We start from the raw sequence: 144,179 nt of genomic DNA, 5'->3' as shown, positions 1-144,179 counted from the left end.
CATTGCATGATTGTGATAATCATTTTCTTTCAATTCTTCCCGCTCAATGATTGCATGATCATTTAGTTTTTTTTTATTACTTGATTGGTGTTCATTTGTTACATAATCATTTAATTCTTCTTGACTTCTTCTTGCAATTCATCAACTGAACCTTCAATTTAAGAGATAACTTTAAAAAGCTTATGAAGAACACCATTGTAAGTTTTAATAATTTGTTCCACTTTTTTTTTCTTTTGTTTATTTTCTGACTCCTAGAATGATATTTCTTTGGAAATATATTTGTACTATAAACTTCAATTGTAAAAATAAAACACCATAACTAGCAACAAAGCTAGCAGTGAAACAAACACAACTAGTGAAAATAATAGTGAAAGAGCAATAATGTCTAATTTATGCTTGAAGCAATCGATATAATCTATTTTATGATGATTAAAATTGGGATGATTTATTTAAACTCTTTCAAATCTACAAGAAAAATCATAAAATATTAGACTCTAATACAATATTAAAAATCAATATTGAATATTAACAATAAGAAAAAATATAGATAAATATGTAACTTACATTGTAAGTTTATATATTGATGAAATTAAAATTTCAATTTAAGAATAGACTTTTCTAATTTAATTAGAAGATATTCAAAGAAGAAGAAGGGAGAAAATTAACGCCCAAGATTTAGACTTTATTCTTTAGAGTCTTCTAACTTCTGTAAATAAATTAATAAAAAAAATTGTACAAATAAAATCTTTGAAAGAGAAAATAATAATTTACATTTTTTTTCTTTCTTTTCTTTTTAGATTTTTTTTCTTAAATTTTAAAAGAAAATATATATTTTTTGAACCTTTATTAAAATAATCCATTAAAATATTTTTTGGATTTTTATTAAAAATAATCTAATTATATAAAATATATATTATATATGCATGTCAAATTTGGGGACTCTTAAAAATCGGGGGCCCTAGACCGTCGCTCTCGGTGACATACCTCAAAACCGGTATTATTTATACTATAAACCCTTCGTTATAAACCTCACCCCTGCCTCCCATTTTTATGGGTGGAGTTTATAATTTTTTTATAAATCAATCCCAAAATATTGGGACAGGATTTATAAAAAAAAAAATATAAAGAGAGTTTATTTTCTTGTTCCGGATCAGACTGCATGCCTTTTACATGTCCATTGTATGTTAGCCATGGAGAGATTGTAGAAAGGTTTATGATAATAGATTTAAGTTTTTTAAAAAAGTAAACTTGTTAATATTTTTTTACCAATGATGTGACAGAATATAAATCACTATTGCGACTACGGATCAATCCATGTGGTCTGTTTAAAGCAAATACAACCCAATTTGTTTCCTAGTCGAGCCCATTTGTTTTGCTCCAGACCGATTAAGCCAGGCCATGCCCAATATGATATAAATTTATTGTTGGTTGATGCAAGCCAGGCTGTATAGATGCACCCATTTGATATAAAAATGGAAAGCTGCGTGAAAATGGCACGCGGGCCATAGAACCACACTAGCTTTTGAACTATCAAAGCAACTTAATGAATTCTTTTTCATTCTATTTGGAATCTCATCACGTTGCCAAATCTCTTTTATGTTATGCTTATTCCTTCGTTGACCTTAATCTAGACATATTTATAAGTGTAACCTTTACCGGGCTTAATTTATGAGATAACAAGTTATTAAAACAATTATAGCTCATTAAAAGATGTTATATTTAGTTTCCTAGAGCCTCTAGGTATATTTTGATTTTTTAACTTCAAATATATCTTTTTTCGTAAACAAATGCTTAATATATATTTTAATTCTATTTAAAATATCCACATTATTTATTTATCGTGGTTACCACGTCAAAAGATCAATTGATTAACGCTATTATCAAGTATTTGTTAAGTTTAATATTATCTGAAAATAATTTCGAGGCTTCGGAATTCACTTCCTATTTATTTTGCAGGAGGCACGCGAGAGAGAGAAAGAGGCGAAGAAGACAGACATTAGAGCGAGAAAGAGGGCGAGAGAGGGGATGTCGTGGCAATCGTATGTCGACGAGCATCTGCTGTGCGAGGTGGCAAGCGGCGCGCGTCTTTCTGCTGCCGGCATTTTCGGTCATGGCGGCGACACATGGGCGGTCAGCGAATCCTTCCCCAAGGTTTCCTCTTCTTCCGTCGATCCCTTTTGCATTGCCCCTTGATTTAAGTGTTTGATAGCTTGTAGTAGGTGCGATTTTTGCTCCTCTGGATCCTGGCCGCGTTAGTCTATTGATCGTATAGTAGTCGAGATGGGATTAAATTTTCAATTGATTAGTTCATGTACCAGATCTTTGGTGTTAGATCTGGTGGATCGCCGCTAAAAACTGGTTTTTTGTCCAGTTTATGGCGGGGTTTCGATTTTATTTTCCCTTCTGTTTTGGTCAGATTGGGACCTTCGAGCCTGCTCGCGACTTGCGGGGCCCATAAATATTTGCGAAAATAAAGTAAATAAACGGAATCATTTTGCTGCCTGTCTTTATTTCTACTTGTCCCCATTTTTTTTTGTTAAGGGGAACGCGAAGCTTGAAAATATTTGTTCTGGAAGACAACCAAGACTAGAGCATGTAAACAACAACAAGAAGAAGCAAAGGACATGTATACTTGATTAAATATTTAATCCCAAAAATTCCGAATTTATTGTTTTCATGATGGTTTATTATATATTCAACCAGCATATTAGCAGCGCCCATCGACTATGACGCCCTAATTATCAATTTCCCAATTGATGAACCAAAATTATTCTTCATCCTTTTTAGTTGTCATCCAAGGGCAAACTACGTACTGATTTTTTGCATCAGTTTTCTCCATCTTTTTGAGTTCAGTATTTTACTATACACCAAGAATTCTTTTGATAGTATTTTAGCAAATTTATCTTGTACTTGTTATTGCAATGAATTGTTTTCTTCTTGTCAATCAGGAATACATTGGTTTAATATTTCGTGTTGGTAATTATCACATTACATGATTCTTTCTACTTGTATATTCTTAATAAACAATATGGGTGTCATGCCTCGGTGTATGTTTAAAGTAATAAGAAATGCAATATTTTTTAGTATTTGATCCTGTCCGAATCGCCGAACCAAAGGACGCTGGGCACGTGTCGCTCTCTTAGTCGATGGCGTAGGCCTCCAAAGCTCCGGCGAACCTGCACAGAAGTCGGGACGGGAAGGGGTTCCCGGCGGCGACCCTCCGACGCTCAAGTCAGGCGAAGCTCAATAGAGAGAAAGGGGCTCCTAAACTAGTAGCGTGCGTACCTCCGGCGAAGTAAGAGGGTCTTTATATAGGGCAGCGAAGAAGTGGGTGTACGCCTACCGAGGTGTACACGTGTCCATGGCCCATACCCCCGTAAGGGCTTGTCAGTGAGCTTCCCTGACCCATACTGCTACAGTCCAAGCATGTCCTCGATGGGACAGCGAAATCTCCTGTCATAAGATTTGGAGCATGGCTTGCGTGTGAAACATACCTGCTGTCAGAAAAAGACGTCCCTTGACCTTTTCCCCTTTGCTCCAGATCTGTCGTCCGGTCGGCCAGCTCCTTCAACATCCGGCCGGACGTATGCGGTGATTTACTTGGGGAGATTCTCCATCACGTGCTTTGTGGAGACCATTAGCAGTATGTTACCTTATGGCATTGGCCGAGCGTGCAGTCCGCTCGTCCCTGCGATCTTTCCCCCTGAGCGCCAGAACCCTGACTTCCTACAGGGCGCCTTTAACCATCAGCCCGACACCGGCCGGACGGCCGTCCGGTCGGACGTTCGGACCTCCCATCTCCGGACGGGCATCCTTCCACTTTGACTCCCACGTGGCGTTGACCTCACCGAACGGGGTCCCCTGTTCTTACCACCGGATCACTTGCCTCTCCTTCAAGTCTAGTCGAAGGAGGCGAATTGTCCGACTGACTAGACTGCGAATCTAGCCGGGCAGCTCCTCCGTGCTAGTATCCTCCGATCGGCCTACCGCAGAGATGGCCTTGAACAAATCAACAATGGCATTCACCGGATCTCCTCGGGTTTTGCGCCAATCTTCGACATTAAGGTTGAGCATGCTTTCATTAAATGCTCCGAATGGTAGAATGCCACGTGGCGCAATGCCATCAGCCTACGGCGGCGGCGGCATGGTGTTTTGATGCGATCGAAGCGATTCGAAATGGACGGCAAGATGCACGCTTTGATTCCCGTGACCTGGATCCAACGGTGGAGGTCGGCCGGCCTCCGCCCTATAAAGCCTTCGTTTCCTTCTCTCCCTCATTTGCTTCCGCGATCTCGACCACTGGCTCCAGTGCTTTGGAGCTCCGGCGATCCTGTTTCTGCTCTCCGACGCTCTCCGGTGCCTTTTTCGCGATCCCTTTCCTCGCAGTAAGATTTTATATCTTTCCTTCCTCCTTTCCGGTGTTTCCTCCGCATTTTTTCCTCAGTTTCGATCCTTGAAACCTCCTTTCGTTTGCTGTCGTTTTTCTCCTGCCTTTTTGCCTTTTGATTCCTTCCGATCGGCCAATGGCTAGTTCTTCAAATCCCGAAGACCAGTCGCTCGGCCCATGGTACACCACCATGCAGTCCCGATTCGAACAGCGGGACTTTGATATTTTGACAGACAATTTCGAAATCCCAGAGGATTTCGAAATTCGTTTAGCTGGTCCTTTCGCTCGGCCCCATAGGCCGTCGCGTGGAGCTTTCTGTGTCTTCCGAGACCAGTTTACCGTCGGTCTTCGCTTCCCTGTACATCCTTTCATCATAGATGTCTGCAATTTTTTCGGTGTGCCGCTCGGCAGTCTAGTACCCAATACCTTCCGTCTCCTTTGCGGTGTTGTCGTTTTGTTTAAGATTCACAACATCCCCCTCCGACCGGAGGTCTTCTTTTATTTCTATTACCCCAAGCAAGCCGAGCCGGGCACCTTCATGTTCCAAGCTCGACCCGGCTTGGTCTTTTTCAACAAACTCCCTTCTTCCAATAAACATTGGAAGGATTATTTTTTCTACATCCGCATGCCCGATCAGGCCACCTCGACAAAGTGGCAAGTCGACTTGCCCCTACTCCCGAGTGAAGAAGTTCAAGACCCGACCGGACTACCTCCACGCTGCAAACATACTAGCCGGTCTGCGACTCGACATCAATAAGCTCCTTCATGAAGGAGTGATGTATATCTTCGGTCTGAGTCCTATACGGACTCCTCTTCCGGCCAGCTTCGGTAAGAACTTTACTTGGACATTTGCTTTTATCGCTAACTGATTTCCTTTCTTTCTTTTGCAGCGGACATCGTCATGGATTCAGTGATGGCCGACGTTTTGAAGAGAAAGGCGGCCGCTCTGGAAGCCGCGGCGGCCAGAGAAATGGAAGCTTTGGGTATCCATCCGGTCAGATCCCACGAAGGTGAGAGCGGGACTCAGGCTGAGTCGGCCGCTCAGGCCTCTCAACAAAATGTGGCCAGCGGAGCCACCCCTCCCCAAGAACGAACTGCACCCGAGGAAGGTTCCGCTCGGGAGGAGGAGCAGCCTCTACAAAAGAGGCGCCGAGTGGAGACTCCTCTGCGCTCAGCCACGTCAACGGTCCAACCGTCCGAGCGAGCAACCGCCGCCGCTCGAGGCAAGGCGCCAGAGGTCGAAGCCATTTCGTCCGACCGGACTCCTTCTGAATGGGACGAGCCGGAAGCCCCCATTGAGGCTATTCCGGTCAGCACCCGCCCACCTGCTCGGCACTCGGTCAAGAGCTCAACTATCCATTCGCAGTTTTCTGCGCCGGCTTTTGATCCCGATCGGACGATCCCTAGTCACGGCCACACAGTACGGGTCACCCTTCATCTCCCTACTGAGGAATTGCTGCCAGAAGGCGACCGGCCAACCGCGCCCGAGCATACCATCACCTTGAAAGGGCCCCTGGCCGAGATGTGGGCCGACGCTCGGGCGCGCATTGCAATGATCCCCCTCCGGAACTTGGCCAATAGCCATATGCAGGAGTCCACGGGGGTAAGTTTTCTTTTATTAAGCTTCACTTGCATTTTTCCGCTCGGCCTTTGACAATTTCGCCTTTTTGCATCAGCGATGGGTGGAAGAGATAGCCGTCTCCAACCGCCTGGCTATGGTGGACGAGGAGCTGAGGCAACTGAAGGCGGCAGGCGGTCCGTCCGGCTCTCAGGGCCCGTCTTACTCCGAGCTGCAAAAGGAGCTGAAGAAAGCTCAAGATCTGTTGGCGGCCGAGCAGAAGAAAACGGCCGATCAGGCCCACGCCCTGGCCGAGTCCGAGCGACAAGTCAAGTCGCTCGACACAAAATTAACCCTGGCCACCACCCGAAAAAATACGGCCATCTCCGATTTGGAGAAAAAGAACGTGGAGGCTCGGGGCCTGGAGCTTAAGGTAAAAGAGCTGATGGAGCAGCTCGACAGAGAGAAGGTGGGCCGCTCGGCCGACGCGGCAAAGCTTCAGAGTCTGAATGAGGCCCTCACTGGCTCCCAGGCGGCCTTCAAAGAATATCAAGATGCCGAGCCGAGTCGAGTTGCTGCCTTAAGACAGGGCTACATCCGCTCGCCTGAATTCTCGGAGAAAATCTGCGAGCGGATGTACACAGCCTTCGACTTGGCTATGACCGCGACCACCAACTATCTGAAGTCCAAGGGTCTTCTTCCAGAGTCCACTACCATTCCGGCCGGCGATCAAGTGGCGCTCCTGGAAAGCATTCCCAAGACCCTTTACGATTACATAGAGTAACTTTTGTAATTCGGCCACTCGGCTAGATATGATCCCTTTTGTACTTAGGCTGCTCGGCCTAAAGTTTTAATTTGAATGCAGTGTTTTCCTTTTGCACGCTGTCCTTTTAAGTTAGCATGTGTGTCGTCCACTCGCCTATTATCACTCTTCTGGCATTCGAAAGGGAGTGTAGCGAAGTACTTGGAGTTACCTTTCCGCTCGGCTATTTATTTCGAGTGCGTAACCTTCCGCTTAGGTAGCAGAGATCGCTCACTAGAAGCCGACAAGTACCTTTGTGCTCTGAGCCGAGCAGGACGTGGAGTCGGTTTTATCGATATTGAAGGCGAGTTTCCGGAGGAATTGCATCCTTCTTATTGGCCTCACCCACACGACGATCTTCCAATCGGGCGTTTATAGACGTCGGCTCGTCTCTCGATATTTAACGTCGGAGCTCGACGGCCTTCCGCTCGGAGGGTTTATAGACGCCGGCTCGTCTCTCGATATTTAACGTCGGAGCTCGACGGTCTTCCGCTCGGAGGTTTATAGACGTCGGCTCGTCTCTCGATATTTAACGTCGGAGCTCGACGGTCTTCCGCTCGGAGGGTTTATAGACGCCGGCTCATCTCTCGATATTTAACGTCGGAGCTCGACGGTCTTCCGCTCGGACGTTTATAGACGCCGGCTCGTCTCTCGATATTTAACGTCGGAGCTCGACGGCCTTCCGCTCGGAGGGTTTATAGACGCCGGCTCGTCTCTCGATATTTAACGTCGGAGCTCGACGGTCTTCCGCTCGGACGGTTATAGACGCCGGATCGTCTCTCGATTTAACGTGACTACGGTCCGCTCGGACGTTTATAAACGCCGCTCGTCTCTTGATATTTAACGTCGGAGCTCGGCGGTCTTCCTTCGGAGGGTTTATAGACGCGGCTCGTCTCGATATTGCGTCGGAGCTCGGCGGTCTTTTCGCCGGACGTTTATAAGCCGGCTCGTCTCGATATTTAACGTCGAGCTCGGCGGTCTTCCTTCGGACGTTTATAAACGCGCTCGTCTCGATATTTCGTCGGAGCTCGGCGGTCTTCCGCTCGGACGTTATAGACACGGCTCGTCTCTCGATATTTAACGCGTCGAGCTCGGCGGTCTTCCGCCGGGCGTTTATGACGCGGCTCGTCTCTAGATATTTAACGCGAGCTCGACGGTCTTCCGCTCGGACGTTTATAGACGCCGGCTCGTCTCTCGATATTTAACGTCGGAGCTCGACGGTCTCCCGCTCGGACGTTTATAGACGCCGGCTCGTCTCTCGATATTTAACGTCGGAGCTCGACGGTCTTCCGCTCGGACGGCGCCAAATTGATCCTGTCCGAATCGCCGAACCAAAGGACGCTGGGCACGTGTCGCTCTCCTAGTCGATGGCGTAGGCCTCCAAAGCTCCGGCGAACCTGCACAGAAGTCGGGACGGGAAGGGGTTCCCGGCGGCGACCCTCCGACGCTCAAGTCAGGCGAAGCTCAATAGAGAGAAAGGGGCTCCTAAACTAGTAGCGTGCGTACCTCCGGCGAAGTAAGAGGGTCTTTATATAAACGAGGTGTACACGTGTCCATGGCCCATACCCCCGTAAGGGCTTGTCAGTGAGCTTCCCTGACCCATACTGCTACAGTCCAAGCATGTCCTCGATGGGACAGCGAAATCTCCTGTCATAAGATTTGGAGCATGGCTTGCGTGTGAAACATACCTGCTGTCAGAAAAAGACGTCCCTTGACCTTTTCCCCTTTGCTCCAGATCTGTCGTCCGGTCGGCCAGCTCCTTCAACATCCGGCCGGACGTATGCGGTGATTTACTTGGGGAGATTCTCCATCACGTGCTTTGTGGAGACCATTAGCAGTATGTTACCTTATGGCATTGGCCGAGCGTGCAGTCCGCTCGTCCCTGCGATCTTTCCCCCTGAGCGCCAGAACCCTGACTTCCTACAGGGCGCCTTTAACCATCAGCCCGACACCGGCCGGACGGCCGTCCGGTCGGACGTTCGGACCTCCCATCTCCGGACGGGCATCCTTCCACTTTGACTCCCACGTGGCGTTGACCTCACCGAACGGGGTCCCCTGTTCTTACCACCGGATCAGTATTCGTGTGTCATTTTTTATTCATAACAAAATATCATGTATGGTATCCTTTTTAAGATTATTTTTGTTTCTTTTAAATATTCAAATGGAGTTTATGAATTAATCTCCTAGCATAGATATTCAACGTATATTTTTGAATTTTATAGTTTTCAATTACATGTATTCATCATATGCTTTACCTAAATTTTCTTCTCAATCGAGAATGGTATACAAGTCTAATAATTTGATTCATAAAAGATGAAATTCGTCACCCCAGTGACCCCCCACTCTCACCATTGTGAGGGAGTAAATCATGAAACTGTAGATGGTCCCCACGGGGAGAGTATGGTCACACGGCTTTGTCAGAATTCGACCCTTGCATGATTCGACAATTCTATCTTATGGTTACCATCTCAGCTATGCCCTAGGGGCACAAGTCTAATAATTTGAGATCGTATTGCGTGTTGAGATCAAATCTGATGGAATTTCTTTTTCTTAATGTGTAAACTTCATGCAATTGTATTATTTCTATTTGTTTATTGATGTATGATCAACTATACTTTATAAGTTTTTATAGGTCAGAGCATAGAGCTATTAGAAAACAATACATGCGAAAAGTTAAACGTACCAGACATGAGAATACTGAGATTGATGTGTTTATGTGTTAGATTATACTACTACCTGATAACAACCAACCATGTTCGTCTTCAATAGATGAAGAAAATGAGTCTACCGGCATGTTGAAAGATGATGATTAAATTATATACTACAACTGTAATAACTGTAATAGAACTAATTATGCTAAAACAGTAATATTTAATTGCACTAATAAACGACGAGCATGCAATAAACTTTAATAACAGCAAAGGGTTAAGAAATTGTGTATCTCCGGTCGAAGCGTCGGACGTGCCGACTGTCTTTAGAGAATTGATTGCCGCCCACGGTGCAAAGGCTCTCCGGCAAAATCCTCCCAAGATCCGACAACCGCTCGCGTCGCTCGTAGGTGCACTCCAAAACGAGCACCGCACTCGGACTCAACCTCAAATCGCAACCCAAGCCTCAGAACTTCGGAACAAAGGGAGAGAAGAAGAAGCAGAAGGCAGAAGAAATGCTTTGCTTCGGTGTGGTTTTAGAAGGAACGGAGGAAGTGTATTTATACACTTCGAAATAGCGCACGCACCAAAGTGTACGTCGCTTTGCTCCTTCACAGAATCGCGTCTCTTCGTTCACGCGGACAGAAACAGTGCGTCGCGCTGTTTTGATTCCTCACGCGGAGCGGAAAAGAACTGAACCGGAATCAGGCAACAAAACCCAATGGAGTGAACCAAACCGGACTGGCAAAAATAGACCCCCCCCCCTGCGCGCGATAATCGCGTACGTGACGCCCGGTTTATGGATTTCCGGCTCGAACCCCCCAAATCCATTCGATTTGGGCTTGGCCCGCGCATGCGTGTAGGCCCCCTTATCATTGCTAAGCAAGGATGGAAGGGTTCCATATATAAGGCCTTCCAAAGTTCTTAGCTTGGCAATGTGGGGCTAAATACTCAAGGGCAGGGAATAGTTTGAATTACAATTCAACAATCCCCCACTAATTCAAATTATTTTAGAAGAAAAGAAAGATATGTTCTGAGGCTTGGTTGCAATGAGCTTTCAGTGAAAATACCTTCCGGTTTGAATTTTCACCTAAGTATACCAATCTTATTCACATAGGTTTGAAGAGAACAGAGTCTTGATCTTAAACCTTTTATATGTGAAGATCAATTGGTAACAACTCATCACTGGCGACGGTTGAATCCTTCTGGGTTGGTGCATTACGGCCATGCCACCGAATCTTGTTTCATAAGTGCTAAGGAGAGTTGCCTAGACCCCCCACACTGCGGCCTCACAGTTACACTTACATAGGTGAGTTCTCCAAGGATGTACTGCAAGCATCCTGTCATTAAGACCTTGAACTCATTAAGAGCTTTTAAGCTTATCCTTACTAGCAGTCAAGCATCTATCCAGGGAAGAGACTATGAGATTATATCTCAATTAATTTGATGCTTACGTTTCACCCTTATAGCTTGTTTGTACCACATTGAACCTACTTTTTGGGATCTCCAATCAGATAGGTTGGGTTGCCACTATAGATGAAACCATGACAGGCCTCAGTCCCATTCCCTTACTGGATCTCTTGATTTTCTCAGAATCAAGTCCTTTAGTGAGTGGGTCAGCAATATTGTCTTTTGAACTTACGAAGTCCAATGACACCACTCCAAGAGACACTAGCTCACGAATAGACTTCAATCTTATTCGTACATGTCTCTTCTGTTTCTGGTTATACTTGGAGCTTCTAATCTGAGCTATTGTTGTTTGATTATCACAGTGTACTGAAATAGAAGGTATTGACTTTACCATCAAGGGAATTTCTGAAAGAAGACCCTTAAGCCAATCAACTTCAGTTACTGTGGTATCTAAAGCACACAATTCTACCTCAGATGTAGAACGAGATATAATCGTCTGTTTAACAGACCTCCAAGCAACTGCACCGCCTCCAAGTGTAAAGACATAACCAGTAACGCCTTTACACTCAGTAGTGTCTGCTATCCAACTAGCATCACTATATCCCTCCAGGACTGCAGGGAATCTCCCATACCACAAGCCCAAGGATATAGTGCCTTTCAGATATCTGAGTACTCTATCTAATGCATCCCAATGCGTTCTGTCCGGACAGCTGGTAAACCTGCTCAATTTCGATATAGCAAAAGAAATATCAGGTCTAGAACAATTAGCTAAATACATTAAACTACCTATTATTTGTGAGTATCTTAATTGAGACACTGCCACACCACTATTATTCTTGTGGAGAGTTTTTGAAGGGTCATATGGTGTGACAACAGATTTAACTTGGCTATAGCCATATTTCTCTAATACTCTCTCAACATAGAGTGATTGAGAAATTGCTATTCCATCAGTTGATCGAGTCAACTTCAGCCATAAAATCATATCAGCACAACCCATATCCTTCATATCAAACTTACCACTTAAGAGGGCCTTAGTCTCATTAATAATTGAAAGATTAGTTCCAAATAGTAGAATATCATCTACATATAAACATAGGATAATACAATTATCACCTTTCATTTTAGCATACACACATTTATCAGAGTCATTTACTTCAAAGTCAAACGATAGCATAGCTCTATCAAATTTTTCGTACCACTACTTTGGGGCTTGCTTCAAACCATAAAGAGATTTGACTAACCTACAGACTTTATTCTCATTTCCAGAGACTACATATCCCTCAGGCTGATCCATATATATCTCTTCTTCTAGATCTCCATTTAGGAATGCCGTTTTGACATCCATTTGATGGACCTCAAGATGATATATGGATGCTAATGCAATTAACACTCGGATTGTAGTAATTCTGGTAACAGGAGAATAAGTATCAAAATAGTCAATCCCTTCTTTTTGTTTGAATCCCTTAGCAACTAGGCGGGCTTTGAATTTATCTACTGACCCATCAGGCTTTAGTTTTCTCTTAAACACCCATTTACATCCTATAGTGGTACACCCAGGAGGTAAATCTACCAACTCCCAAGTGGCATTAGAGATAATAGAGTCCATTTCACTTTTAATGGCCTCTTTCCAGTGCTTAGCTTCAGGAGAAGCCATAGCATCTCTATATGTCACAGGGTCACCTTCTATATTATAGGTGATAAAGTCCTGGCCTAAATCCGTAGACACACGTTGCCTCTTGCTCCTTCTCGGTTCTGTACACTCACTAGATTCATCTAGTCTAGAGTGACTTGAGGAAGGTGTACCCACTACGGATAATGGGACCTCTACAGAAGAAGGCTCATTTCTAGTAGGAATACTAGATTGAGGTGTTCTCGTCTTCATAGGAAATATATCCTCAAAAAATGTAGCATCGCGAAGTTCTACAATAGTATTTGCATCTATTCCAGGAATTTCTGATTTAATAATCAAGAACCTATATGCAATACTATTTTGAGCATAACCCAAGAAGATACCATCTACGGTCTTTGGACCAAGTTTTTTCCTTCTGTGTTCAGGTACTAGTACCTTTGCGAGGCACCCCACACTTTAAGGTATTTCAAACTTGTCCTTCACCTTTCCAAAGCTCGTATGGGGTTTTATCCCTTGACTTCATTGGGACTCTATTTAGCACATGACATGCAGTGTAAGAGCCTCCCCCACATAAAGTTGGGTAACCCAGAACTACCTAACATGGAATTAATCATATCTTCAAGGGTTCGATTTTTTCGTTCTGCTATACCGTTGGATTGAGGACTATATGGAGCAGTTACCTCATGGATTATACTGTATCTTGACAAAATTTTTGAAACAGGTTCGAGGTAAATTCTCGCCCCTATCGGACCTTAACCTCTTAATAGTTTTATCGGTTTGATTCTCACTTGATTTAAAAATCACAAATTTATCTAAAGCTTCATCCTTGGTTTTAGCAAATAAACATAACAATAACGAGAGTGATCATCAATGAAGGTAATGAAATACCTTTTATGATCTCTCATTATTACACCGTTAAACTCACAACAGTCAGTATGAATCAATTCTAAAATATCAGAATTTCTATCAACTGATTTGAAGGGTTTACGGGTTTGTTTATATTGCACACAAATTTCACTTTTTTTCTTATCATTTATAGCATGCTTAGGGATCATGTCAAGATTCATCATCCTTTTTACGGTATTAAAATTGACATGTCCTAATCTGTCATGCCACAGATCATAAGACTCAATGTTATATGAACAATCAATATCAGTAGATTTATTTAAGGTAGCATTTTCTATATTGAGTTTAAATAAACCTTCATTAAGGTAACCTTTTCCAATAAATGTTCCTAAATGTAATATTACAACTTTATTACATTTAAAGTTTAACTCATAACTAGCGCGGACTAACTTTGACCCGCTAATCAAATTCCGGCGGACCGCTGGAACATGATGCACCTCATACAGTGACAGGACTTTTCCAGAGGTGAACCTCAGGTCAACTTGTCCTATCCCAAACACCCTGGCTGCAGAATGGTTCCCCATGGTCACGGAAGTGCCTTCAATTACCTGATAAGTAAGGAAGGCAGAGCGATCAGCACAACAATGCACATTAGCACCTGTATCAACTATCATTGGGTTGATAGATCAAGTTTAGTTCGGGTTTGAAGGTAACAAACCTATTGCTGGTGTCGTCACTAGCAGTCACAACATTTGCTTGTGCCTTGGTGTTGGGCGTATTGCTTTGGTTTTTCTTCTTGTCCTTTTGCTTAGGGCAGAATTTGACATAATGTCCAACTTGTCCACATACCCAGCACGACTTGGTTCCATTTTTCTTTTGAACCTTTGGTTTGGGTTTCATCTTGTTTTTCATTTTTTGATTTTTGAATTTATTCTTGTCAGATGAGACTACTACGTTTGCCTTTGGAATAAAATCCATAGGCATTCTTTTATCATCATCTTTATGTTGCTTCGATGTTCTTCTTCGATATTTAAGGCAATCATCAAATCTTCAGAGAGATTTTACCTCTCCGATGTTTAAGAGTCATGCCAAAATTTTCCCAACTCGGAGGCAATTTTTCGATGATAGACAAGACCTGAAATTTTTCGAGTAATGACATATCTCCTTCAGCAAGACCATGAATTTGAACTTGGAATTCATGTGTCTGCTCAACCACAATTTATCTTCAACCATTTTGAAGTTCAGGAATTTTGCCACAGTATACTTTTCTAAACCGGAATCTTGAGTTGTATTTTTATCCAAAGATTTCCACAGCTCTTTAGCTGAAGAGGTTGAGCAGTACACATCAAATAGTGCGTCCGAGAGAGCGGACAGATTCTCCCATGGCAGAGATAATCCCTTTGCTTAAACCTCTCTAAGGTAGCAGGCAGGTTCCTCTTCATTAGGTGAAGGAGGGTCTGTTTCTATAACGGAGAATAGCCCTAGCGTAGTAAGCCAAAATTTCATTCGTTGTTGCCAACGTCTGAAGTTTTGCCCGTAAAATTTTTCGGGTCGGGCACTAGCCTCATCAGACCCCGTTACCCTATCGTTCATCATGTTTATTGATGCTACAATCAATTCTCTAAAATTGTAATAACTGTAATAGAACTAATTATGCTAAAACAGTAATATTTAATTGCACTAATAAACGACGAGCATGCAATAAACTTTAATAACAGCAAAGGGTTAAGAAATTGTGTATCTCCGGTCGAAGCGTCGGACGTGCCGACTGTCTTTAGAGAATTGATTGCCGCCCACGGTGCAAAGGCTCTCCGGCAAAATCCTCCCAAGATCCGACAACCGCTCGCGTGCACTCCAAAACGAGCACCGCACTCGGACTCAACCTCAAATCGCAACCCAAGCCTCAGAACTTCGGAACAAAGGGAGAGAAGAAGAAGCAGAAGGCAGAAGAAATGCTTTGCTTCGGTGTGGTTTTAGAAGGAACGGAGGAAGTGTATTTATACACTTCGAAATAGCGCACGCACCAAAGTGTACGTCGCTTTGCTCCTTCACAGAATCGCGTCTCTTCGTTCACGCGGACAGAAACAGTGCGTCGCGCTGTTTTGATTCCTCACGCGGAGCGGAAAAGAACTGAACCGGAATCAGGCAACAAAACCCAATGGAGTGAACCAAACCGGACTGGCAAAAACAGACCGGGCCGCCCGTAAGCGAGAGGCCCACGAGCTGGGGATTTGCACCCCCCCCTGCGCGCGATAATCGCGTACGTGACGCCCGGTTTATGGATTTCCGGCTCGAACCCCCCAAATCCATTCGATTTGGGCTTGGCCCGCGCATGCGTGTAGGCCCCCTTATCATTGCTAAGCAAGGATGGAAGGGTTCCATATATAAGGCCTTCCAAAGTTCTTAGCTTGGCAATGTGGGACTAAAAAACTCAAGGGAAGGGAATAGTTTGAATTACAATTCAACAACAACAACAACCAAGTCTTATCCCACTAGGTGAGGTTGACTATATAGATCCTTCTACGCCATTAGGTTCTATCTCCTATTATATTATCATATATATTTAAATAAATTTTATCTAGCTTTATTGTTACTAACCAAGTCTTTATTTATCTTCCTCTTCCTCGTTTGATTTTATTTGACTAAATTCTATAGTTAGGCAAATTGAATTGATGAGTTGTAACAAATAATTGAGACTCACATGTTATTGTTATTGTCTATCTACTTGATCAACTTGGGAAGGCCTTAATTGTACCATTTAAAGGGAGTTATTGCAAAGAAAGGTTAGGTTATGATAGTCAACCTAAGATTATGTTGTAGAATATAGTTGTCAAGATAGAAGGTCCAATTTCAAATACTAGATTGATTTGCATTGAATTCTGTTTTTAGTAAACTAAATGGTTTATACCTTTTTTCTTTTGGGATGGCATGCGGCTGAGTTTTGAAGAAATCAAATTTGAAGATTGGATCTAGCATGTACAAAATGAAAACTTAATTCTTGATTCTATGAAATTTTTGACGGAAGTGCTTCATTTGCCTCTTTTCCATGGAAGTTTCATTTTCTCAATGTATCCAAATTTTTGGTCTATTTTTTACTTTTGATGATCCATTCAACACCAAAAAGATAGACCTTAGTTTTATTTCATCTCTTCAACAAGTTTAGCAATAATCATAATCGGAAGATATGTGTCCCCTCGGGGCGGTGCGATGGTTAAGGCATGTGGTGTTGCCACATGAGGTCTTGGGGTCGAAACTCGGCGTGACCGAGCATAACCTCCCCCATGTCTTGGCCATTTGCACTAATGGCTAGTAGTCACCCGTGATTTACCTCCTCCGTGTTGACCTAGGGACGGGTTGGCGGGGGCGCTGGGGGCGAGCGAATCGCCTTTTGCCACATAATGACCCAATTGTTATGTTGGAGAAATTAACCTATAATTAGCTTTTTAGGAAATTTCCTTTATTAATTATTTATTTCTGCTTAGGCCCTTATAATTATATAAAAATTATAATTATTAGCTCCCTTTGACTTGCCAAAATGTGAAAATATGAAAGTCCATATGGAAAATGTTTTTGATTCTGTTTCTGTTTTCTCTGTACCTATCATATGTTAATGTGCATATCTTTCCAATACTACAGATCAAACCTGAAGAGTTTACTGCAATAATGAGTGACTTTGATGCGCCTGGATCTCTTGCGACAAATGGATTATACCTTGGTGGAACAAAGTTTATGGTTATCCAAGGCGAACCAGGTGCAGTAATTCGAGGGAAGAAGGTTAGTTTTTTGTTTGCATCTACGATTTGTTATGTTCAATTTTTAATTCCTTCGTACTAGATTTCTGTTTGTATGCTTGATCTTCAATTTACATTGAACTTCTGTTTTGTGCACTGAGACACACACCCTCTGGAACTTGTCTAGTTGTATATAATTGTTAGCAATGCCGGATGATAATTTGTTATTTGGTTGGTTCATGATTATTAATTTACAGAGACAGAAAAAAAACAAACTAATTACAATATATTTTAGGACGATTGCTACTTACTGAACCGGCCATGTCTGTGCTAGTATTAATGATCTAGAATGCTTCTCTCTTCTTATATAAAAAAATTGATTTTCAGGGTAGCAGCGGTGTCACTATAAAAAAGACTAACATGGCTTTGATCTTCGGCATATATGATGAGTCGATGACCGGTGGAGAATGCAACATGGTCGTGGAGAGACTTGGCGATTACCTCTGTGATCAAGGCTTCTGAATACAAGCATTGCAGCTTGATAAACTTCTTATTCTGTACTCGCATATTGAATGAACCTGCAATGAATAATCAGCTAAAAGTCATGTTAGAGTATTCAAGTCCTGTTGGTTGCCTGTTAGCATGCTCTCTAGAGCTGTATCATGCGAGGGTTAACCCTTCTCCTGTTTGTGTTTCTGTCTGTATCTTGAAAATGTTGTTGGAAGTTTGGTTTAAAGTTGGGATTAATTTGTGCATGATTTATGCTCTAAAAGTCAAATGCATGTATATCGTTTTAAACTTATTTCAAAATCCAATATTGTGTATACGTATCTCTAAATTTGTAAATCTCTCATTCATTCCATTCACATGAATCAAATTAGGGCTCCTTGATGTTTGGTTAAAGTTATATCTCTAAAATGTTATGTCAATTTTTTTGGAATTCCGTTTTTATTAAATTTTTCATTACTTTTCATTTATGGACTTGATTTTTTGTCACCAAATTTTTATCATTTAAAACTGCCAAGTTTTTCGGGAATCAATTATGGATTTCATTGATGCCCTGGGGTTATGGTAAGCTGAGGGATGGGCTCACTTGGCAACTAGTTATTACATTTGAGGAGTTTAAATTTCATCTTGGGACTACTACGTCTGAGGAAAATTTTCGTGGGCTAGACTGGCCAAATGAATTTCATTGATCGATTCTAGAAACAAAGCCTTTATAAAAAAAAATAATTTTTTTTGTGCCTTATTTCTTTGCTGACAGAACTTGAAATTGAAAAAAAGGATTTTTTTTCTTATAAAATAATTTTTAAATATTCTCTATTTTTTAATATTTTTTTTAAAATAAATATAAAAATTACCAACTAAACAATATTTTTCCTTTTCTTATAAAATGAAAATAAAAAACTAACTAAACCTAATGCTGCCTAAATTATTTCGCTTCTTTCAGTATTTAACTTCTTAATTTTTATCTACTAAATTTTAAATAGTCTAAAATAATTAAAAATATATAATCTTCAAATAATGTCATTTGGAATGCAAATGAAGCTTCTATTAAAGACTATAAATAACTTGCCGATGAAAATTTTTCATGGGCTGAGTTGTCCACCTCAAAATTAATCGTGATACATGTCAATTAGCCCCACGGGGTTATTTGAAATGGTTAGTGCATAGAAGCTTGCCACTTGAGAGTGTGGGTTCGAATCATGAGATAATCAGGGCGTAATTCTCTGGTCCCTGTGCACCTCTTCCCATTGCGCACTAACTTCTCCAACTATCGTGATTTACCTCTCTCGTGAAGACTTTGGGTGTGGTGCGACGGGGATGCTGGGGGCGAGCGATATCGCCTTTTTGCCAGTGATACATGTCAATTAAAAAATTATAAATATAATAACAATAAATTAGGAAGCATCCAACAGTAGTTGCTTATATTAGTGGGACAGGGACATTAAGAGGACTATTAATATAACATATCTATATTTTTTTTATATTAAAATATTAGTCATTGTGTGCACGTTTTACGTATATAATATAATACATGAATACGAAAAATAAATATTTACTGTCAAATAATTAAATAATATTATTCAATGCTAGTATGATTATTTTATAAAAAATCTTAATCCAAAAATAAAGTAGAAATTAAGCTATTAATTATACCTCAAGTTATACTGAGAATATCTTATATCATCTGAAGAATCAATGAGATAATCGATGAGATACAAAGATGGATACATGTGGTTGTGATTTTTTCTAAAAAATTGATAAGATATAGATGGATTGATATGACTATATTGATATGTAGATATGCAGAAGAATCGAAATAGATAGTGCGTTGTGATATAAAAAGGATAAGGAGAAAACTGTAGCAAAAATTGGAGAGGGGAGGAGAGAATGATAAAGAACCAATGAGGATTAAGACGGTGAGAAGAAGTAATGCAGATAGTAAAAATTAGGTTATGCTTGTGTAACTTGAGAAAGATAAGAAGTTGAAATTACTAATAATCTTTGAAATTATTTACGGTGTGAAAAAATGACATTAATGTAACTTAATTTTGGACTTCACTAAATCAACTGAGAGTTGGTATTAAATGGTTCAGATTCTTAATTAAATAATAATATATTTTTACTTTTTAATGTGACTTTCATATTCTCCATGTGGGTATTCCACATATAAGTCCATATATATTTTCTATTGATTGACGCATATGATTTATATCAGTTTGAATCTCTTGGACCCTAAACCATGGTCCCCTCCAAAACGACACATTTCAGATGTCGTTTCGTTTACGCTAACCTAAATTTTAGTAAAGAATGCCACATTGAACATAAGCTTGCACATTTCGACGAAAAAAGCTAAAAACAACCCCCAACTTTTATAAATGTCTATATTTTATCAAAGAACATCACACTGAACCTAAGCTTAAAATAATATCAATTTATCAATATTTTTGTACTATGAGCGTAAATAAAATGACATGAAATTTATCATTTTGGAGGGGATCATGAGATTTAGGATCCAGAAGATCCGAACTAGATTTATACTAGGATGATACCATCAAGATAAATTCCCAATGAATTTCTTAAATCCCTCATCATTTATCCCATTTCACTTTAGAAAGTATGAGGTCACCCCCAAGGGTCGTGAAGGTGAGTATTTCAACTTTTGCCACGTATATAACGAATGTAGATGTCAATTATAAAGCATAGGGTAAAAGGTGATTCGTTCGGACCAACACCCCTGTCAATCGTCTCTAGGCTAACACGGAGAAAGAGGTAAATTACTATTGACTATAGCTAAAAAAAATGATAATCCCAATTAGTCTCGTTGACCATCCCTGGGGGTGACCGCTCAAGCCCCACGGAAGTTTCTCACCGACCACTAGGATAAATCGGGAAGCGCATGCAGTGACTTGCTCAGAAGCCTGTTGGTGTAATCTTGCTCCAGGCATTATTTACTTTTGATGTTTGGTCAAACAAGTTTAAGTTAAGCAAGGTTGGTGATCTAACATAAATATTGAGTAAGCAGGTACAAAGGAAAGTATAAGAAGATAGTCTTGACGGGTGAAGTCCCAAAGGTACGACCTCTTGGAGAAAAGAGACTTAGCATGATGAAGCTGAAGGAAGCACTTGAAGGCAAGCGCAAGGATGAGGAGTCATGGGCTTGGAAGCATCCTAAAGGCGCAGGATGATGGAAGATGCTTGTATTGGTACCCCAAGGTAGTTTTGATGTGATTAAATAAGTTAAATTAGGTCATGTTGTGTTTAACCTTGTGTCTAAGTGTACAGGAACTTAGGGGCACAGGGCGTCGAGCGAAAGACGCAGCTACTGAGAAGGACTACACGGGAGAGAGCCGACGGGCTCGGTGCGTCTGAGGGACGAGGTGTTGCAGAATAATACACCGGCAGATGAGAAGGGAGCGTGCGGTGTTTTCGAGGGATCAAAAGTTGGAGTAGAAGATTGCTTAAGGAGCAAAAGACGTAACTGTCCGAGGGATGAAAAGATGTGGAAGAGTACGCTGGCGGACGAGAAGGAAGCAAGCAGTGATTCCGAGGGACGAGAAGCCGGAGCAGAAGTTTGCTCGTGAAGGCTGAAAGTTAGGTTCGGGTGAACCCTATTCCGGATGGTTGAAATCACTCAAACGAGTGGAGCCGGAGCGGAAGACCCGAACCGAAGCAAGCGGAACCGAAGAAGGAGGCCCAGACCCAAAGTTAGCAAAAAGCTGACTTCTGATGCCCGGGGCACCCGGACCAAGTTGGGGCGCTCGGATTAGTCCGGGGCGCCCGGATCAGTTCGGGGCACTTGGAGCAGGTCGGGGAGCCCGGACTAGTCCGGGGCACCCGAAACCATTCCGAGCGCCTGGAACCCGACTTTTATCTAGATCGATGTGGCTTTTGACCATTGCGTCTGGGATAGATTTCTATCCTATTCCAGGCGTCTGGAATGCTTCCAGGCATCTGGAATGCTTCTAGGCGCCCCGAACAGGGCTATATAAACAGCCCTGGTCCCAGAAGCTAACAACAACAAGAAACTATGAAACAACACTTGTACGCTTTTAGTTTTCTATTTAGCTCTCTGATTATGTGCTGTCAGTGCTGTAAAGAGGCTTCTTCGCCTAAAGGAGAAATTAATGCGCTTTACTTCCTTGGATTAACAACCTCCCCGGTTGTAACCAAGTAAATTCTTGGTGCCTCTGTCTTTTAGTTTCTTTATTATACTTATGCAAGTGTTAGATTTATAAAGTTCTAAATCTGAGAAAGTTTTTTTTGTTTTATTTTTGTGCAGGGGCTATTCATCCCCTCTAGTCGGCCGCCAAGGGTTCTAACAAGTAGTATCAGAGCAAGGACGCTTTAGGAGCTAGCACTAACCGCCGAATGAAGCACACGAGATGGCCGGACCGAGCATCTACCCACCAGTATTTGAGGGGGAGTTCACTTTTTGGAAACGTCGGATGGAGGTATATTTTAAAACTGATTTTAATATTTCGCTAACATTTAAGTATGATTTTGATATGCCCAAGAACAAAGAAGGAAAAGAAATTGAGAAGCATCGATGGATTGAAAAGTAACGCAACAACTTCATGGCTAAAGGTAAGGCTGAGTTCCACCTTCTTAGCGTTTTGCCTGCCCAAGATGTCGACAGAATCGGCAATTACGAGAATGCAAAAGAACTTTGGGAAAAGTTCTTAAAGCTTTATGAAGAACCAAAAGTAGCCGAATCCAACTCCTCGATGAACTCCGAGTCGTTATCAGAAGCAGAAAATGAGGAAATTGCCGAAACTGCTCTCATAACCGAGTACCTACCTAAATATATAGAAATTTCTTCAGAAATGAGCATTGAGAGCGTCAATGAAGGGGGAACAATGTCGGAGGAAAGCAGCTCTATAGGGGTAGCATCAGAAGTCGACAAGGTAAGCCAGGTACGGTCTCTATCCTTAACCAATTGTTTAATTTGATAAAAATATTGTCAAAAGATTCTTGTAAATCAGAAATAGAAAATAAAAAATTATTAACAGAGAATAATAAGTTAAAAGGAACTCTAGCAATAGCTAGTCAATTAGAGAATTTCGATAAACTAAAAATAGAAAATGAAATGTTAAAGGAACATACACAAACTTTAAAAATTTCTACATGTTCAAAATTCTCTATGTAAAATACCAAAAATGGGTGAATAACCATAAGGAAATTTTTCAAAATTTTTAGAAATTTTCTGAAAATTTTTCAGAGCTCGTATGGCAAGTTTAAGGGGATCAAATATTTGGTCTCGGGAAAACTTGTTTAGGCTACCCCATTTAAACGAGGAAAAGTTGATTTTCCTTTTTCTTTTTATTTTCTTTTTTTTTTTTCTTTCAACCCCGTCGCGACGCCGTTTCCTCCCTTTCCTAACCGGCGCCGCACGCGACGGTTACTTCCTTGCGATTAAAGCCGCGACAGAGGGTTTTCTTGCATCTCCTTCTTCTTCTTCTTCTTCTTCTTCTTCTTCAATTCTTCCCCGCCAGCCGCTTTTCCCCAAATCACCGCGATCCCGACCTCTCTTCCCCGATCTCCCCTCTGTTCTTCGTCCCTTCTTCTTCTCTGTTCCCTCTCTCTCTTGCGGACGAGTCAACGCCGACGGGAGTGGGACTTCTAGCTCCAGCGATCTTCTTCTGCCGGCGTCAACATCATAAGCTCAGATCCGGCCGACGCTATTTCTCTTCGGGTTGCAGACACGACGTCACGTCTTCTTTAACTGACTCCCGACGCCACTGGATCGATCCAGATCCACTCGATCGCCGACGTAGGTATGCTAATTTTAAACGAATCTTCCTCTTCTCTTGATTTCCACCGAATCGTACCCTAGCACAGTTAGTGATTCTTTTTCTTCTCTTGATTCTCTTTAAATCGTGCCCTAGGTTTGTCGCCGGTGCCTTGCATTCGGATCACTGCTTCGTGTGAGCAGATCTTCGATCTAGAAGGGGGTCCTAGCCCTAGCCTCGACCTTTCCTCTTCATCGCCTGCTTGGATCTACTGTCTTGTGTTCTAGCTTCCATTTCACACACGGTAAGCATCCCTGGTTGTTTCCATCAATGAGCTATTAGGGTATGATTGCTACGTGTTGTTTTGGATTAGTGATCTCTATTTCTTGGTTCCACCTTGAATCGAACAGAAGGGAGGAATCCCAGGAGGTGAGGTTCTGTGTACTAGGGTATCTGGTTGGTGGACAGCAAGTGATCAGGGCAAAGAGATAGATTCCAGTAGTGTTTCCTTGCCGGCAGCACTCCAACCAGCAACCTTATCGGCTATGAATTGAGGTAAGGTGTAGGGGAATTTGATACAAATTGGTTAAGTGTGAATTAGGTATTTGTTTATGTGTTGATTAGGATTTTACTCTAATTTAGGGTTAGAGATTTTATTTAGCTATTTATATGAATTTAGCTAAATAATATATATATATATATATATATATTTTGTTTGTCACATGACTTTGACTCGAGACGGTGTCTCGACGAGGGAGCTATTTTGGATAAGATTCTCTTATTGGAGATGGGTACCTTGACTTATCTATTTTGATATGCATAGTAGTTTTTAATAAGTAGTAATGATTATGTTTCATATCTGTATCGGTTTATCACTACCGGATACCTGTTACATGTTTGTTTTTGCTTACATGGCCTGTTTTGCATATCATGTTAGTACCCACCTGATTATATATGCTTATAGGAGTAGTGACATAACCATGCCTTATTATGTTCAGGACCTAGGTTTTTATACCATATCTGCCCCGTGTACCTAGACCATCGATTGGATCTATTTATCCTATGGTACACATTATGTAGAGATGGACATGATCAGGATATTTCCATGCTTCGTGTCATGCACCATCTCGCATGATTGCATGTTGTGCGATAGTCGACTCCATTATTGTTGAGCACATCGGCAGTTACATAGATCTGCACACACCACCACTCATGGGTTAGTGGTATGTCAGGCAGGGTGTGTAGCAGTTCTGCTGTTAGTCTCCGCTGGTCCGGTGACTCATGATAACCGGCAGACAGTTCTGTTTTGTTAGGCTCTGCTGGTCTTGTGACGCAGTGTGGTAGCCGACAGATAGTTTTGCTCTATTTAGCTCCGTTAGTCCACTTATGGGTAGTGTGACGCAGCGTGATAGCCGACAGGGATCCCTCTTTGGACTTGCTCAAGGAGATGAGAGCATTGAGCTCCCCCACTTATGATTTGGGATAAGGAGGATAGGTGTACTCCGATAACATTCCGTCTACTCGGTCACTCAGAAGCAGTGATGACAGAGTGCACGGTTGTCACATCCCTACCCACTCGGTCTCACCATCCTGTGTGAGATGACTGACTGGCAGTAGGGGTGACCAGGACATGTCATTGGCCTCATACGCACGGATGCATTGATTGCTTGTGTTTGCTGCATATTTGGTGGATGCATATGCTTGACATGCATACAGGATTTCTATACCTCTCGGTCTATTATCCATACACCAGGTCCTGGTTAGTATAATTTTTCTCCTATATATTTCAGTTTGCATTTATCATTCCTATATCAGGAGACTGTATGCATAACTATTGCTATTGATTATTTCTTACTATGCATGTTAGTAGTTACCCGCTGAGAAGTTGACTCACCCCGTTGATATTACCATTTTAGGTTGAGGCTGTCCGGAGATCTCCAGTCGTTAGTCCCCTCTACAGATCACGAGGATATTTATTTGGTCATTTGGTTTTTCTTATGATGCTATATAGACTACGTTTTAGACTTGTACTAGTTTTGTTTTATGGATTACTGTATGGTCTTTTATTTGTCGATGGATTTTCTTTATATATTTATTTGGATATGTTCTGCTATAAGCTTGCTTGGACGGTAGAAGAGGTGAGTTAATTTTATTTGCGTCGTTGTGATTTGTGTTTTATGGATGTAGTTGAGGAGGATATAAGTTTTGAGCTTTATGAGTGTAGTTGAGTAGGATTTTTGAGATGATTTTCCTTATCGTTGCATTAGTTTAGTTTTACTATTAAACTGCATGGTATGTTATCATATATACTGTTCTGGCCGTGTTGGCCGAGTATGAATATGTTGTAGGAAGTTTCATATTGTCACCCGTACAGGGGAGATGCTGCCGAAATTTCTTTTGGCAGGGACTCCCCCGGGCGTGACAATTTATTTGGTATCAGAGTCAGGTTTTGGATGCTTGGTTTTCGTATTTTGGTTTTACGTGTTAATCTGATACTAATTTATTTGGTATCAGAGCCAAGTTTGCTAGTCAAATTTGTATTTTCGGATTTGTACGGATTTCCGTTATGATTATATTTCAAAATTCCGTTTTGGATTCGTATGGATTTTCATCGATTTTTCTCGTACGAGATTTCGAGGTTATATATGGGGATTGGACAGTGACGGAACATCTCTAGATGACAAATAGGTATAAAGGTAATTTTATAATTTTTATACTTGTAGTAATATCTGAGTTATAACTTAAGAGATATGAGGAGATCTACACATACAACTGCGTCGAGACGTGGTGCTGGACGACCACGTAAGAGGACTTTAGAATCTCTGGACTTGTCAGAGATGCTTACTAGGGTTGAGCCTACCGGTCAGGGACAGACTCAAGATATTGCCAGTGCGTCAGACTCTCAGACTCCGGTGGCTTCGTTGGAGGTACCCACCCATACCGTACACATTGTACCACCCGTGGTAAACTCGATACCTCCACCAGCAGAGCCTGTGACGTACCCAGCACCACCGCCGCCTGGACCTACCGTGTACCCGACACCAGCATCACCTGTGCCCCCAGTGCCTACAGTGTACCCAGCACCCGCACCAGCGGTACCAGTTACTCCATTTCCGGTACCACCACCTACCGTATCTCCAGTCGTGGCACTTATATCGACCCTATAGTACCACCAGTGGTATATGCCCCAATTTATGCAGCAACATCGAGAGTACCTCCCCTGCTCTATCCAGCGGTACTACCTGTAGCACCAACTCCAGGAATTCCATCAGTTCCCGCATCGACCCCTACCCACCTCATAGATATTGTAGCAGCACGAGCTCGAATCCCAGCATTGCCAGAGTCGATGAAGAGTCGATTCACACTCTTCCGAGGAGAGATTGATCCGAGTGTGGCCCAGTCCTGGATAGAGACCATGGAGCGGACCTTCTTCTACATGGCTTGCTCCGAGTGGGAGAAAGCAGAGCTGACTGCTTTCCATTTACGGAATGAGGCCGACACCTGGTGGGTTTCGCAGCGTTCCATCATAGGCACGCAGAACATCACCTGGGTCATATTCAGAGAGGCTTTTGAGAGCCGCTACTTCCCACGGGCATATCAGATGACTTGCCGTTAGGATTTTCTGAGTCTGCGACAGAACAATCGCTCGGTGACAAAGTACAATGCGGAGTTTAATTGGTTGGCCAGATTTTATCCAGAACTAGTTGCTGAGGACGGTTCCCGTATGCAACAGTTTATTCAGGGACTGGATGGACATCTACAAGTAAAGCTTGTCGATTTTGAGAACTCATCTTACATAGAGACACTGGACAGAGCCCTGATGATAGAGTCAACTCACCAGAGAGCGTACCCAGACAAGAAAAAGAAACAGACTGATCGAACATCAGGACAGATTCAGTCGCCACAGGCTACCGAACAATAGCCGAGTGGTCGCAGTCGGCCAGGTTAGGGTACTTCTGGGGCATCCGGTCAGCCTCAGAAGTCAGGGCGATCTACATCAGGGTGTTTCCGGCCTTCTCAACAAAACCAGAAATAACCCGCCAGTGACATTCGCTGCTCCTGATGTGGGTCCAGAGACCACATCACCTCAGCCTACTCCCTGGGACATTCAGTTTGCTATTATTGCAAATTTCCTAGGCACCTGAGCCGAGATTGTTTGCTGAAGGTTCAACATATTGCTTCCGGAGTTTCTGGTCATGGAGTTCAGCTCAGTCAGTCAAGGACTCATAGAGGAGGGTGGAGAGCCCAATCTTCGCATCGCCAGCAGAGGATAGCTCCCCCTGCAGCTGTTGCTTATGGCATGTATGGGCAGGAGCACCTCAATACCCTCATAGTACCACAGAATTTTATCGTGGGATCTCCATATCAGTTGCAGCCTGAACCCCTAGTCCAGTATCTGTAGCCCTAGCCACGGGTTCAGTACTAGACGCAGAACCAGCTACCAGTACAGTATCAGTCGTAGTCCTCTATTTCACCTCTGCCCTCGTATCCAACACCGCCTTAGTGGTCGACTCCTACTCAGATGCAACCACCGCTGGCAGCGTTACCACCTCCACCAGAGACTGGAGGGATACACGCGATTACCAGAGAGGATGCGCAGCGGGCCGACGGATCCATTTTCCGCGGTACGATTTCCATTTATACCTTATCTGCTGATATGCTAATAGATACTGGTGGCTCGCATTCTTTTATATCCCGTACCTTTATGAGGAAGATTGGTAGATTACCCACCTTCAGACCGCAACGACTGATCGTCTCTCTACTGTCCGGTGATGCTTTGGACGTCACCCAGGAGGTCAAAGGTTGCCCGTTAGACTTTGGCAACCAGATACTTACGGTAGATCTTTTGGTACTGGAAATGGTTGAATTCGATATTATTCTTGGCAAGGATTGGCTGTCAGCATATCATGCCACTGTTGATTGCCAAACGAGGGTGGTCACATTCCGGCCTCCGAACCAACCCTCGCGGGATTTCACTAGCATCAGAGACGACGACATATCGACTATTTCGGTGATTCAGGCTCAGAAGCTGCTGTCACATGGTTGTCAGGGTTTTCTGTTATCTTTGATTCATACTGAAGACGATAGTAGTTCTCAACTCTCCGACGTTCCAGTAGTCCGAGAGTATCCGGATGTATTTCCAGAGGAGCTACTAGGTTTGCCTCCCAGAAGGCAAGTGGAGTTTGTTATTGAGTTGATTCCGGGAACCGCGCTGACATCGAAAGCTCCTTATCGTATAACACCAAAAGAGTTGAACAAACTGAAGGTTCAACTCTAGGAGCTTTTAGACAGGGGATTTATATGCCCTAATGCTTCTCCATGGGGTTCTCCGATATTATTTGTCAAGAAAAAGGATGGTACTCTGAGGTTGTGCATAGATTATAGACAGTTGAATGCATGTGACCGTCAGAAATAAGTACCTCTTACCTCGGATCAAGGATTTATTTGATCAGCTCAGAGGTACCTCAGTGTATTCTAAAATTGATCTGCGGTCCGGATATCATCAGATGAGAATCAAAGAATCTAATATTCAGAAGACAACATTCCGTACCAGATACCACTATTATGAGTTTTTGGTAATGTCATTTAGGTTTACCAATGCTCCAGCGGTATTTATGGATTTGATGAATCGCGTCTTCCTGGAGTATCTTGATCAGTTTGTTATCATTTTCATCAACAATATATTGGTCTACTCGCGTTCCGAGGAGGAACATGCACAACATCTTCGCACAGTCTTGGAAACTCTTCGACGACATCAACTATATGCGAAGTTCAGCAAGTGTGCCTTCTAGCTATCTTCAGTCAGTTTTCTGGGTCACGTGGTTTCTAGCCGAGGTATTTCAGTAGATCTTCAGAAGATCGAGGCTATCACCAGTTGGGAGCAGCCGAAATCAGTACAGGAGATCCGCATTTTTCTTGGACTAGCTGGATATTACAGACGGTTCGTCGAGTGTTTCTCCTAGATTGCTATGCCCTTGACACGCCTGACCAGGAATGGCGTGAAGTTCACTTGGACAGAAGATTGCGAGACCAGCTTCCAGGAGCTAAAGCGGAGATTAGTGTCGGCTCCGGTTTTGGTTTTACCCTCCAGAGAGGACGGATTCGTGCTCTACACCGACACATCTCTTCAGGGTTTGGGCGTTGTTCTGATGCAGCACGACAGGGTAGTCTCCTATGCTTCTCGTTAGTTTAAGGAGCATGAGAAGAACTACCCAGTACATGATCTGGAGCTAGCCGCTATCATCTTTGCTTTAAAGATTTGGCGGCATCATCTGTACGACATAACCTTTGAGATTCTTATAGATCATAAGAGTCTCAAATATATTTTTACCCAGAAGGAACTTAATCTCTGACAGAGGAGATGGATGGAGTTCCTGAAGGATTATGACCGTACCATTAGTTACCACCCGGGGAAAGCTAATGTGGTTGCCGATGCACTCAGCAGAAAGTCCAGAGGGACTTTGGCTTGCCACCGAGCTTCAGTCACGGACTTGATTCAAGGTTTCTCTGAGTTGGGCCTAGAGGAGCAGGGACAGACAGAGTGAGGTGTTTTGGTTACTATGGTTGCTCAGTCGTCGATCAGGATGAGGATCTGAGAGGCCCAGGCCGGTGATCAACATTTTCAGTTCATTAGCAGCCAGATAGCTTCCGGGCATCAGACAGAGTTCACCCGAGATGATGCGGGTATTATATATTTTCGAGGCCAATTATGTATACCTCCATCTCACCCAGTCAGGGAGGAGTTACTTCAGGAGGCTCATTGCTCCCGATTTGCTATCCACCTAGGAGGAACCCACATGTATCGAGATTTGAGGTGTTCCTTCTGGTGGAATAGCATAAAGAAAGACATCACGGAATTTTTAGCTAGATGTCTTGTCTATCAACAAGTAAAGACGGAGCACCAGAGACCTGTTGGATTACTTCAGCGGATTCCTATTCCTGAGTGAAAATGGGAACACATTACCATGGATTTTGTGGTGGGTTTGCCTAGGACACGATGAGGCCATGACGTGATTTGGGTAATCGTTGATCGATTAACCAAATCCATGCACTTCTTAGCGATCCGGAAGACTAATTCCCTCGATCGATTGGCAAATCTGTATTGCCGAGAGATCATCAGATTACATGGAGTTCCTTTGAGTATTATTTCTGACAGTGACCCACGGTTCACGTCCGATTCTGACAGAGTCTGCAGCAAGCCTTGGGCACTCAGCTCCGTTTCAGTACAGTTTACCATCCGTAGACAAATGGACAGTCAGAGCAGACCATTCAGACTCTAGAGGACTTGTTGAGATCTTGTGTATTGGATTTCAGAGGTAGTTGGGAGAACCATTTGCCATTGGTAGAGTTCGCCTACAACAACAGCTTTCATTCGGCTATCCAGATGACACCGTTTGAGGTATTGTATGGTAGGCCTTGTCAGACACCCACCCTCTGGGAGCAGGTTGGGGAGGCCCAGTTGCTAGGGTCTCATAGAGTTCAGCAGGAGGCAGAGTTGGTCCGTACTATCAGACAGAGGATGTCAGAGGCGCAGGACCGCCAGAAGAGTTATGCTGATCGGAGACGGAGACCCCTGGAGTTCTCTACAGGCGACCATGTATTTCTACGAGTCTCACCCACGAAAGGGGTGAAGAGATTTGACCTCAGAGGTAAGCTAGCTCCGCGCTACATTGGACCTTTCCAGATCTTGGAGAGGATTAGAGCGGTAGCTTATCGTCTGACACTACCACCATCCCTGACAGGCGTTTACGACGTATTCCATGTGTCTATGTTGAGGAGATATATATCTAACTCAGCACATGTGCTGACAGATATCTCAGTTCCCATTCAGTCTGACGTTACTTATGAGAGGTTTCGGTATGGATCCTGGACTGGAAAGAGCGTCAATTGCAGAACAAGACTATCCGACTGGTTAAAGTTGGATGGCGGCATCATTCGGACGAGAAGGCTACCTAGGAGCTCGAGGATATGATCCAAGCTCGACACCCCCTACCTTTTCACTTGAGGTATGTGGGTTATTTATCGTTTAACATTTATATTCTTTATCTGTTGTTAGTACTTGCTGGTGGTAGATGATGAAAATTTGGGGATCAAATTTTTATTAGTGGGGAGAATGTAAAATATCAAAAAATGGTGAATAACCATAAGGGAATTTTCCAAAATTTTTAAAAAATTTCTGAAAATTTTTCGGAGCTCGTATGACGAGTTTAAGGAGATCAAATATTTGGTCCCGGGAAAGCCTGTTTAGGCTACCCCATTTAAACGAGGAAAAGTTGATTTTTTTTTCTTTTTTTTTTCTTTTTTTTTTTCTTTCTCCCCAGCCACGATGCCGTTTCCTCCCTTTCCTAACCGACGCCGCACACGACGGTTACTTCCTCGCGATTAAAGCTGCGACAGAGGGTTTTCTTGCATCTCCTTCTTCTTCTTCTATTCTTCCCCGACAGTCGCTTTTCCCCAAATCACCACGATCCCGACCTCTCTTCCCCGATCTCCCCTCTGTTCTTCGTCCCTTCTTCTTCTCTGTTCCCTCTCTCTCTTGCGGACGAGTCGACACCGACGGGAGTGGGACTACTAGCTCCGGCGATCTTCTTCTGCCGGTGTCGACATCATAAGCTCAAATTCGACCAGCGCTATTCCTCTTCGAGTTGCAGACACGACGTCACGTCTTCTTTAACTGACTCCTGACACCACTGGATCGATCCAGATCCACTTGATCGCCGACGTAGGTATGCTAATTTTAAACGAATCTTCCTCTTCTCTGGATTTCCACCGAATCGTACCCTAGCACAGTTGGTGATTCTTTTTCTTCTCTTGATTCTCTCCAAATCGTGCCCTAGGTCTGTCGCCGGTTCCTTACATTCATATCACTGCTTTGTGTGAGCAGATCTTCGATCTAGAAGGGGGTCCTAGCCCTAGCCTCGACCTTTCCTCTTCATCGCCTGCTTGGATCTACTGTCTTGTGTTCTAGCTTCCATTTCACACACGGTAAGCATCCTTGGTTGTTTCCATCAATGAGCTATTAGGGTATGATTGCTACGTGTTGTTTTGGATTAGTGATCTCTATAAACCTTGAATCGAACAGAAGGGAGGAATCCCAAGAGGTGAGGTTCTATGTACTAGGGTATCTAGTTGGTGGACACCAAGTGATCAGAGCAGAGAGATAGATTCCAGTAGTGTTTCCTTGCCGGCAGCACTCCAACCAGCAACCTTATCGGCTATGAATTGAGGTAAGGTGTAGGAGAATTTGATACAAATTGGTTAAGTGTGAATTAGGTATATGTTTATGTGTTGATTAGGGTTTTACCCTAATTTAGGGTTAGAGATTTTATTTAGCTATTTATACGAATTTAGTTAAATAATATATATATATATATATATAACCTTCCTCCACATTCTTCTTCTCAGGCTACCCTTGATAAAGGTAAAGGTTTACAACTTACACCAGCAGATGTAATAGATCGAGATCTAGTCTTTATAAAAGCCTCTAGTATATGTAATACAGGAAAAACTCTAGACATTAGAGTCAAATGTCTGGTAAATTTCCATGGCCATGAATTCACACTACATGCCTTTTTAGATAGTGGAGCTACCAACTCCACCATAGATGAAAATACACTTCTTTCTGTCTTACAAAAAAACTTTTATAAAAACAGCATCACAACCATTACTAAGTACACAATTTGATGGCTAACAGTTAGCTTGCACGCAATTTGTTACTAACACCCATCTAAGGTTTTATGACAACTGTGGTAAATACGGCACACCACTCCCACTTCCTAAGCTATGGATTAAACCACTATTACATCCTAATATTCATTTAATCCTAGGTTTAAATTTTCTGGTAGCATCAGATAGAGCTTGTCTTCTAACTAAGGATTATGCTCTTTTCTTTTCCTCACCCATAACATCCCCAATAGTATCAGACTATCCCTCTATTGTCCATCCCTTAACTACAAAATCCCACATAGAACTCCTACCTTCAGACAACACAACTTGTCAATGTTCTCCTAAAAATGCCTGTAAACAACTCAGTAAGAAGACACAACCGGATAACCAGACCTGTGCCCTAGCTTTTTCTGACTACCAAGACTCGGAAAACTAGCCTCACTTGGCTGGTCAAGCCCTATAACAGATGACACTTGGATCCCACATGATCTTATACTCCCACAACAATTACTTCAATTAATAAACACACATAAACCTGATTTAGACTCTCTCATTTCTAGATTAGAAAAATTAGAAATAATTGGAGAAAATCTTACTAAATATTGGGACAGAGATAAAGTATACTGCAAACTATCAATCATCAATCCAGACCTTACAATTAAGGCCCAAGGCTTAAAATATACAAATTGGGAAACTGAAGAATGCAAAATGCATATTAACCAACTCTTAACTTTAGGAGCCATTCAAAGGTCTACATCTAGGCATCGAAGTCCAGCTTTTATAGTTGATAAAGGATCAGAACAAAAACGTGGCCAATCTAGAATGGTATTTAATTACAAGAGACTAAATGATAATTGTCAAGAAGACGGTTATAAAATCCCCGACAAAGACCAACTCTTAAATAAAATCCAAAACTCAAAATGGTACTCAAAATTTGACATGAAATCAGGATTTTGGCAAGTTAAAATGCATCCCGAGTCCATTGAATGGACAACCTTTTCCTGTCCCGAGGGACATTTTGAGTGGCTTGTTATGCCTTTTGGCCTCAAGGTCGCTCCTCAAATATTCCAAAGGAAAATGGATGACATTTTTCGAGATTTTTCTCTCTTCACTTGTGTGTATATAGATGATATTTTAGTTTTCTCTAAGACTAAACAAGAACATTATGCTCATCTTCATATTATATTTAACTTATTTGAGAAACATGGTCTGATTATTTCTCGAAAGAAAATGACAATAGCTACTACTCATATTGATTTCTTAGAAGCAGAGATAGGACAGGGACAAATAGTCATTCAACCTCATATCTCTGCTAAAATCCTTGCTTTTCCAGATAAGATGGAAGACACTAAAACTCTAAGAGCCTTTTTAAGACTCCTAAATTATGCTAGACCTTATTTAAAAAATATAGGAAAAATCAGCGGCCCCTTATACAACAAAACCTCCTTAACAGGACAAAAACACTTTAATCAACAAGATATAGCACTTGTAAAACAGATTAAAGAATTAGTAAAAACAATTCCCATGTTAACACTCCCACTTGATGCTGACTACTTAGTCATCGAAACAGATGGATGTGAAACAGGATGGGGAGGAATTTTATTTAGAAAAACATCCAAGTATGACCCTAAAACTACAGAAACCTTATGCAGATATGCCTCTGGAAAATTTCAAGAAAAAGGACATCTTATCTCGTTAGATTTTGAAATATTAGCAGTTATTTATTGTCTAGAAGCCTTCCGATTATTCATTTGTAATAAGCAAGAAATCACCATTCGAATCGACTGAGAAGCTATAGTCAAGTATAGTCAACAAACTAAAGGATTAAGAAAAGGATTAAGTACTAAGAGATAGCTAAAATTCACAGATACTATTATTAATAAAGGTTTACGTATTCACTGGGAACATATAAAAGGAATTAACAATTCTTTGGCTGATACTTTATCTCGTTTACTCCACTAACAAATTTTGTTTAGGTAATGAATTGGCCAAGGAAAGTACACACCTCGTTTGCTACTAAAACATTAAGATTTGGAACACAAGAACTACAACAGTTTACACAGCAAGAAGATCAGTTCACTCTTTATTCAGAGATAAACTAGATCACATTCAACACTGTTTGATAGATAACATTTGGCACATTCCTACCATCCCTGGTAGCTCAGGACACAAGATAGCAGTCATAAATACTTTAACAAACTACTTTCTAACAACCATACAAAAGCCAGCAGGCAAGAAATTCTCTTGTTATATAGTTTTTTCTGGGCCACAAGCTGGGGTATATGCTACTTGGGAGGAAACAAATATGACCATACAAGGCTTAGAACATCCTTTCTTCAAAGGGTATTATTCACTTGAAGAAGCTTTTAATGCTGCCAGAACTCAACCTGGTGCTAATTTCTTTATTAGCACTTTATTAAAAACAACAACTATGGTGCCAACTAGCTCACAATCAGAAGAGCCTTCTACATATGCACAAATTACTGAAGGAACTCATGGGTCTCCTTCCTCTTCCACAACATTAGAAGAAAAGAAACCACAACATGCCAACTATCTAACACTGACCCAGTTAAAAGAACAAGCTGCTACAACTTTTGCTCAAAGAACATCTGCAGCCCATATATTGGGCCTGCCCAACACCATACCCGAGGATATCAACTCCTACGTTCGGAACCTAGTAGAACAATCTACACTACAGACATTTTTTGAATTATGTGAAGCACTAAAGGTCTTCCACAAAAATCCCCCTCCTGGGATAACTATTACCTATGAAGCAGAATTTGGCCCAAAACTTAAATGTCAGAAAATTGGGCCAACCTGTGAAGACTCTGCTAAATACGGATGTCTATTCCAGTTGCTATATTCCTTACGAAGAGCCAACTTAGACTATGAAAGGTATAAAACAATTTCATACAAAGGAAGGCTTATCACTCCTTTTCTTCTGATGGACTATGGACTACTATACAAAGTTTGGGTACATGATCCAGATTCTGTTAAAGATTTTCCTAAAAAGCTTGGTACTATTATTTCTCTGGCCCTTGAAGAAGAGGAAACGTTTGTTGTATGTACTTTTGACATCTCTCCACCGGAATGGCTTAACCTTAATATTGAACCAGCCAAACATCTGGTTAAGCTGGATATCAATGAAGTCGGGGGTATCCAAACAGAACTTGAAGATTACCCATCTGACCCTGATCTCCATTGGGAAGCTCTCCCTACTATTGAAGATCAATTAAAGCATTGGAGAGCATCAGTACAAGGAACTAATTGGGCTTGGGATCGCTTGATAGATCCAGACAATTACTTCCTAATAGGAGAAACTTACACTGAGAAGATCTATTGGCCAAAAGATATGGGAACTAGATTCCTCCCTTTCTCCTTCAAAACACAGCATACGACATTGCTTCAACATTATAAAAGAAAAATTGAAAGATACTGTCAGAAGAGACTAGCCAGCTCTGTCCTCTCTGCTAGAGCATATAGAGCAGCACTCCACAAAAGTATGCAGCGAGACTTAGCCGGAAGTTCACAAACTCTCTCTCTGGATCTTACCAGTGACAATAACCTCGACAACTTAATGGAGACTTAATAACGTCATCCGTGACGTCCTCTCCCATAAACACAACACTACAGTAACATCTACCAAAAACGTCATTCATGACGTTTTTCTGCCACCTAGCCACTATGTCCACCCACCTAAAATGAAGCCATCTGTCCCCCCAACTAATTTGCCAGGCCCCCTTTCCATTTCTCAGAGCTTTCCACTTGTCCTTCACCAAGCCTTCTCTTTTCAGGCCCCCTCTCTTTCTCTGCTTTCCTTCTCCTCCAAGAAAAGCTCTCTCCTCCTCCTATAAAAGGACCCCAAAACTCTCTTGCTGAAGCATTCACTTCCCCCACTGCACTCACTACTGTCCATACTCTTCCGCTGTTCTTCAAGTGTGCTCAAGTGTGTTTGTAAGTTTTCTCTGTCAAGTTATGTAAAATTCGGTACCTTTATGTAATATATGTTGTTTTCTATGTAAGCTATCATTATGTAAAAATTTTATGTAACTCTCTGTAAAAATTCTCTACTAAATAAGATCTATGCTTGTTGCTTGTTTTATAATGACAATCTAAGTTTAGACTCAAAAACATTCTGTCTCTCTTGTCTTGGTTCTTTTCCTCAGTCCTTGTCTGTAACCGACAGGTGAACAGTAACTGTATCAGGAATAACCAAAATCATATAAGACATGTGCGGACTAAGTAAGAAGGGTAGCAACCCAAAATCTTACGCATAAGCCGGGGCACTGATTGAAAGGTGAGATCCTGAACAAGTGAGGCTCCCTGGAAAACAAACAAGAAAAGAAAGCAGTTTAGTAAAAAAATAAAAAAAAAGAGTAAAAATTTAAAAAGTCAATATATTTAACCATACCATCACGGTATTGTGACTATCTACTTTATTTCTGCAATTCACTATTACTGTATTTTTCATTTACTATTTACTGTTAACTATTAATGTTTTACTATTACTGTTTACTGTCAAGTTATTTTGTTTACTGTTAATCTACTTCTGTTATTATTTAGTATTAATCTACTTCTGTTACTGTTAAATAAAAAAAAAAATTGGTATCATATATATATATACACTCCAACCAGCAACCTTATCGGCTATGAATTGAGGAATTTGATACAAATTGGTTAAGTGTGAATTAGGTATATGTTTATGTGTTGATTAGAGTTTTACCCTAATTTAGGGTTAGAGATTTTATTTAGCTATTTATATGAATTTAGTTAAATTATATATATATATATATATATATATATATATATATATATATATATATATATATATATATATATATATATATATATATATTGTTTGACACGGGACTTTGACTCGAGACGGTGTCTCGACAAGGGATCTATTTCGGATACGATCCTCTTATTGGAGGCGAGTACCTTGACTTATCTATTTTGATATGTCATTTAATATGCATAGTAGTTTTTAACAAGTAGTAATGATTATGTTTCATATCTGTATCGGTTTGTCACTACCGGATACATGTTACATGGTTGTTTTTGCTTACCTGGCCTGTTTTGCATTTCATGTTAGTACCCACCTGATTATATATGCTTATAGGGGTAGTGACATAACCATGTCTTATTATGTTCAGGACCTATGTTTTTATACCATATCTGCCCTGTGTATCTAGACCATTGATTGGATCTATTTATCCTATGGTACACATTATGTAGAGATGGACATGATTAGGATATTTCTATGCTTAGTGTCATGCACCATCTCGCATGATTGCATGCTATGCGATAGTCACTTCATTATTGTTGAGCACATCGGCATTTACATAGATCTGCACATACCACCACTCATGGGTTAGTGGTATGTCAGGTAGGGTGTGTGGCAGTTCTGCTGTTAGGCTCCGCTAGTCCGGTGACTCAGCGTGATAGCTGACAGACAGTTCTGCTCTGTTAAGCTCCGCTGGTCTGGTGACGCAGCGTGGTAGTCGGCAAATAATTTTGCATTGTTTGACTCCGTTGGTCCGCTCATGGGTAGTGTGACGCAACGTGATAGCCGACAGGAATCCCTCTCTGGACTTGCTCAGGAAGATGAGAGCATTGAGCTCCCCCACTTATGATTTGGGGTAAGGGGGATAGTGTACTCCGACAGCATCCCGTCCACTCGGTCACTTAGGAGCAGTGATGACAGAGTGCACGGTTGTCTCAATCCTACCCACTCGGTCTCACCATCGTGTGTGAGATGGCTGACTGGCAGTAGGGGTGACCAAGACATGTCATTGGCCTCATACGCATTGATGCATTGATTGCTTGTGTTTGATGCATATGCTTGACATGCATACAGGATTTCTATACCTCTCGGTCTATTATCCATACACCAGGTCCTGGTTAGTACAGTTTTTCTCCTATATATTTCAGTTTGCATTTATCATTCTATATCAGGAGATTGTATGCATAATTATTGCTATTGGTTATTTCTTACTATGCATGTCAGTAGTTATCCGCTGAGGAGTTGACTCACCCCGTTGATATTACCATTTCAGGTTGAGGCTGTCTAGATATCTCCAGTCGCTAGTCCCCCTGCAGATCGCAAGGATATTTATTTGGTCATTTGGTTTTTCTTATGATGCTATATAGACTACATTTTAGACTTGTTCTAGTTTTGTTCTATGAATTACTGTATGGTCTTTTATTTGTCGATGAGTTTTCTTTTTATATTTATTTGGATATGTTCTGCTACAAGTCTTCTTGGACGGTAGAAGAGGTGAGTTGATTTTATATGCGTCGTTGTGATTTGTGTTTTATGGGTGTAGTTGAGTAGGGTATAAGTTTTGAGCTTTATGGGTGTAGTTGAGTGAGATTTTTGAGATGATTTTCCTTATCGTTGCATTTGTTTAGTTTTACTATTAAACTGCATGGTATTTTATCATATATATTGTTCCGACCGTGTTGGCCGAGTATGAGTTTGTTGTAGGAAGTTTCAAATTGTCACCCATACAGGGGAGATGCTGCCGAAATTTCTACTGGCAGGGGCTCCCCCGGAGCGTGACATTTTACTTCGAATTTTATAAATTATTATAAACTAAGATAGAAATTGAAATATCACTATAGGCAAATTAGAAAATTGTCAAAAACCTAAAACTTTTCTTGTTAATCCGGTAGAAAAGAATCTATTTGGATTCAAAGATCATGCTTGTATTTTTTTTACAATTGATTTTTTTAAAATTACAAAATTCCTTTTGAGTTTAATTGTTATTCAAAATTAATTTGATCCTAATTTTCTTGAGAAAGAGGAATTCAATATTTATCTATAGAAAATCTCAATATTTGAATTTTGTTATTCAAAATTTTTAAAAGTTATCCCTGCTAACTACGAAATTTTTTTTGAAAAGTTTTTAAGTTATTTATCTAAATACAATTTTTTTAAAGAATTTTTAAATTATAAATCTTAAAAATATATTTTCTTTTGTCAAAATGCATGCTTTATACATTTTTATGAAAATATTTCAAGATTTCCAAAATTATTTTAAGGCTTTCAATTTTGATTTTTTTCTCTTAGACTTGTGTTTAAGATTCACCAAATTTTTTAAATCATTTTAACCTTATAAATTCATAATTTTGTTTGTTAAACGACTTAAAATTCTTGACAAGTTGCCCTTACACTTTAGAAGTACCCCACTTTTTTATGTGATCAAAAGGAGAGAAGGGAAGATTTAGTCTAGGGGAAAGTAGTTTAAACCTTTTCAATTTTTGCACTTTATTGTAAAATTTATTACTTTTACTTTATATTGGTTTACCCTAACTTAACTTGGGTTGCTCACATCAAAAAGGGGGAGATTGTTGATACCCCAAGGTAGTTTTGATGTGATCAAACAAGGTAAGTTAAGTCCTGTTGTGTTTAGCCTTGTGTATAAGCGTACAGGAACTTAGGAGCAGGGCGTCAAGCGAAAGACATAGCTAACGAGAAAGATGGCACGGAGAGAGCCGATGAGCTCGGTGCGTCTGAGGGACGAGGTGCTACGGAAGAGTACACCGACGGACGAGAAGAGAGCGTGCGGTGTTTCCGAGGGACGAGAAGTCGGAGCAGAAGATTGCTCGAGGAGCAAAAGATGCAGCTGTCCGAGGGACGAAAAGCTATGGAAGAGTACACTAGTGAACGAGAAAGAAGCAAGCAGCGATTCCGAGAGACGAGAAGCCGGAGTGGAAGTTTGCTCGAGAAGACTGGAAGTTGGGTTCGGGTGAGCCCTATTCCAGATGATTGAAATCACCCAAGCGAGCGAAGCCGGAGCAGAAGACTCAGACCGAGGCGAGCGGAACTGAAGAAGGAGGTCTGGACCAAAAGTTAGCAAAAGGCTGACTTTTGATGCTCGGGGCGCCCGGAGCAGTCCGAGGCACTCGAAGCAGTCTGGGGTGCTCGAAGCAGTCCGGGGTGCCCGAAGCAGTTCGGGGCGCCCGGAGCAGGTCGAGGCGCCCGGAACCTGACTTTTATCCAAATCGACGTGGCTTTTGACTGTTGCGCCGGGAATAGATTTCTATCCCATTCCAGGCGCATGGAACGCTTCCAGGCGCCCCGACCAGGTCAGGGCGCCCGGAACCCGACTTTTATCCATATCAACGTGACTTTTAACTGCTGCATCGGGAATAGATTTCTATCTCATTACAGGCACCTCGAGCAGGGTTATATAAATAGCTCTACTCCCAAAAGCTAACAATAACAAGAAATTATGAAACAACACTTGTACATTTTTAGTTTTTTGTTTAGCTCTCTAATTCTGTGCTGTCATTGCTGTAAAGAGACTTCTTCGCCTGAAGGAGAAATTAGTGCGCTTTACTTCCTTAGATTAACAACTTCCCTGATTGTAACCAAGTAAATTCTTGATGCCTCTGTCTTCTAGTTTCTTTATTATACTTATGCAAGTGTTAGATTTGTAAAGCTATAAATTCGAGAAAGTTCTTTTTGTTTTGTTTTTGTGTAGGGGCTATTCAGCCCCCCTAGTCGGCCGCCAAGGGTCCTAACAGCTTGAAGGTATAAGTCTAGGCTAAGGAATTGGTTCAAGTATGAAAGATCATGTTTGAAGTCCTGTATTCTCATATTAAGAGCTACTAGTCGACTGATACTTCCATCGGTTGACTGATATCCAATATAAAAAAAATAGAATATTGTTGTCGGCTACCAGTCGACTGACACAAGTATCGGTCTACTGGTATACAACTGTTGGGCTTATGACGCATAGAATCCCCATAGTTGTGAGTAGACATTACTTGCTACCAGTCGACTGATGCTTTTATTAGTCGACTGTGGGGTTTTCAACTTGGAATATAAAAGGCTTGAGACTTGGAGAGAAATGATTAACTGATGCAAAAATACTGATAAGCTCTCCAAGTGATCTACAAGCTTCCAAACTCTCAATCTCTTCTTCCTAAGCTTATCTTTCACATTGTAAGAAGAAGAGATCATCGTGTAAAGGTTTCTCCACCTTCGTTCTTGATTCAAGAAGGAGAAGATCATAGTGAAGCTTGATCATGTGCGTGTGTGTCTTGGATTAGTCATCTCAAGGAGGTGGAGACTAAGTAAATTGAGGAGTTAACATTGCCTTCTCATATTTCATTTCTATTTTTCTTGCTTCCGCTAACAATTTATAAGTAAAGATCTAGAAAAGCTATTCACTTCCCTCTAACGAACATAAATGTCCCAACAAGTGGTATCAAAACCTTGTTGGCCTCGGAAGAACTTATCGTCAACCGAAGCATCAAGGTGACACTTTAAAGGGTTATAGCATTGCTAGACCACCATTATTCGACAGAAACAATTTCACATATTGGAAAGGTAGAATGGAATATTACCTAATGAATGACATTGAGAATTGGTTTAGTATTGTAGATGGATTCGAAAAACCAAAGGATAAATTTGGAGCACTTCTACCAATCAAGGATTGAACAAAGGAAATAATGAAGAAGGCTCAAGCCAATGCAAAAGCCACAACAACCCTACAATGTGGATTATCTAAGGAGTAACTAAACAAAGTAGGACCATTCAACTCCGTTAAAGAGATTTGGGAGAAGCTCATTGAGTTGAATGAAGGATCCAGTGAATCAAGAAGATCCAAGAGGGATCTTTTGGCGAGTCAACTTCAAACGTTCACCATGAAGACAAATGATACCATGAGTCAAATGAATGGTAGATTCAAGGAGATAGTAAATGTGCTTCATGTAATATGTGAGAAAATTGACAACCGTGATCTAGTAAGATACGTTCTTCAATCCTTTCCTAGAACAACCTTATGGGCATTAATGATTGATGCATATAAAGTTTCTAGAGATCTATCCTTAGTTAAGCTTGATGAACTATTTTGCGAATTTGAACTTCATGAGCAAGTTAATGTGTCTTCAAAAGAGAAAAGCATAGCACTCATTTTAGAAAAGAAGGAGAAGAAGAAGAAGAAAGAAAAGAAGGAGAAATCCTTATCATCCGAATCTGAGCAAGAGTCATCGGATAGCAATGAAGAAATGTTAGTTAGTGAAGTGGCTTATTATGTTAAGAAGATGATAGGAAGACCAAGGAGATTCACAAGGAAGGATGTGAAGAAGATATTTCAACCTTCAAAAGTTAAAAGTAGTCAAAGTTCAAGTTTTAATACTAATGTTATTTGTTATGGATGCAACAAGAAAGGGCACATCAAGCCAAATTGTCTAAAATTGAAAAATAAAGAAGAAGGAGAAAAAGAAGGAGGCCATGGTGGCTCAAGCTACATGGGACACTCCAAGTATTTATTTGTCGGATGAGGATGAGTTATATCATGTCACCCGACACATAACATTTATGACCCTTGAAGATGACAAAGAAGCATCAAGTCAAGAGAAAACCTTAAGTGAAGAGGGGTCATCAAATGAAGAGGAATCGAGTGATGAATCGTCATCAATTGATGATGAGGTAAAAGAATATTCCAAAGTAGAACTTCTTTATAAAACTATTGCTTATCTCAAGAATGCCTTGGTTAAATCATAATCTAGGGTTAAAACTTTGAAGGGAGAACTTAAGCCTATTACAAATGATACATGTATATCTAGTGAGTCAAATATGTTCAAGGAAGAAAATGAAAAATTGAAGTGATTGAACTAAGAGCATGTTTAGAGAAATTCACAAACGGATCAAAATATCTAGATATGATCATTAAAGACCAAAGAGACGTTTATAACAAAGTCGAAATATGATGTAGGCCTAAAAAAAAAGAAGTTGCCTATATGTGTCTAATAAATGGTACTAGAAATAATACATTAGAAATAAAGTCAAGAAGAATCTTATGGGCAAGGTAAAACAAGCTTGAGTGCCTAAGAAATATTTGCATGACACTTCCAAATCAAGTGCATGGATACTAAAAAGTTGTGTGTTTTATGTTGTTTAGGTAGAAGAGAAGAAGGATGCAAGTATGTGGATTGTGGATAGCGGTTGCTCAAGACATATGACTAGTGATGTGAGCAGGTTCTCCACAATAAATTATATAAAGAAAGGAATGATATCATTTGAGAATAGTGGGAAGCTCAAGATTATAGGTAAAAGTATAATTGAGGTATCACCTACAATCATTATTCATAAAGTCCTATTAGTTAAGAACATGGAGTTTAATTTACTTAGTGTTAGTCAATTTTATGATGTAGATATAATGTATAGTTTCACTCCAATAAGTGCTTAGTTAAGCACAAGAGTCTTAAAAATATTGTGCTAGAAGGATATAGAAAAATAAATCTTTACTATGTTAATCTTTCATATGCTTCTAACCTCTCTATTAAGTGTTTAATATCAAAAGAAGAGGAGGGATGACTATGACATAGAAGATTTGGACATATTAACATGAAGAACATAACCAAAGTAGCTAAGATAGAGCTAGTAAAGGGGCTGCTAAAAATCAAGTACATTAAGGATAAGATGTATGACACATGTCAAGAGGGTAAACAACCTAGATCATCACATAAAGGTAAAACTCTAACTAGTATTTCACTACCTTTAGAATTATTGCATTTGGATATCTTTGATTGTCATAGAACTTCTTTGGTAGGTAACAAATATTGTTTAGTGATAGTTGATGATTTTTTCTAGATATGCTTGGATTTATTTCATGAAGCATAAGGATGAAACTCTAGGAATAATCATAGGATTTAGCAAAAGGGTAGAATATGAAAAGAATCTCAAAATCAATAGAATTCGAAGTAATCATGGTTGGAGAGTTTGAGAATTTAAATTTCTCTAAGTTTTGTATAGAAAATGATTATAAGTATGAATTTTCTTGTCCAAGAACACCTCAACAATACGATGTAGTAAAAAGGAAAAATCGTGCTTTACAAGAGGCAGCTAGGACCATGCTTAATGCATACTCCTTACCTAGCTACTTGTGAGTTGAAGCAGTTAATACCGCTTGTTATATTCAAAATCATGTTTTGATTCATAAGTTTTTAGGAAAAATACCTTTTGAATTATAGAATGACACAATTCCAATAATTCACTATTTCAAAGTCTTTAGTTGTAAGGTCTATATTTTAAATACCAAAGATGATTTAGGAAAATTTGAGTCCAAGTCGGATGAGGGAATCCTAATTGGATACTCATTTACTAGTAGTGGTTATAGAGTATACAACAAAAGGATTCAAACGATTGAGAAATCGTCTAATGTTGAATTTGATGAGTCTACTAGTACTTACCCTATGAAATCCTTTATTCATAAGGATATATTTGAAAGAAATCAAAACATTACCCAAGAAATTCAAAACCTATATTTAGGGGGTATTGTCAAGGGGGGAGGAAGAAGCGCTTCGGATGATGAAAGAAACAATGATCATCATGTATGTGATGATCCCATAACTTCTAGGACCTTAAGGCATCATCAAGATCATCCTATTGATCAAGTAGTTGGAGATGTTACACAAGGAGTAAGGACTAGATCCTACTTTAGAGAAGATCATGCTAGTCAAATTGCTCTAATATCCCAATTTGAACCAAAATTAGTTGATGAAGCCTTAATTGATATAGATTGGATCCTAGAAATGCAAGAAGAGTTGAACCAATTTGAGAGAAGTAAAGTATGAAAGTTAGTTCCAAGACCTAATGATAGTACAATTGTTACAACAAAATGAGCTTTTAGAAACAAATTGGATGATTAAGGAAGAGTCATTAGAAATAAGGCTAGGATTGGTGACTAGGGGGCTCAATCAAGTAAAGGGGCTTGATTATGATGAAACCTATGCTCCGGTAACTCAGTTAGGGTCATTTTGAATCTTATTAAGATACGCCACTCACATGGGTTGTAACTTCATCAAATGTATGTGAAATCAGCTTTCCTTAATGAGTTTAATAAGGAAGAAGTTTATGTAGAGCAACCACCCAAATTTGAAAATATAGATTACCCAAATCATGTTTATAAACTTAAAAAACCCTTATATGTGTTAAAACAAGCTCTCTGAGTTTGATATGAGAGACTTTCATCCTTCTTAATCTTTAAGGGCTTTAGAAGATGAACAACTGACCCAACCTTATTTCTAAAATCTAAGATGGAGATATTTTTATTGTCCAAGTTTATGTTGATGACATCAATTTTGATTCAATAAATAATGAGTTTCTTCATGATTTTATCAAACACATAAAAAGTGAGTTTGAAATGAGTGTAGTTGGAGAATTGAGCTTCTTTTTAAGATTGCAAGCCAAATAAACTAGTGAGGAAACCCATGTCTACCAAACAAAATTTGCTAAGAAAATTATCAAGAAATTTGGTTTGGAAAATACTAAAGTAATATCTACTCCTATAGGAATTAATATCAAGATTGATAGTGATCAAGAAGGAAAATTAGTAGATCTCAAGCAATATAGAAGTATAATTAGTAGTTTGCTATACCTAACCGCTAGTAGACCGGACATATTATTTACGATAGGAATATGTGTAAGATACTAATCATATGCCAAAGAGTTTTACTTAGTCACAGTAAAGAGAATCTTCAGATATGTCAAGAGCACTCTTAATGTCGGTCTTTGGAACCCTAGAACTCAAATTTTTGACTTGATTGAATACACAGATTTCGATTATGCGGGTTGCAAATTAGATAGGAAGAGTACCAGTGGTAGTTGTCAAGCTCTTGGATCTTCTGTAGTGAGTTGGAGTAGTAGAAAGCAACTTTGTGTGACCTTATCCACAACCGAGGCTGAGTATGTGACCATGGGTGGTTGTGTATCCCAATTGCATTGGATGATGTATACCTTAGAGAATTATGAGCTACATTATTCCAAAATCAAAGTATTATGTGACAATGTGAGCACCATCAATTTGACCAAAAATCCAGTGCATCACTCTGGACCAAGCACATTGAGGTGAAACATCATTTCATTAAAGATCATGTGACAAAATAAGACATTGAACTAAAGTATGTTGAATCTAAATCTAACCTTGCCGATATGTTTACCAAGCCTCTACCCAAAGCGGAGTTCACATCCCTTAGGAGAGAACTTGGTATGTGCTTTATAGAATAGTGAGCTTAGCCTTGCATTATTCCAGAGACTAAAATTAAAACAATCCCTAAATATATCTCACAAAGTGTTGGGGTTACAAGGTTGCAAATATAATCCCACATTGAAAACACATGGGAAAGATCATGGGTTTATAAAAGAAAAGATATCTCCATTGGCATGAACCCTTTTGGATAGATCCCATAAGCAAAACCATGAGGGCTTATGTAATGCCCGAAAGTTCTCAAAGTAATTTTAGAAATATTCTATGATTTTTCTAGAATTTTAGAATATTTTTATGGAATTTTTAAAATAGCCGAAGTAGCAAAAATAAATGAAAACATAAAATAGTTTAAGCGGAAATCGAACCCGAGACCTATGGACTCTATGACATATAGGGTGATTCTAGTAACCAAGGGGCCCCAGCAGGGGTGTGCTGAAAGAAGAGGAGAACAATTATATTTAAGATTTAGTTGGGTGATATTAATCACTTAATATAAATAGGGGAATTAAGAGAGGAGTTATTATTCGTGAACGACACCTCTCCCTCACCCTCACCCGGCGCCTCTCTTCTTCCAAAACCCTCTCGGCACGCCAACCTGAAGGAGACCTAGGGTTCAATCCCTAGGGTCGTAGGAACACTTTCCGGCAACAACTCCGGCACGAGAATGTTCCCCTCCGCGAGAAGGAAGCATAGACGCAAGAGGATCGCCGAAACGGTCATCTTCTCCGGAAACCTAGCGATCGGATTGTAAGAAAAATTAGCGCAGGATGTAAGTAACCCCTCACCTGCAGTATAAGTAGCTATTCGCACACTTTTATGGTTCTAGTTCACTTTTATGGTCTTAGTTTAGCTAGATGCAGAATTAGAGCACACCAAGTGCTCGATAAAATGCTTAGTATAGTTAAATGTTGCAATAGACATTTTAATAGTTCAGTTAAATTCCCTAGATGCATTTTACATAGCGTACATAGCCTTGCTTCAGTGATATGTGACTACGGTCCAATGGGTGGGCTCCCACAGTCGCCTCTAGGTTCAGATAACCTAGCTCTGGGTTCAGATAACCTAGTAAAAAGCAAGATATGAGAAATCAATTATAAACAGTATTTTACTTTATTAGTGGCACTGTACTAGACTTCAGATGTCCTTGGGTTGGGCTCCCATAGTCGTCCCTAAGTTTAGATAACCTAGTACCCTACTAGATTCGGGACTTGCTACCTCGGGTCTAGTTAGGGATGCGCGCACAGCAAGTATAGTTGCAGAGCCCATCAGCAGCATGTTTAGTATTTTTATCTATTTACGAAAATAGTTTTCAACTTCACAAAACAGATAAGTGGATTCAACTTAGCTTCAGTTCAGTTTTCTATTTACATAGCAGATAGCTTTATGTTTAGTTCTTGATTGCCATGATGTACATGCTCATGTGCCATGTTTTAGCATTTCTAGTATGATTCTCAGCTTGCATATCAGCATAGCATCTTTTAAAAAGCATGATTTCTGTAAATGCATGTTTTTGTGAGGTAGATGGTTTCTTACTAAGCTCCCAAGCTTATAGTTGCATTTTTCCTTATACTGCAGATAAGGGTAAAGGAAAGATGGAATAGCGGAGGCTGGAGGCAATGCGATGAAGATGTGTGTGAGCAGGAACTTGGAATGAAGATCTTTGGGGGAGAACTAGCAAATTAAGAACTTAGTACTCTTATAGTATTACTTTTCTGCACTTTTAGATGTGTAAGTGTCTTGATTCATGAAAGTATGTACCAAGTTATGCTTAGATTGTTATTTGTCATGTTAGTAGATAGCTAGCTATGAGTAATGACATACCCAGTAGTAGTGTTATGATTGTAGTTGAATTCCTGAAGATTCTGTATGAGGTCGGGTCTGATTTCTACGGAAATCAGAAACCCAATCGATCAGCCGATCGATTGAGCAGTCCTCAATCGATCAGCCGATCGATTGAGCAGTCCTCAATCAATCAGCCGATCGATTGGAAGAAGTTCCCGCGTACAGAACGCTAGGGAGTCGATTAGCTGATCGATTGGGGAGCCCTCGATCGATCAGCCAATCGATCGAAACGCGATCTGTCGCATACAGAGAGCTGATGAGTCGATCAGCTGATCGATCGACCATGGATCGATCAGCCGATTAATCAGGAATTTAATTCCTGAAAACAGAGAGCCTCTGAATCGATCATCGGATCGATTGGCCAGGCTGGATCGATCAGCCGATCGATCCAGACTTGTCTCCGTGCACAGTAGCGAGTTGAGTCGATCAGTCGATCGATCAGTCGATCGATTGAAATGTCTGATTTCAGCCAGAAGTGTCTAACTCCAGTTTTGATCAAATAGAAAGTTAAGCTCCCTTATTTAGCATATGTACAACGTCAGAAGTGTATTCTGACAATAATTTCCAGACTTTATAGTAAATAGTAGTGTGTTTTAATTAGTTCAGTTCTTTTCCGCACAAGAATAGTTAGCATAATGTAACCCCCGGCCTTACAGCTTAGTCAGTAGAAGGCGGGGCGTTACAGCTTAGACTAAAAGTGGGCAATATCATATCATTGTGGAGATATCTAAATTCTTTTCGATCCTACAATTGGTATCAAAGCTCAGATTGCCAAAAGGTTTTACTGCCGACTATGCACAAGAGCTATGGTCTGATTGAGCCATGTGAGTACAATATTGATCCCGAACAAAGAAAGTGGGGGCTCCTATGTTCGAATCAAGAGGACCAAACACCAAGCATAAAGTCCTAGTAGGTCGGGTGGATCGAGGGGCAGGAAGACCTGATGGGTCGAGGATCGGACGTGGGAAGCCTGTGGTCTTTTGTTTGAGGGGGGGGATTGTTGTGGTTGCAAGGTTGCAAACATAGTCCCACATTGAAAATATATGGGAAAGATCATGGATTTATAAAAGAAAAGATATTTCCATTGGTATGAGGACTTTTGGGTAGAGCCCAAAAGCAAAATCATGAACGCTTCCCAAAGTGGATAATATCATACAATTGTGGAGATATCTAAATTCTTTTTGATCCTACATAAAAGACCTAGGATGCCTTTCTTATGTATTTTTTTCACTTATACATCATGTGAGATGTTAAGAAGATGTGTTTGACTCATCATGTTGGTTATAATGCATTACCTTAAGCCAAAATAACATCAAGAGACATTAATTCTTTATTGGACCAATCATTGAGAAGAGTTGTATACAATTCATGTGGTCATAGCTCCTAGAACATGATTGGACGTTTATTTTTAAAAATACTATACTCATGCATGAAATTATGCATTACGATCATAAAGATATAAAATTATGAGTTAGGTGCATAATTATCACATAAATGGATACTAGGAATGCATTACGATTTAGCATGAGAAAATATATTATGAAGAAACCACAACAGGACTTTAGGTCTATTATGGGATTTGAGATATATGCATTTTCCACTCATTTTTCCCAAGTAGATATCAACAAAATAGACCTCCCTACAAAATTTAAATATTTTTGGAGGTCTAGAGAATATTTGGTGCATTTTTAAAACTCTGTTCAGATATAATTCTAGACATATTGTGTATTAGTCGACTGATATTACCAGTCGACTGATAACACTATTTTGTGATACAGAGAGCTTCTGTATATTTTTGTTATTAAGGCCAGTCGACTAATACTTCCATTAGTCGACTGGTGTTCGCAAATCTTTATAAGGCGCACGCGATTGAGCGGAGACAGAAACCCTAGTTTTTTGTCGCCGCTTGCCATTTTTCGCTGACCACAACCCTTCACCACCTCTTTCATCCTCCTAAACCCTTCTAAAATCCTCCAAGCCCTTAGATCTACTCTCCCTCTCTTCTTCTACCGAGTGTTTTTTCTCCTATTCAAGTCTAGGGTTTGGGGATCATGTCAATCTTTCATCAACCTTTCAATCAGTGATAAATGGAGCGTAGGTAATGAGTTCTCAACTCTACTCTAAGATTTTTGTCTGATTAATGGCTAAACCTAACTTGTATGCATGTTTTCCATGGTTTCTATTTTGATTGGATTAAAATGAGTACATCATTTTTGCATTTGCATGGTTTAGAGTTAGAAAAAAAATGTAGGGCAGGAGAGGGTACCTCTCGGCAGCCCCCTCTAGTGCCTTTAGGAGATCGTTCCCTTCTGAGGCCGCTTGCCAATGATTTATGAATATTGACTTTCAAATGATGAGTTATTGATATCTCAATCAACCCTATTTTGGTGAAATTGCTCCCAACATCATTGAGACAATTATGCATTATGGTTTAGATAGGTTGGTAAATTGCACGTATACGGTTAATTTAGATCTATGTAAGGAGTTCTACAATAACCTCCATCCCATAAGTAGCAGTGGTGGTCAAGCATTTGACGCTATTTTTAGAGGAGTGTGTCTTGAGTTCACTCCTGATGTGTTGAGATCCTTCTTAGGGTGTAGGGCGTCTACTCGCACGTTCACATGCTTTCCTCAGGTTGTTGAGCCCCTCACCTAGTCACTTTCCCATGAGTCATCAACATTACTTTTATGCTCCTAGGACTCCTCTTAGGTGCATTTTTTATGCTACACGCATGCCCACCCATAGTTATATCTTTTACAAAGTTATTATTGCATGCATCTTGCCCATTGTCACTAAAGCAAGCAAAGATTAGACTACCTTATTTAGTTATGATGCATGCATTAGAGCAACGACTAGACATTGACGTCACTCTCTAAGTCTATGAGTCCATCATACTCTTCTCTGGTCCTGTGCAAGGGAAGTTGTACATGCCATTTTGTCATGTCTTTGTAGGATCGAAAAAGAATTTAGATATCTCCATAATTGCATGATATTGTCCACTTTGTGTTTAAGCCCTCATGGTTTTACTCTTGAGCTCTACCCAAAAGGCCTCATGCTAATGGAAATATCTTTCTCTTATAAACCCATGATCTTTCTAATGTGTTTTCAATGTGGGACTATGTTTGCAACCTTGCAACCCCAACAATCCCCCCTCAAATAAAGGATCACAAACTTCCAATGTCCGATCCTCGATCAACCAGGTCTTCCTACCCATCGATCCACCCGACCTATTAGGACTTCCTTGCCTAGCCGCAACTAGGACTTCCTGCCTGGTGTTTGGTCCTCTTGATTCGAACATAGGAGCCTCCACTTTCTTTGTTCGAGGTCAATATTGTACCCACATGACTCAATCAGATCATAGCTCTTGTGCACAGTCAGCGGTTAAACCTTCTGGCAGTTTGGGCTCTGATACCAATTGTAGGATTGAAAAAGAATTTATATATCTCCATAATTCCATGATATTGTCCACTTTGGGCCTAAGTCCTCATGGTTTTGCTCTGGGCTCTACCCAAAAGACCTCATGCCAATGGAGATATCTTTTTCTTATAAACTCATGATCTTTCCAATGTGTTTTCAATGTGGGACTATGTTTGCAACATTGCAACCCCAACAGTCTTAACATGGTTCTTCACATCTAGAAGGATTGATGTCACTAAGGGTGCACAACATCAGTTGTCGAAGAACTTTGATCAACTAGGGCCTCGACAAATATCTCTGGCACAGATTGAGCGACGTCAGGGCATTATTGTCTGGCGTCGCAGACATGGATAGGATGCTTTAGATTTGAACTATGATGCGGAGGAGGTTCCTGCTCCTGGATCAACACACATGTCCCTGAGAGAGCGGGTCACTCACTTGGAGGAGTTTGTCCATCAAGAGTTTCGGGAGGTCTATCAGCAGACAGAGATGCTCGAGATTATGCGACATTGGGATCTTGTATACCAGGGTCCTCCTCCTCCTCCTCCTCCTCCTCCTCCTCCAGCTGATGATGTTTAGGCATGATGCATGACTTTTAGTTAGTGTCGAGAGATTTTTGGCTTAGACATGTTTTTCTATTATTCGTCTCGAACACTATAGATGCTCTTGTAGTATGTTGTATTTCATGACTATGTCCCTTTATGGCTTTGTATAGGCTTATCCTATGTATGACTATTATGTTTATTTGTATGACTTCCATGCCTATTATTATGACTTTTAGGCATATTTATTTTTTGCTTGTGTATGATTGTTATGTTTATGTCTAATTTATGTGCTTATCGTCTGTTTATGGATAACTAATGTGCCTTTTGGTGATTATGTCTATTTCAATGTGAGAATTACCAAGTTGTCATATGATATATACATTGCACATTATTGTTGAAAATCCAGCACTAGTCGACTGGCACGTTGTGTTTTCAACTCTCATTTCTAATGCTTCACCTCGATTTCTCTTTCCTTTGGATATACTTTTTTATGACTTGTTTCTTTGACACTCGTATTTAGAAGGTATTTTAGATTAAGGGGGAGCTTGGATTAGTTTTGGTTTACGCTCCCTCTTTCTTTTTGTTGTCCGACAAATGGGAAGAAATAGATAGGTTAAGTTAGAACTTTCATTATGCCTGTGCTTTATGGTTATTGCATATTTAAAGACCTAGCTTAAACAAATTTCCTAGACATTAAAAAGGGAGAGATTGTTGGTGTAATCTTACTCCAGACATTATTTACTTTTGATGTTTGGTCAAAAAAGTTTAAGTACTTAAACAAGGTTGGTGATCTAACATAAATATTGAGTAAGCAGGTACAAAGGAAAGTCCAAGAAGATAGTCTTGGCAGGTGAAGTCCCAGAGGTGTGGCCTCTTGGCGAAAAGAGACTTGGCATGACGAAGCCAAAGGAGGCACTTGAAGGCAAGCGCAAGGATGAGGAGTCGTGGACTTGGAAGCATCCTAAGGGCTCAAGACTGATGAAAGATGCTTGAAGGTCTAAGTCTAGGCTAAGGAATTGGTTCAAGTATGAAAAATCATGTTTGAAGTCCTATATTCTCATATTAAGAGGTACCAACCGACTGATACTTCTATTAGTCAACTGATACCCGATATCAAAACAAATAGAATGTTGTGGTCGGCTACCAGTCGATTGACACAAGTATCAGTCAACTGGTATGCAACCATTGGGTTGATGACAGATAGAATCCTCACAAATTGTGCATAGCACAGTAGCCGTTACTTGCTACCAGTCGATTGATGCTTTCATTAGTCGACTGGTAATCAGGATTTTCAACTTGGAATATAAAAGGCTTGAGACTTGGAGAGAAATGATTAATTAATATAAAGACAGTGTTAAGCTCTCTAAGTGATCTATAAGTTTCCAAACTCTCAATCTCTTCTTCATAAGCTCATCTTTCATCTTGTAAGAAGAAGAGATCATCGTGTAAAAATTTCTCCACCTTCATTCTTGATTTGAGAAGGAAAAGATCATAGTGAAACTTGATCGTTAAATAATTGAGGGGTTAGCATTGTCTTCTCATATTTCATTATTTTATTTTTATTTTTATTTTTCTTACTTCAATTAACAATTTGTAAGTAAAAATTAAGAAAAATTATTCATCCTCTCTAGTTAGATATAAAGACTCTAATAAAATTTAACATCTTTGCTATAGCTGGTATCAAATTATAGATATCTGGATCACCACGGTATCATATCCCGGGTCACTGCTGGCTATAGCTAGGCAGGTGGGATGAGCCAATGAATATTTCGACCCAAGAAGCCAAGGAATTTCGACCCCAAGAAGCCAATTATAAAACATGAAGGGGGACAAGGTAGATTTATTTCCGTGCCGTTAGGTTTGGATCTCCGGCGACCAGAGAGCGGGCGAGCGAAAGGCGATATGGAGGCGATGAGGTCCGCGCCGGCGATAGCAAGGAGTGGCCACCCTTTCCCATGGCTGAATCTTATGGTGACCGAACCATTCTATCTCCTTCACGTTCTCCTCTTTTGCTCTTACTTCGCTGCTCGCAGTTCCTCTGTTCAAAGCCTCCCCTCGGATCTTTCCAATCATCTTATCCATCGGGTAGCTTTACTCATGCTTTATTATGTTAATTTTCCTTGTTTCTTGTTTCTTTTTTCTTTGTCATTGAGACATCACGAAGGTGACTATTTACTGCATTTTACTTCTGTTTTGTTTGTTTAATGGGTTTTTTTTTTGGATCCACAGGAGATTCAGGCGTTTCTTGCGTTTTTGGTTCTGCTGGTGGTGAAGGTATACCATCGGACTCATCATTGCTTCGCCTTTCCCCCCGCGTTTTAATCTGAATAAATAAAACTGCATAAGCCTTCGTGGCATATCATGGTTCACGCCCTCCTGCTTTGTATAATGAAATAAACCCTGCAAAGGTGAACTTCAAATGCAATTCGTTAAAATATCTTCCGTAAATTTTAACTCATCATATTGCACCTATTTTTCTTTATTTATCTTGCGGCTGATCTCAATGGATTGAAGTTGTGCAGCTCAATGATGATGTTTTTTTTGGCTTAGGGATTTCGTAAGCAGTGTTAGAAGTCTCAAAGATTACTAACTTAGAATCCTTTCTTGCGACTTTCTTATGACCACCCATTCTTAGATTTTTGAGAATCCTTGTCAATTCTCCTCCACAAAGCAATTGGGCATTGGAACACCAAGGCCTCACAATGCAGTTATGTTGTTCTCATATTTGGACAATTGAAAACGTTCCTGTCTCTAGGCAATCAGTTCTTCATGTTAAAATCTATGAAAACTAAAGTAGTAACTGCTGATGCAAAATTTTGTTCTAGATATAGATGGGAAGTTTAGCGCTGAGTTATTTTCCAATTGAGAGCAATTTGGACTATTTGTTGACATACTTGGCTACTGATTTAGATGAACATATTTCAAACAGGTGGTGAGGGAGGAAACCTGGGAAGCATTTGTTGCTGATAGTTTACTATATGCCAAGGTAGGTGAATCTACTTTTACCAATTTGAATAGTGAAGTATATTTAATTCTGGTTGCAGCATTGAATCCCTAGTGTTATGACACTTATTTGAAAAATTACAAGCCAATGATTTCCCATAGTTTAGTATCTGCTAAACAGTCTCTAGTCTGTTTCCCATTTTCAGCACATATTCTGTCATCCTGCTTACATAAAAAAATTCTAACATTCTTGATTGCCTTTTGCTTCAGGCATTCCTATTTGCAATTGCCTTAGTAATCAACTACAGCTTGGCCCTATGCTACTTGGTGGCTTTTCTAGGTAACTGTACTTCATTTTATTTATTTACCTTTTAACTACAAATTGTTGACCGTATTAAGGAATATTCTGATTTGATTTGATAACATTAAAGAATATTTTGGTCTGATTTGATTTGATATGATTAAGGAAATGACATAGAAGGAAAGGAATTAAATCTGTGATTGAGAGAGATTTTTATTTTGTAATATTCCTTTCTAATGTCTCTTGCATCCTCCTATTTTAGTCGGACTCCTTGTAAATTATACAATAATGAAAAAGAGTTATGTTTTTTTTCTCTTCATACAATTCCACATGGTATCATAGCAATAGGATGTAAGGATGAATTTTAAGGCAGCCATGGTTGGCTCTAGTCTAGCATCTTCAGATGTTGAGAGTGAGATGATGCCTTTGGAGGCAAAAGCCCAAGCAAATGCTTAACCGATGGCGGGTTTTCTTCCTGACAACTCTACTGGATCTCTCCAGATTACTCTTCATAAACTGAATGGAAAAAATTATCTTGAGTGATCTCAGACAGTACAATTGGCAATAGACGACAAAGGAAAACTTGGGTATCTCAATGGTGAAATCAAACCTCCAACCACAAAGGATCCAAGATTCGAGCAGTGGCGGTCTCAAAATTCTATGGTCACTGCTTGGTTAATAAACTCTATGGATCCTGTGATTGGAAAACCATTTATATTTCTACCCATAGCTCGAGATGTGTGGGAAGCTGTTAGAGAAACATATTCAGATTTGGACAATCATTCTCAATTGTTCGAATTAAACACTCGATAGTGGAAAATGGAGCAAGGAGATCGTGAGGTAACAACTTATTATAATGAGATGATGATTGTTTGGCAGGAGTTGGATTTGTTTGAAGAAGAAGATTGGGAAAATCCAAATGATAGTGCTCGCTATAAAAAGAAGATAGAAAGAGGCTGGGTATTTGTGTTCCTGGCTGGTTTGAACAAGGAACTCGATGAGGTTCGAGGGCGTATCTTGGGACGAAAGCCTTTGCCTCCTCTAAGAGAAGTTTTCTCAGAAGTACGTAGGGAAGAAGCAAGACGATATGTGATGCTAAAAAATATTCCTGAATAAAAACCAGAAATGGAAGGGTCCGCTCTTGCAGTTCGTGGTGCAAAATTTGAAGGAAATAGACAAGGAAAGCAAAGGCCTTGGTGTGACTATTGCAGAAAACCGTGGCACACTCGTGAAATTGCTGGAAGTTGCATGGAAAACCAGCATATGGGAAGAGGAAACAGGGAAGTGATAACAAGTTAGGGGGAGCACATGAAAGTCGTGCCCTTCATGTGAACAAATGGAGCACTTACAAAAACTATTTCAGTCCCAATCCTTAGGAAATTATAATTCTTCATGTGCCCTTGCTGATTCAGGTATTGTTCTCATCGGTACCCTTGCATGTACCAAATCTAATGGCTTCTGGATCTTAGATTCAGGTGCTACTGATCATATGACTGGTATTTTGCAATATTTCTCTTCTTATACACCAAGTGCAGGGAATCAAAAGATCAAAATTGCAGATGGTTCCTTTGCTACTGTTGCAGGAAAAGGACCAGTACCTATTTCTCAATCTATAACATTGAAAGATGTTCTACATGTTCCCACCCTTTCCTACAATCTTCTATCCATCAGTAAATTCACCCATTATCATAATTGTAGAGCTAATTTTTGTTCCTCGCATTGTGAATTTCAGGATTTGACCTCGGGGAAGATGATTGGGGATGCTAAACAGGATGGTGGGTTTTACCTCTTTAATGAAGGGTCAGACCATAAAACTTATTTCAGCTCTATTTCTATTCCAAATAATAGTGAAATTTTGTTATGGCATTATAGATTGGGTCATCCTAGTTTTCAATATTTAAAGTTGTTGGTTCCCAAACTGTTTATTAATAAAGAGCAGTCAGTTTTTCAATGTGAATCATGTGAATTAACAAAATATCATTGATATATTTTTCAACCTAAATCATTCAAAAAATCAGCACCTTTTACTATGATTCATAGTGATATTTGGGGTCCTTCTAGGGTGACCACTCTTTCTGGGAAATGATGGTACATTACTTTCATTGACGATCATACTAGGGTCACATGGGTTTTTTTGCTAAAAGAAAAATCTGAGGCTGCAATGATGTTCAAAATTTTTTAAAACATGGTTCAAACTCAATTTCATACTCAGATTAAAATTTTTCGAAGTGATAAGGGAATGGAATTCTTTAACAATATGTTGGGAAATTTTTTTTTATGAGAAATGAATTGTGCACCAAAGTTCATGTAATTATACACCCCAACAAAATGAGATTGCTGAAAGGAAAAACAAACATCTCCTTGAAGTTGCTAGAGCCTTGAGTTTTACAACTAAGGTTCCTAAGTATCTTTAGGGAGAAGCAGTTCTGACAGCAACCTATTTGATTAATCGAATGCTAACCCGAAATTTATCGTTTAGAACTCCAATCCAGGTTTTCACAAAATGCTTTTCTGATTCTCGGTTAGTGATAAACATCCCTTTAAAAATTTTTGGAAGTGTTGTATTTGTTCATAATTTTGATCCTAGAAAATCAAAACTTGATCCAAAAGCACATAAATGCATATTTGTAGGATACACCAACAATCAAAAGGGTTACAAATGCTTTGATCCAATTTCGAAAAAAATATTTGTCTCTATGGATGCCACTTTTCTTGAGGGAACTTCATACCAGAACGCTCATCTTCAGGGGGAGAACAAACCTAATGAAGATGAATGTGTCGATAAATCTGACTTAACCTTTGCGCTTGTTCCTAATGATGCCCTATCACTAAAAGTAAAAGAGGTAGAAAATGGGGAAAATATTGAGTCTACCGACAAACAAGAACAAAATGAAATAACAGAAATGGATGGGAAACGATATGAAGGTCTGGTCTATTCAAAGAAAAAGGAAGGCCCTAGTTCCTAGCATCCTCAAGTATCCGATCAGAGGTTTAATCATGAAATTCATGATTCACAAGGACCCAATCTTCCAGGTAATCCTGAGTTTTCTAGTGATCTTCCCATTGCTCTTAGGAAAGGTGTTAGATCTTGTACAAAATATTCTCGGTCAAACTTTGTGTCTTATGAAAATATTTCACCTTCCTATTGTACATTTATTTCACAATTGTCTAGTGTATCCATTCCTAACAGCATCCAGGAAGCCCTGAATGTTCCTGAGTGGAGAGAAGCTATTCTTGAGAAGATGAAAGCTTTGGAGAAGAACTCTACTTGGGAGAAAGTGGATTTTCCTAATGGGAAGACAATTGTTGGTTGTAAGTGGGTATTTACTGTGAAATACAACTCAGATGGATCCTTGGAGAGGTACAAGGCCCGCCTGGTAGCTAAAGGATTCACTCAGACTTATGGAGTAGACTACTCCGAGACTTTTTCTCCGGTTGCTAAATTAAACACAGTACGAATACTTCTATCTATAGTTGCTAACCTTGATTGGCCATTGAATCAGCTAGATGTGAAGAATGCATTCTTAAATGGGAACCTAGAAGAGGAGGTTTATATGGAACCTTCACCTGGATTCACTGATAAATTTGGGGATAAATTGTGCAAGCTGAGAAAGTCTATATATGGACTCAAACAGTCCCCCAGAGCTTGGTTTGACAGGTTTACAAGGTTTGTTAAAGGTCAAGGATATACTCAGGGTCAATTTGATCATACTCTATTTACTAAAAGATCCACCAAAAACAAGATTTCAGTGGTGATTATTTACGTGGGCGACATAATATTGACTGGTGATGATGCTGAAGAAATGAACAAATTGAAGCAAAGCTTAGCAAAAGAATTTGAGATTAAAGACTTGGGCCAGCTAAAATATTTTCTAGGAATGGAAGTTGTAAGATCCAAGAAGGGCATAGTGGTTACCCAACGGAAGTATATTCTGGATCTTTTAAAAGAAACAGGATTGAATGACCGCAGACCATCAGAAACGCCAATAGATGTTAGTGTTAAGCTTGGAGAAGTCAAACAGGGAACTCCTGCAGATGTAGGAAGGTACCAAAGACTGGTTGGAAGGTTGATTTACTTGTCACACACACGCCCTGATATTACCTTTGCTGTGAGTATGGTAAGTCAATTTATGCATTCTTCATTTAAAGAGCACCTTGAAGCTGCATATCGGACTCTCCGATATTTGAAAGGGACTCCAGGAAAAGGACTCTTTTTTAGGAAAATTGATAAGAGAGGGATTGAGGTGTATACTGACGCTGATTGGGCTGGATCAATCACTGATAGGAGGTCAACTTCAGGGTACTGCACATTTCTTTGGGGAAACTTAGTTTCTTGGAGAAGCAAAAAACAAAGTGTAGTTGCAAGAAGCAGTGCCGAGGCAGAATTTAGATCTATGGCTCAAGGGATATGTGAGGTTCTTTAGATTAAGAAGGTCCTAGAAGATCTTACTAAGGAAATTAATCTTCCTATGAAGCTGTACTGTGATAACAAGGCAGCGATCAGCATTGCTCAAAATTCAGTTCAACATGACAGAACAAAGCATGTTGAGATTGACCCTTTATAAAGGAAAAACTCGATGAAGGGATAATTTGCACGCCATTTGTGCCAACTTCATAGCAAGTGGCAGATGTGTTGACTAAGGGCTTGTTGAAACAAGCATTTGAATTTCAAGTCAACAAGTTGGGCATGATAGATATCTTTGCACCAACTTGAGGGAGAGTGTTGACAATATTAAGGAATATTCTGATTTGATTTGACAACATTAAAAAATATTCTGATATGATTTGATTTGATATGATTAAGGAAATAACATAGAAGGAAAGGAATTAATTTGATATGATTAAGGAAATGACATAGAAGGAAAGGAATTAAATCTGTGATTGAGAGAGATTTTTATTTTGTAATCTTCCTTTCTAATGTCTCTTGCATCCTCCTTTTTAGTCGGACTCCTTGTAAATTATACAATAATGAAAAAGAGTATGTTCTTTTTCTCTTCATACAATTCCACACAAATTAATATATTTTGATATATAAGCTAGTAGACATGAAAAAGAACGGGCAATAAAGCCATATGATTAGTCGTGAGCTATGTTTTTGCTCAGTTTTTATCTTTAGTTGATTTCAGTGAGTTAATTTGGTTAAAAATTATTAGGGTTAAATTTTATTGTAGGACCTTACTTGTAGCTTTAACAGATGTGGAACGTCACTTTTCTTTATGCAAAATTTTACTTGTTTCCCTGATATTTGGATTTATCTTTGCAGTAATATTCATTATTGCTCAGCAACCACCATACGATGGCCTAGGTATTACTTTCTCTCTTACATTATATTCTCCCAATCACTATACTGAATTAGATTCATGTCCTAGTCTATTATTATCTTTTACCCTTTTTTTGAAATGGAGGATGTATGCTATGAAAACCTTTGATAATTCATGAAATACTTGTCTCATTGAATGTTTACTTATGTTGCTTCGTTATTGAACTTATCAATATATTAGCTTAGCACTTCAAACTTTTTGTCATTCTCACTCATGGCATTTGCTAGCATAATTGAGGGATAAAATTCACCACAATTGTATGTTGAACATGCTTTGAAGCTGCTGCGCCATGATAACAAGAGCATAGCGGCATAAATTTGTTAGACACAGAATCAAAGGGCATGCATGCTACTATCATTTTCCTTTGAAGAGTAATTGATATTATACTTATCCCAAATGCTTAATCCTTTAAGAGAACACACAATTCATATAGATGGACTATTTTCAATGCCCACTACCTTTTCCAAACATAAAATGGAACCAAGCATAAAAGAAACTGTTATTAGTTTCTGTAGAATAAACTTTGTCTTGGTTTATAAATAAATTGCAAAAAGGATTTTATTGACTTGGTATCGAATTCCCTTCCTCTCACTGTCATGATAGACTAAGTTTAAAATTTGGACTAACTTGTAAAAAATTGCAGGCTGAAGTCTGGGTTCTTGTACACTGGGTTCATTATGGCAATTTAACACAGCTGAAATAAATATTTGGGTTGAGACTGGATTCAAGCTCATAACTCTGCATGTTACCATGTTAGCATAATTAATGACCACTTCAAAAGTCAAGTTGTTTGGAATTGGCCCGAATTATCTGTTTATGTTTTTCACAATCTACACATTTAACAATCTAAGGTAGCGAACTGCTAGATATTCACAGCGTGGTTATGACACAAAATGTATTGAGTCTGATGTGTGAGCCTGTAGGGTGCCCAGAAGAGGGAGAAGTACATTCACAAAAGAACTAAGTGTTGATAAAAATATGAGCACATCATGTTCAGGATAAAGTGCAGAAGTTCAAAGGATTTGAATAGCAAGATGAGCAATTGGAGAGGGCGACATTAAAATTTCATAAATTTAGATGGAAACTCTTGATTTAGAAATTGTTTTTCACTACCTCACTAAACTAATGGCGAATGGCAGCTTTCATATTCAGACCTTTATATGGTTCCTAATCTAAGCTGTGTAGCACATTTGTTCGTTTTAACTAGTTACACTAATGGTTAGGTATGTGAAATTAGTCAAGAAAATGTTTGATAAAATATCCTCAGAGCTATTTGGGTTTATAAAAGTGTTACTAGTTGTATCCTTGAGCTGATACAAATACATAAGTAGCTGAGGATCTTTGAGTTCCACTCTATGTTCTTTTATTTATGCATTAATTATTTTCAATAGAAGCTGAAGTTTTCTTTTTGTGAGTTTCAGGTGATTGTAGTCAATTAACCCCCTTTGCAATTAGAAAGCTTGTTGACTGAAGGAAACACTTCAAAATTTTGGCTGGTTAGTTGAGCATAATTATTTTGGCAGCTTTTGTTTTACATTTGCCAGCTTAAGTACATGAACAATTTTGAGTTCTTCAACCGGAAATAATTCATTGATTTGATCTGCTTTAGCACTTGAAAATTCATTAAACTCTTCTTTAATTTGATTTTCTTGTGGTTACAAAATTTGCATTGATGATTGAACAGGTTGAGTTTCGGGCTTTGTGTTCTTCAACGTATGTGTGTAACAGTCGTATTTTCCCTGATCTCTCAGTAATGTGAGTTCTTTATGCTGTAATGTCAGGAAAGCTTTTGTGTATCATTGTGCAACAATTTCACTTATTACAATGGCAAAGTTGGTTAGGTGTGTTTTTGTTTGTTAGTCAGATAATCAGACTTCATTATGGCATAGTGCTTTTAAGGGTGGTTCTCTATGGCAATTTCACCCAAAGTTGTTCAACAATATTTTAATGTCTTTGGTAGATAGTTAATCTGCAGTCAAAGATTCACCTAGCTATGGAAATATATAACTTCTGAAGTTTATTGCTATATGTTTTCCTTTCTTGATGTATTTCTTTTGTACATATCTGGCAGATACTCAAATAAAAATATTTCTTTTGGAATAGTGGATATCGGGCACTTTCCAAACGCTGCAGAGAAATTTGGAATATCTTTGCCTGGTAAATGATTTTTGGATGCTTTATTGGATATTGTTTTATGATCAATTGGTTTCTTTGACACCTACAAGGACGCTATCTTCTTATGCCTTTTTAGAACAATGATTTTTTTTGCTTAATTGACATTTTTATTAGTTCTTTCTTGTTTGGTCATGACAGGTCATATCCCAACTTATATTTTGTTTGAAAATGCCGTTGAAATTGCTAGACTGCCAGAAATTGGTTATGCAGAAATTTCTCTTCCAAAAATTTCAAAGGTATTCTTCTCTTATTGCTACTAGTCATTTGTTATTTCAGAATTATCTCAAATACAAAATTAGTAAAAAAATATAATTTCTAGTTCTAAAAGAGAAATACCTTTTTAAAATAAAACTTACCAATCCTTCAGTCAGTATCAGATTGATTGTTCAGGGTTGGCATACGTCATTTGTTGAAATACGACAACTAAAGAATTCTTGGTGTATTATCATGTACAATTGTCGAGCTATGAGAATTTAGGCTCCATGAGAAATTAGAATTTACAACTAAAAATTTAGAATTTAATTTTTAACTTTAGAATTATTTTTGACTAACATGTGAATTACCAATGCAACTTCTTGACTTTCTGACCATCCAACATGGGGAATTTCTAATCACCTGACTTTTTAATTAATTCAATTGTGAGTACATGGCAACAAGAGTAACCTCTTAAATAGTGCTTAAGCTACTTCACAATAGTTAAACATTGGGAAGAGTTATTATTGGGAATATGTTAGATACAATTATCCAAACATGTTTGTGTTTAGTAATAAGAAATTTTTAGTATAGTTCGAGAAATATCTCAAGGAGCTTAGTTGGTAAGAATCTTTGCAATAGAGTTTGTGTCTATCTCATGCTGAATTTGCTTACAATAATTCTTCAAGCAAACAATCAGTAAAACCTTTACAATGTTGTATGGTGACAATCCACCTATTCCTCTTGATTAGTCTCTTTTTTTGCCAAAAATTTGTGATGTCAACAAACAATCAAATACATGTGCAACAAACACTACAAGCATATTTCTTTCAAACTAGATTTAATTGGGGTTCATCTTTGCAAAGAACACTTTCCTTGAGATTGTCTTAACCAACTCAGCTTTGAGTCGATCTGCTATTCAAAGAATCAGTGAAAATACTTGTAAGATCGAACTTTTGGGAGAATATTATGCCTTTCTATATAAAAGATAAAAGGGTGATTGTCAAACTGCTCGAGATTTGGTTAATGTAAATATGTCCTAATGTCTTCAGTTTGTTGTCAAAATTGCCCCCTCTCTCTATTAACAAACGAATGATTTTGGTGATAAAGGGTAAATGGGTATTGTGGTCTTAGATAGAGGCATTTTGATATTAATCAAACCTTGGGGGGCATTTTGAAAGGCTAGTAAACATTACGGGGCATTTTGGAAATTACCCAGGATGAAATACAATTTTTGAATGACTTATTTTCAAGCTAAGAAGTATGATGCAGAAACTCTAAATGTGACTTTTGACTATCCAACACAGATCCTTCTAATTGCTCCACTCTGCAAGTTATTTTAGCATATAGTTCAATATGACAATTAGAGAAACCCCTAGGATAGCACTGTCATCGTACTTCATGATAATTAAACAATGGCAAGTCACCATGGAGAATATGTTATATAACATGCAAGCATTCCTTTTGTGGCACTTGGACATTTTTAGTTTACTCGTGGGTATTTGGTTTGATTGCGCATTAATTTTAAGAGGTCATTACTTTTCTTCTTCTTACTTTAAAGTTTGTTTGAGTTTATAAAAGTTTCATTGTAGATCCTTTAGGTCATCATTGTTTTAGTAACTTAATTAACTTATGTTTTTTTTTTCATGTTTGTTTAGGAGGATGAAAGATGGATATTCATTCTCATTCTTTTGAATTTATAGTTACCCCTTTCTCTTTTCTTTGTGGAATTCGTGTAAGAAAGATTTTTCTTAGTGTGGTTAGACTATTTAGTGTAGCCTTGACTGCTACCTAATTACCAACTCGTCCTTCATCTTAAATGATGTAGCTAAACTCTTGTTCTAACTATCACCAATGTTACCTATGCAACCCCTAAACAACTGGAAGGATGATCAAATCTGAATGTGTCAAGCTAATTAACTTGCTTTTGGCATCTATTTTATACTGTCCCTCCAAATGAATTAGGTTATACATGTGCACATGATACAACAATCAAGCCTTATCCCACTAGGCGAAGTCGGCTATATGAATTTTTCTACGTCATTGGGTTGAACCCCCTACTATATCATTATCTATACTTAAATAAAGTTTATCTTGTTTTACTGTTGCTAACTAAGTTTTTTTTTGTCTTCCTTATTTGATGTGTGTATTTGTCATAGTTTCACATTACCTGATTGGAGCATTTATTGGTCGTCTAAGTACATGTTCTTACCATCTTAAACGTGTCTCTCATAGTTTTCCCTCAATAGATGCAATTTCGACTTTCTCTCTAATGCTTTTATTTTTTTATTTTGTCCATCCTTGTATATCCACACATCTATCTTAACATCTTCATCTTTGTAACTCTTATTTTCTGCTAATGTGTTCGAGTCATAGCCCAACATTCAACGTCATATAACATAGCAGGTCTTGTTGGTGCAGCGGAGACCGGCAAGAGGGGGGTGAATTGCTGAAAACAAAAAGTAACTATACCCTCCTCGTACTTTCAACTCAGTTAGTGCAATAGTTAACAAAATAATAAAACAGTAAAAGAAAGACACAGAAGAATTAACCTGGTTACAACCAAGGAGGTTGTTAATCCAGGGCAATAGAAGCGCACTAAAAGAAACTCTCCTTTGCTGAAGGCGGAGAAGCCTTTTACACTTTCAAAAGCTCAGAACTATTGCTAGGAAACACTACAGATTGAATGTTTGAGTTGTTCTCCAATTCCTAGCTCCAGGGGCCTTTAAATAGCCTCTGGAAATTCTATCCCGAGGGTCCAAGGCGCCTCTAACAAGGTTCAAGGCGCCTCCATCGTGGATAGAACTCTATCCGAACGCAAACGGTCATTTGACTGCTGAACGCGCCTCCACTGGTCAAGGCGCCTTGACTGGTGGCGCTTGTGGGCGCCCGATCAGTTGGGCGCCTCAAGCCGGCATCCAGAGTTGAGCTCACCTGAATCCAACTCTGACCTTCTTCTCAAGCAGGCTTCCTCCTCGGCTTCTCATTCCTCAGATGCCCCGTGCATGTTTGTTTCGCTCCACCGGTGTACTTTTCTATAACTTCTCATCCCTCGAATGCACTAAGTCCATCGACTCATTTTTCGTGTCATCCTTCTCGCTCATTGCATCTTCCTCTCGACTTCTTATGTTCCTAATTCCCTGTACTCTTAGACATAAGGGATCAAATCCACATGGCTTAACTTAACTTGGTTGATCACATCAAAACTAACCTACGGTATTTACATCTCTCCATTTTTGATGTGCATCAACCCAAGTTCAAGTTAGGGTTAACATAGACATTAACAGTAATTTTAAAGAAAAAAATTACTAAACTAACAAGTTAAAAAATTTTTTGCAATTAGTAAAATTGCAACACTTTTTATAAAATTTTTTTAACTCCCCCTAAATTTGTACTTTTCTCTCCCCCTTTGATCACAGCAAATATGGGGTCTTAAGTAAAATATTTTCAAGTAAGATTAAAGATTTTGAAAATATTCTAAGTTAAAAATGAATTTTTGAAAAAATTGCTAAGTTAAAATCAATTTTCAAAAAAAATCTAAGTAAATAAAATCCTAAGTAAATGTTCAAATGTTCCAAAAAAAATTCTAAGTCAAGTGAATGATTTTTGAGAATATTCCAAAAAAAATTTCTAACCCAAAAAAAAATTAAGTTAGAATTTTTTTTTTAAAAAAAAATTTCTAAGAAATTTTTATTTATTTTAACAAATATTTGATAAACTCTCAAAGCATTATTTAATACTTGTATAATACTTTTTCAGAAAGTTAATTAAACATTTCTTTCAATATTTTAGCTTTCATGTCGTGGCGAGGCACTAGGCCTTCTTGGTTATTGGAGCAACAACCATTTCCTTAGACAAAGCTTCCATAAAGAATTTCAATGTTTAATTTTCTTACTGTAAGCTTTTAATTTTTGAAAAATTAATTAAGCACAGATTTTGGAACCAATAGAGGTTCCTTCGGATTATTCAAAAATCTAGGGGGTACATAGTTTCTTGGTATTTTTCTAAGTTGACCTTGATGCTTCCTTATATACCAATTTAATTTACCATAAGTTCTAATTTTTGACTTTGGAAATTTCTTTAAGCATGCATCATTTTTCAATTTTTCAATTTCTAATTTTAAATTTTCATTTTCTGATTTTAGATGATCATATATTTCTAACGGGCATGCTCTTGCTAAGTTCAACTTTAGTTCAGCATTCTCTTTTTCTAATTGATCTAACTCTTTAGAAAGAGACTTGATAAATTTGAAAGATTGAGTTGGGGTTAGATTGCGTACCTTACTTACAGTGCAACGCTCCCTTCACCCTTTCTTCTTCGATGTTCCTCCCCTTCATCGATGCTCATCTCGAGCCCGAGTCTTCTTCCGGTTGATGGTTCGCCATTAGCGCTAACCCCGAGATGTCCGACTCAGAGGTTGACGAATCGACCAAGTAGCCTTCAGATTCTTGTGCTTGGAGGGTTCTGGTTTCTTGTATTTTGGCTTTGCCTTTTCTTTCTCCTTTCTCTTTAGCTTTGGACAGTTATCTTTGATGTGTCCCTCTTCGTTGCAGTTGTAGCAACGAACCGTCCTCTTCTTTCGATGATGCCTCTGCGATTTAAATTTATTAGAACTGAAAAACTTATTGAAGCGTCTTACCAGTAGTGCCGCTTCGGATTCGTCGACTGAGGCTTCGGAGTCAGAATTGTTCATCTTTGCCTTTAAGGCAATGTTCTGACTTGTCTTCTCTGCTCCGTTGGGTTCTGAAACTCTTACCTCGAGGTCCTTAGAGATGTAGTACGCATCTACTAAGGAGGCCCACTCTGGAGTTCTCGGGAAGGCATTGAGCGCGTATCGGATAGAATCCCGGTTGGTTACCTCTTCTCCAAGGTTCGTTAGTTGCGTTATCAGCTCCTTGATTCTCGCTTGGAGTTGCGCTACCTTCTCGCCTTGGTTCATCCGGAGGTTCGTTAACTGGTTCCGGAGGATGTCGCGCTTCGCTAGCTTCGCTTCGGAAGTACCTTCGTGAAGCTCCAGGAATTTCTCCCAGAGATCTTTCGCTGAGTTGTAGCTTCCGATCCGATGCAGTGGAACTCGCCTTTCCGTTGGCGGCGAAATCGGCTTGCTCCTTCTTCCACGTGTTTTCTTCTTTGTCTTTCGGCAAAACCATATTTCATCGTAATAAGAATATCAAAATCCGCTTTAAAAAATACCTCCATTTTTCGCTTCAGTGGCGAAGTCTCCGTCGAACTCGGGGATGGATCGCTCCCGCCATCGTCTTGATCGTAGTGCTTCATTGGCGGTTAGTCATTCCGAGGCCGTGGCTCGATACCACTTGTTGGTGCGGCGGGACCGATAATTGCTGAAAACAAAAAGTAACTATACCCTCCTCGTACTTTCAACTCGCTTAGTGCAATAGTTAACAAAATAATAAAACATTAAAAGAAAGACACGGAAGAATTAACTCGGTTACAAGGAGGTTGTTAATCCAGAGCGATAAAAAGAGAAAAACTCTCCTTCTTTGAAGGCGGAGAAGCCTTTACACTTTCAAAGCTCAGAACTATTGCTAGGAAACTACAGATTGAATGCTTGAGTTGTTCTCCAATTCCTAGCTCCAGGGGCCTTTAAATAGCCTGGAAATTCTATCCCGAGGGGCGCCCAACAAGGTTCAGGCGCCTCCAGCTTTCGGCGGATAGAACTCATCCGAACGCAACGGTCATTTGACTGCGCCACCAGTCAAGGCGCCTTGAGGCGCCTCAGTCGGGTTGGGCGCCTCAGCCGGCTTTTTGACTTCACTTCGATGCTCCGATCTTTTGGGTGATTGTGGCCAACCGAAATAGGGCTCACCCGAACCGAATTTCCGGCCTTCCTCGAGCAGCCTTCCGTCTCGGCTTAACGTCCCTCGAACGCCGCGCACGCTCTTCACGCCCACCGGAGTACTCTTCCGCAGCTCTCTCGTCCTTCGGACGCACCGAGCCCGTCGGCTCCCTTCCCGTGCCGTCCTTCTCGCTAGCTGCGTCTTCCGCTCGACTTCCTGTGCTCCTAAGCTCCTGCACACTCAGACACAGGGATCAAACACAGCAGGACCTAACTAACTTGGTTGATCACATCAAAACTACCACGGGGTCCAACAGGTCTAACCGCTGTTTTATAAAACTTTCCTTTAAGTTTTAGAGTTACTTTACGATCACATAAAACACCTGACACTCTCCTTACTTAAAGTTTTCAATTCCAGACAACTCGTCATCTACTATTTTACAATTGTTTCATTACGTTTAATATTGCTAAACTTAAATTCCATATAACCTTTTACTTTTAGTGGTTCCCGTCAAAATTTTAATTTAACATTTAGTCTTTCACGTGTTTCATCTACCAAAACAATGTCATCTGCAAACAACATGCACCACTGTACTGTCTTAAATGTGTTCAATGAGTTCGTTCATGATTAGTATAAAAAGATAGGGACTTAGAGTTGATCTTGGTGTAATCCTATCTTTATTTGAAATGCTTCGACCTCTCTTTTCTAGAATTCTTCGTATAATTTCTCTTGACACTTTATCATAAGTTTTTTCTAAGTCAATAAATAACATATACAGATCTTGTTTTTGCTCTCGATACTTTTCAATTTGTTGCTCGAGAAGATGTATAACTTCAATTATCGACTTTCCAAGTATGAGTTCAAATTGGTTTTTAATCACCGTAATCTTCTTTCTTAATCTTTTTTCTATTATTCTTTATTAAAGTTTCATAATATGATTCATTAGCTTAACATCTCTATATTTTGCAATTTTATAGGTCTCCCTTCTTATATAAGAGAACTAGAGTACTTATTCTCCATTCATCACACATTTTTTTTCGTTTTTAATACATATGAAATAATTTTGTATGTTATTCAATACTTAGTTTCCCTAAACATTTCCATACTTCTATCGAAATATTAGCTAGTCCAACAACTTTTTTATTTTGCATCCCATTTAAAAAATTTTCTACTTCTGAAGTTTGAATTCTATGATAAAAATTTAAATTTCTATACTCATTTAACTTACTTAAATTATCTTAGTTAAGTTGGTCACATAAACTGTTATTAAAAAGTTGATAAAAATACATCTTCCACTACTCTTTTATTTCTCCATCATTTATTAATACCCTATTGTATTCATCTTTAATATAGCTTATTTGGATAAGATCTCTTGTCTTCCTCTCTCTTATTTTAGTTATTCTATAAATATCTCATTCTCCTTCTTTTGTATCTAATTATCGATACTGGGGGGTGAATAACTCTCTCGCTTCGTCGATGATGATTTGCAGCGAAATTCTTGAAGCAAACATCTCTCAATGTTAACACAAAGGATTTATTTAGTATCCACCTCAAGAAGAGGTGACTAATCCAAGGATCTACACTCGAGCACACTCTCCATTATGTAAACACTCATTCTTGGAACAATCCGGAGGTGGAGAAATCTCGTACAACTCAAGAACAATAAATACAACTCTAAACAAGGAAACAAATCAAAATACAAATCGAAGACGACTTAACACTTTGAACCTTAAATCCTTGAGATTTTCTTTCTTTAAATGTCTCTTGAAGGTGGAAAATGCAACAACACTTTGTCTCCCAAAACTTCCAAGAACCGGCGAACAAAGCGAAGATAAAGGTGGAGACTTCTTGTTACGTTTGAACCTTATCAACGACTTTATTCTTCACGATCTAGGGCTTCCAATCGATTGGACTTACTCCCCAATCAATTGCCACGTGAGATCCGAGCGTTACCAGCCGTTCGATCTCGTAACTGTGCAATAATCATATCCCAACTGATCGATTAGGCCATCTGACTCGATCAGTTGATCGATTCAGCTGCTTCCGCGTTCACACGAGAGGCCCCAGAATCGATTAATCAATCAATTCCGCCTGACTCGCGATATCACACTGCGTCCGGAATCGATTAGGTCAATCGATTCCATCACCTTTTGTTCTTACGACAACCTGCCCTAATCGATTAGTCAATCGAGCCTAATCGATTGGACCAATCGATTCCGGTCTTTTCTGTGTTCTCGCAAGAACCTCCTAATTGATTACTGAATCGATTAGCTTAGGGTCAATCGATTGCCCAACCCTAACTTGCTTAATCTAAGGCTAGAGTTTCCTTACCCAACATTAGGTTGACCATGACCTACTACTGGGACTTTCTCATGCCTAGCATCTGGTCAACCTTGACTTACTGGGACTTTGTCACCAAGTGTCCAGTCAATCGTTTGACTCACTTGGATTTTCTCCTTGTGCTAAGTGTTCGGTTAACTTTGACTCAATTGAACTTATCATCTCATGCCTAGTATTTGGTTAATCCTTTGATCCACTTGGATTTTTCTCTTTATACCAAGTGTTTGATCAATTTTGACCTACTTAGATTTATCGTCTTGTGCCAAGTGTCCAGTCAACCGTTGACACACTTGGATTTCCAAACACCAGATGTCCGATCAACCTTAACCCACTTGGATTTCCACATGTCTGGCTTCACTCACTAGGGCTTTTCACCATCTAACTTCACTCACTAGGATTTTTCATTTGTCCGGCTTCACTCATCAAGACTTTCTCCTAGCTTCACTTACTAGGGTTTCTCAACTGTCTGGCTTCACTTACCAGGACTTTTCATTGTCTGGCTTCACTCACCAGGACTTTCCAACACTAAGTGTTCGGTCAACACTGATCCACTTGGATTTTCTTCTTCTGTCAACCTTCGCTCATCAAGACTTTCTCCTAGCTTCACTTACTAGGGTTTCTCAACTGTCTGACTTCACTTACCAGGGCTTTTCATTGTCTGGCTTCACTCACCAAGACTTTCCAACACCAAGTGTCCGGTTAACACTGATCCACTTGGATTTTCTTCTTCTGTCAACCTTCCCATTGGTCTTTCCCTTGCCTAACCTCCAGTTAGGACTTCTCAGTCAAGTATCTGGTCAACCTTGACCAACTTGACTTTTCTAGTTAACCTTTGACCGTCAATCTCCTATATGGATAATTACATTAGCAATCTCCATATATGGTCAAATATCTGGTCAACCATGATCTATTTGACTCCTTCCTCTCATATTGTCAAATATCGAAACTCAAGCTCAGGCCAACTCAAGCTTAGTCAATCTGATCAACTTTGATCTAGCGGAAATTGCACAATAGATATAACCGTCCAAAGTTTCATTATTTACTTCATTCATTGCTTTCTTAACCTCTTTCTTGATTTTTTTTTCAAGTTTTCCTCATTTTTATAAATATGTAATTTCTATAGGTCGTTCATTTTTCCTTCACTTTCTGTACTTTCTCATTCCATTATCGAGACTCCTTGGTGGTGCATGTCCCTTTGACTCACCAAGAGTGTCGAGATTCCTTGGTGGTGCATGTCCCTTTGACTCACCAAGTACACTCTTGGTTACTATTTTCAACTTCGATATTATTTTATCCCATGTCGTATTAGAGTACTCTTATCTCTTAAATATATTTTCTTCCCATCCTTTAACTTCCATCACTTAATTCTACGAGTCATGTATATTTTTTCTCCTATTGATACTATGTTTGAGGCGTATATCCAACACTACTAACTTATGTTGGGTAGTTAAACTTTATCTAGGGATGATCTTACAATATTTACAAATATTTCTATCTTTCTTTTTAATAATAAGAAAATCAATTTACGATTTATTATTCTCTTTTTTGAGCGTGATCAAGTTTTCTTTTCTTTTCTTAAAAAATATATTAGCTAGTACAAGGTCACATGCTATCTTAAAATCTTATATAATTTTTTCTTCTTCATTTTTTGTTTTAAACTCATAACTCTCATGCACCCTCCTTATCTATTTAGATCGCCTCTTATTAAAATCATCTTATTTGATGGAATGTTTTGTAATACTTCATCTAGGTCGACCTAAAACTTTGATTTGATATCTTTATTTAATCTTATTTGAGGTGCATATATGTTAATTATGTTCATAATTTCTTTCTCCACTACTATTTTGAGTGCTATAATTTTATCTTCTTTCTAACTACGCTAACAACTTCATCCTTTAATAAACCATTTACAACAATATTCACTTTATTTCTTATTTTATTTTTTCTTATGTACCATAACTTAAAATCCGAGTTCTCTATTATCTTTACATTCTCACCTATCCATTTTCTCTCTTGTATACACAAAATGTTAATTTTTTCTTAATTATCGTATCTACTATCTCCATTTTTTTACCGGCGAGAGTTTCTACGTTCTATGTTCAAATTCTTAGACTATTAATTTTCTTATAATATTTGTTTTTATCCAATATTTGATATGAGAATTTTTACTTATTTAATATTACACCTAAGTTTTTATAGAGATGTAGCGGTACTTACCGATACGTTAGAGTCAGATCCTGCAGTGCGAACTCTTGTATGGACACATGATGTTGTAAAAAAAAGATTTTAATCGACGAAGTTCCATAAAGCTCATGCAGGAATTTTCGTGTGTTTCCAATTGCTGAAGCTTCTTTGTCAAAATTTTTTGAGCTTGATAGACGATTTATTGGATACATCTATGGTTAACTTGCCACGAAACTGATGTGACTGAGTCACCGACGACTTATCATCACCTTGTGTCTTAACCCAACCCAACTGGAAGACTGATAAATCTAAATGTCTTAGAGATAATTAAAGTTTCTTTTAGTTATGCCTTGTGTCTATTTTATCCTCTTCCTGAAAACGAATTAGTTTAAAAGTATGTACACATTGTGCTGCAAACATTAAAAGACTAATCGAGGAGGTTTCATAAAGCTGATGCAGTAAATTTCTTGTTTTTATTGCAGAAGCTTCTTTGTCAAAATTTTGAGCTTGATAGACGACTTATTGAGTACATCTCCAGTTAGCTTCTTACGAAACTGATGCTGAAACTAGTTTTTTTTTTTTTGTGTGTTAATTTTAGTTGGTATTTTCTGGTGTTGGCTACTTAAAATTATCTCAAGTCAGTTGCTGGTACGAGTATCAATTATTTCTTTACACGATTATGGATTGTAATGTGAGTTTTTTTCCTTTTAACTTTTTGTACCAAACCCAATGCTGAGATATTTTTAATAAAGATACAATTTATTCATATTATTTAAGCTTTTCTGGCTCTTATTTAAAAACATATACATATGCGGACCTAACACAGTCATGCCGTTCTATGACTTGTTTGTAGGACATTGCTATTTTAGTCGTCTTTAGTGGGTGCACTTTGTCTTTTAAAATTTTACTGCGTTACTTTTTCTCAGATGAAATAAAACAATTATCTTTAGGGAAAGCAATAGTATAAGAATAGAATAGAAATATATATTCGTTAGTTTTTTTAGGGAATAATAATTTCGACATATGAAAATAAGTATTCTTATGATTTATAAAAAGAATAGCCAAGATAAAATAATAGTTGTCAGAAGCAAAATCCATATTCATTTTATACATCACACCTGAATGCTTAGAACTTTTCCCTAATTTGTTTGATTGGATGCTTTGACATTTGAGAAAAATGCATTTCGTAAAAGCATTTTCAAGAGTAAGTGCATTCTTCAAACATAATTTAGCGTGATGAAGTCTCATTCAGACTTGCTTTATTAGATACGTTTCTAATTTATGGTGTTTGTTTAGATTTAATTATCTACTTTCTGCAATGATAATTTCTAGTTGCTAAAGTATGCCCTTTATTTAATTTTACATTTCAGATTTTTGCAAATTAAAATAAGACAATTTTTTTAAAAATTCTATGCAGTCTTCTAAATTTCGGACCAGGCGTTAGGCGACTGCCAACCGCACTGAAAAAGTGTTAGGTAGTCAACCTAGGTGAAAGCATACGTCATTTGACAGGATGCCGGCGCTGGAAGCGTCATGGGACGCCTCCGGCGTCGCTGGCAATGGCGGAGTCAGGTTAAGAGGTACTGGGGCGATAGCCTGGTGGCTAAGGCCGGTGAGAAAGAAAAAAAAACTTGGATTTATAGTTGGGAAAGGAAAAAAAAAAAAGAGAAACAGTGGAAGGTAGGGTGTCTGTGTTGACAATGACACTCGTAGTCCACAACTTGAGTAGATCACTTGGGTTGGCTCTGCCATTGGCCGCTGGAAGCGTTGTGGGACGCTTGAAGCATTGCAGGACGCTTAAAGCATTGCGGGACGCTTCTGGCGCCGTCTCATAAAATCGACACGAGCGATGTTGCGTTCATGTTATCGAAAAAGATTTAATTAATTTAAATAATTTTCAAGAGAAGTGTGATATTTTTAATAAATTTTTATAAATCCTAATTGAATTATCCTAATAAAATATATAAAAAAATAAATTTAAATAAAAAAATAAATTTTATTAATTTATATTATGAAAATTGTTTTGTTACTGTTTTAAATTTTATTTAAAAATAAAAAATTCTAATATATCATATTTATATTTTGATATATATATTTTAATTATTTTATATTTTTTTACTATTTAATTAATACTCTAGTTTTCTTACTATTTTAAATATATATTAAATAAATAAATAAATAAATAAATAATTTATATAATTATGATGTATCATTTTTTTAAAAAGAAGTTATATTTAATTATTTTTTCTAATAATAATAAGATCAATAATTGAGAAGAAGAGGATCCGGAACGGATCGCGGAATTCGAGTTGGGGGTTGAAATTAGTGTAATAAATTATATATTATTATAAAAATAGATGTATAGAAAAAAATTATTACATTATTTTATTCAATAAAGTTGTGCCCTACGAGATTTTGAAACATAAAATTCATCTATAATAGAATCTACATCTATATCAAATGCGGTGATAAGGGGGGCTCACCAAGTGCGGGTCAAGGATGGAGATAGCAGTCGATGTGGAGATCAAAGTCAAGGCCAGCTTGGAGGTCAAAGTCAAGACTAGCATGGAGGTCAAAGTCAAGGTGGTCAATGCTAGGTAACCAACTGGCTAACCAAAAGTGGGCTAAGCGGAGGTCGACTTCAGCTGCCGATCGGAGGTCAACTTCAGTTGTCGATCGGGCTTGAAGGGTTTGATCGACCAGGAAGCTCATTGGAGTAAATTGCTCTCTCGGACAAGTTATATAAAAAGAACATCAGATTGCGCACAACTGACCAAGTGAGTACCGGGCTGATCGGAGCTGGACATCGGGTTAGAGACAATCGGTCGAACCAAATTACAACGAAGGAGAGCAGCTGAGATCAACCGGGCAGAGAGTCCCGACTGAGCGGCTACCTCGCTGGGCCCCTCCCATATCCCATAATATCCCTTTGGGAGGTAATGCCACTGACAACACGGCATGGTCAACAGGTAAATCGTACGACGGAAGCTTTTACGATCATGTCAGGGATTTGCATGCCTTGTTAAGGCATGGTGTCAGAGATACTTTTCTGATATGTTCTTTCATAGGACGGTTGGAAAAATGTGCTCGTGCTTTGAGGAGCGTGCACATCGCATACTGTAGTACTATATTAAGGGGGTTCATGCACCAACGGATATATGTGTTATTCATTATTCACGCTTGTGCTTTTGCTGCTACTACATCGCTTTGCCTTCTTCTATTGTTCCGGTGATTGACTTGAGCGTCGGAGGGCCAACGATGGGACCCCTTCCCTGGCCTGACATTGACCTTTCTTGTGTTACAGATCGAAGCGGAGTCTTCACGAGATCGGAGTGGAATCTTCCCGAGGTCAACAGAGGAGCCACATCCCTAACTAACCTTCTTCACGACTTTTGGACAAGATCAATATCCTTAGCTAAATCTCGTTCAATATAAAGTGTCAAACAATCTTCAAGAAATTCATCCTCTATTTTATTGCGAAGTGCTGTCTTCACATTCTTCATTTTTGAAAAGGATCGCTCAGTAGTGGCAGTAGAAATATGTAACGTCAAAATCAGATGAATCAATCTAGTCAATATAACATAAACCTTTGATTGCCCACTATCAGTCAATTGCTGACATAACTCAACAAGTGTATAAGCCTTCAGATTTTGTATCACGTCAATTTTATAATGTACCAATTCATACTTCAAAACAATGATGTCTTGATTTGTGAAATCTTCATGATAAAATTTCATTGCAAGCTTGCAAATATCATTAATATTACTTGATTCAAATGAATTTATAGGATCTAAAGTTGTACTCAGAGAAAGAAGTTCCATTGATGACTCATTAAATTGAATATTTAATTCCATTAAGATGAAATCTATTGTTGCATTAAAAACATCAAAGTGGTAATGATGCTCAATTGTAGTTTGCTGACATGAACGACCAATCTTATATAGCACATCAATTTCATTTCTCGTAAAAAAAAACTCACTTTATGAAGAAATTCTTTCCACCCGTATTCTCTAAGTTCTTTGAGGATAGTTTTAGTAGTAGAGACAAATGTAATAGCAGACAAAATGTCTTGAGATTTTCTTTGAAGAATTTGACAAAGAGTATCTATTGTTCTCATAATTTTATGCATTAAATGCAAAATGAACACAAATTTAAAGCTTGCCATGTTTCTATAAATCCCCCGAACTTAAACCTTAGCTCTTCTATTTGGAGAATGGCCACTAAGAACTTTAAAAACTTAGCAAGTTGCAGCATACATGCCTATCAAGTTTTTACTGGGTCATAGTGATAACTCCAACGAGTAGCTCCCGGTCGCTACAAATTACCAATCTGATTGGCCCCACTTCCAGAATCACGTTCTCCAATTGGCAACATTTGCTCGATATTCTCTATGCAGTATGTAACTCAGCAATGCGTTAAGTAGAAGTGATAATATTTACTATATTGTCCAAATGAGAAAAGAACTCCCAAATAATGCTGACATCCTTGGCTGCAAAAACTCATGTGAGTTGTAATCGATGGACAAAACAATGGATATAGTATGCATAGGGATAATCTTTGAGAAATCATACTTGAAGTCCATTCCATGTGCCACACATATTACTAGCACCATCATATCCTTGGCCTATGATTTTCTTAACTTGTCATGATGAATAAGAACATTTAATATTTCTTTTTTCAGGTTCAATGAGGTAGTATCACTAACACTTTTGATGACAAAACATCTTTATATCAAACCCCAATAATTGTTTACAAACCTCAAGATAATGGCCATTTGGTCTCATTTAGATATGTCCCGTGCTTCATCGACAAAAATATAGAAATATTTATCTCTAACTTCTTCACGAATCATCTTTCGTACTCTATTAACCATAATATGTAAAATCTCTTTTTGAATTTATATTAAACATTTTTTTTTGAGCATTCTCAAGTGCAACTTCATCAATTTCTATACTCATTTTTGCAAAAGCCTTTACTGATTCAAGAAAATTCCTACGATTAGATAAAGATAGAGATTCATCATTACCTCTAAAGGCATAACATTGAAGTGCCAAACACAAATAATTTTTCTCTTTTTCCTCTTTAAATTGGACATGCATGACATTATTAATATGTTGCGAGGGCCTCATCAAATTTTCAGCGTTTCTCTCGCATATAATATGAGGTGAAGAAGCTGCAGAACCAATATAGATAAGAAATGCACATGTTTTTCCTTGATTTTCCTTTTTCTAATTATTAAATCCTTCATGGACCAATATTGAGATATTAGATAAATTAACATCATTCAGGAAAAGAAAACAATCCAAGCAATATGCCTTATTTGTTGAAGGCAAATGCTCCAACCAATGAAATTTCTGAAACCATTTTTTTTTGTTTGAAATCGACGATTCTGACTTCTAAATTTTGTAGCTGAATACTCCAACATATCTGGTTGATAAGACCCCATCTTTAAATATGATCATTTTATCTCATCTCGTACATTAATATAATATTCACATATTTGTCTTCTTTTTCCTAGATCTAATTCAATACAACTAGAGAATAATTGATGATCGTCGCTAGAAGAGGAAATTGAAAGAATTTGGACACCAAGGATTAGAAGACTTTCACTAGATTGATGTTGCATTTTAGGGACAATGGGAATTAAAGCGCTTCACTAATTTGACAATCTCTTCTTAAAGTACGAGGCTATCGTTTTTCCTTGCTTTGCAGCAGATTGATGTTCCATTTTAAAATAGTTCAAGTTATATCCCTAAATAAATAATGAAATAGCAATTGAATTAATAAACAAGTAAAAGTAACAATAGACATGCTATGAACTCGGAATAAACTAGACAAAATCAAAATCAAGTGATTAACTACGAAAAACCAAGATGGTAGTAGCAGCCAACAGTTGTTGTTGCTGGCCTACAACAGCTACCAAAGCATCGCGTGGCTATTGCCCGCGAGTTGGTTGCGCACACGGCAGTAGCCGTGATTGAGCAAGTTTGTCACAGCAGTGACAATGTCGGCAGCTGGGGCAGTGGGCCAATTATCGTTGATATGCTTGTGAGAAAAAAGGAAAAGGAGCCTTGGCGCAACGGTAAAATTGTTGCTTTGTGACCAAAAAGACGAATCCGAAAAACAACTTCTTGCAAAAAATAGGATAAGACTGAGTACAATGGATCCTTCTCTAGAATCTCACATGACAAGAGCTTTGTATATTAGACTATCCTTGTATGCTTGTGAGAAAAAGCATATACTAGCGTTGATATGGCAATTTTAATCACATCATTTCACAACTCCACTTGCCGCAAAACTTCAGCACCTACAACTTTGCATGGAATGAAAGAAGAAAAGAAAAGGACCGGCTCATCCTGAAATTGATTTTGGTTTGCTATTTGGCCCTTACATTTGAAGTTGACAGAAATTAAATATTTTTTTTTAAAAAATATCATACATGTAATATCAGTTATCTTTAACTAACTAAATCATGTGAATTAGTTAAACAATATTTCATATCACATTCTAAGAGTTGTATATTGGAGAAGAAAACATTCGACGAATTATAACACATAAAAGAAGCGAAATCATCAGCTTTTAGATTTTTAGCTAATCCAAAAAAATCCCTTGCACAGGAAAGGAGGCAAGGAAAAGTTTAAGTGTAAATAAAATAATGATTATCTAAATCTGAGCATTGTCAAGTAGCTAACCAAAGAGAACATTTTAATGCTAAGTGAGAAATATATTTGAACACTATCACATAGATGCAAGAGACATAATCAAATGGTCCTCTCGGAACGGTGCGGTAATTAAGGCATAAGATGTTACCACATAAGGTCTTGGAGTCAAAATTCAGCGTGTCCGAGCATGCCTCCTCCCATGCCTTGCCACTTGAACTAATGGCTAGTAGCTACCCGTGATTTACCTCCTCCATGTTGACCTAGGGAGGGGTTGACGGGATTCGCTGGGGGCGAGCGAATCACCCTTTTTGGCCACACAAGAGACATAATGAAATAAATCACCTAAGAAAATAAAAAGAGAAGCAGGTTCTGCCTAATGTCACCAACCTTAAGATCTCGGTGCAAAACAAAGTTTGAATGCAAGTACTCAACAGCTAACAAGAGTTGGACAAACCACTTTAGTAATTTTTGGTAGGAAATCAATTTATCAGATTTTGACCATTCCAAGAAATTTTTAGGCAGACATAAAAAGATCTAGATGAAATTACTATACCTCCTTTGGGAAATATGTTTCATTTGATCGTTTCATCAGCTCAACTCTTTTAGATTACATAGATTGATAGTGATGAAACTCCCAATAAATAAATCACCATAGATATATGCAAAATATGCATTCACAGTGAAGAAGAATAAAAAATAGGAACTGGACCAATAAATGACCGATTAATCTTGCTTATTAAACTAGCCATATCCTAAATAAATTTTAGATACATTAGATAAAAAGGGAAAATATTTCTTATATCTTTACATATAATCTAATAGAAGAAATCCAGTCAAGCAACTCATATGGTAGAAACATCACAACTTGATTGTGCTGGCAATTGCAAATGCAGCGAGTGGCGCGGGATAACAGGAGGCAATATGTTGGCTGCTGTGGATTGCAGATGGATGGTAGAGAAGATAAAAAAAATTTTAGGATTAGATATTACTCCTGAAAATTCTAGGCTCCAACAGAGATTTAGGTTGCATATTAATTACTGGCATCCTAAAGATCTATCCGTGACAATCTATGAGTCTATGACCATCATCAATTCAACACCCAAAATGCCAAAAATTGTTCAAACAGAACGGGGATAAGACCAAGAAATAATCAAGAAGAAAAACTAGGACAACAATCAATTTAAAAACTGATTAAGATAAAAAAGAAAATAGAGAAAATAACCTTTCTTCTGTCAGTAATGGAGGACGCGAAGCTTCCGAGATCTGAGCCCTTCCGACTTTGCCGATTTGTCGATTCGTCGATTCGTCGATTCGCCGATTCGCCGATTCGCCGACTTCGCCGACTTTGATATGCAAGAAGCCAACAAAATTAAATTGTATGTTATGTTCCTAAAAAATATTTTTTGGGCCGGGCAACAAGGCTAGGCTAGCCAGCATAGCCACAATGAAGATCTGTCTCTGAGGAGGATCACAATGATATATTAAGTTTGTGTCCGATGAATAACAAGTAAATATGTAATATTTTATTATTTGTGTAATTTATACTCATTTTAAATTTGACGTTATTGTGTTGGAGTTATAATATGTGATTTATTATGTAATTTATGTTGATACCGTAAAATCTGTCTAGTAGCACCTAGGCACTGGTCTGGCATTCGATTAGTGCCTAGCGAAGTTTAGAACTTTATTCTATGATAACTCTATGGTTTAATTTTTTTCAATGGTTATTTCGGATAATCTCATCTGTCATCATCTTTGCATAATTACTTTAACTTTGTAAATTTAACCATGTAAGAATCAGCAATATCGAAGTGATCACATTATATTCTTGACATGGTTCTTAGGCAGTAGATGTATCTGTCTCATTATTAGATACAACATTGTAGCTAGGGTTGTAAATGAATCAAGCGTTCGTGAACAAATTTGATGTTCGGCTTGGTAAGAGCTCATTTATGCTCGTTCAATATGCATAAGATTAATTAAACAAACAAACTTGAACAGTTCTTTAAACTAAATAAACAAGCTTGAATACATTTGTGTTCAGCTCGTTAACGTTCGTGAACAACATTCGTGAACAATGTCCATGAACCATATTTATTAATAAAACTCTTTTCAATATGCTAAATAAATAATAAAATAAAATGAATAAATAAATTTAAATTATCAAGCTCAATAACTAATTAAATAACTAAAAGTTTCAAACAATCAAACAAACTTGAATTGAGAGCTTAATAACATCTAAACGAACCAAGCTCGAACCAAGTTCAAGCCAAACTTGAACCAAGCTCAAACCAAACTTAAATTGAGAGCTTGATAACATCTAAACGAACCAAGCTCAAGCCAAGCTTCAAACAAACTCAAGCTCATAAAAAATAAACCAAGCCAAGCTTGAACTCTCATTTCAAAAGCTTGGTTCATTTTAACTCGGCTCGGCTTGGTTACCTTATCAAACAAGCTTGAATACCCCATAGCTCGGCTCGGCTCGGCTCGTCTCGGCTCGACTCGACTTGTTTACTAACCCTAATTGTAGCTTCTTAGATCCTGCTTTCTTAAATCATCAATTAAAATATCCAAATAAGCTACATAAGTATATTTGCTAGATTCTATAATCTGCCTGATGTTTGTTTATGATTTTGCATATTTTCATTGTACTTCTCATCTGATATTGCCACAAACAAACATACAAACAAAAATGATTATGACAACTCCCACAGTACTATAGAAATGGTCTCACATACTAATGCAATGGGGAACACCTTTGACGTACTAAATGAAAATAAATTAGGTATCGCTGAATCAATTCTTGGCTCAAAGGGCCTGCATCTGCTCTTATCACTGAACCAAACTTTGACCTGTCAAATATCATTTAGCAATAAATTTACCCAAACTGTAGGCCATATTGACATGTTTCCCAGACTGCCAGAAAGTGTAGTCACAGAAGACTAAATGTTATAACTAAGATTACTTGAAAAATCAAGTCTAATAGTATTTTCTAGATGCATATATCAGAAAAGATCCAAAAAATATGAAAGTTAAACTTTAATGCAGTATCCTTCAGTATTTGTGTTTCTCTGAAACTTGTTTTGCAATGCCTGGCTCCTGGCTCCTGTCTCCTGATCGATGCCTATCATTAAAGAATTAAAGCATGTCATTTGGAGATGTGCATCACTACTGTCACTTGCCTTTTCTATTTCTTTCTTGTAGATTTAGAAAATGCATCTGTGAACACTTCGAAATGTTTTTTTTTAAAACTCCAAAGTGCTTGCGTAAGCTTAGTCCACAATTAGGAATTGGGCTGTTTTAGATGAAACTTTCTTTAGTTTGGTGGGCAACAAGGATCTGATGCTCAATTAATTTGTTTCCATTAGGAATGGGCATATTCTTTACTGGTTTATCTAATTTAAAACTGTGATTTTGATTACTTTTTTCACAAGTTGAAGTAAAATGGCCTTATTTTTGCCGAGTTTGATGAAAGTATGTACTCCCAACTTTATTTGCACAATAAGAACAACAAAAAAAACTGTCTTGTAACTCATCAATTTTCTTATACTCATTGTTCTTCCTTTAAATCAAGTCAACCAGTGGATTTGGCATTTCCTACTCATCTAGGAATCAGTGAGCTTCATGGCAGACTGGTTCAGCTTTAAATGGCTTTTATTTGCCCACAAGTTCCGCGTGTCTCCATCATAATGAGATGGCCCCATGCCACTGCCCAAGTTGATGAGATCCGTCAGTGCAACACAGACTTTTAAGACAACAACATTTTACATCAACGTAAAAAATTGGAAAAAAAATAAAAATAAAAATCAAAATAGCAATTTTCTCTTCTTTTATTTTAGTATTAAAAGTGTTTTTTTTCGTTAAATATTGAAAGGATGTTTCTCTTTAGGTATTGTCAAAAGTGCATCTTTATTGTATTTTAGTATAGTGTACAGAGTTTTTATCCAACAGTTTGAATCAGTACTTTGAGATATGATAAAAAAATATTATAATCTTCTAATAATTTTGAGATCATTTAACGATGACCAAAATTATTACGTTTTTTTAAATATTCCACTTGTTCTTAAAACAAAAATAATTAATTTGTTTCTATCTCTACAGAATTTAACATCTTTATATGATTTCGTTCTATATTTTCTTAAAAAAATAAATTTTATATTTTTAATTTTTAGTTTGTGTAATGGTAAATGAACAGTCCAATTTTCATCGCTTTATTTAATTTATAATATATATGTTAATTTTATACATTTATATATAAGAGAAAGGAGGGAGGTACCTGATTCGGTGCGTTTAAATAGTGGCTCCTCCAGCATAACGGATATATATATTTTTTTCGTAACTTTAATTTAGAACTGATTAATTGATCAAAATTATAAGATTGTTTTTATTAATAATTTAGGTGTTTAAATTTTCATTCCCTAGAATTATAAGATCATTTTTGTTTGAAGTTATTGAATAATTGTTTAGCTGAGATTGACAATTAATTTGTACGACATTTAGAAAGTTTTGTAATTGGATAGAATGTTTTAAAACTTGTTTTTTTTTAAAAAAAAATTTTAGTTGAGTGCCGCGTTTCCTAAAATTTGTGAAAGTTTGTGAAACAAGACACAAGTTTCTTGCTGCTTAACTTGCAAATTAGTTTCTCATACTGCCAACCAAAAGATGATAAGTGGATGATAGATTTACTCAATGAGCTAAGGATTGAGTGTATAACTCATTCTCTCATTCATTTTAACTCTCTGGTAATGGTCCTAGGATGAGCTAACGAGGATGAGAGGACGAGCGTAATAGTCTTTTGCCCACCAAAAAGCCATAAAAGATCTGAACTTTCTTAGTAGTTTTTTTGTTTTTCAGTATAATCCAAAAGATCTGGCTTGGCTCAATATGTGAGGTACAAGTAGAAATGCAGAATGAAAAAGTTGTAATCTGTTTTAAGTGTTCCCTTCGAATTTCCCATAAACTGTTGTATTCAAGTCAATTCCTGAAGTGCATAATCTCAACAAGTTTAGTTATCAATTACTTTTTTTTTTCCTGAAGAAATAGTTGAAGGCACGTAGATGATCACTCTTTCTCATGCTGGTAATTTCAATCATAGATTGGAAATTAAGAACAAATCATACAATTGCAGCTGAAGAAGAGCATTAAAAACCTAGGAATTCTGCTTCTCTAAGTAGCAGAGTGAGGGGTGGCAAGGGATAACTCAGAGGTGACGACCTTTGGCGACGTCACCGGGAACAACGGCAGCAACCGGGGCGGCTCCAGATCGGCGGCGGCCCCCGGCGACGGGTGCAGGTAGAACCCTTTTCCAGCGATGGCCAGGTCCTCTGCCCGCTTAGCTGCCTCGGAGCTCGGGTGTGGCTGCGGCCGGTTGAAGGGATCCGGGATCAGGGGCGTCACCGGACTAAGAACCAAGGAGGGGAAATCCAGCATGCTGGGCGACAGGAGATCCGGCCTCTTCCGGGGAGAGAATCCAGCTGCGCCGCCAGGGGAATTGGGATTGGAGCACAGAAATGCGGGCATCAGAGGGCTCAGCATCTTCAGGTTCCTGAGGATGTTCCTCCGCTCGTAGAGCTTGAAAGACGGCTTTTTGGGGCCGGTGGCCTTGGCCGCCGTACCTTGGGGCTGCCCCTTCCCGGCCGCCGCCGCCGCCGCCGCAGTCTCGGCGGAGCCCGTGAGCATCTGCACCACCTTCTTGAAGGAGGAGCTATCTGCCTGGACGAAGGTCGTCGGGTACGGCGTCGCCTCGCAGGCTTTGGGCGTCAGCAAGGTCGGAGAGGCCTGCGTCGGAGCAGCGGCCACCGCTCCATCGGCACAGCTGTAGGCGCTTCTACTGCTACCGAGCTCTTCCTTTTCCATTGCATCCAGTGGAAGAACAAAAGCCCTTCTAATACTGAAAAAAAAACAATGAAGCTTTGCACTGAGAGAGAGGTGGAAGCTGGCAAAAGTCAGCAGCAGCAGCAGCAGCAGCGAACAGTGGAATAGGTAAAGAAAGAATGGCTCGAGGGAGGTAATAAAGATACAAATTTCTCCCTTTTCGTTTTGAAAACAAAGTCATAACTTTTTTGGGGATAGAAAAATAATTTGCTTTCTTTAATTTTTTATATTCTATGGCATGATGATGAATTTTCTGTTCCTTTTCCTATTCTGAAACTAGACTAAGCTTTACTTTTGGGGCAGCCAATATGGTCACCTAAATTATCCAATTTTGTGTCGCAACAAATCATCTGCTCTTATTGTTCCTTAAGAGGCCATTGAAGGAGAATGGGTGCTCCACTCATCTGCATTCTCTTTTAGTTTTTTTTCCATATCAATTATCCTATTCAGAGTTTTATCCTAAATTTTAGATAGTATAATTAAAAATTCTTTATATTAACTACCCTATCTTATCCTGTTCAAAAATTATAGAGATGATAAACTGGGGATGCGATTGTTACGTTGATTAGATGTAGACTCCACTTCACTAAACGTCAGTACCGAGTCAGGGAAGGGGTCCTCGGTGTTGGCCCTCTGCGCTCAAGTCAGTCATCAAAAAGAGAAAAAAGATGAAGCAATAGTAGGCCCATGTGTGAATAGTGAATAATGCGTACCTCCGTCGGTGTATGAACCCCCTTTACATAGTGCCTTAGTGTGCAATGTGCACACTTCTCTCGAGACGTGGGCACGTTTTTCAACTACTCGTGGGTACGTTCTCCAATTTATCCTATGAAAGGACATATCAGGAAAGTGCCTTTGACATCATACCTAAATAGGACATGCATATCTCTAACAAGACAGTAGAAGTTTTCGTCGTATTATCTCTCAGAAGGATATTGAGAGATACGACAGTGATCCCGTTGTTTAGCCGAACGAGATAGCCGCTCGGCTATGACTTCTTCGCTCGGTCGGCCTCGATTGTTTTTTCTTGTTGTGACTGGGTATAGTAGCTTATCTGCTTCTTCTCGGACAAGCGCTTTGGTGACCTTAGCATTTTGCCGATTTGCAGTGAGCGTTTGATGATCTTACCCTATTGTTCCAAGTTAGACGAGGGTCGGCTCAGACAAGCCTCTTGCCAATCGGACACTGACCTTATCGACCGACCATTGTAGTCGACCTCCGCTCAGCCATCATAGGTGAGCCTTTTGACATCTTGGCATTGACCACCTTGACTTTGACCTCCACGCCGATTGCTATCTTCGTCCTTTGACCCACACTTAGTAGACCCTCTTTTATCAAAGCATCAGTATTCATTCATTAAATTTTATATTTATGAATAGTGCTTCTCTAAATTTAGTATTTATGAATAGTCTTTCTCTAAATTTAGGGAATAAATTTTATTCCCTAAATATTATAGAGGAGAGATAAAAAATATAGAAGTTGATATATGATGTAGTGAAAAATAAATATATAAATTTAATAAAATAAATTTTTTATACTAAATTATATATTTTGGACATAAAAATTAATGTGGATGGTCTTATTGTCTACAACTTATTATCGACTGTTCAGTATTTTTATGCGATCTGTAGATATCTATAACGTGTGATTAATTAATTTTTAATTACTATTTTGACTTCCTCTGTGGCGCTGTAGCAGAAGGGGCTTTGTTTGATGCATGCCTTCCTGTTTTTTACTTTATAGCTTTTAGTTAAAGAAATAGGGAGATTATTTATTTATTTTTCCTTTCTTTTTCTAAAAGAAATGGATAGAGTGGCCGAATCTAAGGTAGGCTGTCTTGTTAGTGGAAGACATCAAACATACTTATAATTAATCTTAGATAAAGATTAGTCTTTAATTTCCAGACCCTATTTGTCTAGACATTCTTCGTTTTAATCAACCCAATTTAATAGGAGAAAAATAGTGTGTGTTTTTGGCAAAATGTGCCCTAAGAAGGCACACTATCTAGGATGATTTTGCTAACTAAATAGAGTGAAAAAATCATACATGAGATTATTTTTTTTTTGTCAAAAACTACCCTTTAACTACTTTCTAGCTCAAATTAAACAAAGACTAACATGATTGTGGAGGCAAATATGCACTTAATGGTCTCCGACCAAGCACCAACACAATAATTTGATTAGAGCGTACCATGAAAGAAAAGCCGATACAGTTCAAACAAAGACTTGTTAGTGTACATAAAGGACAATATTATATAGTTACAACATATAGAGTTATCTAAACCATACAAAGTGATTATTTAAACGCAAATATATATTTAATGGCCTTCTACCAAGCACCATGGGTATTGGACATGGAGAGGACTATATATACGTTCAACAATCATGACCATACACTTTTTTTTTCGTTCTATAATAACTAGTTGCACTAATTAGACATGTATTTGCAGAAGCATCTCCGTTGTTTCATTTCACCTACAAAAGCCAAAAACAAAATTGTTCATCCAAATATTAAGAATAACAGTAATGGCATTGCAAAAAACACAGTGATACATTTATACCATCTACAACTTTCAGTTAGTTCTTCCAATTAATGAAGTTCAGTGTGCTTGCAAGGTCTCTGAGTTTGAATACTACTTAGCTTCTCTCAAAGTTTCAGAAGATGTCTCAAATTGTTAGGAAAGGTGCCATTTTTATATATACTTAATACTATTAAATTTTGATCTGTCAATAAGTTTAGGAAACTAAAAGAATGAAGATATAATAAAATTTTGATAGAGAAGATCAAATGCTCGTACCCCAGTTGCAGATTAATCTGCTGGTGGTGGCTATACTGTTCATCAGTCTGCATAGTATTATTCACTTGCAACATGTTTCTGGAATCATAAGGTGGCACCACCTCGTACCCAATTGTTGTTGCGGATGATGGAAATACAGTCATCTGTTGTGCTCTCTCACACTCAGCTATCTGCTGCGGGCATCCATATAATTATTTCAGAATAAAAATCTACACCTACAGATGAAAAAGTTAGAGCACCTTGTTTCTCAGGTACATATTGCCATTTTGCAGCTCCATCTCCTGACAACAATAATTAGGTGTACATAATGCATTAACTGAATAAATTTTGCGAGAACTTAATCAAGAACTATCACAAATTCAGTTTATACTGGTTACCCTTCTCTGCATATAGTCAATTTCAGCAAGCATCAACTCATTCTGCAAATTCAAATCACATAAAGTAAGCACATCAGATCCTCATGGCATGTAAGCTTCCAAGAAGCATTAAGATTACCTTCTTGGATCTTATTTTAGTCACGCCTTTCTCCAACCTAGTCTCAAGTTGCTTGATGTCTCGTAGGCTCATGGATGCAAGAGACTCACCCAGCAAGTGTCTGATGAACCATCATACTCAAAGGACTCTATTTGAAAGGAAATTAAGTATCAAAAGGCTGTCTATTTCATTAACCTGTTTGTATTCTGTAATTGGTTGATTTGCTGACGGAGCTTTGACGATTCCTGCTGGTAATACTGATAATAAACAAGACAACAGATTAAGCCATGTATTAATGTCAACATGTTGCATCAATCTATATTTCATAAAGAATATTTTAAAAAATATCACAAAAAATTGAGTTATGATGATTAAGCTTTTATCTTTTCTCTCCTTGGACAATCTTGTGGATGCACAGTACGTAAAAATGTCTCTGTTTTCTTAGAAAATACAATGGCCAAATGAAGCTGGGCATTTTTCTATTCTTTGTTCCTGAAGTAATAACAGATTGAAGTGCATACGACCAGTGCTCACACACTAAAAGTAACAAAATAATAGAGAAATAACAAAAGAAATGACAACTAATCAAAAAGAACTTTGAAAGACACAATTCAACGGCTACTATTTCAATCTAAAAGGCTCTATGAATGAATTCATGGATTAATTCACTCCTAAGATTAAGTAGGTTTATAGGCATGATAAGTCTTATCGGAGTCCATTTTCGAGCCAAATTTGACCTTGCTCAAGCAAATTATGTTTCAATAATTTGTACGACCTATAGATCAAAGTACTTTAACATTAATGCACAACATGTATCATGCTCCAAAGACTCCCTTCAGCAAATGTGTGAAGGGACATAACTCTAGTTTTATCCACACTATAGATGCATGGAAAGATTTAATTCTACAAGAAAATACAATTCCAAACATAAAATAGAAATAAATGTTAATGCAGATAAGGAAGGTCTAACTTAAGAAACTCCTATTTGAATGTTAAAAAATATATATATTTATCAAACCTAACCGATCACACGTGTAACTTTTTAAAATAATAAAGTACATGTTAATGATTGATTTTTATAAATTAATTTCTAGTAAGTCAAAGCTAAGTCAAATTTTATATTATTTAAACTAGTCCAATTAAATCTAAAATAAATTAAATCATTGAAACGGTTATTAAAATTTGACTTGATTCTTTTTTTACTATCTTGAGCTTGATTCGAGAACTTCATTCATTTAAATATTATCAAACTCTTAATTTTGATTGTTTGAAACTTTTATATTCTTAAGCTTGTTTAGTTGACTAAGAACATGTTTGTTTTGTACCATATTGATTATAGATTTATTAATAAACATAATTCATAAATTTTACTCATGAATATTGTTTACAAATAGTTCATAATTTTTGTTTATATGTGGCAAAATGTGATAACACTCACCCCAAATGACCAGTATTATCAGTCCTTCGAATAGATAGTGTAAATATCTCGGGTTAGTTTTGATATGGTCAACCAGGTTAAGTTAGGTTCTGCAGTTTTGATGCCTTGTGTCTAAGTGTGCAGGGACTTTGGAACACAAGAAGTCGAACGGAAGATGTAGCTAGCGAGAAAGATAACATGGGAAGTGAGTCGATAGGATCGGTGCATTTGAGAGATGAGATATTGTGGATGAGTACATCGGCGGACGAGAAGGAAGTGCGCGGTGTATCCGAGGGATGAGAAGCCGGGGAGGAAGCCTGCTCGAGGAGAAAATTCGAGTTGGGTTTAGGTGAGTTCAATTTCGGATGGTCAGAGCATCACCCAAAGAAGCGCCCTAAAAGAGCTTCTTTAGGAGTTTGGAGGCGCCCTAAAGGAGCTTGGAGACGCCTTGAAGGAGCTTGGAGGTACCCTCGCGCCTCTTGGTGGAGGCACCCTCATGAAACTTGGATGTGCCCTCATGGAGCTTGGAGGTGTCTCTAATGAATAGTAGTCGTTAGACTACTGTTGAGAAGGGGATAAACTTCTATTCTCTTAGAGATGTAATGGATCCCCTTGAGGTGTCTCCAACCAATAGTAACTTTGTCCAAGAGGCTATAAAAACCCCTCTAGAGTTAGGAATTATAGAATAATCATTGTATTCATTTTCCTAGCTTTTTCTGAGCGTTCAAAGTTTGTAAGAGGCTATTTCGCTTGCACGAAGGAGATTTTTCTTAATAGAACTTTTAACTGTCTTGAATTAATAACCACCTAACTTGTAATCAAGTAAATCCTTTTATACTCTTAATTTATTTTTTGTTATTATTTTTAATATTAATTATTTATGCTTAATTAATTTGACTATCCATGCTAAGCAAAAATAAGAGATTTGGTTAACTTATTTTTAGGGCTATTCAAACCTCCTTTAGTCAGCCGCATCGGGACCTTTAGATAGAGGTAGATAAATCATAGGGGATTTCACCCAACAACAGTATCACATGCAGGGGTGAGGTAACTGGCAAAGCTTTCACACCCGCTTGGAATCGACTCTAGGCTTATGTGGCAACACCGCTGCATTTACGGCAACATGTGGAGCAACATAATTTTTGTTTATGAACATTCACGAGTTGAACACATGCATTCAAGCATATTTATTTAGTTTGATAAGTTGTCAAAGCTAATTTATTTTATTGACTATATTGAATGAATATAAATAAATTTTTATCAAATTGGACACTAAATTTATTTGACAAACGTTTGATTTATCTACCATTCTATCAATTTTAGTCAAAATTTCAAAAAGGGATTATATTTTTAACTTTCAACGAATGGTATAAATGTCCTAAAGGTGCACCTTTGCTCACTTGCTCATTTTTTTCCCCAAAATAATAGTATGAGTAATTTAACTAGTGCGGTCAAACAAGTCAACCTGTAGCGGGAGTCGGCCCACTATCCTAGTGAATTAGGAAATATCCAATCCAACCCAACTCAAGACAGGTTGCGGGTTAGACGCCTAACCCATGAGCCTGTCACAAAATAAAAAAATATATAGAAAAATTTAAAAATTTTAAGTATAGATTATGAATTAGGTTGGTCAAGCCCATGAGCCCAATAAGTTTTTCACTTTAGTTTTAGATTTTAGAAGATTTTTTTTCTCAGCCCACAGACCAACCTGAATCCACCATGAGCCGACTCACATCAAGTATATTTATTTAGTTTGATAAGTTGTCAAAGCTAATTTATTTTATTGACTGTATTGAATGAATATAAATAATTTTTTTTATCAAATTGGACACTAAATTTATTTGACAAACGTTTGATTTATCTACAACTCTATTAATTTTAGTCAAAATTTCAAAAAGGGATTATTTTTTTAACTTTCAATGAATGGTATAAATGTCCTAAAGGTGCACCTTATAAATGTCCTAAAGGTGCACCTTTTCTCACTTGCTCATTTTTTTCTTCCCAAAATAATAGTATGAGTACTTTAACTAGTGCGGTCAAACAAGTCAACCTGTAGTTAGATGGGGTCAGTCAACCTGCCATCCTAGTGAATTAGGAAATATCCAACCCAACCCAATTCAAGACAGGTTGTGAGTTAGACGCCTAACCCATGAGCCTGTCACAAAATTAAAAAATATATAGAAAAATTTAAAAATTTTAAGTTTAGATTATGAATTAGGTTGGTCAAGCCCATGAGCCCAATAACTTTTCCACTTTAGTTTTAGATTTTAGAAGATTTTTTTTCTCTGCCCACGGACCAACCTGAATCCACCACGGGCCGACTCACATTAGTCGTGAGCCCAAGCGAGTAGGCTCACCTGGACCCATCTTAAAATGTGTTGATAAAATTATAACACAATCCGTTTAAATTGTTTGATATGACGGTCTAATTTGATGGACCAAATGTAAATTAACAACTCTAACTTTACCTCTATGCAATAGTTTTGATTTACAAAATTAATTAATTCAACTCTAATTTTTTTTAAAAAAAAACTAAATATGTATTCTTGAATCACTTCTAAACCACAAAATATTCAAATTTAGCTTTAGCTTGACTCTAAACGTATTTTAGTCTAAAAAGCACTTTAGACATAAACTGCTTTAAGACCTAAAATAAGACCCAATATATGTGTATAAATTTAGTTTTATTTTTTTATTTGGATTTGCAGATCACCATGGAAATAATATTTTGTTATAAAAAATTTACTTTTTCTTTCTAATTTTTTAAAGGTTGAAACTTAATAGCCTTTGACAAATAAGAGGCATCATTAGATTTTTGAAAGTGAATTATGTCTTAATATATTTATTTATTGAGTTAAAATGAGTTATGGGTTGATCAAGAGTTGTTTTGATGAAAACTACTTAATTGAAAAATAAAAAAGATTAAATTTAAATTTCTAATGCACTCATGAATACATTCTAGCCCTATTTTTTTTTTATATAAACAATATAATTCAATTTTTTTTGCATAATTGCACAATAACAATAGGAAATTAACCAAGAATATAAAGGTAGCAAGAGAGATACATTTTAGGTCAAGAATAACAACTTATAAATAGAAAAAATATATAATAAAAAATATCTTTAAGAATAATGACTAACCCACTAACTTTTCAATCATAAAAATAATCACTAATCTATTAACTCCTCAATAGTGAAAAATGCACTAGCTCACTAACTTCTTAATTATGTTTTTATGAAGCTCATACTAACCCATTAATTTCATGACTAAATAAACAAACAAAAATAAAAATAATTAATGTACTCCACATGAAAATTAATAAATTTTATCAACAAGTTTATTCTATGATTTAGAGAAGTAGGAGGCACACTTAGTTATACCAAAGTTCCTTTTTTTTTAAAAAAAAAAGAAGGGCAACTTTTTATCATTTTACAAATAGGGTTACAAACAAGGGCATCATCATTGGATTCATACACAGGAAAACTACCTATATATATATATATTTCCTTTTCTTTTTTAAATTAGTTGTTGAAGCTATTAAATCATGTTGGTTAAAATTGCCTTATAGATTAAAAATTTTAAAATAAAAATCTAATTTTTTATGCCTTAAAAATAATTAGGTAATTATTTTTCTAAAAATAATTATTACTTAATGTAGTATTTTGGGTAGGAAAGACAAAAGTAAGAGATGATGTATCTATTAGTTGTTTATAAAGTGAGGGCAGGCGGCACTTTTTGAGAAACATTAAAAGTCAGGGCAGCTTTTCAAATATTTACATTAGTAGAGTAATAAAACTTACTTATTTAACTTATTCAAAAGGTAAATGTAGTTATTGTAAATGATAGCATGATTATAGCCCAAGATATATATTATTAACAAGAAGATTTTTGAATTAATTATTAATTTTTATAACTAGCTCTTACATATATGAATTGTTATTAACCTGAGATTTGGATTAGCAAGGGGATATATCAAGTTAATGAATCATAACATTTAAAAAAGATAAATTAACTAATTTAGTAATAAAATTTTATTTTCCAAAAAGTACTATTCTACATTTTTTTTCTCTTTATTCTTATATTAATAATCACGTCTTGAAATTTTATAAATATAACTTATATCCCATCTTATCCTTGTAATTCTACTATTTGATTATTGCCAAGATTTGTTATGTTCATAATTCATTTATTTAGAACAAAAAAAAAATCACGAGTCTAAATTATTTCAGATCAACTATGTAAATTGTATTTTATTAGTTGAATGACAAAGAGAAGTATATAAACCTTATAATTCTATGTTATAAAACGATCAGGAGATCTACATATCCATTGTTTTGATAATCAAGTGGATGAATGTATCTTGAGCAAAGAGAAAAATCAGGTCGAAGTTAATCAAGTTGGTTCTTTGCAACATTAATTCATTTTCATTTTAATTATATATGCCTAAAACTTCATGGGTTATTGAATGGATGGGGAATAGAGAAAATGTTACCTGAGCATTGACTTCTGAAGCATGACCAGTGTTGGCGGTATCCCTGCAGGCTTTCTTGTACCTCTCAATTGTAGTTCGCGCACTACAACCAAAAAGGAAAATAAACGTCCAAGTGAGAACTTTGCAAACATATCCTCTTAATTACCCACTGTTTTAGAGTGATTCCGATTATTATATAAGAGTAGCAAATCATTAAGATACTATAATACGATTAGAAGCTGCTGAAGAAAAGTATATTCAAGTATCTTATGTGCAAACAGGGTGAGAAAAATATTTTCTGGTCAACATCCATCACATTTCAGAAACAAATACATCATTAACTTTTCAAAGGTATAAACTGTTTAATATTTGGAGGCATTTTCAATATTTTCAAACAGGCAATATATTGACTATGTATATCAAGTTATCAACCGATAAATCATACCCCAAAAATAAATACCAAGTTCCAGAAGCCACCCGCAGACCTCTGCAAAAGACGACCAATTGATCCTGGAGCTAGACGATGGTTGCAGAAGGAGCCACTATTTCCAAGGTCGCCCTTAAAAACACAAACAATTCGCCTTTGCACCAACCTTATTTTCCTCGAGAATCCTATTGGCCCTTATCTGCCACGTTATCACGCGATCCCATGATATGATTGGCTGATGCCCCGCCAATAGCCACCCCATGACATTATCTTCCGTGTAATACACGGTGCGTTCTTTTACCCTGATCCGTGTGTACTCCGAGTTAATGAGAAACCCACAGCACAAGTAATGAAAGTAAACACTTTTTATATTTCCTATGCAACATCTCCGGCACAGTGTACGTTATATCCGTGCTATTCTTTGCGTACTCTGGAATCCTTTGGCTTACTCCAGAGTTGTTTTGGTTAAGTGCCTTAGAACTTATTAATTAGGAGTTGGGTAGAATGGGCAAGAAAGCGAATCAAGAACCCTAATATGCAGGGAGGAACAGGAGTGTGACATGGGGAAAGGCTGGTGGTACTTTTTGGTTAAGGAATGGGGCTAGAGAGAGCGTGACAGCTCTTAGAGTAGGCTTTCTTATACTGATGGAGTGACTTGAAATGAAGAGGGGAAGAGATGAGCGAGGAGGGATGAAGGATCGTAAAGGAAGGAGAAAAAGAGAGAGAGAGAGGAAGTGACAAATTGAGCTTGCAAGATCAACATGGGGAGGTAGAACTTAGAAGAATGAAGCATATATATGCTCCAACTAAAATCGGACATCACCTTTACTATTCCTAATGTATTCTCTAGCTGCTGCACCTCCTCAGCTCAGTGCTTCCGATCCGCCCAACAAAGCAAGCATTATAACAGAAGCTAGATCCAATAACATACTATGACACCAAACACCAGCCTTAGAGAAGGGAAAGAAGCACAAATAGAGAAAGAAGAGGACCAAGTACTAAATCTATCTAAACATCTAAGCGAGGCCCTTGCGTTTATTAGATCTATCTACTCCTAAGCAGTTCAGATCTCAGCTTCAAAGGCCAAAGACAAAAAATGACATTGAGATCTTATAAGAGGATCGGCATGCACCAATCTTCCTTTCAAGACAAGTAGAGACGATTTCTAATTTAGTCTTCGTCTCAGTGGGAAAAAACGTCAAACACCTTCAGCCCTTGTACGTTGCATAGAAAGGCAAGCCAACGAGATTAAAAAGAGAAAAAGAAATGATCTTTAAGCTATTAAGAGTTGAGGGAGGAGATAAACTAGGGCTCACCTGTTGGTGGCGTACTCATAGAGGCGTCCGCGGCTGGAGAAGACGACGAGTGCGACCTCAGCGTCGCACAAGACGGACAGCTCGTAGGCCTTCTTGAGAAGACCGTTCCGGCGCTTGCAGAAGGTCACCTGCCTGTTGGTCGTGTTCTCGATGCGCTTGATTTCAATCTTCCCTCGCCCCATCCCGCAACCCGCTGCTGCTTCGGTTAAATTCCTACCATCCAAACAAAAAGATCATGGGTTGGATTTCCTGACAAGCTCTGGTGTAAGCGATGCGATTCCCATCTTACCAATCTAGGGTTTGGAAAGTGGAGGATAATCGAAGGGGTCGAGAGAAAGGAGAATATTTGATCAGGACAGCAAAAGCTAGCAGCAATTGTTACTACAAATTTATATCCTCTTCCTTCCTCCCTACTCAAATGGACGTATGTGATGGTAAAAAAGAAGCATTTTTACTGGTCCTTCTTCCTCCTTATGATACCCTCGCACTCGAGCTAGCTGTTGCTCTCATCAACGAGTCCCCCACAACATGATTAGGCACTGCTCGTGGGGATGTGGCTTTCATTGCCACCATGAGCTTGAGAGAGAAAAGGGAAAGAGACTTGAAGAAAATGTGTATTTAATATTGGGGTTTGCACAGGACTTGAGGCTGAGTTGCACTCGATCGAGCAATGTTATCGAGGGGAGGGAGAAGCTAAGGCAAATTTAGGGGGCTCCATACACTGTCCTTTTACTTCTTTCCGCTTGGTTTCTTCTTCCTTTTTGCCCATTTCTCCATCAACCGAGATCGTAGATCTTTCATCTTTTTCAAATGGGGAATCAATAATGACCACGACATGTATCTTCGTGTACCTCCAACGTCCTTCACTAAATCTACCTTCAGTTTTTGCCGACATCTTGGTGGTAGAAATCACTGTCAACTTTGATGCAGGGCGTTTGGTTGTGCCGATACTTGTGATTAGATTTTCAAGAGCACAATTCCTCAAGAAGGTGAATTTTGGTTGTGCTGATGGATGCTAGTATAATCGGACTTGGCATTTATGAGGAAATTTTATTGTAGGTGATGAAAGCACAATTACAAAAGTCTCAAAATTGAACACTGATCAGGTATTAGCTATGTGGCAGTTGGGAGGTTGTAAGGCTTTTGCTTTGGGGGTAAATATTTTTTTTTTTATAATCTAGTTATTGGGCCTTTGGTGCGATTAGTCATGGAGGTGGACAACATGACTTCTGGCGCTGGAAAAGTTTACCAACTTTAATCATTAAACTGCTTTCATTGGGAATGAATTGTGATGCATGCCATATATCGTTGGGAAGCCTAAGAAGTCTAGTTTCTAACAAAATTTACAGATCTCAAAAATATTATGTCTATAAAGAGTTATGGCTGATTTAGTGAAGTGGGGCAGACTGTGACAGAATTCGAGGAATCACCTCTTTCTTAGAAACTGTGGTTATCCGTCTCATCAAATTGCATCTAGATATCCACATAATCTTAGTATTTAACTATCTTTATAATTATTAAGTTCCTATTTTCTAGGTATTGAGATCATGCAAGCTTATTTATTTCTTTTGACTCACTTGGAGGGTTGTTCCAAGACTTGTCTATATAATGGCCTCTTTTGAAAGCTTGTGAGGACAATTGGAAAAATAAGAATTATCTTGAGCTCTTAAGCTTGTTTAGAAGTTATTATCTTCTGTTTATCTTGCTCTAAACTCTTTTGGTGGATTCCTAGAGTGGTGAGTGTTGAGTAGTTCCTTGTGTTTCCTCCTACTTCTCTAATTACTCGGTGTCAAATTGGTATCAGAGCTTTGGGCGGCAATGGCTGGTCGTAGAAGAAAGGGACCAAACGATGAGGATCCTCAAGCTCGTCAAAGGAACCTTCGTGATATCGAGTTAGAAGATTTAAGGAGACAAGTGCAACAACTCGAGCAACGCCTTGCGCGTGGCAAACATCGTGAATATGATGTTGATGGTCATGATTCAGATGGTGGTTCTACAAATAATGATGTGGATTTCAATCCATTTCATGATGATGACTCACGTGACCGTGCTTCTCGTGGTCCACAATTCCGAAGAGACAATGTCCGCAACAAGTCTTTTGATTTTAAAGTTGATATTCCAGATTTTGAAGGAAGAAATAATCCCAATGAATTCATTGATTGGCTCAATTCTGTTGAGAGAGTCTTTGAGTTCAAAGATGTTCAAGAAGATAGCAAGGTGAAGCTGGTGGCTATCAAGTTAAAAAAATATGCATCCATTTGGTGGGAACACCTTAAGAAGCAACGTATGCGAGATGGCAAGCAAAAGATCAGAACGTGGGACAAAATGAAGAAGGAGTTAAGGAGGAAATTTTTGCCGGATAATTATCGGCAAGATACTTTTCTTAAATATCACAACTTCAAGCAGAAGGATCTGTCCGTGGAAGACTATGTGGCTGAATTTGAAAATCTCATGATGCGGTGCGATGTTTTAGAGCCAGAAGAACAAATCATTGCTCGTTTTCTTGGAGGGCTGAGGTATGAGATTGGGAATGTGGTCCAATTGCAGCCATATTGGACATATAATGATGTATGCCAGTTGGCTCTCAAGGTTGAAAAACAACAGAAAGAATCAAGTCGTTTTGGGGGACGTTTCTCGTCGGGTGGTGGTGCTTCTAATCGAGGAAGTGCTTCTGCTTCCAAGAACACTCCGGCAGCCAAAGACGTAAAACAGAAATATGTCGCAAGTAAGGATGATGGTGCTGGTTTTGTGAAATCCAGTGGTCCGACTAATCAAAAAACCTGTTTCAAGTGCAAAGGGTTCGGACATTTTGCTGCCGATTGTCCAAATCGAAGAACCATTACTTTCATTGAGGAAGTGTATGGTGAGGAGAATGAGGAGACAGCACCCATTTATGATGAATTTGACGAGGAGGAAGATATCACTTATGAAGATCATGGGGAAGCTTTGGTGATATGGCGTAGTCTCAACACCACCTATGTTCCAGATGATTCATGGCTTCGTAATAATATCTTCCACACCCGATGCACGTCAAATGGCAAGGTATGTGACATTATTGTCGATGGAGGAAGTTGCGAAAATGTTGTGGCTACAACTATGGTAGAGAAGCTGCAATTAAAAACCAAAGATCATCCTCGACCTTACAAGCTATCATGGCTTCAGAAAGGTAATGAAGTAAAGGTAAATAAACGATGCCTTGTGCAATTTTCTATTGGAGACAAGTACAAAGACGAGGTTTGGTGTGATGTTATTCCTATGGATGTTTGTCATTTGCTTCTTGGAAGACCTTGGCAGTTTGACAGGAAAACACAACATGATGGATTCAAAAACACCTATGTTTTCGTAAAAGACGGCGAGAAAATAATTTTGGGGCCATCAAGAATGAAGGACATTGTTAAGCCATCTAAGGAAGAAGGAAATAATATGCTCTCTCAATCGCAACTTGAGGATGCAATGAATGAATCCTTGACGGCATTTGCCTTGGTGGTTTTGGAAGAAAATGTGGAGGGTAATATCATTCCGCTGCAAGTGCAGCCTCTTTTGCAAGAATTTACTGATGTCGTACCTGAAGAAATTCCTCCGGGCCTTCCTCCCATGCGAAACATTCAACATTGTATTGATCTAATCCCTGGTGCGTCGATCCCAAATAAAGCTGCTTATAGAATGAATCCTAAGGAACATGAAGAGTTGAAACGACAGGTTGAAGACTTGTTGGCAAGAGGTCTTGTGCAAGAAAGTAAAAGTCCTTGTGCCGTTCCAGCACTTCTTGTGCCAAAAAAAAATGGTTCGTGGCGTATGTGTGTTGATAGTAGAGCGGTAAATAAAATCACGATCAAATACCGTTTTCCTATTCCTCGCCTTGATGACCTTCTTGATCAACTTCATGGCTTCAAAATTGGTTCTAAGATTGATTTACGGAGTGGCTATCATCAGATTCGAATGCGGCCTGGAGATGAGTGGAAAACCGCTTTTAAGACAAGAGATGGTCTTTATGAGTGGTTGGTTATGCCATTTGGACTTTCTAACGCACCCTCTACCTTTATGCGGCTCATGAACCACATGTTTAAACAATTCATTGGGAAGTTTGTTGTTGTCTATTTTGACGATATTCTTGTGTACAGCTCCAGCCCAGAAGAGCACTTAAGTCATCTTCGACAAGTTTTTGGAGTGCTAAGAGAACAGAAGTTGTATGCCAATTTGAAGAAATGTCACTTCTTCACCAACAGCCTCATCTTTTTGGGCTACAATATTTCTTCCGAGGGCATCAAGATGGATCGGGACAAGATTGCAGCTATTCTAAATTGGCCAATTCCTAAGACGATTCATGATATTCGGAGTTTTCATGGCTTGGCTTCATTTTATCGCAGGTTTATCAAAAATTTCAGCACCCTCATCGCTCCCATAACTGAATGTTTGAAAGGTGGCGGCTTCAAGTGGACGGAGGAAGCATTAAAAAGTTTTGAGCTTCTAAAAAAAAAAGTCACGGAGGCTCCAATTTTGCAACTTCCAGATTTCGGAAAAGTGTTCGAAGTGGATTGCGATGCTTCCAATGTGGGAATCGGAGGAGTTCTTAGCCAAGAAGGCAGACCCATCGCTTTCTTTAGTGAGATGATGAATAATTCTCGGCGCAATTATTCAACATACGACAAGGAGTTCTTTGCCATTGTTCGCACGTTGGATCATTGGCAACATTATCTCCTACACAAGGAATTTGTTCTCTTCTCGGATCATGAAGCTTTGAAGCACTTGAATTCACAACAAAAGTTAAACCCACGGCATGGCAAATGGGTCGAGTTTCTGCAAGCATTCAACTTTGTAATCAAACACAAGTCTGGCATGCTAAATCGAGTGGCGGATGCTCTTAGTCGACGACATTCTTTGTTGTCTACTTTGCAATTGCAAGTGCTTGGATTCGAGGTAATAAAAGATCTCTACAAGGATGACTCATACTTTGGCAAAATTTGGGAGGAATCTTCAAAAGCCCCATTCAAGTTTTTCTTGATTGATGATGGTTATCTCTTCAAAGGTACATTATTATGTATTCCGGATTGTTCATTAAGACTAACGATTGTTGATGAAGCACATAGTGGAGGTCTTGCGGGACACTTTGGAAGAGAAAAGACTCTTGCACTCATACAAGAGAATTTCTATTGGCCACGCATGGATCGAAATGTCAAGAAGTATGTGGAGAGGTGTAGAGTGTGTCATATTGCTAAAAGTCATGGGCAAAATACAGGTTTGTACACTCCTTTGCCAGTACCATTATGTCCATGGGAGGATGTGAGTATGGACTTTGTTGTTGGGCTGCCTCGCACGCAAAGGAACAAAGATTCGATTATGGTGGTCGTTGATCGGTTTTCAAAAATGGCGCACTTCATTCCTTGCATCAAAACGATGGATGCCACTCATGTGGCTGATCTTTATTTCAAAGAGATTGTGAGACTTCATGGCATCCCAAAGACCATAACCTCTGATCGAGATTCAAAATTCATGAGTCATTTTTGGCGAACGCTTTGGAAGAAACTTGGAACTAAACTTCAATTTAGTTCTTCTCACCATCCACAAACTGATGGACAAACCGAGGTTGTGAATCGGAGCTTGGGAAACCTTTTGAGAAGTTTGATTGGAAAGAATTATCGCCAATGGGATGAGGTTTTGGCTCAAGCAGAGTTTGCTTATAATCGATCACCAAGTCAAACTACGGGGCTGAGTCCGTTCGAGGTTGTCTACGGTAAGAAGCCCATCACTCCAATAGATTTAGCTCCAATCCCTCTTACTCATCATATCAGCGGGGAAGGAGAAGATCATGCTAAATATATCAAGCAATTGCACGAGAAAGTTCATCAAGAAATTATCAAGCACAATGAGAAGTATCAAAGGGAGGCGAACAAGCATAGAAAGCGTTCTGTTTTCAAAGAAGGAGACTTGGTTTGGATTCACTTGAGAAAGGAGCGTTTTCCTCGAGGTCGATATGGGAAATTGCAGCCTAGAGCTGATGGTCCTTTTCGGATTTTGAAGAAGATTGGTGATAATGCTTACAAGGTGGAGTTACCTGGAAACTATGATGTCTCAGCCACGTTCAATGTTGCTGACCTTTCACCATACATAGATGATGAACATGTTCCAGATTCGAGGTCGAATCTTCTCCAACCAGGGGAGAATGGCGCTGGAAAAGTTGACCAACTTTAATCATTAAACTGCTTTCATTGGGAATGAATTGTGATGCATGCCATATATCGTTGGGAAGCCTAAGAAGTCTAGTTTCTAACAAAATTTACAGATCTCAAAAATATTATGTCTATAAAGAGTTATGGCTGATTTAATGAAGTGGGGCAGACTGTGACAGAATTCGAGGAATCACCTCTTTCTTAGAAACTGTGGTTATCCGTCTCATCAAATTGCATCTAGATATCCACATAATCTTAGTATTTAACTATCTTTATAATTATTAAGTTCCTATTTTCTAGGTATTGAGATCATGCAAGCTTATTTATTTCTTTTGACTCACTTGGAGGGTTGTTCCAAGACTTGTCTATATAATGGCCTCTTTTGAAAGCTTGTGAGGACAATTGGAAAAATAAGAATTATCTTGAGCTCTTAAGCTTGTTTAGAAGTTATTATCTTCTGTTTATCTTGCTCTAAACTCTTTTGGTGGATTCCTAGAGTGGTGAGTGTTGAGTAGTTCCTTGTGTTTCCTCCTACTTCTCTAATTACTCGGTGTCAACTTCACAGATCAACCACCATGCAAATCCGAAAGTGCCAGCGGTTCCTCATCCAGCAGCAAATGTCCTACATTTTTTATCTTATTAGAAAAAAATATCCTGTAGTACGTCGTAACTAAATTCAAACTATGATGTCTATGAATACTTGAGAAGCTACTTGAGCACCTTATAGTTGTACCATGGGCCGAGAGACAAATATTGTTGGATGGTTGGGTATGTATCATGTTGAAGAATCTCACAAATTAAATTCTTCATTGGTTGATGCTGGGGCAAATTGGATGGGTGATAACTTGAGAATGGAATAAATCTGACACATCTTGAAAAAAAACATGTTACGTTCGCTTGGGTGGAAGGCAAATAGAAAGGAGGAAGAAAGAAAAAATAAAATAAAATAAAATTATGCTTATTTTGTAAAATTGACACCAACTGGCTCATAGCTGAACACCATTGAACCTTAGTGGGTTGATTGTTGCAATTCCAACTTGGAAAGAAGAAATGTTTGACAATCGAAAGAGAGATATTGATGCCAAAGCAAAACATGTATATTATTCCGTGGCATAAAATTATAGAGGGATTAATAAAAAAAAAAAAAAGAGAAAAGTAACATAAAAAAAATAGTTTAAATCAGGCTTAAACCTATTATGAAATTAAGAGCGCAAAGAAAAAGAGATGCAGCTGTAACGTGGCTTAAGCGAAACCAATTGATTCAATATCAAAATAATTAATCCTAAATATTATCTAAGTATAGGTTTATATATCTCTTAAAACTCCTAAAAAAAATCTAAACGGAAAATTAACCAACGAGACTTAGTCCCCTAAGATTAAAGACAAATTAACTAATAAACAAATCTAAACAGAAAATTAACCAACGAGACTTAGTCCTCTAAGATTAAGGGACTTAAACAGAAAAAGTTTGTTTAAAGGGTCAGTTAGGGTTAAGGACAAGGTTAGCAACAGTTAAGGAAAAAAATTAATAGAACTTAATAAAAATATATAACCAATTATGCAAACCCAAAGAGATGCAGATCCAAATCTCCCTCAACCCATATCTTGTTTGCCCACACGACCAAGACATGTTGGCTTCAGTTAGGCCTCATTGTCATGCTTTATTTTGTTTAGATCCCCTCTTGCATCAGTCGTCCAAAGTTAAAGAGAACTCATCCTAAAGTTTAAGATGAGTGTATCCAGTGTACAACATAAGGACTCACTACAACAAAAACCCTCATAGACATCGGTTTTCCACCGGTGTCTATTTCATTTTCGACCGATGTCTATGAAGCCGATGTAAAAGGTCTGCCATTTTAGACATCGGGTTAAAACAGGTGTAGTATCGCTTAACGACATCGGTCTTCGAATCGGTTATTAACCGGTGTAGTATCACTTAACGACACCGTTTCATCAACGGTGTAAAACCGATGTAATATTGTATGTTAATAACACCAGTTTTGACAGCGGTAAATGATCGATGTAATAGTAGTTAATAACACCGGTTTTACAGCGGTGGAAAACCGATGTAATATGGATATTTTTTAACAGCACAAATTTGATTTCCGAAACAATGAAAAATCGACAATAATAAAAAAAAAACACAAATATTCACAAATTACACAAATATTCTTCATTCAACAATATCCATAAAATACACAAATATTCACAAATTATATAAATAATCTTCTTACAACAGTATCCATAAAATACCCAAACATTCTTTTTACATCAAAAGCTAGCTAATAGATATCAAAATCAAGGTAGAACATTCTTTTTACAACACATCAAGGTAGAACCGCACTTCAAATGTAATCTAGCATGCATTCAGCCCACTCGAACCGCACTTCATCAATTTCAACTCTGGAGTACTTGAGATTTGTAAACTGTAAAAACACATAAATAATATATTAGTAAACCAAGACCAAAAATCATAGTTGAAAAAGTAGTAAGAGCACCAGGTAACAAGATGATTAATTTGAATGCTTAAAAAGAGACATATTCATCATTTATCTCAACCACATCAATGCTTACTTCAATGCTTGCAATAAGGATCTTCAGTGGTTCACAAGCCAAGACTAGTTATTAACCATCCTGTGATGAAAGACGTCCATTGTCAGCTGATGTTGTTATAATTGCAAATGCAGCCATATTTTCGTAAACTATTGATGTCCGCAGACAAAAGTATAAAGCAGATGAATGGTTCATGGACAGAAGACTTAAATTTCTGACCTTATCTGTGTCGACATCATGGATGATTGCATTAATAACTTCTTCTCGGTTTGGACCCAAGTCGTCAGCTAAGGAATCACTGAGTTCTTCAATTTCTATGTATCCACTCTTGTTCAGATCGAAGTATGAGAAGGCTCTGTGCAGGTGTTCATCGTTTCCAATCTTGCGCAAGTGGATTGAGACAGCAACAAATTCTCCGTATTCTAAGGTACCGCTTCCATTGACATCAGCCTGTCATCAACAAGATCGAATAAGAGACAGAGGTTTTAAGTAAGGCATCATGATATTTTCAACGAAGACGATCCTGCTCAATGAGATGTTCGGTTAAGCACTCACTGCTTCCATTAATATCTGAATGTCTGAATCTGAAATCTGGTGACCGAGCTTATGTAAACCGAGTTTCAGCTCCTCAAAGCATAGTTTCCCATCTTGATTAATGTCCATCTTGTCAAACATTTCCTTTATGTCTGCAACTTCCTCGACAAAGAGGTATTCAGCCACAACCTGTAAGAAAGAGCAGAGTAGACTTATCATGCAATATAATTCACTAATCAACAAATAGATAATCAAAATCAAAAGTTGCATGCCTTAAGAGTGTTGAGCTATGATCACTTACCCGTAGAGCTTTCTTTTTAAGTTTGTTCATCCCAGAGAATTGCTGAAGTCTTGCTCGTACGGTTTCACCTAGATTAACATTGGGAGCTTTACTTGCATTTTGCAGCCATGTATGATCTGCGAATTCATAGATTAAGTACATTCTATATAACTAAATTGGTTCGATTAGAAAAGATATCTATATAACTGCTTGTTGATGTTCTATATGTAAGCAAGGCACTATCAGTGAAGATGAGTTTCAAACTGATGACTGGCACCTTCATACATAATAGAATGATGGAACATGCGTTATACTGACTCAACGAGTAAAACATCATTTTCAATGAGAAATAAGTTTCTCTACTCTTACAAAGCATGAACGATCATACAGAGAAACTAACATAACCAGTACTTAATACTCTCTTTACAAAGGACGAATAAGCGAGGAGCTAAAAGTTACCAAGAACTTGCTGAGCCGTCAACCTCTTCTTAGGATCTGGTTCGAGCATCTATAAATTATAAAATGAGGAGCATTCAAAAGCCAAGACTGAGATCACTCATCTATCTATCATTTCAACCTAATAAATTAGTTACTTTGGTTTTGCAAAGTCTCCCAATTGTGTAGGAACCTCAGTAGCTTTTATCCCAAGTTCAGAGAAGAAGAATAATAATGAGGAAAATCAATTTCTGTATTTACAACACTATTTTGATGTTAAATGTTGTTAACATGTTTGTTTAACGTTGTTGTCTCCTTGTTTAGGAGCATTCTTCATAGCCCGCATGAATTTTTAAACAAAATCATGTCTAGTACTGTTTTTCATTTTTCTTATTGATGGAATTGAACCCAAATCCATCGCTAAGAATTAATTTTTCTCTGGAGCACAAAAAATTATGAATTTTCATAACCTCAATCAAAGCATTAGTTTGTGTTTTGTTCTAGCATCTAAAGCAAAAGAAAGTACATTAAGGATAGAGGATAAGGAATAACCATGACAAGAAACCAGGAAAATATATAATAACAGTAGTCCTTCAAAGACAATGAAAATCAAGCAACTAACTTAAATCTGAAGGTGATGCGTAAGTTCGAAAATCTTAATAAAATACTTTGAGTGAGGCCATATTGATAACAGGTAGTCGAAGATTGTAAACCTCAAATTTCATTCCCATGCTCTGATGAATCAAGGTATAGCAAGATTTTAAGATTTACGAACTACTAAACAAAAATATCATGAGGAAGAATCTATAGAAGTACCTGGACAACATGGGAAAATTCATTAAGGAATACATTTTGTGTGGCTAGGGACAGATGACTGCAAGCCAAAACCTCTAGCATATGCTTGATAGCCAAATCAAGAACTCCAATAAAAGAATACCATGTAAGTAAATGGAAGGAGCTAAGGTCAAAAGCATCAAAGATAAATTCACAAATATACAAACAAAGCATAGAGAACCTTCCAACATTGTAGTGAACATGATTAGATATATAACTCCAACCATTTTCTATGTAAACGAAGAGTGCATTCCTGTAAGCTCGAATCGCATGTTGTCTCTACATTTTACAGAATGAATGTTTTACAATTAGCACATAAAACTTTGAACATACTTTAAATATCTGAGACAAGTTTCAATATGAAGATGAATTTGACATGCAATCGAGTACCTGATCAGAAATGTAGTAACGATTTCCAGACAAAACAAGATGAAAACCATACTTGCGTAACATTGGTGGGATGGAAAGCAAATAGCAATAGGATGCTTGTTCAAGCAGCACAGCTGCATGCAGAGAAGGCTCCTGATGACTCACGATGTCAACTTACCAGTATACTTCCCATTTCTTTCATAATCATCAAGAAAATGAGAAACCACAGTGGCTGGAATAACATATCCAATATTTTCAGTGTCTTCGGATATGAAAACCTAAATGAAATATCTAGTGAGATATGAAAGAAGGTAGAATGCTAATTTAGGTGCAAAAGCAGTACTCAGATGCATTTCCATTAAACATTATTCTGGGACAAAGTTAATCTATAAAAGATTTTTGAAAAGTTTGGAATAGATAAAGTAGGGAAAATAAAAGGCAGATTTAGCAGAAGGAGTACCTGGAATGCCACACCAATACACTCACCACGATCATTGAAGGCAGGACCACCACTGTTTCCTGCAAAACAAGTACGTTTCTTTGACAACATTAATATGCTTTTAAAAGAATATATCTGTACCTTGCCAGAGAAAGTGGTGCAATAACATCCAACTATCTAAAAAATAAAATGCTATCTTTCTAGCAAGGAAACTAGGTTGAGTTACCAACCAGGGTTTATTGCAGCATCAATCTGAATACCAAGCAGATCAGAGGATCCATGAGCATACTAACCTGAAACAGAAGCAAAAAAAAAAGTGATTAATATTAAAAAGCTTATTTGGACACCATGTTCTAAAATTTTCAACCAACTTAAAATTGATAACACTTAAGTCAGCAATTTATCATCTATAAAACAATCTCAACAAGAATATAAAATTCACCAAAAAAATACTAAAAGCTTATGATCACAATTTCATGAAATCAAACCTCAATTCGTGATACCACACCCTTTGTCGCAGAGATTGTATCTCCACCAAGTGGATATCCTACAACAGTTACTGAATCCTGTGTATCATATAACTTGTTAGTTTGATGAATTATGGAAGAACAACTAGATTAAATAACCCTATAGAAAAGAGAGCCTTAGAAAATGTTAACTGTTGCAACAACTGAACTTCTACTTGATCACACTTCATCACATAAAGATTTGACAACAAATACAGACTTGGCATACCAAAAGTACATATTACCACTGATAAAATTCAAGTGTGGATAATCAATATCTTTATTGTTTCAAAAGAAAACATGCTGCAAGTGGCAAAGCATAAATTCACTTGGAGAAACATGGAGTACGTTGCCTTATGAAAGAACATTATAGATTATATTATAATAGCCCATCACCTACCAGTGATTCAAAATGGAACATAAAATTTCCTCACTTTCTTCACATTGGATAAATACCTAACCACTATGTGACAAGAACCACAAGCAATCTATCAAACTTGGTAACTGGAGTTTGCTTTGATGAACAAAAAGGCTAATTATGGCATTTTGATACACTTAATTCATCAAAATTACAGATATAGAAGTGTAGGCCAGTTATTTACAATTTTCCAGCTCTTCATTATCCTGCAAGTCAGGGATTAAAAAAAACAATCATATGTTGTATCATTGAAGCAAAATGCTTATAGGAATTAAAAAATAATTAAGCCAATTCAATGAACAACTGGAGAAGGGCTAATACCAGGTTCAATGATGCATCAAAAGAAACACAAATTACTTATGGAAAAGTTGCTTATCATGAAGGAAGAGCAACATTTTTGCAATTCATGAACAACAGCAACCTGAAGGCAAGGCAATTGACCAAAACGAAGTGGTTCAGCACCTTTCCAGAATTCTTCACTCTCAACTGCAAGTAATGCAATGTCGCACTCTATGCCTCTAGCTAAGACCTGTAAATCAGGTTACTGAGAAATTTGGTAACCCAAGATTGAGAAGTCAAGTTCAGAAATAGTAAGAAGAACTAATGCTTTTAAAGGAAAGGAGGTATATAGAAAATCAATACCAGCTATGCCAAAATATTACCAATAGTTTTCAAAAAGATTACAGAACATACTGCAAACACATTCATAAAAACCTGGAATAAGTATTTAACAGAAGATTTTAAGATGCTATTTGCAAATATGAATGAAGAAAAAGACAGATGATTTCCAATTACAAGCTCTATCACAATATAATTCTCACAAAGCACGGACCTAAGAATTTCCCACTGTGCTTTGTAGCAGTTAAGAGTATTCAAGTTATTAGAGTATTTTGAGTCATGTAATGGAGTTTAATCCCACATTAGGTACTTTAGGTTTATATATTAACTCTAATGCACATGAGGTGCATATAATATCACAGTTATCCCACATTAGGTACTTTAGGTTTTTCCACCGTTAAAGTCAGCCACCATCCGCTGGATTAACAAAATTAACTAAGTTATACAAGATACAAAATAAACTTGAATGATGAGTCATGGCAAAATTAAATTCTGACGGCACTAGGCAAGGATGAAACATGCCCTTATACAATTCGAATAGTGTAGATCCAAGGCAAGGCAACACATTTCCAAGAGAAGTAAAAAATGCAGATACGCAGTTTCCTAGTAATTTTGCTTCAGAGAGTATCGCATCCCACACTATCGGGAAAAAAAGAGAGAGGCTAAAATCGAGCAAACAAAACCCTCTGACACAAGCATAACAGAAATGCAAAGCAAAGAGGAAGCAAACAGACACTGCGATATAAAACGAGGCGGGAAAGCGTTTTTACTGGTGTGGTTCCACTTGACGGAGTTGATTTGAGATTCGGGGGAAGGCGTGTAGCTGAGGGTGCAGGGATCGCCGGTATCCACCGTGACGTCGAAGAGCTTGCTCAGAGGTTGCTCAAAGGTTGGAGGAATCGATTCTCGAGCTTCAGCGGCAACAAGGAAATGGAGGAGACGCATCCCTGTTCTCTGCTTCCTTTTGCCTCAACACGAGCTCGCCGCCGTCGTTGAGCAAGCAAGAGCCTTCAACGGAGCCCCCGTGGGTGCCGGTGAGGCCGGAGCCGTCGGACTGGCCCGGCCAGATCGTGCCGGCGAGCGTGGAGAAGAAGCAGGTGGTTTTGATCCGATTGAGGGGGCATCGATCCAAGAAGGGGAAGAGATCCAGGAAGGGGAAGGGGAAGATGAGGCTGAGAGAGATGGTCAGGAGGTTTAGGTTTAGGCTGAGAGAAGCGGCGCGATATTGGTTTAGGTTTGGAGGGAACGAAGTGTTGTAAATTTTGGCTAGTGGAAAAATTAAATTATTTTTTTTGGTTCATTAACATCGGGTTTTAAAAATCGCTGTTAAAACCGGTGTCTATTAATAAAAAAAAGGCGCTCATAGACATCGGCTAAAAAACCGATGTCTATGAGCGAAAATCTGCGCTCATAGACACCGATTTTTGGAAAAACCGGTGTAAAATACTCATAGACATCGGTTTTTGCTTAAAACTGTTGTTGTTCCACCGATGTCTATGAAGGTTTTTGTTGTAGTGACTTAGGTGCTTCATACTAATAAAAAAAAATGATACAATCCATTTATTTTGCCAATGGAGGGCAACAGTCCCATGAATACGCTGAGAAGGTTATGCTTTAAGAACGTTGATAACATAATGAAGTGAGCCCTTTTCTAAACCAAGGATTGACTTTCGATTACACAACCAACCATAAAAACCTCCATTTCACTATAATCTGATCAAAAATATTCTGCACAGTTATATTATCGTTGAAAACAAATTCAATTTCAAGTTGACTCCAAACAACGATGAAAAATTGAACTGCACAAAGCACACTCTTTTTACCAAAAACCATAGAAGTGCTAGGGGACCTCATTACTGTACCACGAGCATGACAAATATTTGTAGAGAAATTTTTGAATCCAAAATATCAACTCCTGGATCCTGTAATGATCTCTGAATAACACAACATACTTGTTAGTGACTCCAACTTTGTTTCAATACCTGGATCAATACTCAAGTATAGAAAGGACTTTATTCAGAAGGATTGAAGCATAAGAGAGTTGTTCTCAAATAAATTAGAGCTTCTGTTCCAATCTAATCATTTATTTGTTTGCTCAAACCCAATCTATCAACAACGTTACTAACCTTGGTTGCATCCTCATAGTTTCAGCAGTAGTTTTTAGAGTAATTAATAGAGTTCCTACCCCTCTTGACTCTGAACTTATATGGGATCTTGTGGCTATCATTGAACCTGTGGTAAGTGTCGAGAATTCTGAACAAAATCCTTAATTTGAACATCAAACTAAAGAAGATGGTGTGAAGCATTACTTGTTGAATACAAAGTTGTATCACTTTGTACACGTGTGTGTTTATCATCCCTATGCAATATCTTGCTTTCAAAGAATGACAACAATGTTGGTAACAATAATTGCACGATTTTAGATGGCCAAAACCAGCAAACAGATGCCAACTTTCTAGCTGTAGTGTAAGCATAGAATTTTGTCGAGCTTCCCTTCCTTGAAGCACACTGTTTAAAGTTATTCTACCAAAGTGACTAACTTCCTTGCTCTGAAACCTGAATCCTTTAGGATATAACCCAATAAGCTCCTAATGTGGATGTGCATGCCGAACATATATTAGAATAAAAGTTCTTGGATGTTTATGGGAAAACATAAGACAATAGACTATTCACTTTGAATTTGTAATCTTCTTCGTACTAGGTAGTGTAACTGGTGGACCAATGCTAATACCAAGCTTCTCTAATGCATCATTAGCTTCTCGACAGTCAATAGAGTATGGAGAAGGCTCCTTTGCCATGGAACAATAGGGAACATGGTCATGCCTAAGGACATGATTAGACCATGTTTGATTCTGCTTGTCTGCTGCGTACTGTTATGCTAACACTAGTATCTTTTCTTCTATTGTAAAGGATGAATAAAGATGAAGAACAAGTACCTAATCATTCGATAACTCCATGATTATCTTTTGGAAGGACACAAGTCATTCAATGAGTTCTTATCACTATAGATGATGATGGTATCAGCTGAAGACATGTTAATGTTAGGTAAGCAGTCATGGTTTTTAGTTAAGAACAAAGCTCTCTCATGTGTCCTATGTTTGAAATTATTACACGTGACTAGCTTCTTTAACATAATTAATTCCTAGCTCACACACTCATAACACTCAGTACCAATTATTGAATATGAATATGTTAACTCTTGATATTGATGTGTATTCATAGCTTGCAGTAAGAATAAGTTGTCTGAATAATTTAGTGTCACTAGAAGTTCTATTTGAAGGGTCCCACTTGCATCTATCATAAGAAGAAGAATCCATACTAGATTTACTCTTAAAAATAGGATTATCGGAATAGTTTTTAATGTGTTTCACGGATCCATCTCCTCCATGATAGAACTGTAAAATGGAGAGGCCATAGAACTATAAAAAGGAGAGGCTAAAGCTAGGCATAAATAAAAGTCTAAAGGTGTCGTTGTCCTCTAAATATGAGAGGGGTCAAGCCATCTTGGAATTAATACAATATACGGGTTGCGGAGGCAAATTTGACCTCAACATAAGGTCAATTTGTTGCTGGGTATCTTCCATAGGTGGTAATTTAGGAGGAAAATCTTTTGGAATAAATTCAGCACAGTATAAAAAAAGTTGTTGCGCCTTGTTAACTCCATCATCATTGTATATCAGATCACAAATCTCTTCAGTCTTTCCTTCTAGGTCTTGCTCAAATGGTCTATAATCAGTTGCTTGATATAATTTGATAAGAAGTTTAGAATTACCTTGTTGGACATAACATGAATCTAGAATGAATAAAGGATCATCTTCAAGTACTTCGTCCGCTCCATAATCAGCATATACTAGTTCAATATTTTCCTTAGTTTTGCATAGATCATGCAAATCAAACTCCTCCGTATAATCAATGATTGATCTAGCATCTTGCCTCTACGCGTGAAGTCATTGAGATAAAGGTTGTGGGAAACCAAATGGAAGGAATTATCTCACCATCTTTTTCATTTTGTTCCAATCGGTGATCTTAATTTTGCCTCATCTTTTACGTGATTGTCTCAATTGCTCCCACCACGTCGATGCTCGGCCCTTGAGTTTGGTGGAGAGCAATGTTATTTTTATATGATTGGGTACTTCTTCGTGGTAAAAAATCTGCTCCATTTGGTTGATCCAATCAACAAACTCTGATGCTTGTTTTGTACTAAAAAACTCGGGTATCCGAAGTCTCTATAATGTTCCCAGATTTTAGCATAATTGAGACAGGAGTCTTTGAAAGAAGAAGAAAAAAAATCTTACAATAATGAATGTTGCAATCTCGGTGCGGGCTTCCTCAATCGAAACCTGCCTGTCATAATCACCATAATGTTCTTGTACTACTAAACGTTGGGTTAACTCCGAGACTTGTCTCTATAGATCTTCAAGTATCTCATCTTAGGTGCTACGATCACGGTGCGAGGCTTCCTCATTTGGAACTTGCATGTTCCGACCATGACCGTGTTCATGATGACCCTCCATTAGATCTTAATGAGCTATGATATCAACTGACGCCGAGCAGAATATGTATATTATTTTGGAGCATGAAGTTGCAGAGGGATTAACAAGAAAAAAGAGAGAAGTAACACAAAAAAAAGGAATAGCCTAAATTAGGCTTAAACTTGTAGGATCGTTGCACTGGAGGGGGGATGAATAATGTAAGGGATCTTGCGGCTGGCTAGAAGGGGGGTTGAATGGGCGGCACCCCCAAATCGATAGTCTCCTACACTAGTTAGTTTGTGCAACAGAAATACAAACTAATATGAATACAAAGAAAGCTAAAGACAAAGAAAAATAAGCAAACTAATACACGCTGATATAACGTGATTCGGAGATAGCTTGCTCCTACTTCACTGCTGTCTGTAAGGTGGACGATCTTAATCCGTCAGTGGATGACTCCCCGACAAACTTCGGCTAGCTCACATAGCTCCTTGTGGGTGGAGAAATCTCATCACAACTCTCACAAGAACTCTTGAGAAGCTAGGGCACTGGTAGACTACTATAGAGGTTAACCACCTCTATTTTGTCAGTCTTAACCAAGCTCCCAACGCTTGGTTATATAGGCCGCGGGTTAGAAAACTTCGCCTGCCAGTCGATTGGCGAAAGTGCCAGTCGACTGCATTCTGTAGAGATTCAACCATTACATTCCAACAGCTCGATACCAATCGACTAGCAAAAGTACCAGTTAATTGCTCCATACTGGTTGAGCGAACAAAAGTATTCTGTTTGCTCTCGGTCGACTGCCCAGCCAACTACACCAGTCGATTGGTACCTGAGTACAATCTCTCAACACTTGGACCCTCACCCTTATAACTTACTTGACGCTTCTTTGTAGCCTTGACCTCTTGCCTTCAAGCCTACTTCCTTTAGCTCTCGCCCCTCAAATGCATTCAAGCCCGCAGCTCGTCCCCAATGTCATCATTCGCGTATGCCTCAAAGTCGCTTCCCTCGGCCCTTGTCCTTGCTGCCTTGTCCACAATCCCTTAGATGCTCCATCCTTCACCGGACCCGAAGCCATCAACCTGAGTCATATGTGTATCCTGCAAACCTGCACAACTCAAATACACATATTAAATATAAGGGTGAACCTAATTTAAACTCTTTACCCAAACTCAAAAATACATGGTCGCATGGACCATTGGGATTGCTCCAAAAAATAGCGCTTGTGGCTTTCACGTTCGTTTAAAGCAATCAGAAAGAGTAAAGACACACACAAACAATCACAAACACCAAGATTTACTTGGTTCAGAGCTTGTGGCGATTCCTACTCCAAGGTCTGCACGTGAGAGTGCTTTCATTAGGCAATCACTATTATTTAAAATAATACAAGTAAAGATTTATAACTTTTTGAAGAACAGAAATAAAATATACCGACGATCTACAATTTGAAGAATTAAGCCTTCGATTGTCGGAGCAGCGTTTGGGCATCATAGAAGCATTTTCTGAGCAGCGCACAAGAGCGAAAGATGATTAGAATATTATTTTTCAGGTGTTGGTCGAATGATGCTTTTATAGGCTATTCCGGATGCCTGGATCACTTCCGGGCGCCTGGATCGTGATGGAATCACATCTAATCTACGTGCTCTAGCCTATTGATGAGTATCAAGTTTGGCGTTTCAGGCGCCCTGACTAGCTCCGGGCTCCCAGACCGGAAAGACACCTCACGTGGGAGAACCCTTCCCGGTCACCCGGACCAGCTACGGGCACCCGAACCCACTTTTTCTGGCCACTTCATTTTCTGCAAAATAAAGTTAGTCCAAGCAAAACAATCTAAATAGCTATGATTTTGCCAACATTCTAACTGTCTGGTCCTGACTTTGAGTTTCGCTGAAACTCTAGGTCAGACCGACACTTACTGTTCCCTCTTCGGGGAACACGTCCTCACCTACTCCTCTCAGGAGAAATTATCTTTTGTCAGACCGGTCCTCTAGATCATTTGGACTTTTGATCAGCGTCCGAGACTTCAGGTCTTCATGCTGAACGTCTGATCCATGACCCGTCCAGTCTTCCACATGGTGTCTGCGACCTCCAAGATTTTCACTTAGAGTTCTCGACTCTAGAATTTCACCCAAAGTCCTCGACCTGCCAAGACTTCGTTGTCAAATTATAGCTAGGACTTTCCATAACCTAGGGTTACTACCCCTAGTGTTGGAGCAATTTCCTTTGGTCAAGTTTGACCAATTTGACTAAGCTTGAGTTGAGTCAAGCTTGAGTCGGGATTTGAGTTTTAATATTTGACAATATAAAGAGATTGACAATATAAGGAGATTGCTGGAGCAATCGTCCGGTTATGGAGATGGTCAAAAGGTTGACCAGGTTGATAAGAAGATAAGTCAAGTAGGTCAGGGATGACAGGAGACTTGACTGGGTAAGTCCTGACTAGAGGTTAGGCGTCTAGAAGTCCTAACTGGAAGTTAGGTAGTGGTAAAGTCCTAATGAGGAGTTAGGTAGGGGAAAGTCCTGGTGAGGAGTCAGGCAATTGGAAAGTCCAAGTGTGATCTTGGCAAAGGAGAAAGTCCTGGTGAGGAGCCAGGTAATTGGAAAGTCCAAGTGTGATCTTGGCAAAGGTTGTAAGTCCAAGCATGTGGTCTTGGCAAGGTAAGTCCTAGTGTGACTTGGCAAGGAGAACCCGACAACTAGGATGAGATCGAAGGAAACTCTTGAAGGCAAGGCGTGAAGGATGGGGAGATATCCGAGGGACGCAAGACTGATGGAGGAGGCTAGAAAGCTAGTTCGAGGTTGGTCGGGTGTGGCCAAATGCTAGGCATGGAGACCCAACAGGTCACGGTTGACCAGGAGTTGGGTTGGAGATTTTGGACTTGAGTTTGAGTCAAGTTCAGGCTGGTCAATCGATCGGGCGATCGATTGAACCAGGGTCCAATCGATCAGTGGATTGATTGGAGTGTGCTGCGAAGGAAGGAATGACCCAATCGATTGAGACCATAATTCGCGAGCACAGAGGCCTTCCCAATCGATCGGCCGATTGATTGGGAGCTGTCGATTGATCAGTCGATCGATTGGGCAGGGGAGTTCTCGCGCGATCGCGAGAACATAGAAAGCTTATGAATCTATTCACCGATCAATTCAGATGTTCCCAATCGATCGGTCGATCGATTGAGATTCGATCGTTGGGCAGGATGCAGGTGATGGACGGCTGCGATGGAGCGGTGCTGACGTGACAATCGATTGGGGATGGATTGGATCGATTAGGAGCACTGTTTAAAGCCTTGGCGGAGCGTTTTCTCCTCATATCTTTGCGATCTTTTCCTGCGAGCTTACAGCGATTTTTCAGCGATCTTCTCCAAGATTCTTCGCCTGTTCTTGAAGGCTCTTGGGGTGCATCCCCAAGGTTCAAGAGGCAACAACAATCAACAAGTAAGCAAGAAGAAGAGTGCATTTCAATTATATTTTTTTTATCTTCTTCTTGTGTGAGTGTTGTAGTGTTGTGTGTGTTTGTACGAGGCTTCTCCGCCTCCTGCTACGATCGAGAATGAGTTGTTTACTAGTGGAGAGTGCTCGAGAGTGTGGTTCCTTGGATTAGTCACCTCTTCTTGAGGTGGATACCAAGTAAACCCTAGGTGTTAGCGTATTGGTTTGTTGTGTGTTTGTATTTTATTTTCCGCTGCATATCAAGACAAAGCAAATCAACGCAAGCGCGAAGAAACGCTATTCACCCCCCTCTAGCGGGCACAAAGGTCCCAACAATTGGTATCAGAGCGAGGTCGCTCTTCTACGGATTAACCGCCAAGAGAGCAAGAAGCTAGAGGAAGAAGAAGATGGAGAGTGAAGGACCTCTCGGATGGGACATCCGGATTCCACCTCCATACGACAAAGAGGACTTCAATTTTTGGAGGAACCGATTGGAGACTTGGTTCCAAATGGATTGGAACAAATGGATGGTCTTGGAGGACCCATTTGAAGCTCCAACAGACAAGAAGGGGAAGCGCCTCCGACCTTGACATTGGACCGAGGAACAACGAGAACAAGCAGAGGCCGATAAGGAGGTAACTAAAATTTTGCTAAATTTATTGCCTTCTAATATCATTGTGAGTGTAGGTGAATACACAAGTGCAAGTGATCTTTGGAAAAAGATCATTGCTTATCATGAGACCCCTACACAACTCCAAGGAGTGAAGGACGAGCCCAAGGAGAAGGGCTCATTGGTCCAAGAAGAGAAGGACCAATCGGATGTTGACACAAGTGCAACATTTGAGGAAGAAAAAGAAGAGGAGGAGAAGGAAGATGAGGAGAGATCATCCACATCTTCAAGAGAGGAAGAGGTGGAAGCATCCATATCCTCACGAATTGAAGAGGTGGAAGCACTCACACCCTCAAGAGGAGAAGAAGAAGAAGATGATGCTACCTCCATAATTCAAGGTACATCAAATGGAGAATCAAGCATTATCTCTACAAGCAAAGGTATAGAAACTTTAATTGTAAATAACAAAAATCATATCATTTGCTTTGAGTGTAGGGAGCATGGGCACTACAAGAGCAAGTGCCTCAAGTTGGCCAAGAAGAAGAGCCAAGTAGTACCCAAGGGCAAGGAGAAGCCCAAGGAGACATTCCCTACAACAAAGAAGAGCAAGGAACACATTGTGTGTTTTTTGTGTAATCAAAATGGACATTATCGATGTCAATGTCCAAAGGGGAAGAAGTCGGTCAAGGTCAAAGGAGGAAGCACAAGTCTAGAGGGAGCTTCCAAGGTAAAAACCAAGGTATCATTTAATGAACTTATTCCTTTGACACATGATATTAAAAAGCATGCTAGAAATAACTTTTATCATTTTGGTGCTAATTATCATGAGAATAGGAGGCATGATGGTTTTAAGGATAAATATATTCCTCCTCATGCTAGATTTACCATACCTAAGTTTAGGAAGGTAGATATCAACTTAGGCAATAATTCTAAGGACTTTAGATATATGCCTAAAATTAGAAATGCTCAAGGATTCAATGAAAAACCAAAATCTAGGGATTTATGGAGTGAAAACCAAGTCTTGAGGATAAGACTTGATAGTTTAGAAAGGACCTTAGCAAGAATGGAAAACATGCTTAGGGGTCAAAATGAGCATAACCTAGGAAAAGCTAGACAAGAGCCATCCAATGGCTATAAAGGTTTGGGATACAAACCTAAAGTCAAGAAGGATGTGACTTCTTTTCATAGGGTTCCATATAGCTATAGGACCAACCCTAGGTGTAAAGGTCAAGTCAAGGATACTAGGGAAGGAATCCCTAATGGTTCTTTTGGCAAGACCAATGTGACTAAGACTTCTAAGAAGTCTAACAAAGTCACAAAGAAAGTCACAAGGGAGGTCATCCCTAAAGTTGATCTAGTAAAGGTGACTAAGGCTCCAAAAAGACCTAATAAAGTCACAAAGAAGGTTACAAGGGAAGCAATCCCTAGAGTTGACCTAGTAGAAGTGACCAAGGCTTCTAAGAAGCCTAGAAAGGTCCTTAGAAAGGTGACTAGGGAAGTCATCCCTAGTGAATACCTAGAGCATCCAAGGAGCATCAATAGGTTTTGGGTTCCTAGGAGCATACTCTTTACACCCTAGATGGGTTTAGAGAGTGTCAACTTCAATTGGAAAGGTAGTTAACCCAACCTTGGTAAAGTTGACACTTGAGAGCATTTTCAAGGTTTCACTAACCTTTGAAAATGAAAAAGGATTATTAGTGTTACTCTTTGAAAGAGTAAAATGTGTCAAAATTTGAGGAGTTGAATCTAATTTAAATTGACACACTTGAGAGAAGCAAAAGTAATGCCAAATTTGGAATTCGACATTTTCTTATGGAATTAAGAGAAATGTAAACCTTAATCTAAATTGTCACTCTTGGAAAGGGTAACATGTACCAAATCTTAAGGAATTATGTTTGAATTAAATTGGCACAATTGGGAAAACATAAGAAATACCAAATTGGGGTTTTGGTATTTTGTTAGGGTAATTAAAGGAAAATCTAGGTCCTAATGTAAGATGTTTACTCTCTGGAACAGTAAAATGTGTCAAACTTTGAGGATTTGAACTTAATTTAAATTGACACATTTAGAAAAGGATAAGAAATGCCAAGTTGGGGGTTTGACATTTTCTTAGAAGGTTAAAGGCGAATCTAAGTCTTAATTTGATTTCATTTACTCTTTGAAAAAGTAAAATATATCATACTTTGAGGAATTTGTTTAATTTAAAATGACACAAATTTAAAAAGGGAAAAGAAATGTCAAAATTGGGTTTTGGCATTTTCATGGGAAATCATGGACAATCTAGGGTTAAATTTTGAGTTAGCTAGGGTTAAGAATACTTAGATTGGTAATCTAGGTAAATTTTATTTATGCTAACTTATCATGATTGTTTGCCCATCATATGTCATGACATCATGTGTTGCATTCATTTTTATTATGAAAAATACAAAAATACCATGTCATATTATACATACATCATGTGGCAAAAAGGCGAAATCGCTCACCCCCAGCGCCCCCGCCGCACCCGACCCAAGGCTATCACGAGGGAAGTAAATCACAGCATCCTGAGCGAGCATGTGGCAGGCGGGTTGAGTTGCACAGGGACCGGAGATTTACGCCCCGACTACCCTGAGTTTCGACTCTGCGACCTCATGTGGCAAGCATCCCACCACATACCAACTCGGATGACCTGTGGGGTTATGTCATACATACATCATGCAACTATAGCATGTTTTTCTTTTAAAAATTACTTATTTTGATGTATGCCATGTAACATCATGCATTATTTTAATTCCCTTGCTATTAAGGACAAATGACATCTATATGGTAAATATTCCAACAAGTGGGATTATACCAAATGAAATTCTAGGTGAATGATCATAAGTCTTATAATGCCTAGATAGGTATGCATGATCCCTTAGTTTAGGGCAAAACCAAATATACATCTCACAAGAACTATAAGGTGACTTGAATATGTTTTAATACACGTTAGATACAAGTAAGATGTTAGGATGGTGAACAAAACTCAAGATGTTGATTTAGTGCATCTTGTTGAGTTTTAAGTTCATCAAAGTATATAGTCATGTGATTTCCAATCATTGGGAAAGCTAATGTACAAGTCATGTGCATTGAGCCCAAAGAACATGGTTGGATATTGGTTTTGAAAATGATTTTAAAATACTTTTTGAAAACCTTGGTGAAGACTATCTTTTGATAGTAATCATCATTGAAAAGTTAGACACAAACTAGGAGAAAACATTGAAGTTTTCAAGGGTTTTCAAAGTTGTGTCAATCTTTGAAAATAGGAAGTATTTTCATAGAAAACTATTTTTCCTTGATAAAGTATACCCTAAATAATGACTACATGAGTTTTCATGATTTTTAGATTTTTGTAGAATTTTTAGGGAGTTTCTGAATTTCGCTGAAACTAGATTTCAGAGAAATCAGAAACTCAATTGATCAACCAATCGATTGGATTGGGTTCAATCGATCAGCCGATCAATTGGGAAGTCAATTCCCGCGAACAGAAGGGTAGTGAATCGATCAGCCGATCGATTGACCCAGTCTGGATCGATCAGTCGATCGATTCAGAGAAAATTTCTGCAAGCAGTAGCTTGCGGAATCGATCAATGGATCGATTGAAGTGATTTCAATCGATTGAGTCCCAACTTCAATCAATTGGGAAGTCTAATTTTGGCATGAAAAGCCTGATTTCAACATTTCAAGTCACTTCGAGTCCCGTTAACCACTCCAAACCCTTTGGAATACATTTGTATACATTTAGGGGGAGTTTTTCATGATGAAACAAGTATGGATTGGTTAAGAGAAATCAAAGTGAAATTTAGGATAAGGTTTAGTTTCAATTCTGAATTTTGGAACCTTAAAAATTTAAGTTTTGGTTTTCAAGGGTCATTAACCATTCCTAACCATTTGGAATGTATTTGTATACACTTAGGGGGAGTTTTCATGATGAAAACAAGCATGATTTTGTTAATGTCGACTTAGGTGAAGTTTAGGTTGAGGTTTAGATTCATTATTGAATTTTGAACCTCAAAACTTTGAGTTTTGATTTTCCTAATAATTTAGGAAGCCCAAGTCATTATTGGTACAATGATAGAAGTTTGACCATCTTTTTAGGGGGAGTTACTCTTTGCAAACATAAAAATCTTTTCAAAAGATCTTGGAAGGGGGTTAAACTTTCATAATGAATTAATACTCAGGGTCGAGTATTGGGGAGCAATGGAAGATTGGTTATCTTCATTGCTAGGATGATAAATGCTCTTGGATGAGCATTGTGGAGTAGATTATTGCTCAAGGGGGAGCATTGGGTTAATGAAGGAGATCGAACCTTCATTGGTAAAGTGAAAAATGCTCTTGGATGAGCATTGAGAAGAAGATTACTGCTTAAAGGGGAACATTGAATACAATAAATGGGAGTTTCATTGGGAAGTTGATGCATGCTCTAGGATGAGTGTTGTGAAGTGAAGTAGAGCTTAAGGGGGAGCTTTGGCGACAATTAAGACTATGAGATCTTCAGTGTGGGGTTGTTAACAGCATATGAGGTTGTAAACAATGAAGAGTTAACTCTTATGGAGAAGAGTTTATTTTCTGGTTTTGATGTGTGACAAAGGGGGAGATTGGAGGTTAAGTTAGGCCTTCATCTCAAGCAAGGGGAGTTTGCCCTTTAGGAAAGGGAGAGAATGAAGGAAACCTCCATTCATGCTTTATTATGGAGGTAAGGCTATGGGATTTAGCCTTGGTGTAAAGAAGAGGTAAGGCCATGAGATTTAGCCTTGTGATAAAGAAGAGATTAAGACTATGAGATTTAGCCTTGGTGTAAAGAAGAAGTTAAGGCTATGAGATTTAACCTTGGTATAAAGAAGAGGTTAAGGCTATGGGATTTAGCCTAACTTAGAGTTATTGTCAAACATCAAAAAGGGGGAGATTGTTGGAGTAATTTCCTTTGATCAAGTTTGACCAGTTTGACTAAGCTTGAGTTGAGTCAATCTTGAATCGGAATTTGAGTTTTGATGTTTGACAATATAAGGAGATTGCTGGAGCAATCGTCCGGTTATGGAGATGGTCAAAGGGTTGACCAGGTTGATAAGAAGACAAGTCAAATAGGTCAGGGATGGCAGGAGACTTGACTGGGTAAGTCCTAACCGGAGGTTAGGCGTCTGGAAGTCCTAACTGGAAGTTAGGTAGTGGTAAAGTCTTAGTGAGGAGCTAGGCAGGGGAAAGTCCTAGTGAGGAGCCAGGCAATTGGAAAGTCCAAGTGTGATCTTGGCAAAGGAGAAAGTCCTGGTGAGGAGCCAGGCAATTGGAAAGTCCAAGTGTGATCTTGGCAAAGGTTGTAAGTCTAAGCATGTGGTCTTGGCAAGGTAAGTACTAGTGTGACTTGGCAAGGAGAACTCAACAACTAGGATGAGGTCGAAGGAAGCTCTTGAAGGCAAGGCGTGAAGGATGGGGATATATCCGAGGGACGCAAGGCTGATGGAGGCTAGAAGGCTAGTTCGAGGTTGGTCGGGTGTGGCCAAATGCTAGGCATGGAGACCCAATAGGTCAGGGTTGACTAGGAGTTGGGTTGGAGATTTTGGACTTAAGTTTGAGTCAAGTTCAGGCTGGTCAATCGATTGGGCGATCGATTGAACCAGGGTCCAATTGATCAGTGGATCGATTGGAGTGTGCTGTGAAGGAAGGAATGACCCAATCGATTGGGACCATAATTCGCGAGCATAAAGGCCTTCCCAATCAATCGGGCGATCGATTGGGAGCTGCCGATCGATCAGCCGATCGATTGGGCAGGGGAGTTCTCGCGCGATCGCGAGAACACAGAAGACTTCTGAATCGATCCACCTATCGATTCAGATGTTCCCAATCGATCGGTCGATCGATTGAGATTCGACCGTTGGGCAGGATGCAGGTGATTGATGGCTACGATGGAGCGGTGTTGACGTGACAATCGATTGGGGATGGATTGAATCGATTGGGAGCACTGTTTAAAGCCTTGGCGGAGTGTTTTCTCGCAGATCTTTGCGATCTTTTCCTACGAGCTCATAACGATTTTTCAGTGATCTTCTCCGAGCTTCTCCGTCAGTTCTTGAATGCTCTTGGGGTGTATCCCCAAGGTTCAAGAGGCAACAACAATCAACAAGTAAGCAAGAAGAAGAGTGCATTTCAGTTGTATTTTTTTATCTTCTTCTTGTGTGAGTGTTGTAGTGTTGTGTGTGTTTGTACGAGGCTTCTCCGCCTCCGGCTGCGACCGAGAAGGAGTTGTTTACTAGTGGAGAATGCTCGAGTGTGTGGATCCTTGGATTAGTTATCTTTTCTTGAGGTGGATACCAAGTAAATCCTAGGTGTTAGCGTGTTGGTTTGTTGTGTGTTTGTATTTTATTTTCCGCTGCATATCAAGACAAAGAAAATCAACGCAAGCGCGAAGAAACGCTATTCACCCCCACCCCTCTAGCGGGCACAAAGGTCCCAATACCTAGGACCTAGGGTTACCACCCCTAGGACCTAGGGTTATCTCCCTTAGGGGTTTCCACCTGCCTAGAATCTACTAGGACTTTTAACCTAAGAACACTTAAAACGTTCCTGCAAGCTCAATCATACTTGTTAGACAACAAGTAACCTTAACTTTGAACCCTTTGCAATAATCAAAACGCACGTTCGATCATCTGGTGCTCTCTGCACCAACAATTTCCTCCTTTTTGATTATAACAACCTAGTTCAAAGTTAAGTAAAGCATAACAAAAGTTAATGTAATATAAGGAATTAGAACATAAGCATAAGTAACACAGTTTAACATATTTAAAAATAATTCTCCCTTATGCTCCACCTTAATAAAAAGTTATATGTTTAACTTAACTTAACTATAACTTTTCTCTCCCCCTTTGGTATACATAAAAAAAAGTACTAAGTTAGAGAGAAAGTTAATCTGTAAAAATAGTTTTAAAAAATGACTTTTAATCTCTTTCAAAATTTTAAATTTAAGTTCCCCCTGAATTCATCACTTTAAACAATTTTACATAAAAAAATTTACTTACCTTTGAAAAGGATTTAAAACACTTAGTTAAGTACTTAGCTTCAAAAAGATTTTGATAAAAAATATTTAAATTTACTTTTTTCAAAAATGGTTTAAACTTTCTTTTCAAAAATAGTTAAAACTTAAAAAAACTTAACTTCCTTTTTCAAAAATAAATTAACCTTTTTTTTAAAAAAAATAAATTTGAAATTTTGAAAAAATACTTTAACTTAAAGAGATATTTAATTTGATATTTTGAAAAATAGTAATTAATTAAAAAAACTTTAACTTTGAGAAAATTTTAACAAAAATATGTTTAACTTAACTCCTTTCACTTCCCCTTGATTAATGCCTTAAATTTTTTTTTAAGTAAATTATCTAAGTTTAAGGGTTCTGAAGTTCAAGCATAAAAAAAATAATTATCTATTTTCCTGATTTTCTATCTCACCCTTTCGAAATGATCAAACATGTTAAGCTTATAAGTTTGTGTGAGATGAAGTTACTCTTAATTTTGATGTTGATTTTAAGTTTGAGAATTGAAAATATTTAAGTTTAACTTTTGAATTTTGATTTGAATTTAAGATTGAAAAATATTTAAGTTTGAATTTCAAAAATATTTAAGTTTGGATTTCAAAAATATTTAATTTTGAATTTTAAAATATTTAAGTTTTAAATTTAAAATTTAGAGATTAATTATATTTTATAAATTAATTAACATTTAAAAATAATTAAGATTTTAAAAATTAATTATGATTTGAAAATTAATTACTATTTGAAAATAATTAAGATTTTAAAAAATAATTGTGATTTGAAATTAATTACCATTTGAATCTAATTAATATGAATAACTAAGTTTGAGGAATAAATAAGTCTGAAGATTAAATTTTAAAATTAATTAAAGTTTTGAAATTAATTAAAATTTAAATTAAGTTTTACAATTAATTAAATTTTTAAAATTAATTAAGATTTTGAAATTAGTTTTGAATTTGATTGGTTTGAATTAGTTTAGATTAATTCTCAGTTTAAACCTAAATCTATCTCACCCTTTGTAAATTTTCAATCAGGGAACCTTATTTGTGAGACAGTTAATTTTATCTTCAATTTAAATTTAAAATCTAAGAATTGATTTACAATTGAGTTAGACTAAGGTTTAACAGTTAGTCAATTAAATATTCATTTCAATAATTAGCTTCCATGCTGTGGCTAGACACTAGGCCTTCTTGGATATAGATCATCAACCACTTTTAGATAAAATCCTTTATAGAATTGATTATTTAATTTTATTTCTAAGAATCCTAGATCTAACTAGTCAAGTGTGAATCAAGCCTAAGTCCTTATCTACCCTAGTCTAAGCATATAAATAAAAGCAGTAAAGCAAGCATCAAACAAGTCTATCTAATGATAAAAATAGTCTTTCTATTGGCTCCCTCTGAATCATAACCTCGATAAGGTCTATCAAGGTAGTGGATTTGACCCTTAAAGATCCAAAATTGATCAAGTCCAACTTGATTAATCAGGTTAATTAGACTTAGGGACCCATGCTTGAACTAAGTTTCTATTTAATCGATTTACAAGAGACAAGTAAGATCTAAATTTATGTTTAGCCTTATACCCAAGTCCAGATCGACTGTATACAGTTCTTTATTTTCCAAGAATTAGATCAAGATTTTTGAAACCCAAGGTGAACCGTTCCAATATATCATTCAGTTCCTTGACTTGACTTTTTAGGCTAAAATTTTCTTCCTCAAGTTGTTGGACTTGAATTTAAGTTATAATCTGAACAGATTCTGTCAAGGAGCTTAGGCTAGTCACTTCCTTAAGGGTTGTTACCTCCTTTTGGAGTGACTTGACTTGGATATTGGAGTTGGCTAATTTCCTTAACAGATATGAAGTTAAATTTTGTAAATCATTGACTTGAGTATCAGTAATCAGAGAACCTATAATATTATTTGACCCTTTAGAAACGGATACAGATTCGTGTCTTCTTTTAGACTCTATTTCTGATTTGACTCTGGCTTCATATTCAGAATTAGTTTCAACAACCTATGCTTATGCTGGTAGAGCAACGAAGCTTGCTTGCTCGTGTTCTTCATCCGAGTCTTCCGAGGATTCAGACCATGTTGCTTTCAAGGCCTTTATTGTTCTTTGCTTATGGTTTGGACATTCAGGCTTGATATGCCCCTTCTTGTTGCAACCGTAGCAAGTGACTTCGGACTTCGCCTTTGTATTTAATTGAGTCACCTTTTTCTTTTGTACATTTTTCATACCAGTTTCATGAGCTTGGCGATAATTTCATCGTCTTCTCTCAAGTCGGATTCGTCTTTAGACTCAGGTTCGATTCAACGCTTGATTTTTGGTTCCCTCATTCTATTTGTACTTGCAACCAAAGCAATACTTTTCTCGACTGGCAGTGCATTAGTCTCTTCGTGAAGTTCGAATTCAGAAAATAATTCATCTAATCTAATTAAGGAAAGGTCCTTAGATACCTTTTAAGCATCTACCATTAATGCCCACAAGGTGTTCCTAGGAAAGACATTTAGTGCATACTTGATGATGTCGAGATTCTCTACTTTTTGTCCTATTGCGTGTAGACCGTTGAGAAGGTCTTGGATGCATGAGTGTAGTTGATTCGCTGATTCACCATCCTATATTTTTATATTATATAATTTATTTAAAATTATATCTCTTTTGCTTACCTTAGTGTCGTAGGTTCCCTCGTGCAGCTCTATTAGCTTTTCCCACAAGTCTTTGGCACTTGAAAATGGGTTGACTCGGTTCAGCTCTTCTTTAGTTAGTCCACATTATAGAGTGCATGTTGCTTTTGCATCTGCCTCGATCTTCTTTCTTGTTGGTGCGTCCCACTTATTGCAAGGGATGAGTACTCCGTCTTCTGTGGGAAATATGAATCCAGTTTGAATTATGATCCACATTTCCACTTGGGTCTTGAGATGACACTCCATCCGATTTTTCCAGTACTCAAAGTCTTCATAGGAGAAAAGAGGTGGACAAGCAGTGCTGTAACCTTCTTGGCGGGCCATTTAGAAAAAGGATCTTGCAAAGACAAAAACAATGACACTTGTTCCAAGACTTAGTCTTGGATTAGTAGTGCAGTAGGAAAATAAAGCAATGAATCAGCTCGAATGGTGTTGCACCAATTTCAAGAAAAAATTTAACGAATCGATAAATTTGTCGGAAGAGGTTATTAGACCAATCCAGACTTATAGCAAAAATTTGAAAATAGAAAAAGGCCTAAGAATTTATTTTAAAAAAATAGATGAAAAAGCGATGAAAAATGCTCAAATGGTAGTTGTACCGATTCAGAATGACCCCGCTCTGATACCAATTATAGGATCGTTGCACTAGAGGGGAGGGGTGAATAAGGCTTGTGGCTTTCACGTTCATTTAAAACAATCAGAGAGAGTAAAGGCAGCGAAAATAAAGACACAATAAACAATCGCAAACACCAAGATTTACCTGGTTCGGAGCCTATGGCGACTCCTACTACAAGGCCCGCACGTGAGAGTTCGTTGGGCAATCACTATCAGTTCCAAATGTTGGATCGTGAAAATTGATAGAGGGGGGGGGGGGGGTGAATATCAATAAAAAATGTTCGTAGAGTAAGCAGCGGAAAAGTAGAATCACAACGCTAACAAGAACCATTTTACTTGGTTCGGAGCTTTCGTCGACTCCTACTCCAAGGCCCACACTCGTCGAGTGCTTTCGTTGGGCAATCCACTAGCAGTTTGAAAATGATATTACAAATGAAAGTACAAAAATGCTTAAAAGTAAAATACCGACAACAATTAAGTAAAGAGAAAGCAACACGTTGTCAGAGAAGCTTCGCAGCTTCGCAGGAGCATAGCGCAATAGAGCAAGCGTTGGAAGACATGGTAGTGAATTGTATTTTGCTCTAGGGCTCACCCTCCTTATATAGGAGGCTCCGGGTGCCCAAATCCCTTCCGGGCACCTGGACTCTGACGTAGCCCAGCTAATCAGAGAGCTCCACATGGCGAAGCGATGAAGTGATATAATTTGCATTCCGGGCGCCCGGACCTCCGTGTGTCCGGATCCCTTCCGGGTGCCCGGACCCCATTTTCTAGCAGCTTCAACTCTCTGCAAGAAAATGTTAGTCTGAAACATAATGTAAATTATATCACCCTGCAAAACAAAGTGTTAGCATAGTTATAATAATCGAACAGAATATTAATTAGATTCTGTCTCACTGAGACCAGAATCTAGTCAAAATCTCAACTTAGAGTTCCAAAATGGTTCTGAGTTGGATCGGCGCCTAAGTTCCCTTTCCGGGAACGCGTCCTCACAGCCACACCCCTTTAGTGACTTACCTTAACTTACCTGCCAGATATCCGGTTAGCTCTTCGACCCATCTGGACTTCGTGCTGGCTATCAGGTCAGCTCGTCGACCTAGTTGGATTTCCTGTCAGACATCCGATCAGCCTGTCGACCTATCTGGACTTCATGCCAACTATCCGGTCGACCCGTCGACCTGGTTAGGCTTCGTGCTAGACAACCGGTGGGCCTGTTGACTTGTCTGGACTTCGTGCCAGCTATCCGATCGACCCGTCGACCTAGTTGGGCTTCTCCTGCACACTAGGTCAAAGCGTTAGATCACAATGAAACTAACTTAACCTACTTTGTCATTTATCAAAGCCTGAGTTAGATCATTAATGCTAACTGCACCAACAATCTCTCCCTTTTTGATGAAATGACAACCTGGTTAAGTTAGTGAAAAAATATACAATAAATAAGCACGTACAAGCAATGATGTTAAGTTAGTTTTATTTTTGGTAATTTTTTTCCGTTGCTAACTAATTTAAACCACCTAACCCTCCCCCTTTAACATTCATCAAGAAAGAACATAGGATAGATAAAAATAAGCAATTAAGGAAAATAATGCAATAGAGAATCAGATTGACTTGGGGGAGTTTAAAGTAAAAAATTTTAAAAAATTTTCTTTAAAATTTCCTTTTAAGTTTTTCAAAATAACTAAGTTTTGAAAAATAGCTAACTTAGGTTGAAAATCAACTAAACTTTCAAAATAAGCTTGCAAATGGAAGGCAAATTTAAAAACAATTTTCAAATATAAGTTGTATAGAGGATAATTTTCAAAAAGTAAGATAAACAAAGATAATTTTATAAAATTTTAAAGCTAAGTTTGTAACATCCAAAAAGCTAGTTTTTAAATTTATAGTAATTTTAAGTATTAAGTTCTGAATTTGTATAAAAATCATCTTTAGATTATAAAAGGTAAGTTTATAAAATCTGATTTTCAAAGTCAATAAAGTCCAATTTCCAATTTTCAAAATTGAGTTTGTAAAATCCAATTTTCAAGAACTTAGTTTATAAAAGTTAATATTTTTCAAAAGTGGATGTAAAAAGAATAAGTTTTCAAAAAAAAAAAATTCGAAACTAATTTTACAAAATACTTTCAATAAAGGAAACCTAAATAAAAGAAATTTGAATTAATTCTCCCCCTGAACCTGACATAAAAAATTATCTAACCAATTAGTTACTTACAGACTATCAGAGAATATCTGCTTTCACTTGGTTAGTCAAGTTAAGTCAATTGTAATTAGTTAGTGTTTGACTAAACTGAATAACTTAACCTGATTGATGTGTGTTTTGTATTTAACGCCCAGACTTGTGTTGATGCACTGAAATAAGCATCTTAAGTGTAGGCAATTTGCCTATGCATCTCACCCCTTTCTAAGTTCAGAAATACATTAACAAGTTAGCCCTAATGTGTTGGTGAGATGCTCAAACCTTAGATCTATAGGAGCATTTTTTCTAAGGGATTGATCTATTCTAAGGCTAAATCTGATTTTTGAAATTTCTAAAAATGGGAAATTTAGAAAACATAAACGTTTGATCCTAGAATTTAAGAAAAACATTTTTAAAAATAATTTCTATAATTTAAGAATCCTAGTCTATTAATCAGAACAAGACAAGTTAATATCTGAGATGAAATATAACTGAGTCAAAATATAGTAGTCACGATAAAGTACACATAAACAGTAGCAATCTAGTATATCGGGATGATGAGGAGGGTGGTTCGGACCCCAAGGAGCGTAACATCTCTATCAGCTCAGTATGACGGGTCCGGTCATCCTCTCGAGAGCTGGATAGGTCACGTCAAAGGTCAGAGATCTCCTGTCACACGTCTCATCGCAAGTCGGAGACCTCCTGCCGCATCTCCCATCGTAGGTCGATGACCTCCTGCCGCATCTCCCGTCGTAGGTCGGTGACCTCCTGCCGCATACCTTGATGAAAATCGAAGACCTCCTGACGGAGACTCGTCATAGATAGCTCAAGTCTGGCAACTCGGTCGCCTATAGTGCGAGGACCGGGACGTGGTGCTCGGGTTAGGGGCGGTGCCAGGGCCGGAGCAGCCTCGCCGAATAGTGTGACCATAAACTCATCCTGCGCTGCCTCCTCCTCCAAGGCATCTGGGTCAGGCTGGTGCTGTGCCCCCTCCGCCAAGATAAGACATCCTCATCATCTATATGGATACCTCCTAAAGAGAAGTTCCTAGATCCTACAATGTCAAACTCAGTCAGGACTCGGACATCACCTCTAGTGACGTCAATACATAGGGAGACAATATATGCCGTCAAAATGTGACAGTATGACTTGTGAACTCGTGCGTTGGTGGTGACTCCAGCTGAGTAGATAATAGTCTGAAAGATATGTAGGCTAATGTCTATATCTAATCTATGGCAAAAGGTATAAAGGAGAAAAGAATGAAATGGACGCATCATTGCGATGTCGCGAGTGGTCAACGACAAAATGTAGGAGACTAAAACTCTATAGAGGACATAGTCGTGAACTCGAAAGGACACTGACCTAAACATAGTAACAGTGGGTACTCGCTCTCCCCCAAGAAAATATGAATAAATCGTATCAAGAGTAATGTGCGAGTAAGGATCACCAAATGGTAGATCCCTAGGAGGATAGCACTGAAAAGTGCACGTAGATGGTCGTAGACCTAAAAAGGTCTAGATGATGGTAGGGGATAGCATGATATCAGTACCTTAGTAGTATATGTAAGGTCATCTACTTTGACTAAGTTGTTGTACAGTTCAGCACATAAACCTATGTTTACTGAACTGGTACAGTAAACAAGGTTCTGCAAGATGTAGTAGTCAATGACCTATACAGCTAGAAATAAATGGTAGAGTCAAACCTAATCCTATGTTCTTCAGTAGGGAACCTAGGGTCAATACTACCGGTCGAGGGCCCAACACCAGTATTAGCACGTTTCCTACTTTATTAAAGAGAACTAGATTAAGCAATAAATTATAGGAAATATTTAAAACTTTTTAGAAGAAGAATGAAAGTTTACTGACGCATCTGAGAAGAAAATAGTAGAACTGACAACCTCGGTTTACTCGCAGCAGCGTAATAATCGAAGAAAATTTTAATTTTAATCCCTCCCGCGGTAAAGCTCAGTGAGAGTCTTGGCAAGAGTGGAAAAGTGAGGTGCAAGGAGAGGGGGTGCCCTTGCCGCCCCTTATATAGGGCGATCCGGGCGCCCGGACTCACTCCGGGCGCCCAGAATTGAGGCTGGGGTGGGGCGCCCGAAGTGCCTTACAGGCACCCCGAAAGGCAATACTAGGGGCATCCGCCCCTGGTTTTTTTATTTAAAATAATTTTTAAAATAATTTTTTTAAGTTAAAATAATTTTTTTAAGTTAAAATAATTTTAAAGTTAAAATAATTTTTAAAACAATTTGTTTTAGTTAAAATTGTCACGCCCCAGAGGAGTCTCTGTCCGAAGAAATTTCGGCAGCATCTCCCCTGTACAGCGGACAATCTGAAACTTTTCTACATCTCATATACCTCAGCCACAAGCGGCTGGAATAATAACAATCAATAAAAACACATTCCACACAACCATCCACGCAGTTATATATAATCAAACAAAGTAGTAATACTCTGACTCGAAAACCACCCTACTCAACTACACTCGTAAAGCTCAAAACCGACGAACTCACCTCTTCTGCCGTCCAGGCAGGCATGTAGTAGAGTAAATCCAAATCATACCAAAAGTCCATCCAACGGAAAGATTCCATACAATATCCATATGTAAAGTCCAAAAACAAAACTAAAACAAAGTCTGATAGCGGAAAGCTAAAATAAAACAACAACTCAAAAACCAGCAGAGGAGTAGCACTACGTGCTGTGTGGACCAGCGACTGGAACTCCCTCCTGACAGCATCAACCTGAAAATAACAACAATGGAGGCGGGGTGAGTCCAACACTCAGCAGGTACAATTGATATGCAAAGTAAAGAAACAACACCTAGCACTAATCATGCGTACAGTCTCCTGATAAGAAAGATAAAAATGCATCTGAAGTAAACAGGAGAACACTGTACTAACCAGGTCCTGAGTATAAGGTCAAACAGTCCGAGTGGTATAGGGATCCCATGCATGTCAAACATAGGTATCCAAACAATATGCGATATAAATGCAACAACCACAAACACAGCAATAAATGCATCATGCATATGATGCCAATGATGCGCCCTGGTCACCGACGCCACGATCATCTCACACCATAGTGAGGCCGAGTGGGTAGGGTTGTGACAATGCACTCTGTCGTCACTACTCCTGATGAGTGACCGAGTGGACGGGATGCTGTCGGAGTACACCTATCCTCCTACCCCAAATCATAAATGGGGGAGCGCAATGCTCTCAACTCCCGGTACACGATGACGGGGAGGAATCCCTGCCGGATAACACGTTGTGTCACACTACCCATGAGCGGACCAACGGTGCCTAACAGAGTCCCTGCTGCAACACACACAGCCTGAATCGACCACTAACCCATAAGTGGTGGTGTGTGCAGATCCATGTAACTGGCGATGTGCTCAACAATAATGGAGCGGACTATCGCACAGCATGCAATCATGCAAATGATGCATGGTAATAACCATATAAACATCCTGACCTAATCCATATATATAGAAAAGTGCACCCTACGTCAACGAATCATATCGAATCAAAGGTACACAGAAGGTATAAAAACCTAGGTCCTGAACATGGTGAAGCATGGTATATCACTACCCGTATAAGCATGTATAGACAGGTAAAGTATACATGGGATGCAAAACAAATCAATCAATCAAACATATATCAAGATTTGGGTAGTGATTAACCGAAACAGATAAGAAACACAATTGATGCAATATGTTAATTTCATTACTAAGCATATCAAAGACAAAAAGTCAAAAGTACCCGCCTCCGAAAATAAAAAGGTCCAATCTGACTCCGAGATACTCGTCTCGCGTCAAAGTCCTGTGTCACCAATATACGTACATTTATTTAGCTAGAACTCAACGAATAGCTAAATAAAATCTCAACGACCAATAGGATAAGATCCTAATCAACCTATACATGATCAACAACATAAATCCAATCCCTTATGATCTACAACTAAGCAAATGCTTAAATCCATAGACCACATCATCTCAATACGTATCTGAATTCCTAATCACATTAAGAAATTCCAAATTATTACACCTTACCTCAAAATCACAGTCGTGATCACTGATCCAATGCCAAGATATAGTTGCTGCTGGATCAAGATTTGTGGTCGAGATTGTAGACCTGTAGTCTTCCAAATCAAACGCCCCAATCAATGGTTGCTGACCGAGAAACCAACAAGTTCTAGTGTTACTACTTGGATCTGTAATCCAAACGCATATCAAAAGGATACTACTGATAAGAAGAAATAGCAAGGGTACGTTGCTCACCTCACTTACCTGTGAGCGGGGAAAGAAGAATGACCGAACGGCAGTGGAAGCTAAGCCGCGGGAGGGAGGACCTCTGGTCCCAAGAGCCGATCACCACAAATCAGTGAGGAAGAGCCAAGACTCGGAACTAGGGCAGAGATCAAACTCGGCAGGCAAGGTGGCGTTGGCACTGGGGTTCGGCACAGAGGAAGGAAGGAAAAAAAATCGGGAAACAGAGGAGGGAAAACCAGCACTGCTCGTTGTCGGCTCTGTGAGTGGCGGCCGGTGATGGATCTAGGGCACGGAAGAGGCCGCAAAGCAGTGATAGGGCACAGTTGTTGGCGCAGGGGTGATCGAGAGTGAGGGGGTCTCGGAACAGATCTGGTGGCCGGTACTGCTCTGTGCGACGGCGGCTCTCGGCTCCCGGCGATCTAAGGCACGGCAGAGGACCTCAAACCAGGGAGCTAGGGCGCAGAGAAGGGGGAAAAACCGGCGGCGTCGGCAAGGCCCGGGCTCCGGGTGGTCGACGGTGCGTCGCTCAGCGAGGAGGAAGAGCACCGGCGGTGCTGTCGGGTGGAGAAGGCCGGCGTCGCGAGAGATGAGGGAAGGAGGGTTCGGCAAAGGAGAAGAAGTATAAGTGGAAGGGAAGAAGAAAACCACCGTGCGGTTAGGGCTTGGGTTCGCACGAGGAAGAAGAGCACGCGAGTTCGGCGTCGGGGAAAACCAGAGGAAAAGAAAAAAAAAAAAAAGAAAAGGAAAAGAAAAAAAATTAAAACTTTTCCTCATTAAAACAGGGTATCCTAAACAGGCTTTTCCGGCCCCGTTTTTATCCCCGTTAACTCATCCATACGAGCTCCGAAAAATTCCCGAAAAATATCCAAAAATTCCGGAAAATTCCCTTATTCATATTCGCCTATTTCCTGGTATTTTACATTCTCCTCCACTTATAAAAATTTGGTCCCCAAATTTAGTTATCTACCATCAGCAAGTACTAACAACAGATATAGAGTATAAATGCTGAACGGTAATTTAAATCACATCCTCAAGTGAAAAGATGGGGGTATCGAGCTCGGATGGTATCCTCGAGCTCCCAAGTAGCCTCCTCGTCTGAATGATGCTGCCATCCGACTTTAACCAGCCGGACAGTCTTGTTCCTCAACTGACGCTCTTTCCGGTCCCAAATCCGTACCGGAATCTCCTCATAAGTGGCGTCAGGCTGAACTGGAACTAAGACATCTGTCAGCACATGTGTCGGGTCAGGTACGTATCTACTCAGCATAGATACGTGGAATACATCGTGCACGCCTACCAAGGATGGCGATAGTGCCAACCAGTAAGCTACTGCTCCAATCCTTTCCGAGATCTGGAAAGGTCCAATGTACCGCGGAGCTGGCTTACCTCTGAGGTCAAATCTCTTCACCCCTTTCGTGGGCGAAACTCGCAGAAATATATAGCCGCAAATGGAGAACTCAAGGTGTCTCCGACTCGGGTCCGCATAACTCTTCTGGCAGTCTTATGCCTCTGACATCCTGTATCTGATAATATGGACCACTTTGCCTCACGTTGAGCTCTATGAGGTCTCAACAACTGGGTCTCTCGGATTCTCGTCCTGATCGACGACTAAGCAACCATCGTAACAAGACTACCCTGCTCGGTCTGTCCCTGCTCCTCAAGGTCTAACTCGGAGAAACCCTGAATCAAGTCTGTGACCACAACTCGGTGGCAAGCTAAAGTCCCTCTGGACTTCTAGCTAAGTGCATCGGCAACCACATTAGCTTTTCCCAGGTGATAGCTAATGGTACAATCATAATTCTTCAGGAACTCCATCTATCTCCTCGGTCGAAGATTAAGTTCCTTCTGAGTGAACAGATATTTGAGACTCCGATGGTCAGTGAGAATCTCAATGTAATATCATACAGGTAATGCCGCCAAATCCTTAGGGCAAAAATAATAGCGGCCAACTTCAGATCATGAACTGGGTATTTCTTCTTATGCCCCATCAACTATCGATAAGCATATAAGAATACTCTACCGTGCTACATAAGAACAGCACCCATACCCTGTAGAGACGCGTCGGTGTAGAGGACAAATTCGTCCTCTTCCGAAGGTAAAAAAAAACCAAAAATCAAAGCTGACACTAGTCTCCACTTCAACTCCTAGAAGCTGGTCTTGAAATCCTCAGTCCAAGTAAACTTCACGCCTTTCATGGTCACGCGTGAAAGTAGCATAGCTATGCGGAAGAAACCCTCGACGAAAGGTCTGTAATATCCTGCGAGTCACAAAAGACTGCGGATCTCCTACACTGATTTCGGCTGCTCCCAACGGTAACAACCTCTATCTCCTGTGGAACCACGGTACATTCCTACTGGTGATCGTGTGTCCCAAACATCATAACCAAAGACAATCCAAACCAGCAATACTGATAATCACATATAGATGTTCTCATCGAATCATCTCTAGATCTATGCAAAGGTAGTGTATGTGACTCACCTCGGATCCGTAATAGATCACAACATCGTCCACAAAGATAATGGACACCTATCCAAACATCCTCGACATACCAGGATCATCGAGTCCCTGAAAACATCTAAGGCACTGTAAGCCTATATGGCAAAAACCAATACACATAATGTCTGTATCACAGACATTCCTATCTATAAGATCTCCAATAATAAATCGAAAAATCTGATCATCAATAACATAAATCACCAAAGAATAAATCCTCCAGGGTGAAAGCAACACTCCATCACAGAGAAACACCACATATGTGGGAGCAACGCTCTACCACAAGAAATCCTCAATATGTAGGAGTAACACTCCACTACAAATAATCCATAACATGTATCTGCAATAGATATGGGAGCAATGCTCCGCTACAAGCAACCCGAAATATGTATATGTGGGAGCTCCGCTCCACCACAAACGATCCATAAGTGTCCAACGCACCTAACTATCCAACTAAAGGCTGCACGAGATCACTCGACCACATATCACTGTGGACAGCCAAAGGTATAAACAACCTAGTAAACAAATCAAATCCATAGTCAACTCTATCATCATCCTAGTGGGTTGGTCACCCACTAATAGGAGAATTAGTTGATAGGGTTATACAACCAATAACATAATGTAGACACTCAGCATTCTACATTCAACATAGGTAGAATCATCATGATGCTACCCACCATACACCTGGCACACATGCACACACAACATATGTATGATCGACATAATTCTTCAATTAGTACACACCAAACATACTCACCACATAGGCATAAATCATCGTGCTACCTCCAACAATGCATACCGAACCCGTGTGCATATATCAACATAGGTATAATCGACAATACACCTCAAACAACCTCACATGGCATATATACACCTATGTCAAGAGTATAACCAACATATACTTCCAATAAAGCATACTAAACCCAGGTGCACTCACATATCAAACATAATCAAAAAGATACCTCAGATACCACACCAAACACATATGTACATATCACAACTCAGATTAAATCGACAAAATGCCTCCATCAAAACACCACCGATGTACTTATACTACATCTCAGATTTAATCAACAAGATATCTTCAATAATACCTCCAGATACATACACCCAACTACATATCTATGATCCACAAGGAACCTTCAAACCATATCAGAACATGGGTACATATACTACTTGCAAATGGACAGTCTACCACAGGACTCCTACAACCCAAAACAATCATGATATACATGCAAAATCAGCATATCAGCTCAATCAAAGAGACCAACCTTATGCTACCAACACTCATGGATTACCGGTATATCTAAACAAAATTCATGCATATGTATCAAGCATGAATACATCAATCAAAAGCAACCCAAAATAAAGCAGCCTAATCATCCAGTAACAACCCTGCTCTAGGTTCAAAGGAACTGGTATCGGACAAGAAAAATATACACACCGTGGTATAACATTGCCAGTCAATGTCATACACTACCAAGACTATATCCCATGGGAAAAATTTTATCATCATAAATCCAAATGTACTCTCCCAGTTTACACAAGTAACGATTGTATCCCATAAGTGTTAAGCAATTAGCTCTACACTTCCTTACACCAGCGGGGTCACATATCCCAATGCACCCTCTAAGTTATCCCACCAGGTATATACAGTCCACGGTCAAAGTCTTCATGGAATAGGATACATCGATCCTTTATAACCTATCCAAGCCGACAATGATATATGGCTAAATCAGTCCTTTCCACGTCAGTACAAAACATGTACTCAAATGTGCTCTAGATACATAACTAAGCACGAATAACCTAAAGGTTTGAACCTCTAAAAATAGAGTATGGCAACCCTTTACTGATCAACCAACAAAAACTAAATCATTCATCTATTAACTAATCAAAAATACCTTAATCCTCCACAAGCAACTAAGGTATATCCAACCACATAATACCATATGCATAAATGTGTACGACCCAAAAGATAAAGTCAGAATTCAAGATCATCAAGACACTCTCATCTTCATCCTCAAAAACATCAGCCCACACTATATCAGATGAATAAATCTCTACTCCCCATGAGGGCAAGTTAACATTTAAAACATCAATCATTATTTATCCACATAGTCCCATATCAGAGGAAGCATATATCATTTTTTTTCATCCTGTTAACTATCCATAACCAACCAGATTTATTAAAATCTCATAGACACATTCAACCGTAAACTCTCCAGCACCCAATTTCTAATCTGATCATCAACCATAATCATCAAACCTGTGAATATCATAAATGACACTCACTATGTCACCATCAATGACAACCCAAATATAAATCATCAAAATAATTATCCACTAATAGATCATCAAAACAAATATCTAGTAATTGATCATCAGACAACCACATAACATTTACTCTCATAAATCATTAGAAATCAACATATCATAATATCTGATCTCACAATATCCCTCAACCTCAAACCATTCTCAACAATGATCAAACATGGTAACCCCTAATGATCAATTTCCATCCTACCTGGTACCCTAATACCCAAAAGATATGAGTATAAAACTCTCCTGGCTAAGTCAACAGGAATATGTAGGTATCATCCACTACCCAGCTAACAATAGCCGAGGCTAGTATGTGCCTCCATCTCCTACGAGTAGTAACAGAAGCTAACACTACTGATGGTATGATAAGAAAAAAATCACCAGAGATTATAATCCTTGATCTCTATGAGGGTCGACCAAGATCAGTGGCTAACCCATCACATGTAATATGGGCTACAGCAACCAGACAGGTACTAAAGATAAAGTACTAATACATGTCATAACTATCATAAAATAAACATCATACCTATTTGCTGTCTGGAGATGTTCCGTCGCTGTCCAGTCCCCAACTTTTGACCTCAAAATTTCGAACGAGAATATCACCGGAAATCCAAATAAATCCGAAACGGAAATCCGAAACATAACCATATCGAAAATTCGAAAATGCCCAGTTTGACTCGCAAACCTGGCTAACCCAAATATCCAGAATACCAACAACAGGTATCTGATAAATCTCCAGAACACCAAAAGCAGGTATCATAACCCGCTCTGATACCAATAAATTGGTATCAGATAAATCTCAAAAATCCATAATACAAAAATCCAACAAGTATCGCCAAACTTGGCGCTCTGATACCAAGTAAATAAATTGGTATCAGGTTATCCCAAACATCCAAAATACGAAAACAAAAGATCGTATAACTGTGCTCTGATACCACTAAATTGTCATGCCCCAGAGGAGTCCCTGTCCGAAGAAATTTCGGCAACATCTCCCCTGTACAGCGGACAATCTGAAACTTTTCTACATCTCATATACCTCAGCCACAGGCGGCTGGAATAATAACAATCAATAAAAACACATTCCACACAACCATCCACGCAGTTATATATAATCAAACAAAGTAGTAATACTCTGACTCGAAAACCACCCTACTCAACTACACTCGTAAAGCTCAAAACCGATGAACTCACCTCTTCTGCCGTCCAGGCAGGCATGTAGTAGAGTAAATCCAAATCATACCAAAAGTCCATCCAACGGAAAGATTCCATACAATATCCATATGTAAAGTTCAAAAACAAAACTAAAACAAAGTCTGATAGCGGAAAGCTAAAATAAAACAACAACTCAAAAACCAGCAGAGGAGTAGCACTACGTGCTGTGGGGACCAGCGACTGGAACTCCCTCCTGACAGCATCAACCTGAAAATAACAACAATGGAGGCGGGGTGAGTCCAACACTCAGCAGGTACAATTGATATGCAAAGTAAAGAAACAACACCTAGCACTAATCATGCGTACAGTCTCCTGATAAGAAAGATAAAAATGCATCTGAAGTAAACAGGAGAATACTGTACTAACCTCCCGAGTATAAGGTCAAACAATCCGAGTGGTATAGGGATCCCGATGCATGTCAAACATAGGTATCCAAACAATATGCAGCATATAAATGCAAAAACACAAACACAAGCAATAAATGCATCATGCATATGATGCCAATGATGCATTCTGGTCACCCCTGACGCCAGTCGATCATCTCACACCATAGTGAGGCCGAGTGGGTAGGGCTGTGACAACCGTGCACTCTGTCGTCACTACTCCTGATGAGTGACCGAGTGGACGGGATGCTGTCGGAGTACACCTATCCTCCTACCCCAAATCATAGATGGGGGAGCGCAATGCTCTCAACTCCCGGTACACGATGACGGGGAGGAATCCCTGCCGGATAACTCGTTGTGTCACACTACCCATGAGCGGACCAACGGTGCCTAACAGAGTCCCTGCTGCAACACACTCTGCCTGAATCGACCACTAACCCATGAGTGGTGGTGTTTGCAGATCCATGTAACTGGCGATGTGCTCAACAATAATGGAGCGGACTATCGCACAGCATGCAATCATGCAAATGATGCATGGCAATAACTATATAAACATCCTGACCTAATCCTTATATATAGAAAAGTGCACCCTAGGTCAACGAATCATATCGAATCAAAGGTACACAGAAGGTATAAAAACCTAGGTCCTGAACATGGTGAAGCATGGTATATCACTACCCGTATAAGCATGTATAGACAGGTAAAGTATACATGGGATGCAAAACAAATCAATCAATCAAACATATATCAAGATTTGGGTAGTGATTAACCGAAACAGATAAGAAACACAATTGATGCAATATGTTAATTTCATTACTAAGCATATCAAAGACAAAAAGTCAAAAGTACCCGCCTCCGAAAATAAAAAGGTCCAATCTGACTCCGAGATACTCGTCTCGCGTCAAAGTCCTGTGTCACCAATATACGTACATTTATTTAGCTAGAACTCAACGAATAGCTAAATAAAATCTCAACGACCAATAGGATAAGATCCTAATCAACCTATACATGATCAACAACATAAATCCAATCCCTTATGATCTACAACTAAGCAAATGCTTAAATCCATAGACCACATCATCTCAATACGTATCTGAATTCCTAATCACATTAAGAAATTCCAAATTATTACACCTTACCTCAAAATCACAGTCGTGATCACTGATCCAATGCCAAGATATAGTTGCTGCTGGATCAAGATTTGTGGTCGAGATTGTAGACCTGTAGTCTTCCAAATCAAACGCCCCAATCAATGGTTGCTGACCGAGAAACCAACAAGTTCTAGTGTTACTACTTGGATCTGTAATCCAAACGCATATCAAAAGGATACTACTGATAAGAAGAAATAGCAAGGGTACGTTGCTCACCTCACTTACCTGTGAGCGGGGAAAGAAGAATGACCGAACGGCAGTGGAAGCTAAGCCGCGGGAGGGAGGACCTCTGGTCCCAAGAGCCGATCACCACAAATCAGTGAGGAAGAGCCAAGACTCGGAACTAGGGCAGAGATCAAACTCGGCAGGCAAGGTGGCGTTGGCACTGGGGTTCGGCACAGAGGAAGGAAGGAAAAAATCGGGAAACAGAGGAGGGAAAACCAGCACTGCTCGTTGTCGGCTCTGTGAGTGGCGGCCGGTGACGGATCTAGGGCACGGAAGAGGCCGCAAAGCAGTGATAGGGCACAGTTGTTGGCGCAGGGGTGATCGAGAGTGAGGGGGTCTCGGAACAGATCTGGTGGCCGGTACTGCTCTGTGCGACGGCGGCTCTCGGCTCCCGGCGATCTAAGGCACGGCAGAGGACCTCAAACCAGGGAGCTAGGGCGCAGAGAAGGGGGAAAAACCGGCGGCGTCGGCAAGGCCCGGGCTCCGGGTGGTCGACGGCGCGTCGCTCAGCGAGGAGGAAGAGCACCGGCGGTGCTGTCGGGTGGAGAA

The 144,179-nt window shown here is 38.8% G+C and overlaps 5 protein-coding genes across 9 annotated transcripts; 2 read left to right on the top strand and 3 right to left on the bottom strand.

Moving 5' to 3' along the window:
- The first annotated feature begins 1,934 nt into the window (after positions 1-1,934).
- LOC122052067 (profilin-like) lies at positions 1,935-17,842 on the top strand. Its single transcript, XM_042613456.1, has 3 exons — positions 1,935-2,151; positions 16,918-17,055; positions 17,400-17,842. Exons 1-3 carry the CDS (start codon positions 2,026-2,028, stop codon positions 17,532-17,534), a joined length of 399 nt encoding a protein of 132 aa, XP_042469390.1. The 5' UTR covers positions 1,935-2,025; the 3' UTR covers positions 17,535-17,842.
- Positions 17,843-54,434: 36,592 nt separating this feature from the next.
- On the top strand, positions 54,435-75,536 carry LOC122052048 (thioredoxin-related transmembrane protein 2-like). 4 transcript variants are annotated; one of them, XR_006131744.1, is made up of 10 exons: positions 54,435-54,807; positions 54,952-54,996; positions 55,652-55,708; positions 55,936-56,005; positions 57,699-57,766; positions 61,230-61,271; positions 62,709-62,783; positions 63,391-63,444; positions 63,601-63,698; positions 75,394-75,536. XR_006131744.1 is itself a non-coding variant. In XM_042613440.1 (10 exons), the coding sequence occupies exons 1-10, from the start codon at positions 54,625-54,627 to the stop codon at positions 74,516-74,518; spliced, it is 786 nt and encodes a 261-aa protein (XP_042469374.1). In that variant the 5' UTR covers positions 54,440-54,624; the 3' UTR covers positions 74,519-74,742. The 4 variants fall into 4 exon arrangements, 1 of the variants encoding a protein (XP_042469374.1); XM_042613440.1 differs by lacking the exons at positions 57,699-57,766; positions 75,394-75,536 and adding exons at positions 62,972-63,042; positions 74,459-74,742 and having other exon boundaries at positions 54,440-54,807; positions 61,230-61,289; positions 62,728-62,783; positions 63,359-63,444; XR_006131746.1 differs by lacking the exons at positions 63,391-63,444; positions 63,601-63,698; positions 75,394-75,536 and adding an exon at positions 63,359-63,379 and having other exon boundaries at positions 54,439-54,807.
- A 10,169-nt stretch (positions 75,537-85,705) lies between these two features.
- LOC122052042 (VQ motif-containing protein 4-like) lies at positions 85,706-86,739 on the bottom strand. Its single transcript, XM_042613430.1, has one exon. It carries the CDS (start codon positions 86,492-86,494, stop codon positions 85,805-85,807), a length of 690 nt encoding a protein of 229 aa, XP_042469364.1. The 5' UTR covers positions 86,495-86,739; the 3' UTR covers positions 85,706-85,804.
- Positions 86,740-88,804: 2,065 nt separating this feature from the next.
- LOC122044162 (agamous-like MADS-box protein MADS1) lies at positions 88,805-97,967 on the bottom strand. 2 transcript variants are annotated; one of them, XM_042604724.1, is made up of 9 exons: positions 97,705-97,967; positions 97,416-97,628; positions 95,694-95,775; positions 89,979-90,040; positions 89,805-89,904; positions 89,687-89,728; positions 89,549-89,590; positions 89,310-89,482; positions 88,805-88,986 (listed from the first exon to the last, which is right to left on the bottom strand). In XM_042604724.1, exons 2-9 carry the CDS (start codon positions 97,595-97,597, stop codon positions 88,983-88,985), a joined length of 687 nt encoding a protein of 228 aa, XP_042460658.1. In that variant the 5' UTR covers positions 97,598-97,628; positions 97,705-97,967; the 3' UTR covers positions 88,805-88,982. The 2 variants fall into 2 exon arrangements, with proteins under 2 accessions (XP_042460658.1, XP_042460707.1); XM_042604773.1 differs by having other exon boundaries at positions 88,807-88,986; positions 89,310-89,479; positions 97,705-97,966.
- Positions 97,968-106,207: 8,240 nt separating this feature from the next.
- LOC122031063 (calcium-dependent protein kinase 20-like) lies at positions 106,208-107,457 on the bottom strand. Its single transcript, XM_042590155.1, has 4 exons — positions 107,409-107,457; positions 106,971-107,086; positions 106,691-106,858; positions 106,208-106,585 (listed from the first exon to the last, which is right to left on the bottom strand). The coding sequence occupies exons 1-4, from the start codon at positions 107,455-107,457 to the stop codon at positions 106,208-106,210; spliced, it is 711 nt and encodes a 236-aa protein (XP_042446089.1).
- Between the last annotated feature and the right edge of the window lie 36,722 nt (positions 107,458-144,179).

The sequence above is a fragment of the Zingiber officinale genome, chromosome 1B (genome assembly GCF_018446385.1).
Source record: "Zingiber officinale cultivar Zhangliang chromosome 1B, Zo_v1.1, whole genome shotgun sequence".
In the NCBI taxonomy this organism is placed as follows: domain Eukaryota; kingdom Viridiplantae; phylum Streptophyta; class Magnoliopsida; order Zingiberales; family Zingiberaceae; genus Zingiber; species Zingiber officinale.
Note: the sequence above shows the minus strand (reverse complement) of the source record. Positions and strands in the feature narration are given on the sequence as shown.

Excerpts from the sequence above, each read along its gene's own strand:
- LOC122052067 (XM_042613456.1), top strand. The coding sequence starts at position 2,026 with ATGTCGTGGCAATCGTATGTCGACGAGCATCTGCTGTGCGAGGTGGCA. Across the intron at positions 2,152-16,917 it reads TCAGCGAATCCTTCCCCAAG|ATCAAACCTGAAGAGTTTAC; the intron begins GTTTCCTCTTCT and ends CCAATACTACAG. Across the intron at positions 17,056-17,399 it reads CAGTAATTCGAGGGAAGAAG|GGTAGCAGCGGTGTCACTAT; the intron begins GTTAGTTTTTTG and ends ATTGATTTTCAG.
- LOC122052048 (XM_042613440.1), top strand. The coding sequence starts at position 54,625 with ATGGAGGCGATGAGGTCCGCGCCGGCGATAGCAAGGAGTGGCCACCCT. Across the intron at positions 54,808-54,951 it reads CCAATCATCTTATCCATCGG|GAGATTCAGGCGTTTCTTGC; the intron begins GTAGCTTTACTC and ends TTGGATCCACAG. Across the intron at positions 54,997-55,651 it reads TGGTTCTGCTGGTGGTGAAG|GTGGTGAGGGAGGAAACCTG; the intron begins GTATACCATCGG and ends TATTTCAAACAG.
- LOC122052042 (XM_042613430.1), bottom strand. The coding sequence starts at position 86,494 with ATGGAAAAGGAAGAGCTCGGTAGCAGTAGAAGCGCCTACAGCTGTGCC.
- LOC122044162 (XM_042604724.1), bottom strand. The coding sequence starts at position 97,597 with ATGGGGCGAGGGAAGATTGAAATCAAGCGCATCGAGAACACGACCAAC. Across the intron at positions 89,905-89,978 it reads CAATTACAGAATACAAACAG|ACACTTGCTGGGTGAGTCTC; the intron begins GTTAATGAAATA and ends ATGGTTCATCAG. Across the intron at positions 89,591-89,686 it reads TTGACTATATGCAGAGAAGG|GAGATGGAGCTGCAAAATGG; the intron begins GTAACCAGTATA and ends TATTGTTGTCAG.
- LOC122031063 (XM_042590155.1), bottom strand. The coding sequence starts at position 107,457 with ATGCTCGAACCAGATCCTAAGAAGAGGTTGACGGCTCAGCAAGTTCTT. Across the intron at positions 107,087-107,408 it reads GACGGCTCAGCAAGTTCTTG|ATCATACATGGCTGCAAAAT; the intron begins GTAACTTTTAGC and ends ATGAATTCGCAG. Across the intron at positions 106,859-106,970 it reads TTAAAAAGAAAGCTCTACGG|GTTGTGGCTGAATACCTCTT; the intron begins GTAAGTGATCAT and ends TCTTTCTTACAG.